Source organism: Phaethon aethereus, assembly GCF_964289735.1.
Source record: "Phaethon aethereus genome assembly, chromosome: 7".
NCBI classification, from domain to species: Eukaryota; Metazoa; Chordata; class Aves; order Phaethontiformes; family Phaethontidae; genus Phaethon; species Phaethon aethereus.
The window spans coordinates 24,348,186-24,492,364 of NC_138583.1; the positions used below are offsets into that span (position 1 = coordinate 24,348,186).

At 39.2% G+C, this 144,179-nt stretch overlaps 2 protein-coding genes across 2 annotated transcripts; one reads left to right on the forward strand and one right to left on the reverse strand.

The window, feature by feature from the left end:
* Positions 1-4,509: 4,509 nt before the first annotated feature.
* On the forward strand, positions 4,510-9,155 carry LOC309406914 (zinc finger protein 518A-like; the record flags this gene model as incomplete). Its single annotated transcript, XM_082002293.1, is given in 2 exon segments — positions 4,510-4,534; positions 4,537-9,155. Coding segments are annotated over 2 exon segments (4,644 nt in total).
* Positions 9,156-15,869: 6,714 nt separating this feature from the next.
* BLNK (B cell linker) lies at positions 15,870-119,890 on the reverse strand (the record flags this gene model as incomplete). The annotated part of the gene is made up of 26 exons (XM_082002381.1): positions 119,795-119,890; positions 114,901-114,963; positions 88,335-88,381; positions 47,708-47,773; positions 41,992-42,048; positions 39,889-39,938; positions 38,867-38,907; positions 37,806-37,962; positions 36,423-36,592; positions 35,842-35,923; positions 34,992-35,072; positions 33,572-33,597; positions 32,981-33,009; positions 32,574-32,669; positions 31,011-31,053; positions 28,578-28,605; positions 28,236-28,308; positions 27,637-27,667; positions 26,554-26,596; positions 25,684-25,762; positions 25,192-25,223; positions 23,783-23,848; positions 22,097-22,176; positions 18,472-18,555; positions 17,308-17,463; positions 15,870-15,989 (listed from the first exon to the last, which is right to left on the reverse strand). The coding sequence occupies exons 1-26, from the start codon at positions 119,867-119,869 to the stop codon at positions 15,870-15,872; spliced, it is 1,875 nt and encodes a 624-aa protein (XP_081858507.1). The 5' UTR covers positions 119,870-119,890.
* Between the last annotated feature and the right edge of the window lie 24,289 nt (positions 119,891-144,179).

The following is a 144,179-nucleotide window of genomic DNA, read 5'->3' on the forward strand; positions in this document are numbered from 1 at the left end:
CGGAGCCGTCGGTGGCGCCGTATCCCTCCGCCGGGCGATGCGGTGGCAGGCGAGGTGTCGCGGGTAACGCGGCGCCCCCCGGGGCCGTGTGGGCGCCCCGCGGTGGACGGTCCGGCGGGGTGGGGGCAGCGCTGCCTGCCGGGGCCTCCCGAGGAGCCGGGTGGCTCCCCAGGAAAAGCTGGGGAGGGGAGGCGTCCTTACGCGCCCCTGCCCCAATTTTGGGGAGCGCCTGGCGGGGCCCTGAAGCGGTGGCAGCCCCGGGGGCTCCCCCGACCCCCGCCAGGCCGGCGTCAGCGACCGCTTTGTGTTTTGTCCCTGCTCGTTCCAGGGACGGGTGGACACCCCCCGCCGTGATCGGGTGGAACCCGCGGCAGAGCCCTGAGGTGGTGGCAGTCCCGGGGGCGCCCCCGACCCCCGGCAGACCGGTGTCAGCGACCGCTTTGTGTTTTGTCCCTGCTCGTTTCGGGGATGGGGGGACAGCCCGCGCCCTGGCCCTGCTGCTCGGTGAGCCCCGGCAGCGCCCTGTGGGACCGCTGCTCCTTAGCGGCGGGGCCGGCAGCCTTGAGGGGGGAGGCGAGGAGCGTCCCCCCGACATCGCAGATGTCCGCCGCGAAAGTGGTTGGTTGCAGGTTCGTTGGCGGTGGCCGTGTATCGCCGGAGCGTTCAGTTGTTGTTTTCGTAAATGGCAAGTTTGATGTGTGGCATGGGTGTCTGTGTTTGTTAGCTTTGAGAGGGGTTTGATAATTTATTTTTATTTTATTTTTACAAAAGCAGCATTTCGTTGCGTCTGCTAGATTGTATCTGACCGCCAGAAGCTCTAGCTCTATGGGTTCCTGAAGATTTAGTTCTGTAAGTTGCTGTATGTGTCCAGGTCGTTGTAGAAATGAAGGCACTAACTCTAAATTTACAGACACATGTAGGATGGGACGAAGCGTGGAAAATACTTTAGAATCTTTTTTTTTTTTTTAGTCAAATTTAAATGAGAGTAAAAAATTTTTACAGAAATTTTGAAAATACTACCGGCCTGCCAATGTATTTTGAACTTCTGTCTTTTTATTCTAAATGGAAAACCTGTTAAAGGTACCTAACCTTTTTTAAGTGTCTTACTCCTATCTGTCATTTTTACTAGGTTAATGTATATAGCTAAAGCTTTTTTTTCCTCTGTGTTTACTTTTTTTAAACAAAATACTGACATATTGGAGCATTTTTAGGGGAAGAAAATTGAGGCTTAGAGCCTCAAGTGGTTACTTATGCTTGTGCTTTGTGGGTTTTTTTGGGTTTTTTTTTGTTTTTGTTTTCATGAGAGTTAACTGTAGCACATGCTTATGTATTTTCAGGGTTTGTATTCATTATATCTGCTTTATGATCTCCTTGCTCGTTTCAAGTATTGTGAATGCAATATTCCACCTCCCTTGCAGGCTTTTGCAAAACTTTCTAGAAAATTATAATTAGGTCTTTGCTACAGAATTTACTACAATTTTTACTTAAGAAAAGATAAGTGTCTTCTGAGTTCAAGTTAAAATTTGATGGACTGAGATACCAGCTACTGCTTTCTGTCTTGTTTGTAAGTTATCGTGTGTTTATGCTTACCACTTACAAATGCCAGAAGTAGTAACAAAGCTAAGGTTAAAATAAGTGCTGTTAGGAGGAGTTTGGTAGTGATTTTTAATCCTACTCATTAATTTAGAATTTGTATTGTATTTGATGGTGTTCTTTGGGAGAGAACATAGTACGTATGTACAGTTTTTCTGTCTGCAAATGTATTAAAAATGCACATAATTAAAATTGTGAAGGATTTGTGCTTTTCAGCTTATGCTTTCAGTTATGCTTGTATTTACACCTTTTAAAATACCTTTCCTTTTATTTCCAGACCTTTTTTCGGTATTCTTCCTGACTGTGGCCTTTTCTGAGTCTTACATGTTTACCTCTTCTATGTGTGTGGAAAAATGTTAAAAAGCCTGTCGAAGAATTGAAGTGAAGTCTTTTCTTAACATGTAAGTCTGACTTCCTCTTTGATAATGTACGTTTAAAGATCCCTGGGATTTTTTTTTTTACAGGTTGGTTGTTTCTAATAAATATTTTTATTTATTGTGCTGCAGGTGCTTGTCGATAGTTGCACGGTACCCAATAATTACAAAGTTAAATTGTAGTTTGTGTGGTTAATTAGTTAAAGGAGATCTCAAATCACATTTGAATATACTCAAATGAGACTCTTTGGCAAACGTAAATGTCTTATCCAATCAGTAAAATGTTGCCCAACTGAGGACCACATCGGCCCCATGTTAAAAGTCTGATATCTGTCCTCTGCAGCTTACTGCATCCACTTCTAATTTTTCTAGTGTTATTTGCATGCGTATTTCAGGTTTCAGTATTTGACAGTATAACATTTTAATCTGAATGATAGGTAGCTACCATCAGGATGATGTATTGCATCATGTAACTTGTAATCTTCATGTGTTGCATCTGTGTATTAAAATTAAGCTCTTCAACAAACAAGTCCAAGTAATTTTTAGCTACTTACTCTTTAGGTGGGAGTTCAGCTTGCTCCTGTTCAAAGAAGGCATTTACCACTGATAAGAGAAAACATTATAATACAGTGCTCTTTTGGTGAAAGTGGAGTGTAATGTAGATGAGTTTTTCTCTTCTGAAGCCTTGAAGTTGAGTAATAGCCCATGTGTTAATCTCCTGTGTGGAAACTGGAAAATCTATCATTGAGTTAAAAAAAAAAGAAAAATTAAAAACCTGTACCTGAAGTGTTTTAGTTTGGAAAGACTCCCAAGGGGTGTGTGTAGTGTCTGTGGTTTGTGGGTTTTTAGTGGTTTTTTTGAATGTCAGGTGTATAGCTGTAATTTTGCAGGTCTCATAGCTGAAGAACACAATTAATTGAATTTATTTGACATTGGAGCCTCTATATAATGTCAAAGTCAATTTTACTTATTTTCAAGAATTGTGCAGAAATGCTAATATCTTTTCCAAAAGAATGCAATAAAGCATATGCTTAAAAAAATAAAGCATTCTGCTTTTCTTGCTACATGATACATGAACATGGCCTTGAAAACTTTTCAATCTCAGTTTTCTTTGTCAGGTACTTACATGTTTAATGCTAGATACTTCCTTCTCACAGGAGTATGGGAAAATATTTGGAAGACCTTAGTGGTGATGCTTATGATGGCCTGGAGCTCTAGAAGCCGCTTTCGCACTTTATCCCACTGAGAGAGAGGATGTGATCATTCTTTCAGTTTGAATGTGAATAAATAGGATGATCTAATGAGTTCTAAGTTTGTGTTGCTTCAGGGTGGGCAGGGGAATAGTGGAGAGAGAACCGCTGATCATAAGCCAACACTTCACTAACTTGCTAGTGGAGAAGAAAGTGACACTATGACTTCTGCTATGGAAAAAGTTTTTAGTAAAAAGTATTGTATGCTAGTTCTTGTTCCTTTTCAGTGTCACTTCTCAAAATTCAAATTACTTTTGCTGCTATTCAATTTCTGCTGATTTTATGTTGATGTGCGGGAGTGTTGTTCAAGCATAGACTTGAGCTGGTATAAATTGTCAGTGCAGCCTGTTATGGGAATTAAGTCTGTAACGAGACAATGATGCTGACCATACCTATTTGAGCCTCTTAATCCATAGAGGAGTACTGTTGTCAGTCATGCTCTTGTTCTGAAAAGATTAACCTATACCCAGGAATGTATGGTGAAAAACCAAAGTTAACTTCTGTTTGCTACGTGAGACTTGTGTGATGCTAAAGCTAGACATGCGAAAAATTCATTGTAGGTGAGTGTGGTGGGTTTTTTGGTGTTGATAAAGGTAATGTGTCCATTAGTGAAGTAGATCTTTTGTCACATCTTTCCTCTTTCCTCTCTTTCCTGTTTCCACTTTCTTCCTTCGGAATAGTTAGCTACTAATAGAGTAACAGACTTGAGTAATAAAAATATCAACTGCTGAATTTGACTTGTTTGTAGTACTTCGCTAGGTTCAGTTAGTGATCCATGTCACAGAGGAGGTACTGTTTGTGTTTGCTTGAAATCCTGAATAAGTAATAAATGCTAGATTCATTTTAAAAAAACACAGCTCTTGGGATTTCTTATGTTTACAGACTGTCCTGATGGGAGAAGATAAAAATTTGATGGCATGGAATTTCAAGCTTTTATCTTTGAGTAGATGTTGTCCTTTAAAGCTTATTTTTCAAGACTTATGTGTATTTTGTGGGAGGAAAAACAAACAAACAAAAGGATACAGCATAATTTGTAATTTTTTTGCGTCATCCTATTTTCTCTCAAATGCTATTATAAAAATCAACAACTTCCAAGGTTGGCATGTATTTACTAATGAATTGTAATAAGTGTTCTAAATGCATTAGTTTTAAAAGTAATGTTTGCTTTTTTGTTTTCTAATTTCAGGAGAATAAAACGGGGAAGTTCTAGAATCTTGAGAATAAATTGTCGCAGTAGTCTTGTTTGCTGCAGCAACTCAGAATTCATTTAAAGAAAAGGAAACCCTAAAATTATGACATCTGAAAAGGAACACTTTTTTGTGATAAAAAGCAATTGAATTTGTTAAAACACAACACTGCCAAGAATTTTTCTATAGATACTACTTTGGAAAAAGCACTGGTGAATGATCCTTTAAATATGATGACTCAACCAGGAATTTTAGATGTCAATCTCTCTTACAAACTAAAAAGTGTGAAAATTGATTTACCCAAGGTGAACATTCCAAATGAAGTATTAATGAAACATGAAGTTGATAGATTCAGAAAACTCTTTCAGTGTAAACAGCAAACTGCACGGAAGTCCTTGAGTCTAGAGAAAATAAACGGAAGCAATCCCAATTGTTCAGAGGGAAGCCACTTGCAAAATAAACCAGAAGGGCAGTTGGAAGAAGGGCTGAAAACTACAGCAAAGATACTGAATTTCACTTGTACGAAGTGCAAAGATAACATTAGATATAGCCCAAATGATCTACAGAAACATTTTCAGCTGTTACACTATGGCGAGTTGCCTTTGTATCCTTGTGAGATGTGTAACTTCTCAGCTAATGATTTTCAGTCATTTAAACAGCATAGACGCACCCATCGTAGCACTTTAGTAAAATGTGAGCTCTGTAATGATGAGCATATGTACACTTTGTTGGATTTGACAAAACACTTCACATCAAAGCATTGTGTAAACGGTCACTTTCAATGTGAAAAATGTGGGTTTTCTACCCAGGATGTGGGCACATTTGTTCAGCACATTCACAGACATAATGAGATTCCATATAAATGTGGAAAATGCCATCATGTAAGCTTTACAAAAGAGGAGTTCCAGGAACATCATCTTGTTCATACTGGTATGTTTCCCTTTGGTTGTCAATATTGCAGTTACAGCACATCACGAAAAGATTATCTTTTAAAACACATCATAGCTTTGCATAGAGACCACTTATATGCAAAAGAAAAACTGGAAAAGGATAAATGTGAAAAAAGAGTAGTGAAGACTCCAGCAGGACTAAAGCTTGTGTTGAGAAGGTATAAAATGGGAGCATCAAAAAAACCACTCTGGAGACGGAAAAAAATAAGCAGTGGAAGTGACAAAACTGGAGAAAAAAATGCACAAGTGCTAAGAAGTATGAATAAAATTCAAACAAAACCTGAGGAGCTGAACCAGTGCATGAGAAATGTGGAAGCAAATGAAGAAAAAGATCAAATTATATATACAGAAAAGCATAATTTCACAGGTGGAATGCTCTCTGCTACTACTGCACAATACAACAAAGCAGATGATGGAACAAGTTATGGCCTAGGATTATTGAAAAATGCTGTTCATGGACCAACAGTATTGATGGTCAAAAACAATAAAATATCTGTTCCAGCAAATTACAGTGCTAAATTTATGGGATTTAAAATGGTAGATGGAAAACAACATATTGTTATAAAATTATTACCTACAAGTAAGCAGAATTTACATTTGTTGGGTCAGAAAGCTGATCCTATTAAAGATGGTTCTGCAATGCCTTTGCTACAGACTGCTGATCCCTGTGACTTGTCTTCGGGTGCTATACCATATGTAACTGATCAGTCAACCTTAAGGAATAATTCTGTTCACCCATTAACCTCCCCTCCATTTTCTTGTTCTGCTCTTCATTCAGGAAAAACAAAAGTGGAAAAACAAAATAACTCCTTATTGTATGGTAGGAGTGTTTCTCAAACCGTAGCACCTTGTAATGTAGCTATAGGAAAAAGTTCGAATTACTTGCCAATGAAGTTGGGCTCAACTGTACCTCCATGTGATGAGGTGACAAAAGTTGGAACTCGAAGTAGTATCTCATGGGGAAGTTATAGTCCTCAAAGTCATCCTCAGGTATTACCACCCACTATTACAAATACATTTCACTATGACCCTATGAAAATGCCCTTTACTAAACTGAAGATACAAAATGGTGGCCTGAATAATAGTAACAGAACTAATAATCTCTATTATCCAACTTCAGTGGATTCTTCTAATGAAGGGTTACTGTCTTTTCATAATTATTCCAAAATGGACACTTCAGATAATCCATGTAGCATTTGGATGTCAACAGATGACAGATACAGAGAATTTTTATCTAGCAAAACAGTTTCTTTTCAAAACAGTAGAAGAACTGAATCTGCATCTTCATATTCCGAGTTGATGAAAGGCTTAAAACCAGAGAAATTTGTATCAGCCCAATCAGATATTACTAAAACTTACAGACACACAAACACTAAGAATAACTCTGTGTCTTCTAAAAGCCAATCTAAATGTGTGGTTGACAGCAAGTGTTCTATGGAGGACCAGCATAATGGCCAGCAGTATTTGGATGCTAATATACATCAAGGCTTTGAGAACGTAGCTGAGAAATTCCAAGAAAATGCCTCTGATTGTGTTAACTCAGTCTTAATGCCTAAAATCACGTCTGTTTTCTCATTGCAGAGTGAACAGGCAGCTAATTATCTATCGCCTGAAATAAACCAGTTACTCCAAGATGTGTTAAAAGTGAAAGCAACTACTCCGCAAGAATCCCCCAGAAAGTCGAATAACTGCATAAAACTTCATTCTGACAAGCTGCTTTCTGGTCCTGAGACAGGAAATAAAGCCTTTATGCATTTAAAAAGCTCGGCAACTGCATGTGGTTTTCAGAGGCCTCCTACTAATACAGGCTTTCATTTGTGTAAGAGAGAGTTGAACACAAGATGTAGCACAAATGAAGGTACACATTGTGGGAGAGAAAGACGGACACCCAGACCATCATTTGATTCACAGGGAATGGATAAGTTTTTCAGAACTCCAGGTGTTGGTACGTTGATAAAAACCCATACAGATACAATCATAACACAGCAGTTAGCAAAAGAGAAAGTACTGTCTACAACCCAAAATCCTAGTAGCTTTTCACCAATTCTTCAAGAACAGAAGAAACCCCTTTTAGTTCAGTCCCCTCCATCAGGGCTTTTTGTTCCTTTGCACCTTGCTAACCAGCCTGGACTGCAGGTGGTTTCAGGAAAATCTCCGCTGTCAACCAGTTCGTCAGATGGGCACGTGACTAAAGGTGTACCAGCATCATTTGTTTTGAATAAAGGACCTGGAATGATTTTGGCTTTTAGCGGGGCAGTTGGAACGGTTGCGAATGTCCCTTGTGACAGTTCTCAGGTTTTAGGGAGAGTTGCATCCAGAGAATATGGTAAAATAACCATACCAGCTTCAAAAGTGGAGGGGAAAAATGATAGTTTCAGAAGTGTAAGAAGTTCCTGCAATAGGAAAGCATGTAATACAGCAAATGACTCATTGAATAGCATGCCATTCAAAGGCCCTCTAGTAATTACAAACTCATCGGAGTCTTCTGTGAAAGGTATTTCTTCTGTGAAGGTGTTATCAGAGCATCAGGATGCTGTCTTTGGTTCTTCGGAGTCTGTAAACCAACAGGAAGTTAAACAGAAACAGCATGTTTATGCGCTTCTGCCTGATGGACAGCAGGCAGTTTTTCTGAAATGTATGACACCAAACAAGCCTGTAGTTCATAAACATAGTGTCTTTCAGGATAATGCTCATCAAAATTGTCAGCCAAAGAAAACTGGAGCCATGCAACAAAAGCTTTTGCTGAAAATTAAGAATTCTTCAGATACACTGGCTGGTACCACTCAGTCAGTAAGCAACTCAGTGCCCTCACTACAGTTGGGTAACTTGCAGTCCCTTACTCCTGCACTAGCACAGAAACAAACTAATCTTACTTGTAATGATGCCTTAATCTTACCAGGTAGGTTAATGCCAGCAAATGCCTCTTTGGCAAGCTCTAATCCAGCATGTTGTGTTCCGCCTGTAGAACCTGTTTATTCTACTAAGTCTGCAGGGACACAGTTGCAGAAAGGTTCTATTGAGAGTACGCAAGTAATAACTGCTAACAACAGGAATAACTTTGGTAGTCAGAAGTCCACATGGAGTACTCGAAACAGAACTGCAAAAGTAAAACCTCGTTTAAAACAAACTGGGTCTAAATGTTCAGAAACTGTGGGTGTGCAAAGAAACAAAAATTTCAAACGGAAAAGTAAGGATAATTGCCCAGAACCTCCAAGAAAGAAAGTAATGTTGCACAGAAAGTGTAAGGAAAAGAATCGAGCTGAAGTTGTTAATGAATCAGGTGGCCCTTACAAACCGAGGGCATCAAAAGAAACTGTGAGGACTTTGAAATTACTTCCTTTTAATTCTAAACAGCTTGTAAAATGTCCTCGGAGAAATCAACCAGTTGTTGTGCTTAACCACCCTGATGCAGATGTTCCAGAAGTTGTAAATGTAATGAAAACCATTGCTAAATTTAAGGGACATGTTCTTAAGGTTTCATTGTCAAAAAGAACTATTGAAGCACTTCTGCAGCCAGCCTTCTGCAATCCTTTGGATGTAACTACTGATGATCTGTCTCAAAAGAGGCACAGGACAATAAAACCTATTAGCCCTGTAAAAGAAAGATTTGTCTTAAAATTGACACTGAAAAAGACTAGCAAAAACAATTATCAGATTGTGAAAACTACCTCTGATAATACCTTGAAAGCTAAGTTTAGCTGCTGGTTTTGCGGTAGAATATTTGACAATCAGGATAATTGGGTGGGACATGGACAGAGGCATCTAATGGAGGCAACTCGAGATTGGAATTCATTAACGTAATGATGACAGGTGAAGAAAATAAATATACATTACAGTTTTTCGAAAAAAGAATTCAATTAGGATACACAAGTAATTTTGTTTTGTATTTCAGTATTGTAACTGAAGTTTAAAAATTATGCAAAGTGCTTGTATTTTAAAAGGAAGAGCAGATTCTTTATTGCTGTCAGACTTTGAGATGGATCAAGGAGCTTTGTGGTTTAGGTAACTTGTAACTGCAAATACAATTCCATAAAAATATATATATATTTTTTTGTTACTACTATCATGTCCTATATTTTTATTCTATAGAATTGAGTCTTCAGGGCTTTTGTTCTGTACATATTTAAAAAAAACCTAAACATGTAAATATTTTTATACTTTTCAGTTATTTGGTATAATTCTTGCACAGAAATTGCCCCTCCTCCCATTTTTCAGTTCTGTGCATGCACTACTAAAACCAATTTTTAAAATTTTTTCAACTACACACAGCTGTTAGCCTGGGATTTTTGTTATTTTCACTTGTTAGGTCTTGATTTTGTTATTCAGGGATTGAACACTATTGTTAGCAAGTGCCTAAAAGATGTGAAGCAGTTTACATTATGTCAACGTAGGTCCATATAGGGCCATTTCCCCAATAGTTTCATTTAAACAAAGCCATATGTGAATGCTTTAAGCTATATTGCTATGCACATGACACTTGTACTATTTCTGTGCAGTTTGTCTACTTTCTTAGTGAAGTATTTTTCATATAAATTAATAAAACATGTTATGATTGTGTTAATACGGTGAGCCAGAGAATGGAATCAGTTGAAAATACACAGTATATATATTCATAATGTATATGGTGTTTAAGAATGGTGAACATTCCTAATCTGTATTGACTCTGCCACTATTAAATTTGCTATAACTTGTGTTTACAGAATATGACTGTGAGCATTTATAGAAAATATTTCTATTTTGTTTTATACTATGTCTGCCACAAACGGTATAGGAAGGCCAGGATATAGTGCACAGCATGATTTCAGGCCTGTAACTGCATTATAGTGTTATTCCAGGTGGATGTCATTTGTCTCCATAATGACTAAGTAGTATTTTCTGCTATTGCTTATTCAGATGAACTGTCTTGTAGGGTACTGAGAGTTTGGCAAAACCAAGGCTTGAGTTATTCCTCCTTCATTTTACTGGCCAGTAGGGTAATATTCCTAGGAGCCTGCCAGCCTCCTATTTAAAAGTTTAGGGATAACAATGAAGGGAGAATATGCTTCACATTTTTTTATGTGAGGGTGCGTAAACAAAAGACCTTGTCTTATCCATAGTGTCTGGGAGCACACGAATGAAGTTCCTTGTTATCCACAGTCATAATAATGTTTAGAGGCTTTGTCCTCCAGCTTCTTAATGAACCCAGAGGCTAGATCTAGTCTTCAGTGGGAATACCCTTACAATATGGCACGTTTTGCCCAAGTACTGGAAGATTACGTCTTAGGTGTGTAAGTCAGCTTCCCAAAGTATTGATGGAAAAACTCAAAGACTGGACTTGGAGAGGACTGGAGCATTTAAAACTCTGAGGTTTTAGATTGTATGCAAGCCCAAGGGTAGTTCTCTGTGACCGTTTTGATAAGGTGAAAGTGAAGATTGACTTGTTATCAATGAAACAAAGTCTTTTACAGATATCACAGGGATGTCACTGGTAACAGAATTTGACTTATGTTTTAAAAAGTGTTATAATGAAAATTATTTTAAAAAATTACTTCACTAGCTAGGTATGTTTTTTTTTTTTTTGATGTGTATGTTGGCAGGAGGATGCACACTTGTGTGCAAGCTACTAGCCTTGTAGCTGGTGAGTTACGTATGGGAGTCAACTGAAGCACCTGAGACCGTCAAGGCAGCATAGTTTGAGTGAATTTATATGCAGTTGGTGTGTGTTCTGTATCAAAATTGTATCATTCTGTGCTGCATAATGGGCTTAAGCTCTGACATGAATTTGGTTAGGAACTTTGATGAAAACTAGTGTAGTGGTGAGGAAGCGTGTTAGAAAGAAACAGCATTAAGACAGGAGAAAAATGTGTTAAGCTTTTTTGACTGGATCTTTTGGCTGCCTCAGCTTGCTTGCCTATAAACTCTGAAATTGAACCCCTGAATTCTGGACATTGCCCTTGTTGCTTTGGCAGAAATATCTGTGAAGTTTGTTGCTAAAACGTACTCGGTGCGACTTCACCAAGGATGACCAATTTTTGTTAACAGTTACTTAGCATTGAAGTGGAAGTTCTGCTGTAGAATTGGGGGGTTTTCTCTATATTGATGAATGATGAGAGTGACAACTGTTACTGGAATTTTTTTTTCCCTCCAGCTTGTTTTCCTGTGAATTGTGTAGCCTTAAACAATACTGTGAAAAAGAACATTGTAAAGCTAGGAAATGTTGAAATGAGGTTGCTTTATACAATCTTAATTCATTGTCATGTGTCGATGCCCATCCATCTCATTCAGTGCAGAGAATTGTTGCTCCCTCTTGAGCAGTGATTTAATATTTTGTTTCCCTACCCTCAGTTATGTCCTTGTATTATTTAGCACACATTGCTCAAGTACTGTTCTGAATATATAATTCTTCTTTGCTTATGAGCTTTTCCATAATGCTTTGTTTGAGGTCCTAAGAGTTTGGCACTTCTGCAGATCAGATTTCAAGGAATCTCAAGTGAGACTTCTACAAAATTAAGATCACAATTAATGATCATCAGGAGAAAGTTGGGCTTAAGCAATCTGACCAGCATCACAGTGGATGGTGTAGTAGAAGGTGCAGTGACAATATACAGTTCTTCAATGAAATGTTCAACTGCTTTAACAATGTTATCTTTTTACTGTCTGACTCCTGCAATGTTTGTTTGTGCATTTCTCAGGATCTTCGGTAAGTGGGAAAGGTATCTTACAAACGTCCTACAAACAACAGTCTTTCATTACACGTCTGTGATTTATCCCTGAAGTATTGTGTGAGCCAAGTGACATACATAAATCCATATGGAAAAATAGTCAGTGATCATATCTTTAATGCCTGTATTGTGATGAATATATCTGATGTGACAAATTACGGTTGCAATAGGTAACCTGATTTGAAGAGTGTCTTGATTTTGAGTGCTTGACTTTGCAACTGTAACATTTTAAGGTAGCTTGTAACATTGTGGATATAGCAAGATAAGAAAACTTTAACTTGGTTATAGTGTTTTGGGAGGTACAGAAATAGGTGCAAGTGCAGGGTCAACAAGTGATTTTTCCTCTGAGAAAATGCTTTGTAAATATATACTTGGTCTAAGCTTTATTTGTGCAGTATTCATGTGTTTGTGTAAAGTGGTCTTAAAGAGGTCTAAAATCTAGCCTATTGTATATTCTTTGCAAGATGTTTATTCATCAGTAAGTCATGGTTTCTATTCCTCAGTAATTCCAATGTTTTAACAAAAAACTTGTGTTCAATGTTTGTTCCAGGGCTGTTGTCATGTGAGACATGGGTTTTTTTACAACACTTCCTAAGAATCTTTGCCTGCTGCTGGTGGTTTAGATTGAAGGAGGAATGTAGTTTTGTAACTTGCATGTCTGAACACTTGGATTTTTGAGAATGCAAGTTCTTTCTACTTTCATGGAACAACATTGTCAGGAATGATTTGCAGTACTCACTGTACTCTCCTTTCTGTACCAGGTAGGCAGACAACACTTTGGCTCTTTTGCACTTTGTTAAATATGATACTTTGCCCCGAGTAAAGTAATTTTACTTGTTCTGTTTTGACTTAATTTAAAGCCAATTTTTTTTAGTTCTAGTTTTAGGTGTTCCTTTGTTTTTTTTTTTTTCCCCAGCTATTCAGTTAATGACAATTATATGGAAGAGAGATTAGCTAACAATATCAAAGAAATATGGGGGGAGAGGTGTGTTGAAATGTCTGTCAGGGGTCAGACTTAACATACCTGCTACCTGGTGGGAGCTCTTGACAGTATTAACTAGTGGTAGCTGCTGGCACTGCAACAGTTGTAAGAAAGTTTCAGGTATAGGACTGCACAAAGTTACGCTTTCCTAGATTCTGTATTGGCTGCTGAGCCAATACCATCAGGATTTTTAACATAGCATGCTCCATGCTGAGTGCTAATTTATTTTATATCCTCGCAAAATGCAAGCTAGTATTTTCCCTTGCTCAAACTTTTCTCTTCTTCAGCTAAAGTTGTCTCTCAAAATATGTCTACACCACAGTCTGTCCAAGCTATAAAAGATCTAGCTTGGGTGTGGAAAGCAGAGTAACTAGTCTGCTTCCTTTCTTCCTGTATAAAACTGAGAGTATAGTAAAATAGGCGGTCATATACTGGTGGGTTTGTTCTTTTGCTTTTCCCCCATGGAGGGGACACATTTTGTGCCTAGAATGTTCTCATCTAGGGATGAGTGGATTATTTCATGGAAGATGGTGTTCCCTGTCAACTCCCTGCCTCATTTTTTTGTCGAACGTGTAGAGTACCCCTGTAGAACATGGCTAAAAAGAAAAGGTTTTAAGGATGAAAGTAGTTGAATGTTTATCAGCATATTTGTTACTTGTAGATCAGCCACAAAGTTACATGTAGTGCTGAGCATGTAATACTCGTGCACAGTGCTTTGAGTATGGGAAGGGATCAGTATTGCTAATTACCTTAAAAACTGATACTTAGTATCTCACATGGAAGTCTATAGCTACACTTGAGTTTCACTTTTTCATGCCTTTTTTTCCCCCTCAGTTCTAGAATGATGGTGATACTACACATTTAACTCAGAAAACAATGTTTGAAGAACCTAGACACTTTTATGAGGAGCAAAATGTAAAAGTTACCAAGAAACAGACAATTTTGTTAAGAGAAAAGTTTAAATACTGTGCCATACATGAGTGAATAAGGCAAGGACTCTACATGAATGCAAAGAAAGCTAAATGTTGAGTGGCTGCTTTTTCACGGAGTATTCTCCATTGTGAGTATTGCTTGAAATAGTAACCTTCTAAAGTGATGTTTCACATAACTGAATAATACCAGAGTACACATACAGGAGGAGTAAATCAAGCTTGCAGAGACTAACAACTTAACTTTTGTTAATTTTGAGGCCTTGACTTGTCAGTCTTAATGTTCTAAGCATTACACTAGTACTAAGCATAGTGTTAGTATAATACTAATTAATACCAACTGAACAATGGATACTAAAGATAGCATTTATGTAGTATTGTGAACAATCTCATGTAAAGTCTGTATACATTGTTTCTGACTTGCCAGTGTCTCAGTTGCTTCACATCTGGGGTAAGTTATTATCGGTATTGCAGAGGGAGGAAGCTGAGATGCAGCAAGGTAAATAGCCACGTGCTGAACTCATCATATTAGTAAGCATTTCTTTCTAGAAGACGGGTGCATTACTTGTGGAAGTAATTGATCAAAACCACAAGGAAGTAGTTGCAGAATATAGCTACAGCATAGCTCTAGGTGACTTGCTGCGACTTTGCAAGTCTTGGCTCAATCTTGCCTTAAATGCCTTGCAGATAATCCTAGAGAACACTGCTCAATCTGGAACAAAAACAACAAAGCAGGTGCACAGACTGTCAGTTTTGGAAAATGCCTTTAAGAGGGATGAGCTTTCAGGTTCACTGAAATCAAACACCTCAAACTAATTAACAACTGTTCCTAAAAGTTTTTCATTGGAGCAATTGATGCATTTGTCAATTTAACTTTTACCACTAACTTTTGTGGAAATTACTTTGTTTGCAATAATACGATAAGTAAGCCACTGTGCTAGAACAGGCTTGAAAAAAGAAAGTTGTTTTTTTTAAAGGTGTGTCTGTAAACAGTAATTCTGCAAGAACTGAGTGGGTAGTTGGTTTAGCAATGACGCAGCATGCTTGGATCACCAAGAGTAGGCAATTTGAAGACTAAAGATTTTCAAAATATTAAACCAAATACATATGCTAAAGCTGTAAAAAGTGATGGTTTTCATAACAACAGAACTTGCAAAGGAGCACATACAAATATATACATTAACACATCAACGATAGTGAATTGATGTTTTCTTTCTGGCAGGATGCTAGGAAATGTGATCCAGCAATACTTCTGTACACTTGACTTTACAATAATTTTTAATTTTATTTGCATATTTGAAAATAGAAACAAAAATATTAATGAAACAGTAAAGCTGAGGAAAAGGACAACACATGTCCATTAATCGAAAACATTCAGACAGCTTTATTGCCACTATCACGTGAAGTACAGTCCTGTTTTCAGCTTATACACAGCGGTACCTTAGGTTGAGTTGCTCTAGCTTCTGCGGCAGTGCACTTTTCAAAGAAATTGCTGAAAGCAGTGATCTGCGGTAAACATAACAAATGGGAAGAGTAGATCACTGTGGGTATTCGCATTTTTAAAGTGAAAATGTCCTACAGGAGATCTATCTTTAAATAGCAGTCAAAGGACCAGGCTGTGGCATGCAGTTGTCCTTCACATAAATGTTGAATACCCATGTTGTCACAGATGTAAATCACAGATGAGAATATATCTGCTTTGGCTGCTTGTGTTAAATATGAGTGCTTTTCTGATAGAAGTGATGTGGGGTTGAACTTCATGAACTACATTTCTTACTATGAAGTAGGTGCTCTTAAAGAGTGTTTTCCATCATTTTGGATTTTCTTCTTTTAATACCTGATCCACATGTTTTGGGATGTTGAAAGAAATTATTAAAAAAAGTCTTCATTTTAGCAGGTCAGTTTAAGAAACTCGTACAATGTGTTTCAGTTTCGTGGAGTCTTTGGTGTTGTTCTGGCTGTCAATTAGAACCAGGGAGGTATGCTGATGATTCTCTACTATTTCAGCAACACTGTCAAAGCGCTGGATAGAGAAAACAAAATATAATTAATACTGCCTTCCTTTAATGCTCTAGTATTTACTGTAATCACTGCATAATTTTCTCTTTGCTTCTCCCACCATTGAAGAGAGTAGAGCTATGACTGTTACCAAGTGAGAAGCTCTGCCTTTTAGTAAGAGCACTGATCCTGCTCTTAGTCCTGATTCTAGTCATAAACAGATTAAGTTTGGACAATGAAAGATACTTATGGCCACTAGTTGTCTCATCACATGCTCCTTTCCATTTGTGATTGCCACCCACACAAACTGAACCACAGAGGTTGTTACATGGCATAAACTGACACCACTTTTAGTTTACCTTAATATATACCAGGCTGCAGACTCTGGCAGTTTGGAAGCTGCTCCATCTGTGGTTCAGCCACCTCAGTTTGAGGGACGGTGATCTCCAGGAGTAATATGGTACAGAGAGCCATCAATGAGAACTGTTTTGGTTATGCAATTTTAATGTTTGTCACTGTAAATTAATACCCAGAATCTGCTAGGTCTGTTGCTTTTCCTTTTTGTCTTTGGCCAAATACTATAAACTTGGACTATCTTTCTCTTTTTCCTCTTTTCTTTTTGATGCTTTGTTGAGGGCCAGATGAGCTCTAGGCTGTTACTCATTCTGTAACCTCGAAACTGTTGCCTAGGAGTGAAATAATTAGGCTAAGGCAAGCCTACTTTCACATCCCTGAAAAGCCTACTCTATACAGCGATAACAAACAGTTTTTATTGGTATTTGTGTTCCAAGTTTCTGTTTTGCTATCAGAGTAATTACCTGTGTGGTATAATAGCCAGCCAGTGATTTCTGCACTCTAGAACTAGAGTTTAACATTTTCTTTGTGTGAAAATAGGATTTACCAAAAAAAAGGTACTGTCATTCTCATTTTTGATAGAGGTTTTTGGTCGATGGGGTTTTTTTTTTGTTTGTTTGTTTGTTGTTTTTTTTTGAGCATGGCTGTTTTTCCTGTATGATTTTCCAAGAAACTTAGAGTCATAGGTGGAAGGTGAAGAGAGGACTATAAACAGCTGGAGAATTTATCTAGCAGTTGCAGCTCTCATCCTGCTAACTTTTCAAAACAGTTCTAAGAGTATGTTTTAAACTTGATCTGTGGTTTTTAGTTGCGGTATGCAGGAGCTAATGTTATGCCAGTTTCTCTAGCTTGATCAGTCATTATATATGGTATAGTTTTATCTTGATGCATGAAGAATCCTTTTGGTCCTAGTGCAATTTATCTTAATCATTGCTTATTAAAGGTATATAACTGAAAACTGTTCTGAAAAAAACACCACATCATCTCACCTCTTCACCACTTTTTTCTCTGCCCAGTGCATATTGTCTTGTTGATTCAATAAATCGTATAGGAATGTTGTATACTCTTCTGTTGTAAAACACAACCAGTGTGTATGGTTGCCGTGAATCCTGCCCAGAACTCTTTCTTATTAGAAAAGATCCATCCTAGAGAGAGAAGAGTAGTAAGTGTATTCAGCTTATTTTTTTCAAAACTTAGTTTGGTTTTAGCTTAATCTTTTCATCTATATTAGCATTAAACCCTTTTCTCCTGTTAGAAAAATAGTACAGAGGAGATGGGAAGTAACATGTATTTCTGCTGTCTAACAGTAGCTTACAAAGGTGTAATTTGAGTCACCTTTGCTGCCACCTGTTCTCTTTCAACCAGAGAAAGAATGAAGAAATAAACACATGGTGGTAGCAGTCTGTTGGGGTCAACAGATTATTAGAAAATGAAGTTACTATCAGTGGCAGTACATAGGCAAGAAGGCAGTGAGAGGTGGAGATACTGCTTCTCCAGAGCTATAAAAAGCACTCTGATAAAGAGCAGCACCTACTGCTGCTGACTGCTCACTGACTAGTAGTAGCCTACACTGGTGATAACCCCAGTGCGCTGTGCTCTGCCCCTTTATCCTAGTTTGTGGAGTTAGGCAAGAGTGGAAACGTACCTGATGCTGAGGATGCAACTCTACATTCCCTTCTGTGACAGTAGCTTTTGTACACAGAATAGTTGAGAGAACTCAGGTTCTCCAAATACTTAAGTGCATAGTGTTGCCATTTCAAAATGCATAGCAGCATCAGGTTTTCCAAGTAGTAACTGTTTTTACATGAGCCACTGGACAGTGGTGAAGATAATTTAAAAGTCACAGGGCTTTGGCTTCTATTTTCATGGATGCACGTGAGCTATCAGATCTTCCTTAGGCTCTCTAGTCTGTAATAGCTCTCTCTGCAGTGCACCAGTCTTGTAGTTACATTAATGAAACTTTGTCTTGGGATGGAAACCATATTTAAATAGTTTCACCACAATAATTTCATGTTTGACAGTATTTGCATGGCACAGTATTCTGACTTGTTCACAATACAACTGATGTTCTTAGAATATTTCTGGTTGCCTTTTGATTGTTTTTTTTATTTGAAGTTTTTTCATAAAATAGACATTCTTTAAAAGTGACCTACCTTGTTTGATCGGTACAATGCATCTTCTGCTGTTTTTCTATCACAGCTAGCAGCATACCATGCTTTAGTATGAACACCAGCATCCTAGAAAGAGAGAAACAGTGTTTCACCTGTAAAATAATGATGATAATAATAAAGAATATGGCCTGCAGGGGAGTTACTACTAAGTAATGACAACTGTGAAGAACTCAAATGCAGAACACCTTAGAAAACACAGAATTTAGAAGATTCTTTGCCAGGAGCTCACAGTTTTTGTTGAGTAGAGGTAGGGCAAAGAAAAAGTAGTGTGTCAAAAACAGATGTGTGAGAGAAGGCTGATATATGACAGAAGAGAGAAAGATACCCTGAGGAAAGTAGTCAGGTTCAACTGAAGGATAGTTTGGTATTTTTAAAGCAGGAAGCTATTCTAGTAGAATTTAAAGAGAGTGTCCAGGAAATGTTGAGGAATAAATTGACCATTAACAATTTAAATGCTCCTCAGCTTGTGGGCTAGCCAATGAAGTGTCCAGATTTGGTAGGCATCTAGGCTTTGGGAGTGAAGTTTCCCATATATTTAATACTATTTGTGAACATGGTCACGATTGCCTCCATCTGGATAGCAGGGAGGTTAGATAAATGCATCTTTTGCTCTTTTTATTAAAGGCAAATGGATGGAGTCATACAAAACAGAGGAATAGTTAATGACTTTCCTCTACTAATACAGCAGTTCAGCTCCCAGTGCTTTCACCTGAGACAAGACATATGGATTTGGTTCTGGTTCTCTGTTGGATTGAGTCTGAATATATTCTTGCATTTGAAACAGTGCTGTTATCTAAAAGGCATAAAACCATGTTGCTCATGGAGAAGGATTACATCTGTGACAATACAAGAGCAGCTTGTATTTTATAATGTATCTCTGGGGTGCCTCATTTCTGTACGTTGTTCCCTGTGAACACCTCGCCAAGATCATCCTTCATCTCACTATTCTGTTAAATGCTTGTCAGTGTTCTGTACAGTAAATGAACTTAACCTGTTCTTCCAGTGGAAAACATGGGACAAAGGACTTCATGGATGGGGGCATAGGTGCAGACCTGAAGATATAAGGTAGAAAGATTGGCACCCTGAAGATAGGTGGATTCTGTTTTAGAAGATAAAAGCTCTCATAGCAGAAGTGCAAAGATAAAAAGATATGAGGAGGTGATGGCAGTTGGGAGTGAGCTTATAATTTGATTAAGAGAAGAAGTAGAAAACTGGGTACTAAGATGATGCAGGATTGAGTGTACATTTGGGAACAGGAGTGGAGTTTAGGGGAAAGGTAAGGGGGATTCTAGAGAAGTATGAAAAGAAATATTCAAGGGAAGGACAGGATGAGGGATTAGAAGCAACATGTGACCTATGCATTATCAGACTTCTATAGCTAGAAGATGAACTAGAAGATTATAAAACCAGCAATCATAAAGAGTGAGCTCTTGCTCTAAGTGAGTAGGGAGGCTATAGGAATAGTGCTGAGAGTATTTTGTAGTGAATACCTCAGTGCTTTAAGCTTCCGGGTTATTTGAACAGTTTTGCTCCAACTTCATAGTAACAAGCTTAATGATAAAATTAATTTTCACAAAAGCTTTTGTCACCCTTGTACAAAACAGGTTAAAGATCAAGTTGCATATTGTGCCTGAGCTGGTCCAGCTGGCTTATCTCTGCCAAAAAGGGAATGTCTTGGCTTCTCCCTTGCGCTCATTTTATTGCTCATCTGATCCCACGGTGAGATAATTCACTTTAGTAATCTTGCAGAAAAAAAAATTGTTACCTTTTTTGTTTTGTCTTGTTTTGTGTTTGACTGCCAGGTTGGTTTTCTGTCAATTTAATGAGTTGGCTCAGCCCACTGCAGGATCAGAGGAACACCAGAGAAGCCTGTGGCTGGGAGGGGAGTTGACAGTGAGAGGAGAGCAAAGCCTCCATTTTGGGGACATTGCATTAAGTTCTTAGATTGTCTTAAGCCATAACATACAACTTTACCTCCAAAGTTCTTCCATGTATTTCTCCAGTCACGCTATTCATTGGAAAAAGATAGTATGAGAGGAATTGCAAGTATGCAAGGTACTCAGCCACTTAAGAGAATGAGTCCAGTGAACCAATCTTTGTTCAACAGAACGAGGAATCACCTACCCCCGACCTTTCTTCTAGCACTACCTGTGGCCTGTAATCTGGAAGCAGAGAGCAGCTGCTGAAGTTTGGATGGGAATCAAAGAAATAATGAACCTTATGGGCATGAATCATGTCTGCGAGCACCTGTATTGTGCAGGATGCTATAGAAAATGATACCACTGTACATGATTGGTGGGAAAAATAACACTAGCTAACAGTTAATATTTTCTTTTTTTTTTTTTTTTTTTTTTAATAAAATGGGTGTTTTATTATGCTCTGGTTTTGCCCGTGGCTGTTACATAAAAGCTGCAAATGTAATTGCTACAAGCTGTTTATTTAGTGTCTGCTGGATTGTTTATTTGAAAGAAATTTTTATCATAAATATCCAGTATGCCATACTGTTAAAATTTTTCCAGAACTTCAAGTCCTTTGAGTTCTTCACTGTTGTATTATCTTTGTCATGTCAGGCTTTAGAACATTTAATATTATTGGCTTTGCATAATAGGGCCTTTGTTTTGCACTCAACAGAACCATCTTTACCTTGTTTGTGACTACTGGGCTAATAAGAATAGCTTCCTGCATTTTGTAGTCTCCCTTCATCCAAAATGAGAGTAAGGGGAATAGCACTGAAATTAAAATAACTTTGCATTTGCTTAGATTACTCAAAGTTTAATCTTGCAACAAAACATGGAAAAAAGAATTGGTCATAAAACTGACAGCATTAACTGTAACGAGAAGGGGTCTGTTTGAAGGAACAGAAAGCAGTAGGACTTGGGAGAGACTAAAACCTGTAGGCATCACAGCATCCTCGCAGTAGTGACTTTCTTTGTTGCTAAGACTTGGTGGCACCCCAAACAAACTGCAACAAATAGGGCAGTGTTCATGAAAGTGATTCTACCCTCTGCATCCTGCTGTCTTGGGCCAGTCAGCAGAGCATCCCTGATTCCTCCTGCAAATTTCTGGGATTTCCTAGCACATTACATCACTGCAGGCTAATGCTAATAGCTGCAGATGGCTTCATTGTATCTGCTTGGTGCGCATTTTTTTTTTTCAGGACACGGTATGTATGGCTATAAGTTAGAAAAAAGCAGGTAATTAAAAACTCTTTATAGCCATCTATATCAAAGGCTAGACTTAAATACACCACCCCAGATTTCTTTGTTTCAAATGATGTCAAAATATTATGAACTGAGGAGTTGGGAAGACCTGAAACTAAGAAGCTTTTTTGGATTTTGTTTAAAGTGACTGGTAGAGTGCCAAGGTTTGGTATAATGCTATTTATGTATTTTTTTCTACAGTTTATTAAAGCCCTCCTGTGCTATATGTTCTAAACATTTTTTTGTATGAAAGCCAACATGCAGATTATCTTCACTGCAAAAGGGGACATGGATGCCCTCCACAAAAGGAACATGATTTTTATTTAGAAAAGGGGTAGGGGCTGAAGTACTGCTTTAAAGTATAGGATAAGAAGATTTCTGTAATGTGAATTTAGCTAATGTTATACCTGGTCTGCAGTACTTGAAATAGTTGAAATGCTGCTGTGAGGGGAAGTACCCAGGGAACGGTTTGCAGCTTCTGGCACTTCTAGAAAGGAGAAAGAACAACATGTATAAGTTTTCAAAGTATGTTTGTTATGCTGTAAGAAACTGATTTGTTACAAGGACTTTGGAAGATCTGTAAACGCTTGAGAAAGCTATCTACTGTAAATTGATGCCTATATAAGTGCCTGGGACACTTGCCTGCTCAAAAGAGGAGCCTCGCTTATAAACAGTTTGGTTAACAACCATTTGGTTAACAACCAGAGCTAGACCGAAAATGCAAGGAAGAAACCCAACACCGCCTAAGTGAATCAATGTAGCAATAGATAAAGAAAATGCATGAACACAACGCAAAAAGCGCTCAGTCCAATGTGAGAAGTAGTCATATAGGTGAGGGAGTCAGGAAAACAAGTGTAGCTCAGAGGTAATTTTTCCACTCATTTAATCCAACTGAAATGTTTGTATATGTGTGAAAGAAGTCTAGGCTGCTAAGTAGAGGAGCAGAACTAGTAGGAAAGATTATACTTTGTTATTACACTTATAATTAAGCTTCATAGTAGAAAATAGCTATTAGGGCTGGAATACAAATGTCAAAGTTTCAGAAATTAGAAGGGAAATGTTGAGTAGTGTCGCATAGTAGTGATATGATAGAAATACAGGAAATAAGTGTAGATAATTGTTCTCTGGTAAAATAATCTTTGGTAAAACAAAGATAGCATAGGTGTCTGCTATAGGTACTTGTGATTAGAGTTGGCTACAGATCAATATCATACTAGGGTAGATAACTGTAGAAAGTTGAGTGTAACTTATTCTGTTATTATGTGAGGTTTTATTTCACGTTTTACTTATTGGGGAGAAAAAAATGCTACTAAGATTGTTAGCATTCACCTGTTACTGGACATGACACTTTGCAGACTGCTTTATCAACTCTTCACTAATATAAATCTGATTTAGATTTTGGTTTCAGAAAGTGATAAGAATGTTACAGAGGAGGTCATACAGTGACGCAGAATTAAAAAATTCAGTTGGACTGGAGAGCTCAAAGACACCTGCGTGAAGTAGGTTTAGAACTTCTTTTATAGTAAAGATGCAACTGTCTGGAAGCTGCATTCCAAGTACAGGGGAGACATTGTAAGGAGCAGTTCTAGCTCTCAGTGAATGAATAGCCTTCTCATCTGAGGAAGGCTATTCAATATAAAGAATTTTGGTGTTTTGGTCAAATTTTGACTGACCAGCTGCAAAAGCTGTTGTATGAATAAAGTATGTTGTATGAATAAAGTAAGAATTGCCAGAAGTCAGGCTGAATTAGACTTCACAAAAGGAAATTAAAATAAGTAATAAAGAGTTTCCTTAGCTGTGTAAAAAGGAAAGAGAAATGGGGCTGTCTGCGATAAGAATTTTATTGATGTTAAAAGATAATCTAGATACTAATCCAGTAGTAGTTCTCGTGTAGAAACGGAAATTTCTACAACCAAATTGGAAGCAAAACTCAAATAGCTTAGTACATTGAACTGATGGGCCCAGATAATCTTTATCTCAGAAATTTTAAAAACTGGCACACAAAATTACAGGGCTTGTAACAATTATTTTAAATAAATTTCAAGTCAGGGTGGTACCATATAATTAGAGAATACCTAGCATAATTGCTATACTTAAAGTGGAAAAAGTGACCTGAGCAACTACAGGTCTTTTTGTCTGACTCCACAGAACACAAGGCCCTAGAAGACAATTTGAAGGAAAGAACATTAAGATTTGGAGAAAAAGGTACAACTAGCAAGAGAAGATCTGAAATTTACCCAAAGTAGATAAAATGTAATAATTGCTTTCGTAAAATATTAGTTCTACGAAGAGGGAATATGACACTGTACTTACTCTAAACTTCAGTAGAGTATTTGATACCGCACCGTACAGGAAATGAGTACTTTTTGATGAAGATAAAAGCACTAAGCTTGTGTGGTGACAAGGAAGAGATTGCAGGTTATGCTGGAGGGACATTAGTGATTGAGACCAAATGTATCTGTGATTAAGTTGTTTTTGGACCTGGCACAGAATAAGAGTGTGTTAAAGAAAGTTTACTAGTCAGAGCATCATTTAGCACCACATGACCTCGAAGAATAGGTTAAGAAGAATCACTTTAGGGTTTAGTAAGAATTTAGGCTACAAGTTGTAGCACATCAGTTGCGTGACAGCAGGCGGCCAGCTTGAAAGCATCAGTCTGTTGTGTGAATATGAACCATGATTACACTTCCACAGCATAGGTGATACAATTGTAACATACATCAAGCAAACATTTCCAGGAGATAGAGAGAAGTACTAATAACAGCATATTTAAGCTACGCCATATGCAGATTGCTATGTGCAATTCTCATCATCTATATACAGTGTGAAAGATATGTTCAGGGAAATATGTGCAGAAAAGGGGTTGTAGAAAGGTCAGACCAGTGTCTGCTAATAAGAGACTAGAAAAATGTTAGATCTAATTTGCACTTCTGTGCAAAGAGAGTTTGTATATGTATTACCTAATTTGTTTTTAGCTGTGAATGAAGTCCTTCTTTGAAAATACTCCTTACAGATCTTCAGCATTTGCCATTATAAAAATACCTCCCTGCCCCACCCCCCCCCCGCCATAAAGAAAGAATAAATTGCTGGATGCAATAATACTCTGTCTGGACACTAGGTGACAGAAGCCTGGAACAGCCCAGAAATGTCATATTTAGGGTTCTTCAGTGGCAAGGAAGATTGAGGAAATCTTTATTATGATGGGAACTGACTCAAACTGCCTTAGGCAGAAATTCCCAGTAGTCACAAATGGGAATGAAGCACCCAGTTTCCATCGATTTATACAATGAACCTGACACACTCCCTTAATTTTACTAGCTAAGACACACTCCCTTACTAATTTTAAGGCCCTAGATACTCAATCTGCTCTTTGTATGCATTACAGAGAATGTTAATTGCAAGCTAATGAATATGCATGGCATCTTGAAATAATCTTAATTCAGAGATTAATTGGAAATTACAAGTTAATCCCATTTTAATTCAAAATCTGAATTATACTTACTTGGCAGAATTGAGGACTTTTGGAGCAGAGGCCTGAAATAAATATCAAGAGATTACAGAAAGATGTGAGGAGATCTACCCAGTTCTGAAAATATTAAAATTGTATATTTGAAGCATGCAGTAATAGAATGTGTTCCATCTTGTCTATTTGTCCATTGAGAAATAAGGGCCAGATACAGGTGTATTAAGAAAAAAAAAAAAAAAAATCCCACTAGTATTGACAATTAGGATTTTAAACATCTGGTTTAAATCTCCATCATCTAATTGGAGATTATATCCTTCCATGCTTTTTGGTGGTGGTTATAGTGTTTGGATGCATTTGCCATGTTTTATTTTTTACTACTGTGAGGCTTCAATAAACATGACTTTCAAAAAGCAACAGAAGGCTGCAGAGACAACAGTGCTCCCCTTTGAACTTCTCACAGCTGTGTTCAGACCGAGCAGTAGAGCTGGTGCATTGAAATACTCAGAAGATGATGAAAAGGGATTTTACTTTTGGGCACCACTTGGAAGGGGTGGAAGCGGAAGCTCTTGGCTGGAACCTCGTCGTCGTTCTGCTGGTGTAGGTTTTTCTGTAGTTTGGGAAAACAAATGGTAAGTCAAGATTTCTTCAGAAATATATTGTGCCAGATAAGGGAGTCCCAGTAGCTGAAGGAGGGTTTCTTTTATTATCAAAACTTCTGGGGTTTTTCCTTACATGGCAGCTTGCCATCCTGCAGCTTGCTTTCTTGAGTAGTGGCATACCACCAAACTTCTAGGCAAATAGCTGACTCTGAATGCCTGCAGGAGCTCAGTGGCTTCTGAGCCTTCTGAGCAGCGAGCTGTGCGACACGGGGGAGGACGTTGGGACAGGCTGCCTACAAGAGCTCAGCCGGAGGAGGTGCGGCTGGCGGGCTGCATCTTACCCTTGTGCTAGGCAGCAGCTCCTGCTGAGTTTCTGCCCAGAGGAGCTGCTGCCTTGCACAGAGGCGAAGACGCGTTTTCTGCCTGTGCGAGGGACTGGCTCTTGCCAGGAGTTGGCTCCGTGTGAGGTGCTTCTTGCTGAGTTCAGAATGATGTGCTCGCACTTCGTCTCCCTTCCCCCTTCTGCACTTTGAGGGCTATATGGCACATTGCTGGTCCATTACGCCGTACGTTACCGTGCCAGTAACCTCAATAGTTTTACTGTGACTGCTTTTAGAGAACAATGATATTCAGTGCAACTAAGGCTGGCCAGATCCAGCTTGAAACTGCTGAAACCAAACCCCCCTCAAAAACCTAGAATAAATTGAATGTGGTATTGTTCGTTTCATGTTTTTAATAAAAAGAAAATTAAATTCTGATAAATGTCAACTTTTTCACAGTAGTGAAAAAGATAATTTACCTTCATTTGCAGTTAAGGTCTCTCTGGCAGGTAAACAGGGTTTCTGCAATGGAACAGAAGGAAACCAAATATTAAATGGCATGTCACTTGTACAGCAAATGTTTATCTTTTTATACTTTTCGTGAACTAGTTTATATTTAGAATTGACAGCATCCTGGAGGGATTAGGAGGTAGGGATATAGCCATTCTGTGAAGAGCCTCTAGTTGTATGACTTTGAAGTCTGGGATTTTGCAGAGTAGATTTGGCAAGAATCCCAGTTTGTGTATATAAATAGATGAACAAAAGTAAAATGTAGAGATGCGTGCTTTTTTTTTTTTTAAAAACTGCCATCAGTAAGTTTATGGTGTAACAAATGGTTCGTTCTTATCTCAAGTCCAAAAATGAAGAGTCTATACCATATACTTGCAAATCAAAATTTGATTGTTAATCTCTGTCAAGCTATGCTTACAAATATCTGAATACGTCTTTTTACTGAAAGTTAAACTGTTAGCTTAGCTCACAGTGAAAACTCTCCCAACCTTCCAGTTCCAATTTTTTTTTTATTTTGAAACAATGATAATAAAATGTCGGTTTTGAAACATTTTTCAAATTAATTTCTTTGAAAATTTCAATCAGCTCTCTTGCTTTTTCCCCTCAAGACGTTTTGGGATACTTTTCTAATGATGAAATACTTACTGAAAAACCTCTGACAAATTCTGGTAAAATCCTGCATCTTTCTTGAGCTATCACTCTTGCAATAAATCCATGTTCCCCGTATGCAGCCCTGTATATTTCAGGGACTACTTCTGACTGGCCTGTGTTCCCATTTATTTCTCATTTTATTCAGTTCTTGCACTGTTTATTATTACAGCCTAGAGTGCCGAATCTGAACATCTTTTTAATAAAAAAAAATTTCTACTTGAGCTTTCTCACTGCTTCTTAGTTCATAAAACGACAACCCAGATATTTCCTCTCTTTAGAACTCTCTCTTTCCCCTATTCTTTTTATGTTGTACCCAAGCTCATGATAAAATTAGGTTTTACAATAAATTAAATATCACGTGTAAAATTATCATTTGATTATGCAATTATAAGTCAACTTACTGGTGAATTTACTGCATTAGAAGTTTTCTTTCTGCAGAATGGAGGAAAAAGAAAAAAGAACATGGTTACTTAGCAGATACATGAATTCATTTAGCAACTAAACATCAGTTCATTGATTCCCAAGATATTTCTGGCCAAGATGGGATGCATCTCCTTAGTGGATAGCTGTAGCAGTTAGGAAAGGGGGAAGAAAAGAAAAGAAAAAAGAAAAAAGTATCATGTAATGTGCGTACTCAAGAAACGTATGCTATGCAAGGAAGCTACACACTGTCCAATACTTAAGATGACAACTTGGGTGGGGCAGAAGAGTTTTAATGAAAAAACCCACAACTTTCTGCATTTATAGGAGTGCTGTTGCTGCTTTATGTGACTAACCATCAGTGGCAAGCAGTGAAGGGCAATGCCACTAGTATACAACCAGTATTTTTCCAGAAGTAATGAAATAATAGCTTGCCTTTACCTAGTCAGGATGCCTTTCATGAACAGCAATAAAAATTGCTCCTGAGTTCTGATTGCCATAGCCAGGATAGGAGTTAACTCCCAATACACCCATTAACCCCATTCCCATCAAAGAACTAGTTTTATTATTTTTTACTCACAGGCCCCTTGGTAACGGAGATGGAGCTGCCCCAGTGGGAAGTCTGGATTCTTGTGTATTATTGAAGCTACGATCTAGAGATGCAAACGACACATTTAGCATGCAATATTAGCCGTATCTGAACAGTAGATTTTCCTCACTGCCATTTCAGTGTTAATATCATAAAAGTAAAAAATATCCATTTATTTAATTTTTGTCTTAATATTTTTTCACTCTAATTACACTAGAAAACAGTTCAGTAACATTTCTTGCTTATTGCTGGCTGTTACAGATAAAATTTACCAGTGACGTACTGACAACAAATCTCTCTCATATTGCCCTGTTTTCAGTACAGAATACTTACTTTCATCATTATTGTTTGCTTCATGATCCTGTAATGGAAAAATGTGTTAGATTTGATAAGAAACAATTAAAAAGGGAATTATTAAATGAGAAGTGCATAAATAATCTGGTTTTGGTAATCTGTAGTAATGTTTGAAGAAATATTTGTACAGAATGCATATAGTTTCCAGAATACTTTTCATCAGCTTTTATGATGGTGTTTGAAAAATTTTAGCAAACATCAATCTAATTTTAGACATTCTAACAACCTTGAGATAGCTTGTAGTATTGAGAAAACTGGCCCTGAATTTTGCAGCAAGACCTTTTGGTTCATGTTTCATTTCTGAGCTGGAAAGCAGAAATTTTGCAGCAGGTTTGAATATACTAAGAACACATCTTCCGCTGAACGGAGGATACCGAGTAGACTGTCTTTTCACTATCCTAGAATTGAAGCGATCCGACTCATTTCCCAGCTTCTTTTGGAGGTGCTTTCTTTTGGCTCCACACTTCTTGTCTTTTAGGGAATCAGATTCCTATATGATACCTATCTTTCAATGAGGCAACAGTTATTAATTTGTCCATCTTCATCCACCAGGTTAATGGCTTTTCACTAATGTTGGTCACAAATGCATCCATTCTCTGGTTGGAGAGGTATAATCCATCATCCAATAGTTGAGGGAGTGAGATGTGGAGAAATTTTGCTCCCACAGCAGGCCAGGCCTTTGAGAGGAACAAGAGTTAGAGCCCCATTAACATGATCAGGGCTGGTTAGTGTTGAGAATGGACTGAATGGGAACAGTTAACAGCTGTTTCAGTTGCTGTTTTGCGTTGTCAGTGTGCATAGTCAGGGATGGAAAGGCACAGCACTGGACAAACATCGTGCTCATTACTATGTTGTTCTTTAAAACTGTAAGGGCTGGTCTCTTGCACAACAAGCAAAGACCCAAAAATCCGGGCTACACTGGGTAGTTCTTTCCTAGACTGACTCTTGTGCCAAACCAGGGAACTGCCAGTACCCGGGAGCTGAATACACCCATTGTACAGATGAGTGTTTGGGAGCTCCATCCTTGGTGCTGTAACTAACTCGGTGCGTGGCCCCAGCAAAATGATAGTCTCTCTTTATACTCTGCAAAGGTAGGATGATACCCATCTCAGAGGTAACCTCTGAGAATTAATTAATGGAGAAGTTTAAGCTGCAGTATGGCACTTGAGTCTGTTCTGATGCAGGAGTATTCTTGTTAGTGCTGATCAGAGTATGGAATTTCTGTCCAACATTCTTCCTTCAGAAGGATTTTTTTTTCCCTAATCTTAGTAAGAAAAACTGAGAAATCAAACCATTTCATAGAAGAGAAAGCTTCCACTTGACACCACTTGGGAATTGTTCAGCATCTTACAGGATAGAGATCTAAATTGGAAGAACGTTGTGATGAGTTGGAAGGGAAACTAAGATGCTGCTGCTGTTGTATGTAGAGGTGGTGCCCCCCCGCCCCGGTATATCTAGAAACGTAAGGATTGAAAGTAAAACCATAAGATGAAATTATACCACCTGCATTATGTTACCCTAACATCTCATGCTATTTTAAGCATCTAATTTCTCTATGTAGTTATTGGTAGACTGATTATTTCTTAAGGACAATTCAGAGCATTGGGCTGGGGCAGGGTTTGATGCACATAGCTTTTGGCACAGATGCTGATGCAGTTACTGTCACCCTGTTTCTTGGTAGTTTGCTCCTCATGCATACCTTCTCTTGTGCTGACACAACTGCTAGGAGAGCTGTGGTGCAGAACGATTTATGGAACTAATGTGTCTGAAGAAGAACCCTTTATGCATTTGCTTTTGCCCATTTGCTGCAGTTAGACAAGTTTCCAAGTGGTTTGCTTCAGAAAACCTTTGTTCCAGCACAGTGGAAGGGACAGACTGGGGACAAGAGTAGAAAAGGAGGAATGACTTAGATACAGCCTTAGGAACCCAAAGCCTGTAATTACTGCTTCATGGACTGCATTTTCTAGTGATACTGGTTACTCAGACTACCCAGTCTGACATTTTAGAAGGATTTTTTTTTTTTTTTCCCCAAAAGTGTTAATCATTCATCATCTGAGAGGAGTGAGGCTCAAGGAGGATGCTTCAGATTGGGCAAAATTGCCAATTGCTACTGAAAGTAAAGTTCCTGGAGTTCAACTGGTATTTTTTAGTACAAGAAACTATTTTTGTTCACTGAGACATATATCCCTTAAAGCATTTGAAGTTTTTCCTGGATCAATACAGATGTCCAATGTACCTCTTTTGTCCAAAAGATTAATAGCCACAATTATAATATTAGATCCATCTGACATTCAGAGTCATCTGTTTCTGTTGTTTAATCCAGATAATAAAAAGTATCCATCTATTTATATATATAACACACAGAACAGCCTAAGTTTAACATTCTTTTATAGTGGCACGTTAATTACTCACTGCTTTTGGATGAAGACGATTTCTGGGAAGAGGCAAAACATTTCTGAAAAATATACACAGCAAGTTAAGATGAGTAGAATTTACTTATTTAATTGCTTGGCTCGGATAGGTGTTTCAAGATCTAGAGAGGAGGAAGTCTGCAGTAAATGGATTTAATTGCAGCTATGCACCACTGCAGGGGTTGTGCACTGTGTGGAGCTACTCTAGAAGAGCTTCTGTCCTGGACCCCGGGTCCCCTGCAGCTGTGCACAGGACCTCACCAAACACTGTAACACACACAGTGTTGCGGATGCCACCTGCTCTTCCTGGGGCATATGGCCTATTTTGTAGGGCGATGTCCTAGTGATGAGACTGGTTACAAAGCAGCTTCCTATGCTTCTGGGGACACAGGAGCGAAATAGGCTGCATACTCAGGTTTTCTTTGCCTCTTTTCCTCCAGAGACTTGGAATATAAATCATGTATTTGTGGTGTCCACTTTCTTTACAAGCAGCCCTGTGCCCCATCCCCTGCAAAAACATGGCATTTGCAAGGGTGCAGAGATGGATAGTAGGACTTTAAACTGGCTTGCAGAGATGTTTTACCCCTGCACTGGATCCCTAAAGGTGTATTCAAGAAAATAGTACCCATTTGGCAAACTGGGTTGAATACAGAAGTTCACAAGAAATGAGAGCTTTCAGTCAACCCCATGCAACGCTACAGGCTTGGGGAGGAGTGGCTGGAGAGCTGCCCAGCAGAAAGGGACCTGGGTGTGCTGGCTGACAGCCGGCTGAACATGAGCCGGCAGTGTGCCCAGGTGGCCAAGAAGGCCAACAGCGTCGTGGCCTGGATCAGCAATAGCGTGGCCAGCAGGAGTAGGGAAATGATCGTGCCCCTGTACTCGGGACTGGTGAGGCCGCAGCTTGAATCCTGTGTTCAGTTTTGGGCCCCTCACTAGAAGAACGGCACTGAGTTGCTGGAGCGTGTCCAGAGAAGGGCAACGAAGCTGGTGAGGGGGCTGGAGCACAAGTCTTATGAGGGGCAGCTGAGGGAACTGGGGTTGTTTAGTCTGGAGAAGAGGAGGCTGAGGGGAGACCTTATCGCTCTCTACAACTACCTGAAAGGGGGTTGTGGTGAGGTGGGTGTTGGTCTCTTCTCCCAAGTAACTAGCGATAGGACGAGAGGAAACGGCTTCAAGTTGCGCCAGGGGAGGTTTAGATTGGATATTAGGAAACATTTCTTTACTGAGAGAGTGGTCAAACATTGGAGCAGGCTGCCCAGGGAGGTGGTGGAGTCACCATCACTGGAAGTGTTCAGAAAAAAACACGTGCATGTAGATGTGGCACTTCAGGGCATGGTTTAGTGGGCATGGTGGTGGGTGCTGTCAGGTTGATGGTTGGACTTGATGATCTTAAAGGTCTTTTCCAACCTTAATGATTCTGTGATTCTATAATTCTTGCCTTGACCCAACATCCCTAGCTATTTGTGTGTCCTGACAATTGCTTGTTGTCTGAAGGTTAAACAATGGAGAGGAGAGAATTTTGTCTGCTCATATTTGCTATTGATACAAGCTGCTGTTGACTTACCTGGAAGTATCCAGCTTAGGTGGCTCTCTGGTCATGCTATGCATGTGGGAGTGCTCCATATTCTGAGCAGGCATAGGCAGAAGTGGCTTAGTGAACCTAGTAATAAAACATGAATTAAGAAAGGAAAGTTACATTTAACAACAGTGAATACAAAGGCAGCCTCTCTCCTCCCCTGCCCCCTCAACATTCTAAAAATTGCCCTTAAGAGGTATTTCTTTTTAATGTGTTATGTTTGGGTTGTTGAATTTAACATAGAAATGGATGACAATCTTTGTGTAGATAATCTAAAGAGAGAAAATTACTATATGTGTATCTTCTAGAGAGAGAATTATCAGAGTATCTAGAAGAGAAACTGTATTTTCTGACAGGTTTTAAATAATTCACTGACATTCATAGCAATGGGTTACCTGGTTACCGGTGGTGGTGATGGTTTCTCCTATAAAAGAAAATGCACTGAATTATTTGGTCACTTTTTGATTTCATAAAATACATTTGTGTGATCCTATTTATGTTAGCACAGCAATATCTTATTTTTGCATTGTGGTATAGATCTCTAGTAGAACTCTGCCTGGTAATCTGCACTAGGATGGGAGAAAGGCAAGAAGTCACCACCAGTAAATCTGTGATGCCCCGAGCACACTGCTTTGGCCATATGTCATGCCAGTACCAGCAAGGGGGAAGAAGATTACTGTGTCAGAACTGTCATTGCTCCTTTGCTGCAGTTCTGCTTGTGGAAAGCATTCCCTTAGGCTGCTGCTTCCCAGACAGGATCACTGTCTCACAGGACTGGGAAACTTCAGCCCCTTCCCATTTACTCTCTCCTGCAGACCTTTTGAGTTGGTTTGCCAACTTTTCTGCAAAGGAAGTGTCAGAAAGTTTCAGTTGCAGACAGAGATTTGTTCCCATTTTTCTCCTTCGAAAGGCTGATCATCTTTTTTTACAATCACATTTGTGCCCTGCCTGAGGACAATGCGAGTCAAACTACAGAAAGGCCTTACCTCTTCTTCAGGAACCTCGTAGACTTCTATAGGACAGGGGGGAAAAAAATGTGTTCTTTGGTTAGCAAAAGTGTACTGCATGTTACCATAAAAATGGATCAGAATTCATATCAGTTGTACTTCTGCCTCCAGAAAGATAATGTGGAAAGTCTGCTGAGAGCTTGTGGGGGGTGGCTACATCCCTCTTTTCTGGTGGGAACTTCAGGAAAAGTCCCAGAAAGTCTGATAAACAGACACTGTATTAATGAACCTTCTCCTCATCATTTTTTGTTGCTGTTTTTCTTTATTCCCCCCAAAGCAAGATGAATGCCTGTATCGTGCAAACCTGGGACAGTTTGGAAAAGATGTGTTGTCACGCCTGCAGTAGCATTTAGCCTTTCCTTGACTCTCAGGGAGGAAGAGATCATGTGAGTCATAAATACAAACTGGCTCATTTGTGTGGCCAGCATCCATACCCGAGATCTGTCCCACAGATGTTAATTCACAGATATTAAAAGCCAAAACCACCAGCATCCTTATCTATGTTCAGTTTCTTCAATGAAAATGGAATCATATTTCATGTCAGCCTAATAAAATCGATGAAGCCTGACAAGAGTCCGAGTTCCCACCAGGGGGAGATGTTTTATTTTTTTAGTAACATCTGTCAGGAGCTGGTTGTTGCTCGACACTGATTTACAGAAAGGCTAAGATTGAAAAGGGCATTTTGAAATGTCTGAAAAGTAACTCACAAAATCTGAAGTCATTCAGAAGAAAAACTTTTGTAGTTTACGACCTGAAAGCTAAACACATTGCTAATGAATATGCAAAGACTTCTAAAGAACTGTGTGATAAGTCTGTAAAGGTTAAATTCCAAGCAATTAATGAGATGATGAGGATGCAAAACAGTTCGGAGTTAGCACAGCTAAGGAAGATTAAGCAAGTATATCTGCACTTACAAAAGCAAATATGATTCCTCTTATTTGCTTCTGCTTTTGTTTCTTTTTCCAAATAAATTGCTCTTTATAGAGCTTAAATGGGAACAGGACATGCAAAACATCATCATATAGAGAATTTCTTTAAGGTTGAATCTTGATATGGTTTTAGAGTATTGAGTCTTGATTCCTATAGTGAAATGGGATTACTAATATACTAAGTCCTATGATTGGTTTTGCTGTATTGATCCATTTGTGTCTCTCCACTAGAGCATAAGACTAAAAATAAATTATTTTGGGGCAAATGACTTGTTCTAGTTTTATTCATGCTTAAAACAGATTTACTATTCAAGCTAGGCAAAACAACTGCTACAACACAGAAAAACCTAAAAGCGAACATATTTTTGTTTTACTGAAATATGTCATATGGTTTGTGCTGTGAGTACATCAAGCATAATTTAATATTCCTCAGTATTGATTACTCTAATAGTGACATAAACTCCACATACCTTGCATATCAGAAGTAAGAGAAGGCTTTGGAGAAGTAGGGGGAACTGACTTTGTTGTCTTCATAAATCTGTTCACAGGAGCTAAAAACATTTTATTCATATACATATATACTTGGGCATGTGTGTATATACACACGTATTTTTATATATATATACACACACATATGTATTAAAAAATAACAATGTAACATTTATACAATAAGAATAAAAATTAAGTAGGTCCAAGTGATAGCCTTTTTTAGCGTGACCTTGAACAAATCAACCAAGGCAGAAAGCAGCTCTCGTTTTAAAAGCAAACAACAACCAGTGTTCATGCCTTGCTGAATAGGTTTGATACTGTCAGTAATGTCGGAGCACAGAACTATGTACTCTTCTCTGTTTACTTTTCACCTTTGGACTGTAGTAGTTTTACTCACCAACTAAATATACTTCAAATAGTGAGGTAAAAAAATAATTAATCTAAGTCTGTCTTTATCTACTGCAAATCTAAAAAGGCTTGTTCTTCTCCTGAGGCACTTCAGCAAACAGAGAATTTTAATGCCATGGCTCCCTTGGATGATGAGGGAGATCACATACCATGAAAAGCTTCCTGCTTGTACGAGGGCTGGACTTTGAAACAGCTGAGTGAGAGGGGCAGGAATTAAACATGGCTTCCAATAAAGTTAAAAATAATTTTCCTTGGCCTTATCATTGGCCAAAGGAGCCAACTGCTTTTTTGCAGGCTGTATTGTCTCTAATAGCTGTATCTCCACTCTTTGAACCCTAGGAACAGACATTAATTTGATCCATTTTTTTTCCACTGTTGTTCCTAACAAGGCAATAATTATTAGCTTAAATGACTAAAACTCACATCTTGTAGGTAGTGGCATGCTGCTTTCTGTGGGTTCAATATAGTTATCGTCGTCATTGTCCACTGGCACAATGTAATTATCCTATGAAAAATGTAGGACAGTTAAACCTCCATCGTCTCAACAAACCGTTGGAATTTAAGGCCTGGCAGCAGTTTACAATAGCTGCCATTTCAGAGTGACTGCTATTTCAGACATTTGTCATCCTATGTGGGTGGGATTCCCCAAGACTGAAAAACCTTTACCAAATTACTCCAGTTCTAGACTGGTGGATAAAAGCCCTGCCTTCCCTTTGGTTCTGGGGTAGCCTTTGAGGTTGCTCTCCCTCCATTGTCTGCAGCTTGTTACAGATGAGCAGAAACTATCTTGTGGTCTAAAGAGCCTCCTTGATACTTGAAGTAGGCAACTATCCCCTGGGAATCAGCATGACACTCGCAGGTCACTGCTTATGATGTACAAAATGATTTGTACCAGAGGCTAAGAAAGAGACCAGGCCATGGCACTGCTGTGTAGTCTATCTTATAATTGGTGTGGGGTCATCAGTCATTTAAACTGTCAAAACAAGTATATCTATAAACATTACCTCATCATCACTACACTCCTTAGGCTTCGGTGGTACTTTTGGTTTTGTAGCAAGAGATGGCAATGGCAGGGATGGCATGGATGGTTTCTTTGGTCTGGACACGGCTGGACTGGGTGTACTTGGGAGAGGTTTGCTGATGGAAGGAAGCTGCTGGTGACTGGTGCGATTGTCTTTTAACATGGAAGAAAACAATTTTAGTAAAAATGACACATTAGCCTCTGGACTGTCTTCTACTACCTGTGCAAACAAGTCTTTACTATGGCTGCAGCTCAGGTCAAAAGGCAGACCTGAGCATATGCTGGTCCTGATGTTGAGACTTGTGTGCAAACTGGTCCTATTTCATCACTCAAGGTAGCAACCTAGCCCTCTGTATCAGGCTGCAGAGGGTGCTTAGACACTGACTGTTGTATGAACAGCTGTTTAAGTCCTTGGGGAAAAGGTGGTAGAGTCCATTGGTTAGTATGTCCTGTGCCAGTATGAACTTTGGTGCTAGGAAGTGACAAAGAACATATCTGACATACGAGAAAAACAACTGTTACACAGCACAAAGGGTGGGACTGAAACACAAGTTATGCCAGGTCCTCTGGGGCGTCATTTTAAAAACCCCTCCCCTTTTCAAAGAAGGTGTAAGTGAAGTGCTGGTAATCTTCTATGAGTACATATGTGACATTTTAGCACTTTGGTTATTCTATAACCAGTAACAGTCTTGTATCATACAAAAATGAAAGCAGGCATCATGCCAATGTTTCTTTTCCCCACGGCTCAAATCTTCATCTAACTGAAGCTAACATGCATTCACTTTAGTGCGATCTGCCCATGGTTGAAAAGAATCAAAGCAGGAAGAAAAAAAAGCCTTTATGCTGGACTGATGTAAATAAAATCTTGATCCTGTCCTGTTTTTCAGGCAATTTATCCTCCTCAGTACCTATCTTGAAGGACAATACGGAATGAATATTTGGGCTGCATTGTCTTCTGTTTTATTGCTTTTGGAATAATGATTTGAGATACGGAAAATATTAAGAAGGGACCTGTCTAGTCTTATGTGCTTAATCCTCAATACGAATTCCTGCATTAAAATACAAGGATGAATCTGGAGACAAGTTATGGGAGATATCACTACCTTTGCTTGAATTTTGTAGTTAGCATATGTCTATCGAAGTCTCTAGGACACATTATATTAAAATTCTAAACATCACTACCAGTAATACTAGCCCGTTTCATGCTGTAATAATAAATTATACCCCTGAAAGCTGAAGACCTGATTGTCAGAATTAAAGGAAACTATTGAGGAAAGGACAGGTTAGTCAATTTGAGGCCACTTCTCTTCTGGTAGTGATAAGTGAACAATTATCAAGCTGACATAGCCAACTATTCCATAATTACCTGCGTATTCACCCCTTGAAATAGGGAATGCGGAGGGAATCTTCTTTTTCTCCTGCTCACTTGGAGGCGGCTCATAGCTGTCGTCAGGATTCTCTTCACTGGGGACCACATACATCTCAGAGTCAGAGTGGTCATCTGGATTTTCATAATCACTGTCCTAGAAAGGCAGAACTTCCCATTTCTCATCTCATAACATACTTATGGCTTCATAGCAGTGTGTGACACAGATGTCCTTGCAGGAGTACACTTAACTAAATTACGAGAATGTATCCTTGACAGGACACGCTACACTGCTTTTTAATGCTCCCTCACCAAACAAATAGGCACTGCTGCCTGCCTCCCCTTCTGCTCCTCTCAGGAGCTTCCTGCTCCCCATCTCTTTGCTGTCTCCAAGGAGTCTTTTGACACCAAGAGCTCAGTCTTCAAATTATGGACCAACAGCTTGGTTCCCTTCACAGGACAGTACCTTCCTAGTTTCAGCTGTGACTCCTGATGTGTCCTGCCACTTCCTCTCCATTCTCTATTAAAAGGGTACTCAGGAGCTAACTCCTGAACAAAGCTAGTCACTTCAGGCTGATGGTTGTACAGTATGGCAATTACTTTACATGGCTGATGACCATGACTTACTTCATTCTAATGTTCTCTAATATCTTATCATAAATGTTTCATTTTTAGGAAGAAGTGGCTTTCCCCTCCTCACCCCTCCCACCCTCTTTCCCCCAAATAGATTATTTTACTGGTTTCTGAAATTATTATTCAGTTTAAGAAGTCCCTCAAATTGATGCCATGCACTTACTTATCCAAACAGCCTATCATCCATGGCTACCACTGGCAGTACTTCTGAGTGTACTTCTAAGTTGAATGTAAAAAAAAATTGAGGTAGCTAAAAAAAAATAATCAGTGGCTGCTTATAAATAATGCCTATGTAAAAAATAAGATAACATTTCAGTAGTATTAAGTTTAACCACAAGCAGATGATTAAAAAATAAACTTTTATTAGTATTGCTTGTGCTGAACTTGTTGCCACAGTAACCTCCTACTATCCCAAAATATGTACTTACAAAATCATCTGACCATTGTTCCTCTTCATTGTCTGCGTGTTCTAAACAAAACATTAGAGTTATTTACAGAGATGGAATAGTGAATGTAAATGTTTGTCTTAAGTATAGATTGAAAAAAAAAAAAACCTATCATAGTCAGTTAAAAGAAAAAGTGATAAAACCTTCCTAAACGGTTCAGAGCAACAGATCTGGTTTGGACTGAATAATAAATTAAATGCCTGCTTGCTTGTTTTTGATAACTTGTTTCAGAGCTGTTGGAAAACATTAGAAAATGGCAAACTGCACATGGTCTGAACAGCAGAGCATGCACTTTACCCAGAATGTCCTGCTAATGCATCTCATTTCTAAGTAGGAGTAACAATTTCTACGTAAGGGATCTATCGCTGACCTCTAGGCCTTGCACTTTCTTGTTTCTCAGTTAGAGCTCCAAGACAGCATACTAATTACAAATGTTTACGTTAAACATGGAACAATTATCTGGTAACTTCCAAACTCTGTCCTCTTTGCTTCAGTTTTCATGTTCTTGTTTCCTTAACAAGATAGCTGTTAACTTGAAAAAAATTGGTATGAACTAGTTTGTGGGCAAGTGCTGTATGATAAGCAAATACAGTTCTACCTCCATGATAGTTTATGACATCAACATTGTCACATTAATAGTATTAAGATTCTGGCTTCTGTGATGATCCATTTGTTCAATTTTTTCCCTCTTTACTTTCACATCACAATTTCTGGCGGAGAAGGACTGGGTGCAAATTCTCCATCTTTAGAGCAGCCTACATGCAGAACCCTGGTAAATACAGATTTTGAAAGAGTAGCTACTCTTTCTTCATAGTGGGACAACTTGCCATACTTTGCTTGCCTCTCATTTCAGAGGTGCGAACTACCTTCAGAGTTGTTGATACCACTATATTGTTCTCATTAAAAACAAATTATGAGGAAACATATAGCTGAAATACTGTTAGGCTTATAGGTATCAAATATAAACAGACATGCAGTTGAGATGTCCATTAGTACTGCCTTACCTGAAGCATAATCCCTTTGTGGTAGACTTGGTGGAGGTTTTTTTTTTAGCCTGTAAACAGCAATTATTACATTTATGATCTAATAAGTAACATTCACTAGAAGGGAGCATTAGTCAGACACATGAAAAAGCTGATAACAAAAGATACCTGCAGCTGAAGAAATACAGATTACCATCACAGATGCTTAGCAAGTAGCTGCAGGAGAATGCTTTGAAAAGCTAGAAACAGATAAGAAATTAGAATCTAATCTAAGATTATTCTTTTTTCCTTTCTAAGAACATGTTTTGAAAGAACAGCTTCCTTGCCCACCCACCCTCCTCTTAATTTTTAATGCAGAAACAGGTAACATAGGCATCAGAGATAAATACACATCTATCTGAAGATGAAAATCTGTTCAGGCTCACAGAGACTTTGGCTAAGACTATGGCATAAGAAAATGGTGCAGGACTCTCCAGTTGTATTTTTATAACTCTCATTTTGCATGCACTTTATTTCTGATTAGTATTTAAAAGTATACCAGGCCTCTCAGGGCCAGATTCTGTTACCACTTACTATTATTTTATGGTGTTATGCCCCGTTTTTGGTAAATACTGTCAGAGTGGCATTTTTGTAATACCAAGTGAATCAAAAGATAATTTGTAGAAATACTGAAAGGTTCTTTGTGGCTATAAATATACATATGTATATGCATGTGTGTGTGTATATATATATTTAGCAAACAGGAATATACATTATATGTAATATATGTGTGTGCTCCTGTTCATATATGTATATACATATGTATACTTCTGTTTGCTAAATTGCAGCTGTCCAGAGGAGACAGTGAGTTACAGTCAGTTGATATATCAATTATTTCATTACCCTGTGTAAAAAAAAAAAATAAGAGAAGAATCTGTTTACAGTCAAAGTGAACAGTGCATGTGTAACATCAGAGGCCAGACTGATGCATCTGAAGAGAAAAAAAGAAAACCAACATGCTTTGCTTTTTCTAGCCATATAAAACATTAACACAATTTACATTAAAATGGCTCTTCAAAGTGACTTTTGAACATTGTCTCACAGCTTTGCTGTAGCACTGATGAGACCTCACCACGGACCTGAATCTTTATCCACTGAATTGAAGGTTTCGCTCATTCTTCAATCAGGTTGTAACAAATTCATTTGCAAAAATAAGCAAATTATTAAAAAAAAAAGGTCCACAAAGAATTTTAAATGTTTTCTTGTGATCTCTGAGCAATAGTGATGCCTACAAATTTTGCTTTACCACAGAAATTTGACACTCAGTATTTAGGTCCTGAGCACGCTGCTTAGGTGTCATTGTTCAGGTACCAATGTAACTCAGGGTGGTGGCATGCTGGCCCTAACATACCCATTTACAAACTTTTCCCATCTGTTTTGAGAAATGCTTTGGCTACTTTTGAGTTGAATTCATGGAATTCTGTTGTTCAGATAGTCACAAAAAAACGCCCCAGTGCATGTGCATGGATCAATGAATGAATGGTGCAGGCATTGATAAAGCTCCACACACCCAACCAAAAAAATTAACCTAGGCACATTATTTTTGAAGCGTTTACCTGCTTTGTTCATTACTAACAACACTATTGATGGATAGCTGCCTCCTCTGAGTCTTTAACTTCCTGCAGCATGGATGTACAAACTTAATGTACAAACAGTAAATTAAAAAGCATTCTTGACAGCCCTGCTGTTGTCTTGTGTCCAGGTTAGCACAGGCATGTTAGAAAGAAAAATCCAGGGCCACCGCCAGGGCAGGTCTCAGGAGGGGTGGACCAAAGTCTATTGATGTACTTAGCAACAAGTCCATCATGATTTGTTCAGAGACAGTGGAGACTTGCAAAATAGTGGAACTGAGGCAATAGTAAGAGACTGTCTGGGACACAGTACAAAGTACGTGGCCTAAGCCACATGATACTTTTCCACACTGCCAAGCAGAAGACTTCAACACTTCGTCCCAGGCCCTCTAAATCCTGGCAGTGGCCCTGGCAGAAAACGTAAATATGTTACAATGAAAGCATACGAAGCACAGAACAGAGGTCTGTGTCTAAGCAGCCTATCATGCCATTGTGCGGCTCTGAAATAGCATACCTATCCCAAGTATCTTTCCCAGTTTTGCAAATTAAGGCCACTTGCTCATTTTGGAACCTGAATATCAATAGAAGAAAAGAAATCATGTTTCTGTCACAGAGCTGAAACAGTTCACGGCCACATCTATATTTGTTAAGAGTTTCTTCAAATATGTTATTTATTCTAAAATTCAAATCCACTTAAAAAAATAACTCTCTCTATAGTGGTGAGATTTACCGAGTGCCAGAACTGAAATCCGGGCTCTTCTCAAGTCAATTGGAGCTTTGCTTTGCAAGAGCCAGAACTTACCCAATGTACAAATTACAACGAAAGCTCAAAAGACGTAACCCCTATGCCAAGGGGTGGTTACGTAGCTGTTCCAGATCCTGATGTTATTATACACATAGATGCTTGCAGAGTAACAAATGAGTCTGTGCTGTTCCCCTGAAGTTAATGACAAGGGACTTAAAGAATCAAATGCCATTCAACTGAGCATATATATTTAAGTGGAAGGCAGAATTATTTCCTAGCATATCTTTTGACAGACGTATATAAAATTATAGCAAATGCAACTTCCAAGTAAAATATTCTAGTGCTATTCCACTCTGGGCTTAAGTTATAGGTGGTGATGTATCACTGTGTTAGCTGTGATAGAACACAATTAAATAATTCAAGTTTCCATTTGCTTTAATGGGACCAACATTTTTCTAAAGTTTACTAGAAAATAAGCCATTTTCTGGAGAATTTGAAATATGCCTGAGAAATTTAAGTTCTAAAGGACTCAATAAAATCCAGGTACATTTTTAAGAGTATATTTACGGGTTTTTAAAAGCAACATCTTGCTATCTACATTTTAGTTTCAACAAATAACTAGGTAGAATTTGAGACATTTCACGTAATGGGATCTGGATGCTGCTCACACAAGAACAGAATGCAGTGTACAGAAATTCACAATAACTTCTAGGAGAATAATCTACTTCATTTTAAAACCAATGTATTCTGAGACTTTCCCTCCGCAGCATGTTCTGGTTGATCCAGCAAAGCATTTAGGTATGTGCTTAATTTTGCTCATGTAAGGAATACTGTAGGAATTGCAAGTATTAATCACATACTTAGAGTTAATATCACATTTTTGTGTTTTACTGCACTATATGGAGAATTTTAAAATAAATTGCAGCAGAGCAGATTTTCTGCTCTAGCAACACTTCCCCTGCCCTAGCTGCATCCAGAAAAGTAACCAAACATACACAGTATGTATGCTACAGTAGTAACCCTTTGCATGTAGCACTCTTACAGATGCATTTCTCACTAGTCTTTCTGCTCACTCTCCCAGCATTTAAGATGTGCCTAAAAGCTCTTTGTTTTCAAGAGTCCTTCACTTTTTCGGTTGCTAACTCTGTACAGAGTCCACTCCCTTCTTGGGAACCATTTTTGGTTAACAGGATTTACAAAAATCATATTGACATCTTTATTGAGTTGATTATTTATAGTCTGTATTAGTCCTAATGCACACTTGTGATTAAAAGATAAATTAATTGAACTTCGTAAAAAACTTTTTCATAATTCCTAACAGGTGCAATCCAGTTGACAGATAAACATTTCCTGGGCTGTATTCTCATGACTTAGTGAAATAGTCTCTTTATAGCTTTGGAAGTATCTGATGATCATATGAAATAAAATTAAATCAGAAATTTTTATTAAAAAAGTGTTATTACTACTCTTTCAGACATTTTCTTTACAATGTGCTGTGGCAGTGAAATGGCATATAGCAAGACTTATTTATCTTCACTTTGATGAAGCATTGTTATAGTAATAAAAATCCTGGCACTCAAAACATTCTATTCAGCTACGCATTGAAATTCATGTTTCTTCAGAATACAGTTAAAATTAGGTATTACACTTTTCCTTGCTTTCTAAGTGTGGTACAGCTTGATTTTAGTACTTTTATCTCATTGTTTAGTCCATAAAATACCACTTTTCCCTCTGCCAAGGGCTTGATCATGGACATCTTCTGACATAGTGCTGTGTCTCTTCAACCTGCATAATTGCAGCTATGCAGGTTGAAGAGACATTCAGTGACACAACTCCATTTTTCTGCCTGAAGTTACCACCCAAGTTATAAATGGTATAGGAAAATGGACCAGACAAATCCAAAATAAAAACTTACCCAACTAAAAAGCTGGGTAAAGCAGATGAGATGAAGGTGCATCTTCTTTCCATTTTTCAGGTCACGGAGCGAATGTGATTTCAAGAAGTGGACATATTTGGATTGTGTGCAGTTAGACAAATAACTACAAGTGCATGATTTCTGATGGCTGTGCAAAGGAAGTTTTGATAGGATGTGATGTTGCAACAAAGCAAGTAACCCAAACTTCTAGTTTCTTATTCAATACAGTAGGTCAGCATGTACCAAAACTTTAGGGTGAAATCCTGACTTTGCTGTATATGCAGTACGACTTTTAGCATCGACTTCAACAGAGCTAGGATTCCACTGAACAAAGCCTAAAGGCTTAAAGCTTATGATTTACAGACGAGCGCTGTCTTTACAGTGTGTTTCAAGCATAAGCAACCATCCTGCAGGGTGAAACCTCCGATTTCTCTTTCCTGTTCTGTATTACCAAGGGTATGAATATGAAAAAAATGCCCCCGGCTCTCATTGTTTATACAACTTTGGCTATACCTATTGCTTCTACACCCAACCACATAATCCTCTTTGACACCACGATCTGCACAGCAGCTGGGACTTGTATTGTAAACAGTTTTGCATGTGATTAAGGGCAAGCAGGTGAATATGGCAGCTTGCAGTGGGCAATAGTTTTACTGTCAGAAAATTTTGAGTCAGGATGGGGAATAAGCAACAGAAACTTTTAAGCAATGAAGAAGCAATCTGTAGTTTTCTTTCCTGTTATCACCACTGTTCAGACTGCTTTCCGCAGACCTTTAAGACGTGGGTGGTAGATACACCCGTCCCCATCTGCACCCTGCAGATGAATTAGGTTGGAGAGCAAGACACTTGATGCAAGAACTTCTCTTGCTTTTTCTGCATAATCAAGAGCCAATCCAGATTTTAGAAGTGTCTTAAATACTGATATAAGTCAAATGTATTTCATGAGTATTTGATCATTCTTTCTATTTCAGTAAGAGAGGCTTACAGTATACATACATGACAACTTCAGGCTTGGGATAAGCAAGTACACTATTTGTCTTCTCTAAAATTATTTCTATTTATAATAGGTTTGAATTTGAGACAAAATGATGTATGTTCCAGCATATAGACAAATTCCAAATCTGTGCTACATAAAGCCAATTTTTTATACAATTTTTCCTGCTTCAGTCATGTTTAGATACTTGACATTTAATGATATAATTCTGTAACTGAAATGGCGGAAGTGATCAACTGCATAGCTGCATTTTTTAGAAAAAGCATCTACTAAAAACAAACAAAAAGCACCCAAAGGGCACATTCAGATGAATACGTCCAGTTCTAATTCTGCAAAGCTTGGCTTCTCGTGTACATATCCTAATCAGTGCTGTCAACTCATGCTTTTATTGCAAGTCTCATTAAGTGCTGAGTTCAAGATTTGAGTTCTGAAGTCGTGTGCAAATGGGAGAATTTTTTCTTCAATTTTTCAAAAAAACGTTTCTCGTCTTATAATTGCAGAAGAGATTAATGTGAATTAGATGAACCATAGAAGTATCAGAAAGTTTTGGGTTTTGTTTTGTTTTTTTTTTTTTAACACTCAATTTGTATTCTTATATCTGGGGGAGGTGAAATGTGAGCTTTGTGCTGCAGTCATACAATGAGAGAGTTTTTATGAGCCTGCTCTTTTTTTGTGTGGTTGTTTTTTTTTTTTAATCTTGAAGGAATCAAAGAATTGCAGCAGTCTTGTATCTGACATTTAATGATGGCACCTCTAACCTTCCCAGCTTCAGCTACATTTAGTTCTTGTTATTTTTCCCATCTCTGTCCTTCCCCTCTTCCTCTCAGGGAAGGAAACAGAGCAATACTGATTAAGAGCAGAATTCATGTCCAGGCAACTATGGGAGACAATTTATTGCCTCACATTGTAAACTTGAGATACTTCTATTGTTTCTGCCATCTACTTTCCTCTCTGAGGCATTTGAACTGGACCCACTGCAATGTTATTAACATTAACTACACTTAAACCACTGCTGTGAAGTGGGAAGCTAACTCTTTATTAAGAAGCAACAGCAACAAAAACCAATCCCCCTCACCTTGCTGCCCTCCAAAACCCACCAAAAGCCTTGACAGCCTAGCTACTCTTCCTTGGGAGGAGGTCCCAGGCAAAAACGAGTTTTTTGCAGTCAGATCTTTGAACACAGCAGCCTACTTACATACACACTGTGTTAAAGATCCAAGTAGTTGAAAGAGGGTCATTTTAAGGGAAAATTCACTTTTGTGCTTGCGTGGAAATAACAAGTACATATACCCCGTGAGACTGTTTTACTGCGAATTGCAGCAGTGCTAGAGTGAAAGAGGATGAGCAAAGGAAAAAAGTGATCTCAAGAATCTGATCCGTCAGCTGTTACCATCAGAGCCTCCTCAAGGTTTATCACACCCCAGCTGCGGTAAAGCAGAGGAGGGCTTGCCGCTTAAGGTTGCTTCTCCTGCCTGCGGAACGGGTGTGCCAGGTGGTGGCTGCTGCTTTTGGAAGTGTATCCCCCTCCTCTGCCAGGGATAGCAGCTGCCCCACGAACACCAGCCCGGCTTTCCGCAGCTCTTGCATAGCCAAACCAGGCAGAGCCCTACTGCTTCTCCCACCAGCCTACTGACCGCCTCACGTATACCTAGTATTAGCTCTTGTTAAAACCATGCTTTTTCTTTTCCTTGATCTGAGCCATCATGGCCACTCTTTAAGAACAATTTTAAACACTGTTTATATGTGCCTTTTATGTACAAGAGCTGTATTTCTAGAGTTCAATGTGGTCATCCTGGAAACACTGCACATACTGTGTACTAATTAACTTTAAAAAGTACTTTTGTCGTCAGTGACCCATGTAAAAGACAGACATCTGAATGAGAAAAATCACATCCAAATGCAAATGAGCTGCTGCATTAAGAAAAAGAAAAAGTGTGCTAAATAGCTAATTGGTTTAAATAGATGTTTGACTGGAAACAGTGAATGGTGTATTCATTTGACAAGGATGCAGAATTACTGGAATTTCTTTCTATGTATAAATACACATGAATATTTTATGATACTGATATGCACGTGACATTAATGTGCATGCTGTTTAGCACTTCTTACTGGAATAAGGATGTTGGGTAATGCTGGGGTTTGTTTTATGGGACTGAAACACAGGAGGACTTAGCATTTTTATGGGAATTCTAACTATGGTGTCTGACCAGTTGGGTCAAGGTGGAGCTCAAATTAAAACCTCATTGCAGCAGGTAGCCTAAACAGTGGCCTGAGGAGAAAGGCACACACCCAAAGCAGCAGCAGTGATAATTCCCAAATAATATGTAAGAAAAACGCATTTTACCCAAATACTGTTTTTCAGGGCTACCAACACAACTTCCCACTGGAGGCCAGTTCTGCAACTACTTTGTGATACGCTTAATACTGATGACAATTCTACATGCTACAGTCTGGACTGAAGCTCTTTGCATGCATTGAAGTAGATAACATGGTCCTATCACTGAAGTACTATACACTATGCTAGCAATCTGAACTTCCCCAAATTGATAAAACTAGGATTGGCATTTCAAACTTACTTTTTGAACTTGTTTATTATCCCACTTTCATTTTTCTTGATGTCATGCACCATCTTTTGAAGCTTCCTGTAAGATATTAAACAGAGCCAGCATTAAAATTACCATGTGGTTGAACACCCATTTATATAAATTAAGAAAAATACAGGAAATGCATTTCCAGTAACATTTCACACATCAAAAATGCTTAATGTATGTTCAATAAGTAGTTTAGTTGCTAAATGATTTGTGTAAGAAGTTTCCCCTCCCTTTTTAACAGAGCTCTTTGGCATGATTTGTGTTATCCTTCTTAATACAATTAAGTGCTGTTTAAACAATTGATTTAAGAGTAAGTGTATGAGGAAAGAACATCATTGCCTAAATTAATAGTTTATAATATTTCAGTGTTAACATTTTGTTCAGAACTGACTTTACAACACTCCACAGCTGTAGTGGGAATGCCCTCTGATTTCTGACCTTACACGAGTCATTTCATCAGTGGACATTTTACCTCGTTCCCACAGTGTTTGCACTTACAATAGGAGGGGGGAAAATTATACATTCCTGGGCCCAGGCCATCTAAGAAATGATCAGAGTATCTGTGACTGAGTTGTAAAAACTCGTGATCTCAGGACTCCACTTACATGGACTGATACCTGGAATCAAAGATTGTTTTTATTCATCAGCTGCACTGACCTCATTAAAATTTTACTTGCAATCAAGGCAATTTGAGTTAAATATCTCATTTTTCACTCAGCAAGGATCATTTAGAATCATACATCCCTTCTCCTTTAAAAAAACCAAACACACCACTAAAATCAAATCAATGTCAGGTGAAACCTGTTGGAAGTCTGGTCATACTAGAAACTTCTATAGAATGCATATATATTTTTAGTTTCTTCACAGAGTTTATGTTCTTCCTGTTCATCTAAACTAAGTATCTTTTATTAGACCTGAACCGAAGATTTTATCATAACCAATAAAGGAAAGCAATGTGGGGGTTTTTTTGTTGGTTTTTTTGGTTTTGTTTTTTGGTTTTGCTTTTGTTTTGTTTTTTTTTAAAAAGGGCTTAAATATTTTTTTGCCTTCCATTCTTCATTATAAGTTGTCTACGTCATTCCACATTTTAGTCTTGCCTACCTCATCTCTGACGCGCAGTGAGGCTACCAAAAGACTCTTGGAAACTTTGCTTACAAAAAGACAAGTACAAACATCAAAGTATTCTTTCCTTTTTTAAAGCTTTTTTAAAACTTGAAACCCTAGTATGCAGAAGGTTGAATAACATATAGAGCTTCCAGCTTCATCATTACTAATTGCAGATGTTTATTAAAAATTAAAAAAAACTTTATTTAAGGAAAATGGAATTAGATAAGAATTAGCTAAACAAAATCAGGAAGCTAAACAAAATCATGAAACAACTGCACTAACATGATGTGATTACTTGCCTGCAGTCCGTGGCACAGGCTGAACAGACACGTGCCACTCAAGACATCAGGTAGCAGTAGAGTACTGGGCTTATACTTAGCATAAGCCCAGTACTCTACACAAGACTGTGAGTAAGCAGAAAACCAGTGCACTGTATAGTGAGTGGTAAGTGTAGGAAGTCATCAAGCGTGGATGATCTCCAGTTCAAGTGGAATCCCCTTTGACCCATGAAGTTGAACAAGCTGCAAAAACCTGTCTGTCCAGTTAGCTAGAGGCTGAGATTTCTTGAGGTGCTAGCCGATATAATGGGCTACAACTGGCAAGTTTTACAAAGAGCTGTCTGACTTGTAATTTTAGAGAGACAGTAGAAAAGATGAGAGGCAGATAGCAAAGCCTATAGCAAGAGGGTTCTGCAAATCTTAAGGGTCTCAAACTCAAGCCTGAAGGCCATGCCAGAGCAACGAGGGAAGTGAAGCACAGAAGGGCATTTATACACTTAACATTTTGCCTGAATCTGCGTGACTAGCTCTCAAATATTTTGTCTGGCTCTCAAATACTTTTATTTACTTAACACAATATTCCAAGTAAAAAGGTTCATTGTGATAGGAACTTATCAGTGCAGCACCCCTGAGAGTATCTAGGAACTGGAGGCTACTGTGGCCCAATGTAGACAGCTCTTGCTTCAGGCACATAACTACAACCTTCTTTCTTCACAATGCATCTGTGTCAGGAGCTCGTTACCAAATAATGTGTATTCTCTAGTTGTTCTCTTGGGATGAACAGGTACTAGACATTCAAGGACCTCAATTGGCTAATACTGTAAATGAAAATAATAATGCTAGTTTTACTTTGCATTGCATGTAATTAAAGATAATTAAGAGGTCAAAATTAAGAGTTGTTTCTTAACTACAAGCACCAACTCTTCATTCAATTTGGTTGGGAGCTTTTTGTGTAAAATCAGGCTTGCAGATAAAGGTGCAGTCTGTTAATCTTTGAAAACACTTTTCAGCAATAGATAGCTATTTTGAGATCCAGTTTAACTGTGACAGGTATAGACTGGATGGGTCCCTTTGACCAGGAACTCACTGCACACAGAAGAGATTTTCAAACCTGCGCGGATGAGAGGTTTAGGACTCTTGGCTCTAGGTTTTAGGTTCCTAACAAATACATTAGAAATTCTACATGTTGGAGGGAATAACAAAAAAAACTGTTAAATGAATCCTAAAAGGAAACACTTTTTAGTGCTGTGTTTTTTCATATCTTATCAATTTCGACCTCCAGCAATTCAGGATTATTGGATGTATTGACAAAGGGTCATACATATGTAAAGGTTTACCTTTATCTTAAAAGCAAAAAGGTTTACCATTGCAAATACAATGTACCTTGAAAGAAGGATTTGCTGTGTCACAGAATACCTAGCTGTGCTCAAGGACTGGCAGAACTGCCCTGAGATAAAACAAAATGAAAGAAACCCACCCTCTCTTTGATCTGGTCACAGCTCAGCGTATGAGGAATGTATGTCAAGTGGAGGGCGACGGGTGGGCCTGGCCTGAGGCACATCCCCACCTCAAACATGAGCTGGAAGCTTTTGGCTCTTTTGCCTACAAGCTATCCCACAAAAGCTTTGCAAAGTTGAAACGATTAAAAAAAAAGAGAGAAAAATACAAATAACATGAAGAACAATAAAGCGTTTCATAAGATTTCAACTCAGATGTGAGATGAGGTGCAGAGTCCCCAGACTTGAGAAAGAGGATTCTGTCTTAATTTCAGACAGGTGTAACAAGGAATTCTCCCACCATTTAGACAAGTTTTTGAGAAATTGCATTTATCAGTATTCTAAAGCTGTGAAGACGTTTACCAATACATATTATGTAAATTGTATATTATGGCTCAGAACAGTCAGCATGAAAGGCTCCTCCACGGCCATAGCCTCCCCCGGCTTCTGGGAGCAGAGGGATCTCCGGTGTGCACGAAGAGCGCAGTTCTACTTGTGCACAGTGAATCCAGCACTTTGGACCTTCAGCACACACACTGGTTGTCAGTATTTGAGCTGTACAGCTGCCTACATCACGTGGCGAGTGACAGCCTACAGCGAATGACACTCCTCTGCTTAAGAATATATTGCACGGTCTCCGGGATGGGAAGGCGGCACGGTTGCCTCGGAGCATTGGGCTGCGAGCACGGATGTGTGCGCCTGCAGTTGGGAGCGGTGCTGATAATGTTGTTGGAAACAGGGCTAGCTGCAGCGTCAGTAGGGAGTGGTGGCAAAACAAAAACCAGTTTTAAATGAATCACAGGAAGTTTTCTATATTACAAGCACGCTTCTTTCTGTTTATCTGGAGGACTGGAATTATACCTCCTTAAATTTCTGGTGCTTACAGGACTGTCTGAATTATCTGTTGTGCCTCTTGAAAAATCCCTATCTGCATTTACAGACCAATTTCTTTATTTAAAAAAGGACAGTTTTGAACAGGATGTATTCAGACAGGTCTGCAAGGGCAGCTTTTAAGCAATATTGACACATCCAGTATTGAGTGACCTGTGTATTCCTTCTCCTCCTCTTAATGTCAGTTAGATCGTTAACTCATAAAGCTGAATTGGTTTCAAAAATAGTGAAGTAATTAAAAAATCATCACACTGTAAATCAGTCAGTTTGCACTCCACTATCAGTTCTTACCCCTTTTTGGTTACATCTTTTTCTCACAGACAGGGCACCCTGTAGTTCTGTGTCTAGAAAGTCCCATTTTCTGATGATCATTACTACTTCCCTTCACTTAAAGTAAGACTGTAGGTAGGTGTAGTTATATCTCACTTTTCAGGCAAATTCAAATGCTTAACATTGGAAACCTAGGATGGGATTTAGTAAGTAAAAATTTAGACTTAAACCAAAAACACTCCCCCAAAACCCCACCTGCTTCAGCTACAAAGTTTTACAGAAAAGAATCACAAAAAAGAAAAAAGAAAGCAAGGAAGAGTATAATAGAATGTGGAGAATAAAAGCAAAGTTATTAGAAGATTAAAAAAATTAAAGAGCAGAAAATTAAAAATCACTACAGCTACCTCTTATTTAAAAAGCACATTGAAACACAAAACTGAAGAAGGAACAGCATGCCAAGCCCCCTCCTTTACTGCTCCTCACAGAATTATTCCACCACCTTCTCCCCAGCTGGTCTTTATTTTGTGTTTCTGTTAGCATTTAGTTTTATAAACAGGTGTGCAGGTGACCAAATTAAGGGAGCAAGCTACTGTTTCTGGGCAAAGGGGAAGACTCCTGTGTGCTGGGGGGTGGTGACAACCTGCTCCCTGGGAAGGGGATTTGCGAAAGTACCACTTGAGACTTTGAAAAGCTTGAAGCTCCTGTCTTGGACTATCTTCCCAAACTAAATTAACGAACAGGAAAAATACCACTTTTCTTACAACAGGCTTCCATTGACAGTGCTCCTGACACGGTCTTTGTGGAAGAACTCAAACCTCAGTGAACCGGGCAAGTGTCTTCATAAGACGTAATTTCACATTACTTGCCAGTTTTGTGCATCTAATCCAACCCTATTAATTATATAAAACAACTCCACCCCCCTTCCACCTCCCTTCTAATTGCTCCGTAGAAAGCAAAAGGAAATTCCCAAGTATAGAAAGCACCTAATTCCTCTCGTTAGGCCTCCTTCTGGAGCCTCTGATCTCCACATGCACGCACCCCTGAATCAGGTGCTACCCGGAGCAGAGAGAGGGGCGTTCCCGGGCAAGGAGACGCAGGCTGGCATCAGCCGGCTGGGTTGGAGCTGGTGTTTTCAATGGCTGTTACGCATGCATAATGCATGAAGACATAGCTGAATTCTTGAGGTGCAATCGGATAAACTACTGCAGTTGCTGCTGGTCTAGGGTAGGGGGTAACTGCCCCTCACCCACTCTGGGGGCTTATTGCAGCCCACCCCCTGCAATGCCTTTCATGGTGGCAGAGGAAGAAGTTTGGAGCTGGAGGTTGTAACCTGTGAAACCAAACCACCAGTTCAAGGCATCGAGCCTTTGATCTTTATCTGTAAAGCTATCTCAAAGCTGTGAAGAAAAGTTGAAAGAGGCTTGCAGATGGGGAGCCGTCAATTACAGACGCCTATCTGAGAGGAAGCAGAAACAACGAATTGTCCTCTGCTGTGTTCATGAGATGCACAAGAGGAAATGACTATAAATAGTTTCGTTTTGTCAATGTTGAATTATTGGGGTTTTTTAAAAGTCTGAATAACATCCTATTCTGCTCCCTTTTCAGTCATCCACTATTTTGGCTAAAGGCAAAACCCGTAATTACAGCAGGTGTGTGTTTATGTGGTACTCACAGAAAGGCTAAATATTGACTATACTTTTCATCTTTATGTGCCGTCTATGTAATCTTCACAAAGCAGCTATCAATCTCTCTTGTACTAGTAAGTACTAACATAGACTGAGTAAATGAAAGTATGTAGCATGTAAAGGCATAATACATCTTCAACACAAATCAGTCCTAACATGAAATTAAATAGTATAATTACTTTGAGGTGACTGGGAATTCTGCACATTGAAAGAACCTACGCAGATTTATCAGTGGGGCTGACAACTGAAGTGCTAATCAATGACACCACCTGCTTGATACAACCGATTCCTCATTTTAGATCAAGGCTGAGGCTTGTTCTGAGTATGTATGGAGACTATATTGGATTTCATGTGTTTAAATTGTACAGTATTTTTACAATTACTTTTTTCTTTTATTTAGCAGGAAAGAGTAGTAGACCCAGTTCCTGTTATCTTTCTTTGCTGCTTGGAGGGTTTCACAGCTATTTTTGAGTTTCAGACAGCAGTGATGGCCAGACACTTTAAACTATAGCTTTTAAAATATAAATATTTAATAAAAGCTGAAGATACTTCAGGTTTGGACACCTCTTCCCTCTTATGCAGCTTGCTCTCCTCTTTATCCCAACTGGATGATAGTGATACTGTAAGTAGTACAGAGAATAATTAGCTACTATGATATGCAAAGCGAGTATTGCACTTCTTTACACAAAAAGTTGAAAGATATTTTCCATTCTGTAACTGACCTGCTCTGGTCCAAGTCTTTTCGGTTAACCGACCCCTTTTATGCACCACCTGTCTGGATGCATTAAAAAAAACCCCAAAAAACTCACACAGAAGCTACATTCACAAGGCCTACTCCATTTTTCTGCAAGGTTTGCAAGCAGCTGAGGGAAATTAAATGCATTAGGCTATTCTAAAATACAGTTCCAGTTAAAACTAACTAAGCTCTGTACCTCCCTGAAGGACTAGTACCCTACAGCCTGGTAGGCAAAGGAGAGCAAGGACAGAAATGTAAGAGAGTAAAGTGGTTTTTATATTTCACCAAAAAGACGAAGCACAAAATCATTGCAAGGAAGTGAATAAAGACAGGACTTGGTATGGACCCAGAAAATTACCACCTGTCAGCAGAAATTTTACTTTTAATCACAATTTTACAAGCATTTTTTGGAAGGTGAGAGAACATTTCTGTCATTCCTGCAGGCATGTGGATTAAAAGCGTGCTACAGTTACATGAAGGACATGAAAGTGAATGAAAAAGTAAGAAAACTGAGTTAATTGAACACAGAAGGATGAAGGCTTAATTTTGATTTGGTGTTCCCGAGTGAGTTCCTCTGTTTTTCCTACTCTTTCACCTCTTCCACAAATTTCTTGTCTACCATCCTATTCACAGCCATTTCACATCTGGTCTCCTTTAAAAAAGGACATTGAGAAAGTGTATGTCTAACTATGTAATGGGCTTGACCAAGATTTAGCCAGATGTTTAAACACAGGTCTAACTTCAACTACTTTAGCGTTAAGTAAGTACTTAAATTTTGTGTTAAGGTCTTACTGATGTGGGTGCATAAGAACTGACACAAGATGAGTAAGTTTACGTCATGAGCTGAGCGCAGTCTTCATCAGTGTCCTTGTGTCATTTAAGATTGCTAGTAAAATACATTTCTGATGTAGTGATTTTTATCCAGTAAATTCATAGGCTGTGAAAGGATAAAAAAAAAAATGGTGTGCTTTTTCAATGGGCTGAAAAACTTTGTGGGCTCAATAGTTTGAAGGCAAGGGTCTGTGTGCACTAGAGAAAAGGGGTGCTTATCTGAACAGTCTCGTAACCCTTCTCCTTAAACCAGAAGTGCATTTATATGCATAATGGTCTGCATTTGCTCTACCACATAGTGCTCTGACAACCAAATAAAAGAGAGGACAGCTTATAGATATGCCATTAAACCTTAAATGCTCCCATTAACCTACTTCTAGAGACAAAATGACCCCAGATATCTTAGTGCTGCCCAATATTCACAAGCCACTACAATTGGTTCCAAGATGGCAGCTTATGTATATAGGTTCTAGATACACTGAGTAGATGTAAGAAGTTGAGAATCACTAATTTTAGGATTTTTATAAATTTGCATTGCTTTTTGTAGTGCCAAAATTTGCCTTTAAGAAGTATTACATTATTGGTTCTATTCATACTTGCTCAGTAGTAAAGGAAAAACCCCCATAAGTGGACTTTCAGCCTGTTTTTTAAACTGTTCTTTATTGCCCAGTACTTCCTTTTCCATTCTCTGACAAGATTTTTCCCTCTGCCAGGCAGTTTTGCTACAGGAATGCCTGAGTTAGGAGACAGGAACTCTCTCTTGTTCCTCTCTAAAGCATGACTTTTTTTTTTTTACTTTCAATTTTTTCTTACCCATTAGTAGCTGAAGTGTAGCAACTAATTTCCTCTGTGTATTTTTGCTAAAGTCATGTCATGCTTATAGCAAATATTGCAGATGTTGCATTTTATACCTTTAGCATTAAATTATTATACTGACTGAATGCCTTTAGCATTCAATTCCCTTTAGCTGAAGTGATTTTACCACCTGCTTAGAATCAAAATGATAGGGGTACAGGATAATGGACACATTTTTTGACACATCTGATGAAGACTGACAGACTGTTACAGACAGCTACAGACAATTGCTGTAGTTGGGCTGAAAGTCTTTTTGCTCAAGCTACAGAAGCATTATATCCACCATAGATGCGGGGTGGCACTGGCAGGGATCTAACAGAGGCTATTCATGAATCTGTTTTGTTTATTTTGCACTGAAGTCTATCAAATTTTGTTAGAACTTTGGAGAAATATTTTGGTCCCTAGGTTTATACGGCCACTTTAATGGAGCCCACATGAGCTGCCATTGAAACGGGAAATTCTGCTCTTGGTGCTTACCCAGCTGTGATGAATCATGGACCTTCCAGCTGGGAGACTAACTTCTTTTTTCTTTTGCCAATTTAGATATCAGCAGGATCAGGTCCAGCTTCATCGTGTGGTCATGGGAACCCTCGTGCTGGTGTGAAGATGGAGACATATGGCAGGGCAAGCAGGGGCAGTGGGAGGGTGGAAGAAAGGGACCTACTCTTTTGGCAGCAGCTCAAACATGCTAAATTAAACTGTCCACATAACAAGAGCTTCTGTAGTACTTAGTTGCCTCTGTGCTTCTTGCACAGGTGCCTATAGTGTCCATATTTTAAGACATGAAGGAATCATTTAGCCTTATAGTATAGTCACTTGTATTAATAGGCTACTTCACCCAGTTGCCCTTACATTAAGCTTGAAAAATATATGCTCACGTTTTTCATATTATTGCCTCAGGATGCATTATTTTAATTCTTTCTAAAATATTTACTATGTAGTATATCATTTATGTTGAAGTCATAAACCTGTAGCATTGTAAGTCTGGCTTTACTTACTGGGAAATGAACTTGTGCAAAATGTATATACTAACAAATTAGGATAAAGAGGCTAACAGAATTTCCAAGCTTCATTTACCCCTCAGTGATTTACTGTGGCTGTCAGAAAACAAACTTACTTACACAGTAAAGTCCTTTTACAGTCTACCAAACAGTAGTCTACGAAGATGGTTCCCTACAGCCAAATGAGAAAATACTGTCACTTTCAGACATTCTTTTCCATCAGTTTTCCAATTCTCTTGTCTGTTGTGCACACAAAAACAGTGATACTTGCTTTCTAAGATAAATATTTGCTTATCTATCTTATTGTAACATGCTTTAGGGTACTTAGACTACAGAATATGTTGTATAAAACTACAATCAGTCCTCTAATGCAGCAATCATTTTAAAAACCACACAAAATATGTAAGAAAAAAACTACATACTGAGCAGATTAAGTTCTTTCTTTTCTAATGATCAGGGACTTAAGTCATCTGCACAAGTGACAATGGATAAAAATGACTTTTAACCAATTCCTGCAGTCATGTGCTTACCAAAACAAAAAGAAGTAGTTTTGTGCATTTCCATTAAATACATCAAATAGTGTGGGTCACAGATTTCCCTTATTGCAGTGTGCATACAGTAGTGTGCCACAGTGGAGAAGCACAGTCTCATCCTGAACTGTACTCGTCAAAACTAAAAGGAAACATTCAAATTTTTTAAATGTCAAAAATTTCAGTTAACATTGTTAATGTTAAGTGAAATGATCTCAGTGCTACAAGTTCTTATTTTTTCAGTTTCTGTTCTGCAGATAATTGAAATCTTATTTTTTCCTCTAGGTTTGGTCACAATGCTGGAACTGCCTGCAGTGTTGAAACTCCAGATTTCACTCATCCTTTAAACAGAAAGCAAACCCAATGGAATTACTAGGATATTTTAAAAGGTTTCAGTTATACCTTGTCTGGCCTGTTACAACCCTGAATATGATTAGCCAGGATTTTTGATCAGGTTAAATGGTTTTCCAAATTCACCAAGCAGAACTAAAACTTGATTCCCTTGCTCTTGATTAACTTCTTAAACTGTTGACTTACATGTTAGCTTCCCAAGACTATCAGGCAGCACAGAGGGATAATCGAATAGCAAAGTAGACCACAGAGGCATTCTCCAAGGTGAGAAGGGGAACCAGTAAAAAAAACAACTTAGAATAAAGATCAAAATAGCTCAAATAAAGAGCTATTTATAGCAATTTCTTTCAATGTGGGAACTCTTTTTTTCCCCGCCTGCTGATAATCTAATGTTGTTTTTCATGTGCTGACACAAGCCATAACAGTGTGGAGGGCTTTTTTGCAACATTTTATGATTGGCGTATTTGGCTTCCCAAAGAAAAGCACCCATCACGTTATAGTGTAGTGTGCAGAATGTAGGTTTTGAATGATTCTGTAAAACACAAAACTGTTTTGTTCTGGGATCAACATATCACTGGGTACCTGCACTGCCATATTATGATTTAATATCTAGCATTCTGCACAGCTGTATGGGTATAGTGTTTAAAAAAATGCTGAAAAATGCCAAAGTTTCTGGAATTATTTTATTTATTTCCTTGGCCAAGAAAATTAATTTATTGGGTTGTTTGTTTGGCTTTGTTTTTTTATTATTTGACTAAAAAAAATGAATATCGAGATGCAATCTCTATTACTAGCTTTTGCTGAATAACTGACAGTCACAGGCCTAAGATAACGTCATTTGTGATTGCCATAGTTGGCCAATGCTGCTGCTGTGATTCTAACTGGAAGCAAATGCTCCTCCAGTTATTTTGGCAAAACTACAATGTCACTAGAAGACCTAATTTTATGTGGAAGGCTGTGCATATGAGGCAGTGGTGGAATAAGCTATGCCAGTGACTGAACAATTTTGCCAGCATAAGTAGAATGCAACTATATATACTATATAAGCATAGCTGCTCATTGCAGGGGGTTTGAACTAGGTGACCTTTAAAGGTCTGTTCCAACCCAAACTACTCTATGATAGCTGATCTTGTACTCTTACACTGGTACCTACATACAGAGGTTAAACCAGGGCTCTTCGCCATAGTTTCAATGTTACACTGCATCATTTTGTGCACATTGCCATATTTTCGTGTAAAACACAGGTAGAACACAGTCCCACTTAAACATACTTTCCTATAAACAGGACCATAGGCAGGAAATTCTGTATGAGAATAATTTACTATGTGGCAATTTAGGTTAAAAAAAGTAGTGTGCTTTTTTTTTTTTTGGACTAAGAAGGCAGCTTGGAGATCGGTCCAGAGAGGATGGCATAGCTGCAAAGAAGGATGATAAGCAAACAAACAACCAAACCACACAAAACTTGAAAGGGATTGTTATGATGAAATGCTTGTGTGGAGAGAAGGGAAGAAAGGAGGACAAATATAGATGGGGTGGAGGCTATGCTATGCTGAAGGAAGAGCAGAGGGAGAAGCAACAGGAGGATTTGGCTGGGAAGTCACACTGGGAGTGAAAGAAGGGATTTTTAAAGTGATATTTGGGAAAGTTTGCATTTCATATCTCATTCCGTTCCAAAGTCCAGAGGTGAGAGAGATTCATGAACGGTTTATGCTGATAGAAAGCTAGAGGAACAGACATTTTACAGCTTTACCATTTAAACACAATCCCATACTTTGCATGGCAAATTGAACCTAACAATCCTACAGAAAGAACTTTTGTTTGCACTTATCAGCACAGCAAACATAGCTGGTGCCCTCCTTTCCCCCACGCCTGTGAAATTCACCTTTAAAGACTGCGTACAGTCAGCACTGATTTCATGTGCCTTTACACGCGCCTACATTTTGTTGTGCTAAAACGTGGGTGTGCCACAAAAGCTGTTGTCATGACAAAGTGTTACTGTGCAGTAGAAAGTTGTCAGGAGACACTGGAAGCTGAGACAGAAGGATGCTGGAGGTGGCAACGGGTGGTGTTGCAGAAGACCTTCATGGCTGTTATGTCCTGTTGTGGTTTAACCCCAGGCAGCAACTATGCACCACGCAGCCGCTTGCTCGCTCCCCCCAGCAGGACAGGGGCGGGAATCGTAAGGGTAAAAGTGAGAAAACTCATGGGTTGAGGTAAAGACAGTTTAATAAGTAAAGCAAAAGCCACACACACAAGCAAATCACAACAGGGAATTCATTCACCACTCCCCATGGGCAGGCAGGGGTTCAGCCATCTCCGTGGAAGCAGGGCTGCATCACACATAATGGTTACTTGGGAAGACAAATGCCATCACTCTGAATGTCCCCTCCCTTCTTTCTTCCCCCAGCTTTATATGCTGGGCATGATGTCATATGGTATGGAACATCCCTTGGTCAGTTGGGGTCAGCTGTCCCAGCTATGTCTCCTCTCAACTTCTTGTGCACCCCCAGCCTACTCGCTGGTGGGGTGAGAAACAGAAAAGGCCTTGATTTTGTGTAAGCACTGCTCAGCAGTAACTAAAACATCCCTGTATTATCAACACTGTTTCCATCACAAATTCAAAACACAGGAAGAAAATTAACTCTATCCCAGCCAAAACCAGCACATGTACTTAAGGGCTGAGGCAGATGAGGCTTTTGCTAGAAAGAGGAGAAGAACAAAGCAGGTAGAAAAGGAGAAGCAAGGGAGCCATGACTTGTAAAGAAGAGATAGTGATGAGCAACCAGGAGGAGTTGGTCTGGAAAAATCTCGTATATGGAACAGCTGATTTGGGCCTCTAGACCACTGAGCAATGTAGAAGTAACTGGGCACTTGCATAGCCTTTCCTCCGAAGTCTATATAACTAAAAGTAGGAACAGATGTTAAAGTTGGATGTGGACTTTGGTGCCCAGTTCTGTCATGGGGAGCGTTCTCTTGCTTACTTTGAAACTATAGTTTCTTTCCTGCTTGAGTTTATTTCTGTCCTTTTGTCTTGTTTAAGTCCATTGATGTGATAAACTATGTTAAAGTTTGACTTGAAAAAATAGATTAAGTATCTAAGTCTGTTTGCTAGAATTCCTTACTAATGGGAGTTAGTAGCACTACTGTAATAAAATATTTTCTTACAGTGCAAAACTAAGGTTCAGATATTCGCCATTCATTTTCTTAAAAAGTAAATATTCCCTACGATACAACATCCTAAACATAGAAGCTATCGGTTTACAGTTACATATCATTTCATTCTCAAATGAATTAATTTTCTGCTTATACACGTTCAAGAGGAAATGTTACCAGAAAACTCTCTGGTAAAGAAAAGACCTAGCAGTTATGGTCAAGCCATCTCTATTAGTAGAAAATTAGCAAAGACCATAAATACATTCAAATTTCATAGACAACTAAGACCTTCAGGCCTTAAGGAAACTCCTCTTGATTTTAACAGAATTAGGACTTAAATCCCCTGGTTTAGCAGGGGATGTTAAAACAAAATATTGCATGTAGATTGACTTGTCCAAGCTGAGAAAAAAAGTCAGTTGCTTTTTTTTTTGCTTGCTTTTCATTTGGGAGTTATGGTTGGAGATAGTGATTTTAAGTGTTTTTTTGGGGGGGGGGGAAGAACTGCTGCAAATTAATGAAGTCATCTGAAATGAACATGAAACTGTGCTCTTGGAAAAATCTGTTTGCAATCTGGAAGTTGTTTGGTTGCATGACCTTAGGCAAGTGAAAGCATGTGGGTACACTTCTGATTCATTCCATGGTTTGCCCACCATAGCAGTGGTGATGGTAATGATGCCTTTGAAAAGGACTTTGTGATACACAGCTAGAGACAGCTATGAGCAGAGGGTCATTATTAAGGTTTGTGGTCATTAAAAAAAAGCAGCAAGTCTGAAGAGATGCTATAACAGAGTCATATACTAGAAATTATTTAAAGTCCAGGAATCAGAGGCTCATAGTCTAAGGGAAGTTGAACAACAAGAGTCAGCAACTCAAAAAGGATACAGCATCAAACTTGAAAACTTCCTGCTACCTTTGCTGCCTACCACCCCTGGTTGTAAGTGCATCTATTTATCTATACACTTGTCTGCAGCATAAGATTTTTGCTGACCTTCAGGCTGAAATCAAGGCACAGTGGAGCCTGCTATGGCAGCATGGCTATTGCTCATATATTCACTCCACACTTTAAAGAAAACATTCAGAGTACCAAATTATTTGTATGCGCCACAAAAATTAATTTATCTCATGATAAATAACCAAGCCTTGTAATTTTTTTCCTGACTATATGGAAGCAATTAGAACACACAAGGCACCCTGAGGGAATACTTGTATAATACTGTGCTATAATACCTTATAGCAAACACTATACAAAAATAATACTGGAATTCCATCAAGTTCCAGCATTCCTTTCCAACTGATATTAAAGTTGAGTGAGTTACCTGCAAACAATGTCCATACCACAACATGGTAGTTAAAGAGGCACATAAGAACACTCGTAGTTCTTATTGTTGCAATAAACAAACAAATGGCATATGCTAAGAATTCAGGTCTGACATAAGACTTGCTAATGCAACAAAAAGCTAGGTCTGGTAGGCTCAAATATACCCACAGAGAATAGATGAGCTTAGCAAAACCACATAATATGTAGTTTTTCAGGTCTACACTTAAAAAAATCAAAAGCTCTACTCTCAGACACTGACTCAACAGCAGTGCTACTTTAATTTTTGCTGCTGCAAAGCAGAAATTTTAAGAAAGCTGTCTTTAGAAAAATGTGAACTATAATTACACCAAATGAAACTGCATTTGGTAGGAATATTTCTCGGTATTGCATCTTGGCATATGGAGGAAGGTAGGTTTGCAACGTAACCATTTCGTTTGTGTAACGTTCAGTACAAACTGAACCATCTATGCGTCATCCATGCAGAGAGGAGGCTATATTAGGAAGTCAACTGCACTGTCAACAGGTCGTGTAGCACAAGGGGGTATTTGGTTGTTTCAAAGAAGGACGAAATGACTGCTGCCATGTTATGCTGATCCCTTCCTATATTTGCACATCTCTGCTAAATTTATTCTACAAATATGTACTCCTGGAGAGTTCTGCCCTAAGTTTTTTAAATCCTGATATTGTAGTAAGGCCATGTAGCCAAGTACCCATGTTTCTGGCTAAGGAGGTGTTTTGACATGCTCAAATCAAAGCACGCATGCACTTCCATTGTGTGCAACGAGAACATTTGCACGTTTGAGAAATGTGTGCTCCCGTGTTCCTGGCGCAACTAGGATGAATTGGCCATAAGGATGAGAGGAAAAGTAGCTTTTAATACTTAGATAATACAGGAAAGCAAAGCTACCTCCTCCTCTTCCTGACGTTAAAACAATATTAAAACTTTGGACAAGTTGAAGAGTGTCAGCCAGTGTAAAGATGCAGCAGGGATGTCATGGCTGGCTTTCTGGTTTAGGGCTTTTGAATCAGTTCACAAATAAGTTGCGGACCATTATAACCCATACATGTAGATCCCCTCTGTATACCTGAAAGTAATCCTGCTTTAATCATTAGCAAATGTGCAGAAGGCACATCCCAGCTACAATTTTATCATAGCAGAGTGTGTGTTTTATTTCTTTATGTACCAGTAACTGTACTGATGATATCAAGATTTCCATCATATCACTCATCTTATTATCTTGATATAGCTAGTTCAGACCAACATTGAGCCCTGACACCATGTAGACCATTTTAAACTATTTAAGCTGATCAGTTGCAGACAACTAGGAAATTCACTGTCTTCTACCCCCTGTCCACTGAGTCTTACACAGAGTTCTTGCCGGGGCTGTAGGATGCAGTCTGCTAGGCTTTTCTCAGGTGTGCCTGCCTGAGGAATGTAAGGGTCATTGCAGCTCTTCAGGTAAATCCCCCTGCCCCCCCCAGTGCAGATATTTCAACAGTAAGGAAAAAGTAGGTATCAAGAAGTGACATTCCATCAAGATTAGCTTTACAAGGGATTATTCTGATTTGCATGAAGGCTTCTGGGGAGAGGGAACCTTAAGAATGGTTTATAAATTAATATCGGGTGTTTGAGTATGAGTTATTTTAGGAAAACATTTTTCAGTATTTCATTCTTATGTTTCAGGGGAAGAAGTTTCTATGCTACTTTAATCCAAAACAGGACTTCTTTTAACTATTCAGAAGAAAAAAAAAAGTCACAATGAAAGAGCCTTGAGTTGCCAACTCCACCAGCACACCAATCAAGTCACACTAAAAATACTTCAGTAACAGTCAGCTTCTGCTTTTTCCTTCTCGAACCTTGTATTTAACATTGTTCTCCTTCACTTAGGAACATTCCCCGTTTTCCAGTTCCCTCTATTCCACCAGTTCTTTCGAAGATTAGGAAGCAGAACTTAACTGCAAAAGCCATCTTTATAGGACACTGATTAAACAGTAAGCAATTAATTAACTTTTTCTAATTTGCATAAGGCTCATACATCGTAGCGAGTCAAAGGCTATATTCTTACAGCTTTGAAAACAGACGCTTTAAAAGTATACTGCTTTTCACTGCAGACACATATTTTGCTTTGAAATCTGTGTCCCGATTAATTGCTCCAGACCTGTATTTACCTTCCGCACTTCCCTACGCCGCCCTGCCGACCAGCAATAACTTCGTTTTACTCCAAAACTTCCTCCAACTTTCTTGTGCCTCAGAGTTTCCCCCTCAACTCCAGCGCGGAGAGCGGCTCCCTGTCACCCCTCCGCGCCCGGACCCCGCCGAGCTCCGTGCCCGCAGCAGCCGCCGCGCGGACCCGCTCCCCACTCGCGGAGGAGACCGACAGCGAACCGGACCCTACCTGAACTTCTCCCCGGCCGGCACAGTCAGCTTGTTCAGCTTGTCCATGCTCCACGCTGCGCCGGCACCCGCCGGGCAACTGCGCCCGCCCCGGCCCGGCACCTGCCGGCGCGGCCGCTTCCTCCGCCGGGCCTGGCTCGGCTCCCGCCCGGTACCGTGACCCGGAGCGCGGCGGAAACTTGTCTGCCAGTACAGCCTCCGCTGGGTTAAATCGCCGCCGCTGCCGTGCCGGGCTGTTGAAGCCTCTCTCCGTCCTACCCGCAGGCGCTAGGACCTACCCCTCCCGGCCCCGCCGCCCGCCCCGTCCCGTCCCGTCCGGCGGCGCGCACAGGTGGCTGCGGAACCGAGAGCCGAGGTGGAGCCTTTGGAAATGGAAACGCCAGGCCTCCCTCATCCGCTCCTCCCTTTAGAGCTCTCGGCGTGCCCTAGGGAAGCCCTGGATTGGCCCTGGAGGAAGGTGGCCCGGCAGTTCGGGTCCCCTGGTTTGACAGCGGGTGAGGCTTGGCTGAGCTTCAGCGGCTGTGGCAGGGCCGGGGACCCGCTCTCAGCTGAGCGTCCAGCCCCGGGCGGCTTTGCAGGCGCTTGGCTCCCTTCTCCCCGCTCCTCTGCACTTCCCAAGGGAAGATGTGCCAGGTAGCAGCACGCTGCCCTGGGAATTTTCCATTCCTAGAGGTTCTCCAGCAAAACCAGAGAAAATCACCATGTTATCCCCATCCTTTTGAATATCACTGGCGGGGGCGGGGAGGATGGAAATCCTTACCCTGTTTCTTAAACTAATGCAGGAGCAAAGCCAGATCCTTCCAGGGACACAGGGCATAGCTGTTCCCACCCAAGATGTAGGCAGCTCGTCTGTGTTTAATGGCTCTGATAGCTCTCAGCCTGGGATTTTTTTGCTTAGTCTTGGGCTAGGCAGGTGGTAATTTCTGAGGGACAATGTAAGCAGATATTCATGTTCAGTCTTTATCCTGAAGTGCTGATTAATTTGAATTCTGCACCTTTGGAGGATGACTCTTGTCACTCTCTTTCTGTATCTTTGGTCTGTCTGCAGCTTAGTTTTTAAGGTAAGGCTGCTCTAGGCAGGAAACCTACTCTTTTTTAAAAAATGTCTATCTGCATCATGTTAATATGTTTTGAGGACACTCAAAGTTATTTCTTGGGGAGATTCTCATGCCACTTAGGCTAGATTTTCACATGGATGGGTCTTCTCCCCGGATTGTACCGACTATAGTGTTTTCTTGTGAAAATGTAGCAGCAAAACGAACTTTCCTGGTTAGTGCAGATGACTGTGGGGAAACAGCCTGCCATGAGATTTGTGTCTTTGATAACACTATTGCTCTGATCTTGTCATGGCTGATGTTTTTGGTCTCTGAGCTTTCAGCATGGAGATCGCTGGATATTTGCATACAGTATTTCTCTAAGGAGGGCTCATAGTGAACAAATCGCCCTTTATGGGGTATCTTATAAAGTTTATAGAATTTAAGGAATAACATAATAATGTTGTCCACCACACAAATCTCTCGAATTCCACCCTGCATTTTATCTGGTTGTGAACTGTACACCTTTGCAAGTTTACTCCCTGAAAGTTATTTTGAAAATTGAATTAATTTTGAAATTAATTGAGTGTTAAAATTAATACTCCAGCAATGTGAAGAAGTGGTTATAAATACATTGTAGCGTCACTTTACTTTTTGCTTTTATGATCCTGCCACTATATCTTAACATATGTCAGAATATGGGATCTGCTCAGCAGGCTCATGGCGTGATCTCACTGGGACAACAGCTGCCTCTTGCCTGACTGTTACAGAAATCCCAGACTGTTTTCCTTTGAGATCTCTGGTGGTCGCCCGTCGTTTGCACTGCTGTACTGGTTTTGCCTTGCTTCTTCCTGCCTTAACAGTTTACAGGCTTAGTTGTAAGGCTCAGCAGCGCTGGGTGCAGGGGGCTTCCATGCCTGTCCTCGCAGCGCTGTCACCTCGCTGTTTCCGGGAAGGGGCCGCTGCTGATGCCTCGTGCTCAGGGCAGCCCCCGCGTCTCCTGAGCTCAGGGCTCGCTGACAGTGCAGCTCACGCAGGGTCTCTCATCCCTGTGATCTGCCGGCTCGTGTGTTTGTGTAGATGTGCAGTGAAACGGACTGGGGAGGGAGTCCGCTACAAACGATCCGGCAAAAGGTAACAAAAGACGGTGTTTTAACTGCATCAGTTCCTTGATACGGTTCTGTGCGCAGATGCTTGTGAGGGTGCAGCATGGGGTAAGAGGAACAGGGTGTGTGACTGCTTAGACTGGTACTGCTGCCAAGAAGTTACTCCTAAGAGTCTCCATTGCACAAAACTTGCTCATGAGATTTTGTGGCATCTACCGAGGGGCCTGTCCGGTGGTCATACCTCAGGCTGCTTGTTTCCTCCACGCACACACATGGCCCAACACACAGCCCTGCTTGACTTTAATACTGCAGTCTGCGGCCAAAATAATAATCAAACCCTTTCATACTAGTCCATCAGGGCTTGTTTTCACCTGTCTGGAAAGCGGTACAGGGAAAGGAGGTAAATGCTTGTCCTTGCAGTTCTGGCCCTCTGAACACTTACAAAGGGCATATCTTACTTCCCTTTACATCCACTCCTACCACGACCCACTAGCACTGAGCATTTTTCCTGGGGAGAAGAGAGTCCTGGCCTAGAATTAGCAGAGGTTACTAGTACCAGGGGATGTGGCCTAACCTGTCTCTCTTTGCTCATGCAGAACATGCGCAAAGAATAAATTAACCCCCTCCTCCCCAAAAAGCATATAAAGGACTCAGTATCCCACAGCTCTCTTAAACCCAAGGCATCTGAGAGAGTGGTTTCTCCTGGCCAGCTTGGAATATGCTGTTCCTGAGAAACCAGTGGGGAGTCAAGTGCAGGCAAAGTCCTGAGATTAAGAGAAGGAAGCCACCCACCCCCAAATGTCAAATAAAGCCTTTCTAGTTACAGTGAAATTCCTCCTCTTCCCCATTTTAAGTGTGTACGTGCATCAAAACCACCTGGATCTAAACAGTGTAGCCTCACCAGAAAATGACTACAGCCCCCTTAGCTCTTTCTGGTCTGCTGCCAAATCAGCCTATCTGGCCATCTACCCTGGTGGTGAGAAAGCTTGGTTGGGTACAACCACTGCAGAAAAACCTTAAATAAAGAACATGCCCAAGCCCCTCCAAACAGCCCTAAGGCCTCTTCTTTTGCCCAGCAGGTGATTTCAGAGTCAAAACTTCTCATCCATTTTGGGACTGATCATTTTGGGACTGATCCTGTCTGTGGTCAAGAAGGTTTCTGTACAGTCCATAGAGAGAGGAGAGCCCTGCAGACCTGCACCGGAGGAGCAGCAGCAGTTCCTCCATCCCTCCAGCATTACTCATCAACCTGAAATGGTGTCTCCGGGGGCCCGGGCTGGAGGGGGGCCACGACCTCACTAACTCCCATTCCAGGAAACACCCTGCCTTCCTCTTCAGGAGCTCCGGGAGGGCATGGAGGCAGTGGCAGGTTTGAGCCACACAGAAAACATAATGTCATGCTATTTTTGTAGTTGTAACCCTGGCAACTGTCCCTCTTTGACCTAATATGCTGATTTGGAGAATGCCAAAGAGGAACCGGGATTTGTTTTACCATGTGGGTGACCATAGTGATGGTTAATGTGAAACCCTCCTTCCCCAGCCACAAGTGCCGTGCGCGGCAGAGGGGGATTTGTTTCAGGGGATGCCTGTGGCACCTCCATGCTCCCTGGCACATCTGGGGCCAACGGGGCCAGTGAGGGAGGCATGGCCACCAGCCTGCAAGTGTTGCTGCCCGCTGAGACATGGCCTGGCAGCCTGGACCAGCCTGCGCTGCCTGGCCGAGGTGAGGGATGGGTGCCGGGGGTGCAGGATGTAATGGGGTCTCAGGAGAATATATCTTGGAGAATATACACCTTTTGCAGAGGTGTCCCTGCAGTCCTGGTTTTTCCTGTTTTTTCCATCATTCAAGTTCTTTACCTAAATGGTATTTTCTTATCTAATATTATAAGAACCCACATTCACATTGACTCTGCCATTTTTGTGATGACATAGATAGCCACTAACTTTATTTTCCTGTGTACGGCTACAAAAGATACAGGATAAATTCCTGGCACCATTTACTTAACACAGGTAATGCAGAATTTTCCAGTAAGTTCCCTTGGCAGGATGGTTCACAGAATATGCATGCTTTTTTATTTTTATTTTTGGTGCTCAAAATGCTATTGAACTTTTGGAAAAGACCTTCTAAATGCTTGGACAGATTTTCTAAATGCCACTGACTCTTGCAACATCATTTCCTCATCATTGCAAGTGTTGTGGCTTAGTCTGGGTTTGTCTCTCTGATATTCTCTCAATATGACTGTGTAATTCTCTGTTTATGCTCATAAATAAAAAGATTTTAAAAAGCAACTTCTTTATCTTGTATGTTCAGAAACGAAAATTATTTTTTACTCCCTCTGCTATTTTCTGCTGTTTATTTCCCGCTGTCTCATTCCTTGTACACGCTGCCTCACTCTGGCGGCGTGTTCTGTTTTTCTATTTAAGAGCTGTGAGGTCATCAAGGCATGGTCAAAAACAGACTCGGTGGAACAAACTCTGTCTGAGACTGTGAGTATCCTACCTTCATTTGGTCAAAAATTGCTGTGAATTGCCAGATATTTCCTGTTTGCTCAGGGCTCCATTTTTCTATACCCTATTGTTAAGGTCATTTATGGTTTGACTTTGCTTCCCCAAGTAGATAGAAAACCCCTCTAGCACAGAAACAAGGGATCGGAACACTTCTCTGAAGCATTTTAGTCCTTGGTAAGTGGTGTTCCTAGGCCTGAACAAGCATCTTCATACAGAGCCAGTCGTAGAGAAACCATTAGGCAAAATCCAGAATTTTACTGCTATCACTGACAAGACTGATGGTTTTTCTTGACTGAAGACTTCTCTCTGACTCCTTTAATGACTGCTTTTTCTGATTTCCACTGACATTAATGCTCTCTAGTTTAATAACTTTCAGTACATGGTTTGTATGATGATTTTGGCTTTGTCAGGGATTCCTGCTGAAGCTACTAATATCACCAATAATCATATTACAGTGTTAAATATGACATAAAGTATCAGCTGTACATATATTCCTTTTAAATTCATAAACTTTGATGCTAACACCTTTTTATGAAGACCATTCATGCCATTGCCTTAATGTGGATTACAGATTATGACTATGTTTAATCTAGGGCACCTAGGGGCCTGTGTGAGTTCCTGATCTGGGTTGGCAGCCGAAGCCACATCCTGACTGCATAACGGGGTGAGGCTCAGTGATGCAAGAGCATCTGCCCATAGCCGCCTCTGCATGACAAGAAACCCTAGGAATGTGACCCAGGCAGGAGCTGGGGCACACAGGAGAGATGGGCAATCAAGCTGCAGGAGAGCTTGTAAAAAGTCCAAGCAAGTGAGTTGCCATTTCTGAACTTCTAGGATTTCACATGGTTGAAATAAAAAGCAGAGAGTTGTAAAATGTATCATGGAGCATAAAAATTTAGCAGTGAGAAGGTGAATAAAAAGAACTGCAAATAGTTTAGTTTAAAACATCAATTTACAGTAAATCTTTTTAACGTTTATTTTTATTTTTAATGCTTTGAGGAGACAGTGCTGCATCAAAGGATCTCAATGAACTATGCATGACTATTTTAAGAGGAACCTATTTTTTACAGATTACATTAATGCTCATAGATACAGTCTAGTGCCTTCAATGTATATAAAACAGCTGAGAAACATGATTTGAAGTAAGCAATTGGTTTGATAACCAGGTTTCAATTTTATTCATAACATGACCATATGCGACTTAATTTTTCTCTCAGTCATGCTAGAAAACTCATTTCTTAACCCCTTCTCAATTAGTAAAATTTTGTCTCCAACATTAATAGAGAAGTTTGTGCCAAAATTTTTTCTTAGATGTACTGAGGTGTCAAGGATGCAACTGTTCTTTATAGGAAAGAATTATTCAAATGGATTTTTATGTACAACCTGTCTTGCCAAGCAGCTAGTGTATTTGCTCATTTTGACTTCCCCACTTCTGGGCAATGTGGGGAACCACCAGATGTTGCACATTTTAAAAGACAGCTTCATGAACTTTTGCTTTGCTTTTCCTTCAGGAAGTCCTGACAAAAGAGCAGCAATGTAAGCTCTCCTGAGCAAGGTATAAAATGTTTGAAAAATCACTTCAAAATATCTGATTTTACTGTCTTGAGGTCATAGTATTTCACCTAGCTCAGAGGTACTTCTCCCTGCCTATGTCTGCATGCTGTCTTAAATCTCCCTCAGACTCCGATAATTGCTTCAAAGAGAGTGTTTTTTCATATGTAGAAGTCTCTACTTAAAATTTGAGCCTACTGCTTGAGCTCTGACTTCATGGTACTACTGGGATAGTACTAAAGGTGAGAGCTCCAACCGCAGAAGCAGTGTAATATGAGTGTAAATGTAGCCAGTCAGCAGCAGGAATTTGGCTTGATCACTCTGTATTCACATGAAAGTCAGTAGAAGATTGCTACAGTTCTGTTTTTCAAGACTGTGGAAGTTTAGTGAAAATAGCCCAAATTGATATCACCTACATCTGACTTGGGAAACAGCCCAAATTCATACCACCTGAAACTGAGCTGGAATCTGTGGCCATCTTGCAGGCTTGAATTTTTCCTAAAGGCCTGCTATTTTAAAGTATCTTCTATTTACTTTATCTCTTCTGCTTTCAGAATATCTGTAGGAAGATGTGCCAGCCATATACTGAGGGGACGAAGAGTGGAGGGGAAATGGAGGGTTAGCACTGGACTGTCACATGCTGCCCGGGAGGGTATTGAGCTTCATCATATGGGTCTGAATGCAAATTTGTGGGACTTGGTACCAGGCCAAAAGAGCACTCAAACTCTATTGTTTAAAACCTTGCCAATTTAGACATAGTTTTGTTTCCCCTTGATTTCTATTTTGGTTGATAGACTGCCTACTTAACTTACCGTTCAGTGTCCCATAGCTGGTATTTGGAAACCATGAACTTATGGAACATGATTTCTCATGACCTTCTCTGTATTTACTACTTACCTATTGCTATAAACTGGTGAAACACTGTTGCTTCATGTTTAAAATAATACATCTCTTCTCAAACTCTCATTAACTAGTTTATTTGAATAGATTTTTTCCATTTCCAGGATGCATATAAGCTGTTTTAAACTAGAAAACACTGCTTCTTGTACAGGAGAAGTTACATGCGGGCATTTAGTTGTGTCTTAGATGAGAGGAAGGTACTCTTCTGTCCCAAGTATTTTTAAATTTTCAGAAGTTTTAGTCTCCTCACTGGGGGTCAAATGTCTCAATGCCACGATGTTCGTCTTGGAAGACTCTTAGCAACTACCCTCAAAATCTTAAAGCTTTAATCTGATATAATTTTGGGTACTAAATGGTGTATTCGAAGTTGTTCATGTAGTAATAGTAATAGGAGGTGCATCTGACAATGCAACTCTAAATTTAATTGAACGGGGTTTGGGTTTGTCTTTAGGGTCACCGGAGGAAACAGGCCGTACGTGTAGGCATGTACTGCGGGGTAGACAAAGATGTGAAAAAAGTCAATTTAGTAGGATTTTCTCATGAAGGGGCTTCTGAGTAAACTCATTTTAGCACCTGTGGAGAATATGTTTTATTTCTCTTGGGACAAACATACTGTGTAAAAAGCTGCACTTCTGCTTTTCAGTATTACCGTCATCTGTTCCACACGCACACAGAAACACACAATTTGCTCCTTCAGACACACTAATTATCTGATGTTAAACTGAAAGCGTTTGAGGTCAGATTGCCTTGGAGGCAGTGATCTGTGTTGGAGCCAACCGACAGCTGCAGTGACTCTGAAGAATAGTGCTGCTGCTTGGTCTGCGAAGCTTAGCCCCTTCCAGCGGTCAAGAGTGACTGCAACGGAGAAACTCGTAACTGGCCGGCTTTGATTTAGCTCTGATCCTAACCGTGGAAGGGAGCGGGTAGGGGCACGGGCTTCTTTGCAGGCTGGCAAGCCCCTCTTGTTTCTGACTTCTCTCTGGGGCTTGTATACCCTGCTCTTCTTCCTCCTCATCTCTTGCTGCAACTGGATTAAATCTTGAAGAAGTCTGCTTCCCTGTCCATCCTCCTGTTTGGGGTGTGGGCTTACCCTGGAGGGTACCCAAGAGGCCTTAGTGGGAGCGCTCAGCAGAGCGGGTTATTTGGCCCTGGCACTGGGAATGAGACTTGCGTGGGGCAGAGGAGGATGGGGGCGGAGAAGCGTTTTCTTCCTTCCTTTCTGCATGCGCCTACTGAGCATCAGTCAGAATTCAGGCAGAGACAGTGAATGGTCTCACTATGTTTGTGTCCCTCCTGACAAAATTGCTGTGTGTACTCACACAGACAAAAGGTTGCATAAAGTTTTCAAATTTCAAAATGAAAGGGATGTCTTAAAATAAGGTTATTTTTATATAGCGCCTATACTGTTTACACATATCATGATCCCTTCAGTACCTGGACAATGCTGAAAAAACAATTCTTTCCTGCACTGGCCTGTAATACATACAGCCAAGGAAAAGGGTTGGTGCATCTTTTCTCTGGCACAATTTGGCAATCTGCGCTGCTTCACTGACCATAATTGCTGTCTGAACATTTTCCTGTTCCTCCTTAGGAACAGGAAAATACTTTTGTCTATAATCTTTTCTGTTTTCATGTATTCCATCTTCTTAAGACTACTCTCTTCTTTTTCTTGAGTAACTGGAGTTGCCTAGTACTATGTTCTGGGATGTGCTGGTTTTAGCTGGGATAGAGTTAATTTTCTTCCTGTAGCTAGCATGGGGCTGTGTTCTGGATTTGTGATGGAAACAGTGTTGATAATACAGGGATGTTTTAGTTACTGCTGAGCAGTGCTTACATAAAATCAAGGCCTTTTCTGCCTCTCATGCCACCCCACCAGCGAGTAGGCTGGGGGTGCACAAGAAGTTTGGAGGGCACACAGCCAGGACAGCTGACCCCGACTGACCAAGGGATGTTCCATACCATATGACGTCATGCTCAGCATATAAAGCTGGGGGAAGAAGAAGGAAGGGGTGGTTGTTCAGAGTGATGGCATTTGTCTTCCCAAGTAACCATTATGCGTGACTGAGCCCTGCTTCCCTGGAGATGGCTGAATCCCTGCCTGCCCATGGGGAGTGGTGAATGAATTCCTTGTTTTGCTTTGCTTGCCTGCGCGGCTTTTGCTTTACCTATTAAACTGTTGTTATCTGAACCCATGAATTTTCTCCCTTTTACCTTCCAATTCTCTCCCCCGTCCCACTGGGAGGAGTGAGCGAGTGGCTGCGTGGCTCTTTAGTTGCTGGCTGGGGTTAAACCACAACGTGGGATCAGAAATGTCACCAAATAGAAAAAGTTCCGAAAGTCCTTCTCACCCATTAATACAGTGGATTTGAAATACTGCCTTCAAAAAAAGACAGTGAAGTGATCAGGGAGATTGGGGACTTTCTAAAGAAAGAAATTATTATCTTATTAATTAAAAAACTAGCAACCTACTATTTGAAATAAGAACATGATAGCATTTTATGACCAAAAGTGCTATATGACTGTGAAATCAGATAAAGAGTTTCACGGAATACTCTCTTATGTGGAGAAAAATTTCTCATACTTTTAACTATAGCTATGAAATTTTTCTATTGTCTAAGGCTGTAAATTTTGTGAATTGTTGCAAAGAATATGTTTACATGGTTGGTAACTTTAATTGCATTAAGACTACAAAACTGTAGCAGATGAATAGGAGTGCCGCACTATATCAGAGTGGGTTATTATTTTTTATGTATACTATGTTGAAGCATTCATTGCTGTAGTACAACATTTAAAAGAGTTATTTCATATGTTTGTGTTCATAAAAGCCTGCTTCTTTCTACTGTCAGGGTACATTGGGAGAAAAAAATTAAGTATTTAGTAGCAAACACTGGGTTTCAGAATAACTGTTTCTACTTTTATGTCAACCCTTCAGATTTAAAATACAAAGGGAACTTGGGGAGAAGTGAAAGAAGAAAGAAAATTTGATAGGAGTCTACATGTAAAGAAATGTATATATGTAAATTTGAATATTCATTCTATTGCAGTAGCACACAGTAGTCGTATTCATGAACAATTATCCCTTTTCATTATATGTTGTTCCAATAGAGAGCAAGAAGAAGGTCACTGCATTGAGGAGATTACAATCTAAAATATTTTGGGATCAAAGAATAGTGGCAATTTTAGGAGTTTTTAAATTTCTGAACACTAGTGGATTTTACCAACATCTGCAGCTTGGGCACTTAAACTTTCTCTGTGTTGTAGACATCTGCCTGGGGTTATGTTGTGCATTTGAAATGGTCCTGTTTGTTATTGCCACAGTGATGTTGAGTCAGGAAAATGTTTATAAACAGTCTGACTAGTGAAGACTAGATTGCTATGTACTATTTGTAATTTGAAACTGTTGACAAAGTGTATGTTATTTGTATAGCTTTTGCTATAAAATGTTCATATTGGTTAGCAAATAGGAAGAAAACAGTGATATAATAGAGTCTTCCAGGGAGAAATTATTGGGTGTTAAGGTCTCTCTTCCTTAAGGGTTGTGATTTCATTGAAGCTTAAGCCTTCCTCAAGTTTGGTTAACTTTCACCGTTCTGTTCACAGCAGAATTCCCCCTTTTGTGAAAAAGACTCCTCAAAGTATCATGAGCTTCTAAAGAAATTAGAGATTTCTATTATTATTCTTATTCCTGGTGGAACACTTTCCTGAATCAAAGTTCACAACGTAAATTTATTTGTTTCAGCATGGTCCACTGGGGTGTTATAGCAGCTCAGCAAGTGACGCACTGTTCATACGCGTGCATACAGAGGCACCCACCCACACCCATTCGCTCGTTCTTATCTTCCTTAGGCACCCGATGCAGGCTAGTGTCACTAGCATATGGTCAAAGGCCATATGAATTAGGCCTTTGATCTGACCCAGGATTGCTCTAATTCAAGTAAGCCAATACTCAAGAATATTAGAGTAGAAAGAAATGTCATAAGGAGCAAAATTTTGAGCTTTGTGTAGAATAAATTCCAAGCCTGCCCAGGTATCTGCTGGACCTGTGCCCTGGGACTCTGTTTCAAAATGTTCTTGGTGCATTGGTTGTGAATAAACAACACTTCAAACCTGTACAGAACGTGGGGCTTTCCCAGAAACTGGTGTTCCATCCTGTGGACCCTGCAAGGTACATGACAGGTGTAGATATATACTGATATGTTGGTTTTGACTCAGGCTGGTTCTGGGCCAGTTACATCTTTAATCCTGAAGAATTTATTCCCGTTGTTCGTTGTGGTTAACAGAGGATCTGATACTATATTCGCCTTGGTAATGGTGGAGAAGTGTTGCTGGAAAGACATAGTATGTAAGGGCTCTGGTATGTAATCTGAAATTAGCTACACTTGTTATTTTTCAGTGTTTTCTTAGAACTGCTTTTTTTAAAGCTAAAAACCAATAAAGTACCAATGTGATGGGGGTATATCATACATGTAGAGTACAGCTTTTGGTTAAAAGCTGAAATTGTTGACATTTTGAGTTTATCTGTAATTTTCAATAAATCCCTGGAAAGGGATTAGCTAGCAGAGAATACCTGTAAGACTCTACATGTGAATCATACTTCCATTTCTTTAAAAACACAAAGTAATGGCAGGAAATATTAGACTTTGGATTTTTTTTTTTTCAGAGTGTGTTTAAACCTATTTGTGTACTATGGACAAAACCCACCTTGTTATGAGTAACTTCTTAAACATTATTCGTACCAGTAATATAAAAGGAATATAGTTGATAGTTCGTGCTGACATTTCAAGCAACACAAACAATCCTTTCACTTCTGTGATCTTGAACTGTATTATCTATTCATTAAAGCAACAGCATGGATATATCTTATATTCCCTTGTATTTCTTCAGAATATTATTGCTTGAAGCCAGAGAAATGAGATAAGGTAGATATATACTGATAAAGGTAATTAATTATATCAGCCAGATCAGGGATTTAGAAAAGGATCTGATTACTTTTATGAAATGCATGGTAAGGCAAATTAACTGAAATGTTAAGATATTTTTAGGTTATTGTCTGTATTCTGAGAGCTTTGTAAAATAATAAAAAGCCATGAAACTGGGCAGTGAGGAACTAAATAGGAGAAATGACAGAGCTGTGGTAGCAGGTGTCTGAGGAAACTGAAGTGCCAGAATTGTGAAGAAGAAACTGAGACTTAATGCTCTGTCAAGGATATCATTGGAGAGTACCTAAAATGTGCAATGGCAGTGGGTGAAAGAGGATGGAAAACAGGAAAACTAGTGTAAGATCTGTAAAACATGTAAAACCTCTTTTTCCTCTCCCTCAGAACTCTTAACTACCAGGAACAGAAGGAGATTTTCGGACTTTGAAAAGTCAGGCATGGCTTGTGGAAGAATCAAATAAAATATTTTTAAAAGCAGATGCGGGCAGTACTGTTCCGTTATAATTTTTACCAGCAGTCTCAGCCCAGACCAAGACAGCTCTGGGCAGGGAGGCTGAACCACCTCCCTACTCCGGAAAATGCCCTTTCATCCCTCTGCCCTCCAGAAGGTTGATAAAATAACCTGCAAGAGGTGGTCTGAGTAGTCCTAAACTGTAACATGCTGCAGGGAAGCTGCATATATACCGCTGTTAGCGTGGCAAGAGATTGCCCATAGCCTGGCCTGAAAACACTTCACCTCTTCAAGCATTCAGAGCGTATCTGAATTTTACTTCTAAGAATTGTAAACAAACATGAAGATTGTAAAGTCGAAGTGTGTTTACACTGTGCGGTGGAGCACGGTGCCAGAGCTGGTGACAACGGAGCAGTCTCTGGACCAAGACATAGAGGAGCTGCACCTTGAGACAAGGCGTTTCGGCTCACGTGCAGCACGCAGCAGCGCGGCTTTCCTGCTTCCGGCAGCTGAGCAGCTCCGGTGCCCGGTGCTACCTCCTCAGTCCCTGCGCTGCGCCCGCTGCAAGCGTACAGATGCTCTGCAGGACTGAAAATGGGGCAAATCTGGCGTGGAGGTTGACTGTGAATCTTAATTTTATAAATGTGTGCGTTATGACACTGTCTGTATTTAGGTGGTTATAGATGATCTATGCAGAGAGGCTCCCTGATGCTCTGAATCATGTGTTGACGAGCGTTAATACCATCCGTTATGCAGGTATGCACAAGTACCATCGTGCCCGTGTCCGTGGTGTTACTAAGGCAGTTCTACATTCCTCACATGGGCGTTGCTCTTGGAAGGGGAGTTTATGAGGAAGGTGCTAGTAAAGAGGTATTTATTTGCTTGCTGAATGCAATTTCTGTGTTTGTTTGGGGCAAATCTTTGTAATATATGTTCTTGGCAAATTTATTAATTCTATGGCTTGCCACCTGTAGCTGCGCAGGCTGTCGGGTTTCAGGTCTTGAATTCTGTTGCATGAAGGGCTGCTGTGGCATTCCTACCAACTGCCCTTCATCTTTTGCCAGGCCAGCTGTGCTGAGCAGCCTCTCCTGGAGCTGTTTCAAGCCACCGGGCTGCTACAGCACCAACTGTCTGGCTTGCAGCTGCAACAGGCCCTCCTGCCGCAGTCCCTCAACTTCTCCTTGCAGCTCGTCTTGTAACTTCAGCTTGTCTAGCTGACACCATTTTTAAGCACTGCATTTTTCATGGCTTAGTATCTTATCTCAACTGTTTACCTGTTCTTTTCTCATTTCTGAATTCAAGAAAGTCATGAACGAGACGGTTTAATACTTTCCTTCATTATCTTAGAAATACTGCACAGACCACCTGCCATCGCAGCACAAACATGTGAACTAATGCATGAAGCTCTGCATGCTTATACAAAAGCAAAAAGAGGTGATGTTTTCAGTGGTTTTCACAGAGGCTAGTCTAAAGTGAGAAGAATGAAATGTATCTCCTGCAGAGAGCATAAATACATGCTGTAAATTAAATATTGTATTTCTTTCAAAAACTGAGAGGACTCCAGTTTGGGGACTTAGAGTGAAATGAGCCAAGACATCTGCTCTGTTTTCTGCCCAGTGCGGACTTGAGCTAGGGCACATGTGGAATTCTGCTAAAATGAGATTATAAATTAATAGTCCTTCACACCTCATTGCTTGAATGAGTCAGAAGTTATTTTCTTCTGAGTTCTGAGTCCCAGGTGCAGCACTTTCTGACTACCAAATATGATTTTCTAAAAGGGAAGAAAGACCAGTGAATCGAAACTACAACAACCTCTTCTCTGTGGTCTGAGTAGAGTCATGTAATAGAGAAAAGGAAAACACATCAACTGACAAGGTAGAGGAAGAAGATCCTTTCCAGACACATGATGAAGAACCAGTTTGTAATTTGGGCAACAGCTTCCATTTCTGGTTCTACTTCTGGCTTTGTGTACAAACATAAGCTGGTCATTTGGACCTGTGTCCTAAAAAGGTGACCTCTCACTTTTTTCTTTGATTTTTGGTACCCAACTTGAGTTGCTCTGCAACTGATATTCTGTTGCTATTTAGGATGGTCTAGAGTACTAACAAAGATAAATGTTTCTACTTCCACTAAAACTTAGTGTGATTAAGCTATTACAGATCTGGCTCTCTGTATAGCTGGACCAACATATGTTTTTTTTCTCAGAGGCTGATCCACTCTTGCTCTTTAAAAAAGGTTAATAAACATCTAGTATTATTTAGCACTAGTCTGTCACACTTCTCAAAAAGTCTGTGATTTAGCTTGCTTAATGACCCTGAAAATGAGCATAGTGTTTCCAATATTGAAGAAATATTTACACTGTTAACCCCCCGTCAATGGAATTCCATTCTGTAGCTGAGCATCATAGTACAGTACCATGAAAGAAGATCAGACAAGGTTGATTAATTCTAAAATTTTCTGATTTATCAGTTGTCCTGAACAGGCTCCAGAACAGAGAGTAACAGAAAATCCTGGGGCTGAAGAAGAGGAGACTCTGGAGGCAGTTCTAGGCTTATACTGATTTATATATTATCTATACAGACATAAGCCAGCTCAGACTGCAACCTCTGTGCCTCTCTCTCTATTTTCCTAACTGGGATAGGGAGGATAAAATTGGCCATGGAGGATACTCAGACAATCTGAAACTGGTTTCCATCACAGGCATCAAGGGTGTTGGGATGAAAAATGGGTATTTCCTCTGACATCTTCATATCCTACCAGTGCTTTGATGAACTCCAGATCATACCAACTGGTATCTCAACTGTTTGAGAATGTATTTTCAGTATGAAAGGATGTGAAAAAGGACAAAATTCTTTTATTTCATTGGAGTTTATCAATGCAATTTTCATTAAGATGGAAAAGGAACTCCAACTCTGACAATATATCTGTAACTCTGTGGCATTCCTCATCATTGCAATAGTGATAATTCAGTCTAACAGTAGTATGTGCGTAAAGAAAGCCTTTTGTTTTATGTTCTTTCTACTCAGCCCAGGGGCAGGAATATGGCCCACAGAAGCCCAAGAACTAAAACATTGACAAGCTAGTTTCCACTTTAACCACAGCTGCACTACTGCAGCATTGCAACATCTGAACTGCTGCCATTGCTATTTGGAAAGCAGTAAGACTCCAGCAAATATCTGGATATTGGGACTTGAACAGAAAATACAAACGTGTATATTTTGTATATTTTTGTATATTTTCAACTTTTGAGAGAACTGTTTTACTACTATTTGTAGTACCTTTTTCAAAGACTGAATTGTTGTTTTATTTAGTCTCCTGTGACTTCCAATGATTCTTGTATACAGGTGTCTGTCTTCTCTCTATAAGCTCTGCCAAATGTAGATTCTAGCTACATATTTATCTTTGGTAACAAAGACAGGCTTGTAATCATGGTTATTTCCTGTCAACTTTGTTAAGGATCTTTATACAATTGCAGCTGAAGAAATTGTTTAGTGAGAAAGGCCACTGAAGTAGGGGATTTTTAGACATTGTGTTTCCTTAAAATACCTTTATTTAAAATTTTAAGGGATGCTGCAAGACAGGTAAGGCTGTTGCTTACTGTCTACTGCTTACTCAGTACTACATCACTGAGTTTGTCTTAAATGTGAACTGTAAGGAGATGGTGGGCTGGCAACGAGTCACTCATGATCTAAAAGCCATACAACACAGGACTGAACATAAGGTGATATACATTGCTCTTCAGCTCCACGCTTTGCTAGCTGGAATGGCTTCCATGTTTGGTTTGGTTTTCATCCCACCTAGAACACCATTAACGTAATTCCAGCTTGCATCTCCGTGTCCAGCTTAGAAAGAAGATAGTTTGTTTGAAAATGTCTTCTGTGTGCTTGCAGTTGTAGTTAAATGCAAAATACAGAAATAATTTCTTCCTTGTACAATTTTCTTTATACATTATTTTCAGTGTAAAACAATACATGAAATACAAACTCACTGTTCATCTCTGGAACAATATTAAATGTTATTGGACTTAAATATTGGACAGGGTATTTTGTCAAGATAGACTATCACAAATTTTTTGGCAAATCTCAAAAATACGGTAAAGCGTGGTTGGAAGATTAGATTGGATTTCCTTAGTACCAATAAAAATGTCCAGTTATAGATTCACAGGATTGGAATGTGTCTGTCTGGGTTCGCCTGACTGGGTACTTCTCTTGACATGAACTGGGGAGCTAAGATAGGGAAGGTGCTATGATTAAACTGTGGTCTCAGGTTCAAATCCATAAGGTCTATGGTGGTGCCACAAGGCTTTTAACACTGTAATATTTCCATTCTCTCATTTTTAAGTTTTGGCAAAACACTTAAAAATTATTTCAGAATACCAGTGTTGGCTGGCTTTGGATCCAAGATAGTATGGTGAACAGTCTAGTTACAGGAGCAGAAGTGGCCTTGCTAGAAGAGCATGAAACACAATATGCTCCTGAGCTGTGAGGGTGTCTTTCCTCCTTCTCAAGTAACTGGTGTCATTGCAAAAGTCTCGGTTGGTCATGGCAGAATGGAAGAGAAACTGTGTTAATGCAAGCGTCTGTTGCCCCCTTTCTGCTGCAGGAGTGTAATGTTCTCTGCTGTTGTAAAAGGAGGGAAGATGGTGTTGCTTTGCTCAGCAAGTATTTACTAGATCCTCCTGTGAACGGCAGAATATCCAGAATTAATTCTAATCAGCAGGCAATGGCTGCCTCTGTAAATATTCGATGCCTCAGTAGACTGCTGTCATAGCCTTTCTATGCTAAAAATGGGTAAATAATGTATAAAAATGTGATTTAAAGTAAAATTCAGATACACTTTTTTTTCCTTTGGAGTGTATATATCTACCAAGGAAGTGCCCTGTAATATGTTTCTGTGACCTATAGAGTGGTTATATACTGGAAACCTCTTTTGGTCTCATTTAGGTATCATTTTTATTGGGAGGTCAGTATATGAAGTTGTATCTTCTGAAATTGCAGCCCTGGCCTTTGCCAGTTTTGGGAATAAGTGGAAATTTTTAAAGTGATGTTTAAGCTACATCAAAAGCTCAGGAAAGCAAGGAGCTAAATCTACATATTTAGACATAAAATGTGAAACCTGAGTCAGCACTGATATTTAAAGTATATAGAGTAATTAATAACCCATTATGGTATATCCCAAGGAGGGGAGAAAAACTTTCCTGCTTACTAAGTATTGGGATAGGAGTCATCTATCTACCACCCTTGCTCTTTCAGCTTGGAGCTTTCTCTGGAGTGGGGAAAGTCCAAATGCAGATTGTTACAAGATTTCTGTACTGCTGCATCTTGCTGTACGTGCAAAGATCTTGCAAAAGATCTTGCAAAAGATCTTTGTCTTTATTTTTTTTTTTTTTTTAGAAATCAGTCTAATTCTCATAGAAATCTAATTGATTTTATTAGGATTTGTCTTTGGCTTTGCAAAGTAATCCACAGAAATAAAAATATAGGAGCAAGAAATAAAAATATTTCAAAGTGAAACTGAAAGTACCATGTTGCACACCCTACATTTATTAGCTAAGAATATATTTAATACTAATGCCTATGTAATCCCCCCCTCCAAACAGGATTAACAAATTCTCTACATGTGAAATTTGCACGTCATTGTAGTCTGTTAGAAGTCTACTATTTTGTTTCCTGACTTCTCTTTTGTTTTAATCTTAGTTTGAACTATCGTCTTAATGTTTATACTTTCAATTTTCTTGTCCTTTTAAAGAGAAGTAAAAACGTAACGAAGAACATGCATTATGCTTGCAGGTGTTTGAGACAATGATTCTCGCTAGAAGCATGGACAATGAGTTGAAAATACACTGAAGTGTCTGACTAAATTGTTGAGAAAAGATGGGTGTAAACCTCTGTCGCGGGTAGAATTAATATTGCCAACGGAGGCTTGTTTGCCCTATGAGTCATTGTCACCTTTTGTGACAAGCCTGGGGTGGCCCCTGACAGCACAGAGGTCTGTCTGGCAGCTGCAGCGATGGCAGCATAGGCCACTGCTTGGTTAGTAGCCACAGCCACAGCATTCAGGTGGCCCCAGTGCATGTAACTCCTGTGGCCCCGTGGCATCACAGCTCGTGAACGTGACCTTGGGAAGCAACTTACAGCTTTCACCTGCGGTGCAGTTGTACAATCTTCCTTGCTATTTTAAGTAAGGACATCACAATTCCTGATGCTTTTCCATTAAGGCACCCCTGTGAGATAGGGAAATGCTATTATTTCTGCTCTGCAGGTGGGAAAGGAAGCAGGGAATGCTAAAATAATTTGTCCAAATTTACTCAGGAAGTCTGTGGCAAAGGTAGGTCTCAAATCCACATTTATCAAATCCACGTTTAGTGATTAAACTAAATCTGGTCTGGGGCTGGTCTTGTTCAATATTTTCATCGATGATCTGGATGAGGGGATCATCAGTAAGTTTGCAGATGACACCAAGTTAGGTGGGAGTGTTGATTTGCTGGAGGGCAGGAAGGCTCTGCAGAGGGATCTGGACAGGCTGGATCGATGGGCAGAGGTCAACTGGATGAGGTTTAATAAGGCCAAGTGCCGGGTCCTGCACTTGGGCCACAACAACCCCATGCAACGCTACAGGCTTGGGGAGGAGTGGCTGGAGAGCTGCCCGGCGGAAAGGGACCTGGGGGTGCTGGCTGACGGTCGGCTGAACATGAGCCGGCAGTGTGCCCAGGTGGCCAAGAAGGCCAACAGCGTCCTGGCCTGTATCAGGAATAGTGTGGCCAGCAGGAGTAGGGAAGTGATCGTGCCCCTGTACTCGGCACTGGTGAGGCCGCACCTTGAATCCTGTGTTCAGTTTTGGGCCCCTCACTACAAGAAGGATGTTGAGGTGCTGGAGCGTGTCCAGAGAAGGGCAGTGAAGCTGGTGAGGGGTCTGGAGCACAAGTCTTATGAGGAGCGGCTGAGGGAACTGGGGTTGTTCAGTCTGGAGAAGAGGAGTCTGAGGGGAGACCTTATCGCTCTCTACAACTACCTGAAAGGGGGTTGTGGCGACGAGGGTGTTGGTCTCTTCTCCCAACTAACTAGTGATAGGATGAGAGGAAATGGCCTCAAGTTGCTCCAGGGGAGGTTTAGATTGGATATTAGGAAAAATTTCTTCACTGAGAGGGTGGTCAGGCATTGGAACAGGCTGCCCAGGGAGGTGGTGGAGTCACCATCTCTGGAAGTGTTCAAAGAATGTGTGGATGTGGCGCTTCAGGACATGGTTTAGGGGACATGGTGGCGCTGGATTAACGGTTGGACTTGATGATCTTGAAGGTCCTTTCCAACCTTAGTGATTCTGTGATTCTCTGATTATTGGACACCATCACTGCAAAAGATTTTGCCTTAAGAACTCTCTCCTGACCAGCAGGGCTAAGAGGGGATCCAGGCTTTTGCACCTGGTGTACGGAGAACTTGTCCATGGGTTTAAATGTTGATAGCTGTGAAAAAGCTGAAAAGTGATTTTTCCACATGAGTTTGTTTGCCTTCCTTAATGAAGAAATAAACGAGAAAAGGCAGGTGGAAGAGGGAGGATGAAAAAGGAGTTAATGTGTAATGTTCCTGGTTCTTGCAGTTTGAATTATGCAAGTGCAGACATTTCAAGTGGAAGATCTCAGCATTACAAAGGTACTTTCCTGATATGTAACATCTCTTACAATTGAGAATTTATTCATATGTCTCAGGAAATGAGAACTTTGCTTGGAAAACAAGCATGAAAAATTTCAGTCTAGAGTTATTAAAAATTATCAACAAATGAAAAATAGATGTTAGAAAGTAATCTAGAAATCAGTCTTGACTACAGAACACTTACTTGGTTTATGAATAGCAAATTTTTCTGCATATACTATAAATTCCTAGTAAAATAAACTAGTAACATTTTTCACAGCAGTGAAAAATTGGTAGATGTTTATTTCAAGGAAAGAAGTTCAAATGTTGCCTGCACCATAATTAAACAAAGCTTGTAATTGTGTGTTCCTTATCACAGCTCACTTATTATCCGGGATCTTCCATAACTTCATGCTGCTATATACAAATTGTAAACTCATATTTGACATCTCATATCTGATTTGCGGGTGAAGACTTCTCATTTACCTAGCAATCCGACACAGGCAGAACAGGCTTCTGAATTTGCACATGTGATAGAGCGCACTGATTTTGTGATGTGTTCAGAGTCCCCAGAGCTCATGAGTTGAGAGCAAAATTTATTCTGAGTTTGGTTTGGGATGAATTTCTAATCACATTAGCTATAAAGAAGACCTTTTAATTTCACGGTCCCTGGGAAAGTGAAACTTGAGTAAGCTGAAAGTATTGTGAAACAATTTCTGCATAAACATCTAATACTATAAGTCTTGGACTATCTACACTGAGGTGATTGAGCTGTAATTACATTTCTTTCTCAAGATGTGCTTCCAAATTATAGATGTATATCGTTGAGTTATAGCTTATACGTCAGTTTTGCTGAATACAGTTATAAATACCAATCTTATTTGCACTGCTTATTAAAATGTTAAGTAAAGATAGAAAGACAGCATGTCTGGAAAGTACTTAAGTTCCAACATTCTGAAATATCTGTGGTATGAGGTTGGTTCTGGTATTTGATCTCCCTTAGAGTGCTCCCGAATGTAGTGTGATATTCTAGACATGAATTTTAACACTGAATAAATGAGCCCATGTCCATAGTCAGTGGGATGTTTGAGACTTCTCTGGTGGGAAGTATCTGGAAACTGCTGTTGTACTGCTGTTCCTGAGAGCGAACTTACTCAGTGTTTTGGATGTCCCCAGGCTTTCAGAGGGGGAGTGTATCAACTGAGTCTGCTGTGTGGAGTGAAAAACACAACGGTGCTTCTGCAGGAGGAAGGGCTTTAAGCAAAGCTCAAGATTTCAACATCATGTCAGGACTGTTGAAAACATACAATCCTGTGAGAGCAGTGTGTTGCACAACCCTGGCAGCCAGCTCCAGAGCAGGTTTGGACTACTGCCTCGGTACTCTGCTGTCCCATTTTGAAAGCAGCACCTCTCTTCTGTTATTGTTTTGGGAAGAGTGGAAGGAATCTTTCATTATTGCATTTCACAGAAAGGATAGGACACTAGTAGAGATCGCACCTTGATCATTTCACTACTATATCCAGTAGCTGCTCAGAAGCAATCTAGGTAGACCTGTGGCTTTAAGTGTTGATCAGAACTAGTCTACATCATGCCGCTGTTAGGCTGTTAAAGCCAATGCTAATTGAATTGACAGGATATAGTAAGAGTCTTCATTAAAAATGTAGTGCAAAACAAGTTTATTTCAGGGTATCTAAACATAATTACTACAATAAACTCTTCCCAGAGGAAACATTTTGTCTTTTTTTGCCCCTGTTATCTTTTCCCCCTTAGAGAACAGCTATGGTATTGATTAAAGGGGAAAGAGCCTTCCACGGAGTTAGTGGAGGTATTTGGTGCAGAAGCCAGAGCTGTATACCCATGCATGCCTGCAGATTCCTCCTGGTATATCAGTGATGGGATTTCCTAACAGAATGTAGAATAACTGTGTGGCTTAGTTCACGGAGCATTTATAGCCTTCTAGACTCAAAATCTTTCTTTTCCATAAGAACAACACCAAGCGTTGCACTAGTGAGAACTAGAATGGGAAAGGCAAAGAGCTCTTGATGGTGGCATGTCAGAGGACCTAGCTTCTGTCTCAGGAAGCCCCATGAAAAATCTTTCATAACAGTCAGAGACCTGAAGCACTGGCCACTGCCAGGAAAAACACAGGACTTTGGACTCAACTTGTCCAGAGATTACCATTTTTCTGTTTAGTTATCCTTAGTGTTTTGGTCCATTGGGGATCACCTGCTGTATGAACAGGCTTGAACAGGCCTGTTCACCTGGCTTAAGTTGATCAATGTAGACCTTTCCCAGTTAAACCATGCAAACTGTTCGAGTGCTAGAAAGTCGGGCAATTTTTGCAATAGTAAGTAGCAAGATGTAAGAGCAACAGATTTTAGAGTGAAAGTTGGTGCTAGGGACCTGACATCCACACTGTACATTTCAGGAGTTTTATTACTCTGGACTTGATCTACTCTGGTCTTTTGTTTTATACTTGACAACAGAATTCGCTTTATGGAACACCTTTGTTATTCCATTTTATAATTTGAGAATCCAAAACTTGAATGTCCACATCAGCAGAAGTGCAACTCTTGGTCTCAGTTCAGTAGATTTTTGTTTGCCCCAATCTTGTGGTGGATCAGATTCATGTATATCACAGAAACAGGGATCAGACCCCTAGTTAACTTTATATTCCTGCTCTCTACATTTTCTCTCAAAATGATGTCCCATTAGACTTAATTACTTTGCAAGAAAGTCCTTTGATATTTTCCTTAGTCATCTAGTTAATTATTAAAACAAACCCAGAAGAATATTAATATGTTCTCATCAAATTCTTATCAACAGGAACAGGATTTTAATGGGTAAAAATGCCTCAAAGTTCCTCCAGTTTCTTACCAATAGAGTAGGATTCAGAAAAGAATTCTGTTTTCATCAAAAAGAGAAAATGCTTTCCCAGGTGGGGGGGGGGGGGGGGAAGAGAAAGCTACATGGAATAATAACAACCACTAAGTTAAGTAGAACAACTCATTTCATATTAAACTGAACTCTTAGGAAAAACTCCCTCATATTATTTCTGTGCAGTAATACAAGAGAAATAATATACTTGAACATTAAGGATATCCTTCTAAATGAACTTGATTTGTCACAAATTATATGAAGGCATTTTCTGTTATACCTGTATTTACTTATTCAATACTCTATTTAAATTACTTTCAACATAATACTTTGTTAATCTGATCACTTAAATGGATCCCTAAGCAGCAGATGAACCAATTCTGAAAATTTGGCCTCATACACTATACAAGTGAAGGGCTTTTGTATTCTGGAAGAAGTTGAACTTGTACTTTTTCTAATATTAAGGTTGTCCCTGTCTGTTCTGAGGAAGAATATCACCCAGCAGCTGGTGCAGAGGAAAATTTCTTGTCAGCTGATCTGAACCATAGTTCTGTAAACCTTCCAGGATCCTAATTGTGAGGAAGTTCCACCCCCATCAATTAATGCCCTTCACATGAGCAGGAGGTTTCAATTCTCATTTTCCCTTATTTATTAACAGAGAAACTGTCAGAGTATAACAGAGCATTAGTCATTTAATGGGAAAGCAGAAAATAATGAGGCACTTACGGCTGGTGCATTATTTTGAATTGGCTCAGCTCATAATCTGATACATTCTGAAAAAAGAGAAAACAGGTTTTGTATTTTAAATAAAGATCAATTTAATCAAGACTAATCCATTAAGTAAATTGTATGACATTTTTAATAGCGAACTAGGCAAAGACCTAAAAAATTGTTTTCGGTTTCGCAGGTACATGGTTGTCTCATCTTGGTTAATGCTTAACTTTTTGTTACTGGTCTCTTGCAACATTTCTGGAAAGCTGGTAGCATATGCTACATTGTGAAACTGGAACTTAACCGGGCATGTGGCAGCTTAAATTATGCTGGTTACTGAATCATTCAAAAAGTGATAAGCAAGCCATTTTATATGTCTCTTTCCAGCTCCACCACAGAATTTCATTGGGGATTTTTGCTGAAATCAGCAGATTAGTATAGCAGTGGCTGAGTGAAAGGCTACTTTAACAATGGTTGGGAGCCTATTAAGTCACAGTTTGGTCTGTTCTTGCACTAGACTTCTGCATGACTGCATGGGGTTGAAAAAAAGTGGAATTTTTAGTGTGCCACCTTGACATTTAGAGTGCCCATTCTAGTGCTGCACAAGCTGATTTGGGTACTGAAACGGTTTAGCCAAATAATTTCAATAGTTTCTGTGGCTCTACGCACCTTTCACCTCTATGTGCCAAAAAGTCCATGCGCTGCACTAAAGCAGCAGAAGTACTTCTGATGTTCCAGCTAGCTTGCAGCCGAACTTCTTCAGTCAGAGTTTTAAGCTAGTCTAAATGAAACCTTTTTTATCTATGTATTTTCCTTTAATGCAAAATTTCCAGTAAAATCTCTGTATTGTTCACAGACCAAACGTGTGACTGCATGGTTTTAGTCCAGAAACCTCTTAATGCTAAAATGTCTTCTTTCTTAGCATAGATTTCAACAGGGGATAGGTCAGGCTGAAAACATGTCCATTTAATAGATGCAATACTAACTCTCCTTCTATTTTTGTGTCAGGAAGAGGAAATTAATTTTCTTGCTTCCTGAGGCTTCCTCGGCACACCTATAGCGGATGTGAAATCTCTGAAACAGGTACTTTTCAGTGACTTCAGTGATACTGAGTTCATTGTAATATGATTGATGTTTGCCCATCAGTCCCAAACTGTTTTGCTTTTTCTCACTGTCTCATCAGCATGATTTGTATCAGGCCTACAAAATAAGGCGCTAATAACAAGTGTGTGAGACAAGGAGATCAAGTAGAGAACATGTAAGATCTCAGAGAAAATATATTTCCTCAGTCTGTATTTAAATTCATGTGAATCTCTGCGTTTCTTTGATATATTTGTTGGGAAAATATGCCATTTCAGACACTAGAGAACCCCTTACATTTAATACTGAGCCTGTAATTATACTGTAACAAAAAGCAGCTGCAGATCTACATATAGGGCATATGGTAATTAGCAGATGATCTAGCAGATCTAGTAATCACCAAATTCCTGAGGAAATATAAAACTATATTGAGCTGCCTGATTGACATATAGGCCCATCCGGGCTCGTTCGTACTTTGTCAGCTGTAATGATGACTCAGCAAATTGCTCCTGCAGATCAGGAGGAGGGCCAGCAATAGCCCTAAGGCTATTTCTTCCCCTGTTATTGCCCCTTTAGATAAAAGGAGGAAGCAGTTACGCTTTTTGTTGTAAGGATTTGATTTTTGCTCCCTTCCTTGTCTTTGCAAAATACACTATTTAAACTTTTTTCTTGAGTGTATTAAGATTGTGGAGATATAACTGCTTGGTGATTGCAGCTGAACAGGTTGTGTCGTTCTCCCTGCCCTTCCAAGCTGGTGTTTGCTGCAGTCTGCTGCTTAAGTAGTCCTCTGCTGTAGACAGCCCTTGCCACACAGCCAAGTGCTGTGTGTATGGTCAGATCAAGCGCTTCTTTTTAACTAGCAGTTGAGCTTGTTAGAGAAGAAAGCTATGGATCTAAGCACTTCCTATACTGGTGAATGTTTTATATAGAGGTTTTTAACTTGATTCCTTCCCCCCCCCCCCCCCCCCGAGACAGCCTTCAATAAGTGGATTAAACTATGAGCCTCCCTGAAGTTTAAGGAGATTAGCCTCTATGGGTCCAGTTGAAAGCTATCTTTTCTTATTTTGTATGTTTTTTGGATTGTGTTTGGTTGTTTTTGGTTTTTTTTTTTTTTAGTAAATTGTACCATTGATTGCAACTAAAAGCTGCTGCTGCATTTTAGAAACAAAATCCTGGCCTTAGGAAAGAATATAAAAATATCTTGCAAACTCAACATTTTTGAAATTACATAGTAGCTTCTGTAAGAAGATGACTAATTCTTCCAGGTTTTAATCATCCATTGCTCCTTTTTTTGCTTATGATATACAGTATTAGTAATTCATATGGGCATGAATGGAATATTTTGCAAATGAATATGCGTGATAAAGAAGTTAACGTAATTTCTTTCCTGGGGGGATATGAGTTGCCAAATATACAATGAGGAACTAAAGGGACAGATTGGAGCATTTGGGGTTTTTGTCTTTACAGTTTGATGTTAAAGTTCAATTTAGAAAGTGTATAAAAATTCTGTTCTCTTCAAACCTGCTATTAATTCCCTCCTTTCTACCGGCTGCTTCGTTCACCTGACATCAACTTTTCTCAGTAGCTCACTTAGCTCAGAAGCTAAGGGTAACCAAAACTCTCAGCTTGCAAATCAAGCCAGCCAGCTTTGTTCTGCAGATAGCAACTTGGAAGGGGAGAAACTGCTGCAGTGGTGCAAATGTTTGAGGTGTGTCTCACTCCTTCACCTGCAGAGGCATGTCTTGGATCTGAGTCTATCCTGCTGTAGCTGCTTGCCAGCATGGGTGCTGACGAAGGGGAAGCCTTACGTCAAATGCAAAGAGAAGCTAAATTTCTGTACAGTCTGAAGCTACAGAGCTGTAAGTAGGTTTTATGCATTTTTGTCTTAGACCGACATTTTTGGCTTAGACCGAAAAGCTTAGAGCGACTCATGCACGTGGACTTCAAGGTCAGGCTGGATGGGGCTCTGAACAACCTGACCTAGTTGAAGATCTCCCCGCACATTGGTGGGGGGGGGTGGATGGGTTGGACTAGATGACCTTTAAAGGTCCCTTCCAACCCAAACTGTTCTATGATTCTGTGACTGTGCAGTATGTGCACAGTGAACTGGCATGTCTGAGGTGCTCTGGCTCTTCGCAAATGGCCAGCACGTGTGTGTGTGGCTGGGTGGGACTTACGTCATTTTGCAGATTGAGGACATGTAGAGGATGACTGGCAAGTGAATAAGGGGGAGTTAGCATGCAAATGGAGTTCTGGTTGGAGGAAACTGAGTAAGTGTGGTAGGAAGGGAATGGGGCTTATACATGGGATAAAAAGTTCTAACACTGTGTAGCATATATGACACCTTCACCTGCCTCAGGTTTAGCACTTCTCAAAGGACAGCTTCCAAGTCATAAACGTGGCTGTCAGAAGTCATGGCACCTGACATGTTTTGGCCTCCAGGTTTGCCTTGGAGACTTTTTTGTCACGCTTTCGCAGTTCCTAGCTGAGGTAGGGATAAGGGATATTTTAATAGAGTTATTGCCTCAAAAAAGTTTTTAGATGTCTGAAGGAGGTTGTTGATATAGTTGACTGTATGATACAGTCTTTTCAATGATATTTTGAAGTTCATATAAGCACATCTCTTTCCCTTCCTTACTTTTCAGCCCCTCCTTGTAGGTAAACACTTGTATAAGATGGTCATGGCTGCAGGTGCAAATAATACCTTGAGCAGGAGATGCTCCAGGAGAGCCCTGAAGCATCAGCAGGAGTCAGAAAAAGTCAAATTTTGATGTGTATGAGGATGAGGGAATTCCCTTGACTTTATGATAAACAAACACGCTGTGTTGCTAGATAAGCTGTCAGTATCTGTGCAGTAAAGCTGCATGTAAAGTGAGTCTTGTCATTACCTTACAATAATGCTGAGTTACATTCTGTAACATTATCAGTTCTGAGCATGGACCAGTTTGGAGAAGTTTGCTGTGAAATTAGTTTGCTGCTTTTTGTGTGTGTGTATGTGTATCTTTATATACATTTGAATATGATATGGTATAATGAATTTGACTTCCTCCTAATTTTCTTCAATTTTGGGGGGAAAAGTAAAGACCCAGATTTATTTGTTGTTGAGCAATTTCATGTTGTTATGGCAAAGTAAATGCATAATATATTACAAAAGCTCTGTATTCAGTATGATCAACTTCTTTACATAAAGACACTGATGTTTATAGAATATGTTTGGTATCGACAAAAATACCTGCAAGTAGCCAGGATTAGGAGGGATCTACAGCTACATTTTTCACTTCTGAGAGACAGAAATTGGGAATGTAAATAAAAATGGTCTACATTTGAGTAGTCAATGCAAGTAAAAATCTGAAAAATCTTAAAACTGTAATAATCAATGTTAATGATATTACCTAAATGGCATAGTAGACTATCTGTGACCGGTCAGAGAAGATATAGTATTTCTTTGTAAAAATGTCCTTAAAAATATCATTATGGGTTAAGAATAAAATCTCAGTGCTGTCCTCTAGAAATACAACGTGAGCTATAGACCTTTGCCAGTGATATCTGGCAAAAACTGTCAGAGTGGCTTAGACTGAGTAAATCACAGAATAAATGCATAGTGGAAATTTCTAAAATCTTTTTTTCTCAGATAAAGAACAACTGTGCCCCACAGGGAGGGAAAAGCAGAAGAGAAGGTAGTAAATGAGATGTAGAATCCTTAAAATTAAAGGTCAGTCCAGAAAGAATGGTGTCATATATATATATATATATATAGCGCTTTCACTGTGAACAGAGAATTATTATTTTTAAGGTATTTATCCGTTTTAAAGTGTTAAACCTGACATCTAGTGGTAGCAAGAGCACTTTCTGTGCAAAGTGGCTTTATAGTGAGCCCAGTTTGCATAGCAGATTAACAGGTTGTAACTATATTACATACTGCAGTTGCAATTCCCTGTACTTTAGCCTAATTCAAATCCTGTTTCTTTATGCTACAGAGCCTTTCAAACTGAATCTTGCACTTTTTAGTAATATCTCACTTACATAGGTGAGTGGTGTCTGTTTGCCTCTATGAATGCATGGACTGCTGCTACGGAAGTGTCATCCTGATGAGCAATCTCATTAGAGAGGAAAAGGTTGGAAGAGGTGTTAGCGTTAAAATATTCCTGCTCAAAAAGCTGAGGATAAGGGTTAAAGAATCTCAGCAGGGTCACTGAGGAAACTGTTCAGCAGCTACCAATTTTAGACCCATCATGAACAAAGAGAAGTCAGGCTCCAGAGCGGCGAGGCACGCTTCGGGTGGTGGCATTGCTTGCGAGTGTAGGCTTCTCCGGGAGGCGAAGCAGGGCTTTATGGCCCTCAGACTCAGGTCTCACATGAATTCAGGCAAGAAGTGGGGTGTCTGAATCAATAGAGCATATAGGCGTGTGTTTAAATCGTTCTCACTGAAGACAAGAGGGTGTGTTCACTTGTTGGGATCTGTGCCTAAGTGTTTTGCTGAGTCATAGTTGATATCCTCACTTCTCATTCATATTTTATTCAAATAGCATTTTAAAAAATATTTTTCTTTTCTGTTCCATATTTTTTGTAGCTTATTCAGATTTTAGTGCCTTTGAAGAAAAACCCCTTGCTAAAACTCTGTGCGATGTACCTACCCCAATGAGGCTTTAATTTAGCTTTGCCTCCAGTGCTATTGTATACATAACGGATAAATTACTAATAAAGAGGAAAAAAGAGCAAAGTTATGCAAAAATGAAACTTTAATTATTTTAAAATTATTTTAAAGTATTGCTTAGGGGGTGCCATATCTATAGTCAGAGGATGCAATTTTAAAATGAACATAGACAAATTTAAAAGAACCGTTCAAATCTATCTTCCAGATAACAAAATGAAAGAGATCAGAAGGCTGGGTGTAGGCAGGGACAAATCTGAAGGAAGAAGGAAAAGAAATGTGCTTTCAGTGAAAGTGCAATTAGAAGTGTGCAAAGGTTACAAAAAAAAAAAAAAGGTAGTTTATTTTTTCAGGGTTGGCAGTTTGTGGCAAGAATTGTCAAAATATAGTGGTCAATTTTTGGTTGTAAATGTTTACTTCACAGTCTTCTCAGTTCATAGTAACGGTTGCAAATACCTCAGAGGTAAAAAATGTTGGTAGCATAATTCTAGAGAAACATAGCTCTGTGCAGTTTCAAGGCTGAGGTGAATCATGCGGTGCTGCCTCTATCATCCCATGTCTGTTACTTTCAAGACACGGTGAATCATGTTTGTTGAACGCAAATGTTGATAATCTGCAATGAACCTAAAGTCACCGTTACAGAAGCGGTACAAGAAAACAGCTGCCGCCATTTCGGATAGGCCAGCCTGCTGCTTTAACATGGAAGGAGAGATGAGCAGCAGTCCTGTTCGTTGGGGAGCTGCGCTGTAAGGCCAAGATTAGCTGTTAACAGTTGCGCCAGCCGGAGCTGGGTGATGCAGTCGCTTATCTATCCCGCCCCGGTAACCTAGTGCCGCTGCTGAATGGTTCTAATACGCTTTTGACCTTTCAGGTCTGAGTGTGGGAGGGCTTGCGATGACCCGAGGCCCATTGCTATGCGCAGGGTCACTCTGGCTTTGTCTGCACGCACCAGGGCTTCTGCTTGGACACTGATGCTTTTCCGAAGTGGAAAAGTAGTGAAAGCGTAAGGATAAGTTGTGCTAGTAGCACCGGAATTGTTGATAGACATGATATCTGTAAGATTTCACAACAGCCATCCCTGCATTTGGCTTATAGACCTCACGTAGTACAAGCGAAGTTGTGTGGGTAGCAGTGTTGGTAGCAAGGGAACATCATCAGGAAATGCTTGGTGTAAATAGGCCTGTTGGGGATGGGTTTCTTGGTCCCCTGTGGGTTTGTCAGTCAAAGTGCTGCCGGTATTTTGTCCTCGGGCATGCTTTTACTTAACTGAACTGCTCATCTAATATTGTGTTACTATGAGCTGTGTTCAACACGTCATGGGAGTTTGAGGTCTTGATGTCTATCATGCTGGAAGGAGCATTTTTAGGACAATCAGGATTACTTTAGCACCATTGATGGAGATCTCTTTGCAATAATGCTGCTCTATCACTTCAAGTGAAAACCAAGGGTTTTTTTATGAATGATTTGATTAGGTTTAATATGCTTTGAACTACTGTATGGTTTTGCCAGAACTCCAAGGCTGAGGAGTCTGTGCTGCATATCTTGCCACATTTATTTAACTGTTGAGATGTTAGAAACTTTTTTTTTCTTTGAGAGAATATTTTCCTGCAATAGTAGCTCAGTGAATCCCTGTGGTTTACATTATTCTGAGAAAACTGCTTTTTGCAATAGTACCTAAAGTGCACACATTTAAGGTTAACCATTTTTGCTTTGAAAGAGCTCCAATGAAACTTTGGACTTTAAACTTTGTTCTCATACATGCTATGAGTGGGTTCATCTATGATTTATTTGTTTGACCTAGGGTTTCCAGCCTATTCTTTACCCCAGGAGATGCTTGCTCACACTTGGCTATCCATGACTTTTTTGAACCTGTCATATTCAATCTCACATGCTGAGTGAATGGTCCCCTCCCTGAAAACTGTCTGCAGAAATAGTCTTGGTCTAAGACAGTAAAGCTTGATCTGCAACATAAATCGGTCTTTTTAGTGCATGCAGTGGGAAAGTTCATGTTATTTTTCCTAGAACATAGGTGTCCCCATTAGTCTTAGGCTGACCTGATGGAGAGGTGAGAGATTTCCAAGGCTCTTTCAAAAATTATACTGTCTTCCTCACTAACAGTGTAATGTTCTGCTTTACACCAAAGACAGCTCTGTGGGCTGAGCTCTATATTTGCATGTCCTTATTGAAAGGACACTTACTGGAACACAGAAAATAAAACCACTTCCCATATCTTTATAGTAATGTACTGCTATATGCTTAAGCAGCTTAAAATGGGTTTTAGTGTTTGAAAAAGGAAGCAAGTCACCACATACAGAAATAACAACTATGACCCCTAGAAATTTAGCCTCAGCAAAAACCAGCAGAGCCTGCTGCTGATGTGGGCTGCAAGATTAGGAAGTTTTTTCATTTTTTTTTCTGAGAAAACAGAATTCAGAAGAGCCAGCTGAAAGTATTCTAGCAGAACCATTTATCTCTAAAAATGCTTCATCAATTAAAACAATGTTTTACAAGACTCCTTTCACTTCATCAATGATTAAGAATGTATAAAAGTTTTTGGCAAAGTTAAATCAATTTATTTTGATGTTTTTCATATAAGGTAAAATGCCCAAATGAAGCATGTCAGTGCTACTGCTTTAGTGATTCCAAAGCATATTTTTTTTTTACTGGTATGGAAAACTTGCAACTATTGCAATTAATTCATTCTGGGAAACACTGAAGTGTCAGAAGTTTAATTTTTGGCCACATCTAAGAATTAATGGCCTGGAAAAAGTTTATAGTCTGTTGTCACGATACCGGTGACGTGAGATCTCCAAAGAACAGGACATGCCACAGACATGTCCTCAGCATGGGACTCTGCTGGAGGCAGAACTGGTGCTTTAGGAATTGACCTTTCCCCAGGACTCAGCCCAAGGTGGGAATGCACTATGCCGTTGACCAGTTTTGGACCCAGTTTAATAGTGACATCTAAAAGGATTTACATTCAGTTTCTTTTCATAATCTTGCTTTTCGACAGGCCTGAACTGCATCAGAGGCCAGCTGCTACTCCCAGCTACCTGATCCTCTTAGAATAGCTGCATGCAGGTGATTTGAGTCAAGTGGTGCCCTTCTGTGTCTAGCTTAGTAAAACAATGCTGTTGTGAAAACAAGACTCTCCCTTGCCCATGTTGTTATGTGCAGTTTCTTTCTAGCTCTTCTTTTCCTACCTGATCAACTTGTTTTTGCTACCTGGTATTTCCTTAAGTGGGCAGACCTCATCACCATGGTTGGTCTACCAGGCTCTTGCTGAGGTAAGAGTACAGGGGCTCTTGCAGGATCTTCTCTACGTCTCTCTGAGTCTCTTGCCCCTAGATAACCTGAGCAAGTTTTATTTTAATTACCTCCTATCCTATTTCTGAAGGGTGTGTGGGGTGTTTGATAGAACGCAGACAACATGGAGCTCTTCAGGTGCTTACTCCCCGCCACCAGCAAGGTGCCACTGGGCAGGGCTGGGGGGAAGCTGTACGAGGCACCTGGGTGTCCTAGTGGCTGCCAAAGCACCAGTCCTTCTCCTTTGGCTCCTGTCACGAAGGAATGTCTCCCATCCTTGTGCTGACTCTGGTGCTTCTCTGACCCTTTTGTGAGTTGAACAGTCTGCAAATTAAACAAGGGAATTCCCTTGAACCAAGCGAAGCTTCTGGCTAGAAAGGGGGGTGGAGAAAATTGTTGGTGACGAGACCCACCCCTGTCCCTGGCAGTTGTCTGGGTTTACGTGAAATCTTTCACTGAAGCTGTGTTTTTCACAGCTACTTTGAACTCCTAGGTGTATTCTGTGGGCACTGTGCTTCCGCTGCCTCCTTCCTACCTACCCTAGCGCTCAGCAGCAGTTGTGCGTGAGCTGGATTAGGAAAGCGGTCCGGCTGAAAAATAACCGTACAAAAAAAAGTTTACATCTGGATAAAACCTTGATGCACTTGCCTTTGTGGCCAAGTGAGAGCTAGTGCTAGCACAAGTGTGGGGGTGTGGAATGGGAGCACGTGGCAAAAGCAGAAGGGGAAGCATTGCCCCTTTAACTGAAGGGACAGTTTCATACCTGTTAATCTAATTTGCTTACTGAGGAAATTGAGGGAGGCAAGAGCTAGAATGGTTCTGGCGGTGGCATTTTCAGTATTTGAATATTGGCTTAGGTAGAGTAATACTGTCTTGGAATGGCGGCAGAGGCTGTCTGGGTGGAAGATGCTCTGTGCACTACACTGAAAAGCAAAAGTTCTCTCTATTTTCTTTGTATTAAGAGTTTCTATCCTGCTCTCAGGAGGGAGGCTGAAAATGACAACAGGAAATAGCACAGCAGAAATCAATTCTCAGGTCACTGATAGGTGAGACTGGCAAGGACCCTTGTTACATGGGGAAAGTTAGTTATAATCCTACTTAAACGCTACTATACAGGACAAATAATTGAATACAGAGACTCCACAGGTGTCTCAGGCTGTTGGGAGCAATGGGATCAATCTTGGAGAATGCCAGAAAGTAGGGGACTTGGGCCTTCAGCTCTCCCCTGCTGGCTAAGGGCCTGGGAACTGTGCAGAAGTGCTCCCTGCTGACACTGCCTGCAAAAGCAGCTGCTTTCCGCTTTCATGCATCTGGACAAAAACAATAATTATAACAAGAAGTTCTGGGAAATAGCTGGGCCTGAAGAGGCTGTACCGAAGGGCTGTGAGAATTGTCTCATCTCTCAGAGCAAATACTATGGCAGAAGCAGTCAGCAGTCTTAGAACTGCAACAGCAGTGTTAAAAGCAAAGCCTATATGTAAGAGTATTCTTGAAAGATTAAGAAAGATAGTCTGCATAATTGTAAGCACATTAGCTACTTCTAGTTCCTTGATGAAATGTAATCTTAATGAAAAGAATAAATGCTCTTGCTGAATCAGAAACCAAATGTGACTTTGTACATGCCTGGCAACTCCAAACACTCTGATGGCTGGCCACCTCTGGTTGGAAATAAACCACATCATAAGCTCCCTGGACACTTACATTGAAGTAACAATTTTGTGTGCCCACCCAGGAATATACTGAGCTATTTAACTTTGAAAGTACTCCCTGGATAATGGGATAGATTTGCTGTATCTTCTTTGATATTGTTTTATATTCTTGATGCAATGCTTTGCTTTAGCTTCATTCGTCAAAGTGTTGTGTATGTATATCTGTAGGTGTCTTGAAAATGAGCAGTTGATTTGCTTTGAATAGTGTTACCTCAGCCACAGCAAGCTACATCGCTAATAGCGGGTAATCACTGACTCCATCAGCAAGACCGTGCCTGCTGCATTTCAAGAGCAGTTGAAATAACTTTGCAAAAAGGTAGACTTTAAGGCGCTGGCAGCTCATTGCAAGTATGAGAAGGAACAACATATACAGTTGTGGTATTTAGGTAAGCAGCAGTATTATCAAGATTCAATATAATGGAGATCCCTTACTGTGAAGCATATACATGCTAGATCTAAGCTATTGTAAGAACTCAGCCTTTGTGACTGTTTTGTGTGGAAGGGACCAGCTGCCAATACTGCATGCAGCCTGTGGCAGCGGCTCAAATAGAAGCAGCTATTTCTGCTACTGGCGAAAGGCACATGTAGTTGTTTGTCAGTAGATGTCTTAATTCAGACCCTCATCTTATTAGGGTCACAGCATGGTAAGTGTGGATGAGGACTTCTAGGATGGGGTGGAAGACATGTATAACATGGAGCAGTGACCCCTCTCCTGCTCCATGATGCTGGGCTGAGTGCCCCTTAGTGGGTGATGGCCCCAGTTGCTGAGAGCTACCTCTTGAAGGGGCAAAGCTGAAGATGACTAGTGCAATATTAACCAATTACTGGTCAGCCAAAGAGCTTTAGCCAAGTACTTCCCAAGAAGATTTCTACAAAGTAGTTAAGGACATTTGATTTAAGTACCCCCTTTATTTTCCCCAATCTGGAAATTTGAAGGACAGCCTGTAAATATAACGCTCCCTCCCTCCCAAACCTGCTACCTTTCTGGGATGCCGTAAGACTTCTTAGCATGCTTAAATGGTTTAATTGGAATATTTTCTGGTCCAATGAATAAGCAATGTCTTCTATGAGTGCAACAATGTCTGATGCTGGGTGGTGTTTCTGGATAATAGATTGTTGTGGGGACACCTACAAAGGTTAAGAGTTACTTAATTTGAGAGGTTTGGTTTCCTTTTACTGTAGCTATCATGAACTGAACAGATAATGTCAGTTAGAAGCAAAGGAAAAGGTGCTTTGAATGTTTCTCATCTCCTCTGTTCTTACATGGAAATTTAACAATATAATGACCCATTTGTCAGTGATGTATGTCGACCTATCACATGTTAAACTTTTAGTTGCATTTCAGTAGGAAAAGGAGATCATGTTTTGGATACGGGATTCAATATATTAGGTTAAACAAAGTTCCCAGTGCTTGTGTGTGTGTATTTCTCTGCAGAATATCAGTACATAATTGATATAATATCTGCGTCTTTTCTACTTCTGTATGGCTGCTTAGTTTTTACACACAAACATTTATTTATTTCCATTTCATGCTGGATTTGAGTACGTAGTCGAGGTCCTGGGGCACCCAGTGTGTACCTCATCCCCTGCCCTCTCAGTACTGTGAATCTTCAAAAATGTAAATATCAATCTTTTCTCTTTGATACTTGATGTTAGCCAAAGAAGTCCATACCTACATCTGAAGTTCTCAACGTTTTTAAGTATTCAGGCTGTATAATCCTGCTCTTAGTATTTTCTGTATTGATCAGATATTGCATCAGATACTGTTCAGGAATGGATATAAAACAGACTTCCTTTTTGCTCTTTCTCAAAGTGACCCTAGTTGTTTGTAAACAAGGCAATTAAAATGATTTCATTGAAATGACTGTTCCGCTATATATGAGCACGCATGAATCTCTTCTAGAAAAAAACTGTTTCTACCAATTTTTGAAAATTGTAGTAGTTAGCAACTGTGGTTCTTGCAGTGTGAGAAATATTAGGATATATACTTAAAATGTCTAAAAATAAATATCTCTGTTTCAAATTTTTACAAGTCAATGACCTAAAATCTTGTTGATAAACAAGATTAAATGCTTACAAGAAATCCCAAATTTCCACTGAGGTACAGACACTGTTTGCTTTCCTGGTGGTTCATGAAACATTAGCATTTGAATTTCAGGCTGGTACCACCTGACCACTTTGGAGCAGTATATCTTTAAATCTATTAGCAAGCTTGTGCAGAGTTTGGAGTGGGAGGGGAAAGGAAAAGCAGCCTGTTTTCTTTGAGAAAAGTTGAGCTTTGAAAGCTACTGAAAGTTTTGGAATGTTAAAAGACAAACCAGCTGAGATACATTAATGAGCAAAGAGCAAGACAAAAGGTCAAAACTGTATGTCCAAATGTCCTTTCACATCCTAGTAATTTTTGAAGATTCACATGGCTTCAAAAATAAGCTCATTCCAGGGATACAATACACATATTTGCAACCAGTTCTAATATTAGTCTGTCATTATGATGGTATCTGAAAGCCAGTGATACTTATGCTAGCACAAAAGAGACTAATACAATAATTTTAAGTTAGTCTCCCAATCCCAGTTGCCTTGTGTGTGGGAGTAGTTTCTTTGTAGGAAAAAGTCCCTGCTGGTTGACTTTCTCTTCCTTTCTCACCCTCCAACCATTGACTAACACTGAAATTTAACTTATAGTGAATATTTCCATTTTTGCTTACATGCCATTAAAATGCTTTAATTAATGCTTTAAAACTATTTACAGTGCAGAGTGACTGTCATGTGCTATTGTCTACATGCAGAAGCAAACTAGAAATTGGATGAACATTGAGCACTAATGTAAAAATCATATGCTGCTCTCTAAATGATTTGATGGATTTGTGAAAATCAAGAAGCAATAGTGGACAATGATCGTATATAACAGCTGTCTTTATGACTGGGCACATACACTTGTAAAACAGGAAAAGAACACAAAAAGAGAAAACCTCTTGAGTTTTTATATGCATCAATTAATTAAATATCAAATGTTGACAGAATTTGCATGTTAGAAGTTAATCCAACACTGTGTTTAAAGGTTTGTAATAAGTCCCATATCAATGTAAATCCAGCCCTTTTTAAGTGACCACAGGCAAAATTAAATAACTTTATTGCATAAAATGAGTGAATTTTGATTACATAAGTTTCCTTCATATTTCAATAAATATTGCAAGTACTATTTGTCAGCATGGTTTTCCAAATTCACTCACTTTAGTCACTAAAGCTACTAGCAATGATCATATCAATTCAATTATAGAATACAATTACTTGTAGCTATTTACTGGTGCAGTTGAAGCGTAAAAATGTTAAAAACCCTTCTTAATAAATTAAGATGGCCACAGAATGGGTGTTGTTGCTACATCTGTATTTTATCTTCACTTATTTTTCTCAGTATTGGAAGGGAGGGAAGAACAGGTTTTATACTTCAAACATGCAGGCTTAGGTAAACCAAATCTATTTAGAAATTTCTCCTTATAAATTAATGAAATAATCCTGAATGATGTGCACCTCCTACATAAACCTAAACAAAAATATTGTATTTCTACTCCAGCAAAATCAAGCATTAATTAAAAAGAAGTCCATTTTTGTTTCCTGTAGTACTCTCTACCTGTAGTAGTCTCTAACTCTACTTTTTACATGTGACTGTAATTACCCATGCATAGTATGTCCAGGTGCCACCTAAAGTACTTGAAAATATTATTTGTCTTTCCTCATTTTCTTGTAGTGCATCACCTGCCAAGTAAAAGACCCTGGCATTTCCCATTCTAAGATGTTTGTAAAATGAATATTTCTTCCCACTGTTAGCTGTGTGTGAGAGTGCGGCTCTGCAGTTCATTCAGATGTGTATGTGAGCATGCTCATATTCAGATGATCGATGTTGGGATAGTTGTTGACCTTTTGACTGATGGCCATGCTTATGTGGAGTGTCTGTGGATCTGGGTACCATTTAGCATGACAAAAGTGGTTCTATTTGGCTTTAGCTGATTAAAATTCATGTCCAATATTTCACAAATATGGGTTACTTCAAACTGAAGCTCAACAAAGGCAAAATCATATTCAAGAAATTCTTGGCCTTGGAACTATATTTCATGTTACATTGTGGAAATCCAGCTATTGTCTGCAAATGTCAGCTTATACCAATTTTTATCTCTGCTGCCTAAATGGATAATTCTCCTGTTTGTAGCGAATGTGGTGCTTTGGGTTATGATAGAAAAATATAGGAAAATGTAAAAAAAAAAAACAAAACCCAAACTCCTATAACCTAATTGTTGAGTTCCTCAGTTTCTTATGTTCCTGAATTTATTCATGAACACAGTCACAAAATCCTTCAAGACCCAACAGAAAATATAGTGCTACACTGTAAAGTTCAAGAATACTTAATTGGACAGGGAATAGGAAGAAATCATAACACCATAAATAATGCATGGCACAGTTCTAAAAGAGACTGAAAATTTGTTGGTAGAGGACTTTCTGTTGAGGGAGTGTATACACTATGACCAAATATAACCCAAGGCTTTGGGGATGATACCCTCATTCTTACAGATTTCATTTGCTTTTCTTCCTATTGCCTCTTTAAAATTCAGTACTGTGCTTGTACAGATTCATTCAGATACTCTGTGAACCACCTCAAATCAAAAGCATTTAAGTAAGAGGTTGGGTTTTTTAGGTGTTTTTTATGTTCCAGTGAAGGGTCTCCTTCACCTGTAGCGTAATGCAGGCACATATAATCATTTCTCTAATCTGCTTTGTCTGGGTCCTGTAGTATATAAATCTAATGTACAAATGAAGTGTTGCATTTCCCCCTTCACAGGAAACTAGGGATTCAGGGCAAATTTTCCTTGGGTAGTTCTGAGTGACTAAAATAGGCTGTCAGCTAAACATATAAAATATACTTTTGTAATCTAGTGTATAAATTTTTTGTTAAAAAATATACAGACGAACTATATAGTTACCTATTTCTATCTTATCCTATGTTCAGATGCTTAAGCACGCTGCCTACTTGTATTATGGGGACCAGATCTTGTTTTAGTGTACTGGGGCTTTTAAGTAAGTTTAATGGAAAACCAAGTTTTTCCTCTACCAGGGTCATAACATGACAAATCAACTCAGGACATTTGTAAGGCCTGGGTATTTTTCATAATTCTCAATCTTACTCTTTTCAAGGACTATGTTGCAATGGATACAGACAATAACACCTTTTAAAAATGTAGATTGCATTCAGGTAGCAAGGGGCAAATTAGTTCAACTCTTAAGCCAAAAAGCCCAGCTACACAGGAACAGTGGAGGAAATAAAACCAAACAAACACACCCCAAAAAGTATAGAAACAAAATAAAAGCATTCTACAGCACGTCTCAAAAGCATTACTTAGCAATTTAAAATTTCATGGGAATTTTATGCCCATTTGTTTACCAATGCAAACGCAAATACTGCAGGTAATAGTAGCTACAGAAAAGCAAATACCCTACAAGTAGAAGCTGTGCTTCTGGATTTGATGCAGCAATGTGAATTTTGCATAGATTATGCACTTCAGTACTCCAGAGGCCTTAAATATATGAAATGGTTGAAATTCTTATTCTCCTAAGCACTGGTTTTGTGGGACCTCTGGGAATTCTAATTTCTTTCCAGCACGCCTCTTTCTGAGCGCCGGTGTGTGATGTGGTTTTCCAGCAATGCAAACCAAACGTCAAGACCGATTCCCTAATGCTAAAGACTCTGCTTATGCGCAGGATTGGCACTGGGAAAACTCACTGAGGAAAGATCTCTGCAATTGTATTTGCATGTTGGTTTTTTTTAATGTGGGCAAATTCCATGTGTTTTTAGATATATTTATAAATATTTTAAATAGTGCCTTCTGAGTCATTCTAGGAATGGCTGCAAGCTTTCATTGCTCTTAATAGTATGTTGATAATTTGACAGGCTGTGCAAGCCATCTGCTGATCATTTTAAATTAAAAGCAATATTACACTGAAATTTAGCAGTCACTACATTTGTAGCAATCTACAGGTTTGCTGTTCCTGTTTCATTTACTTTTTTTTCCACCTAGCATCATGCTTATTCAGAGCAGATGGCATCATGTAAAAGAAAACAGGATGGCTTCATTTTACTAATGGAAACCCCTGACACTTGGTAACTTGGTTTTTATCTGCCTCTGTTTCTTGTTTCTATAAATTTGCATTGCAGACTTCCTGGATTTTCATTTTAGCTGTGTTTACACCTTTTAATAGAGCCATAATAGCTCAGTCAGCATTAGCAAAATGTGCTCAGGTTATTGTGGGTTACACCTAACTCTTAGGCTATGAGTATGTCTACATGAGAAAATTACAGCAGAACCGTCCGGGCATAATCACCCTCATGTAACACCCCTGTGGATGTCTTGTTGGGAATAACAGTGTACTTTTTTGCTTTAGTCACTTTACATTTAGTAGCTTTATAGTATCAGACAGTATCCAGACAGGTTTAGAACGTGTTTCAACAAAAGTGTACTTCTTTCTCTGTTCTTTCGACAAATTCAAGTTGCTTTCCTTTATTTTTAATAATGATTTTTTCTCTCATTTCTGCAATCAGGACTCCAATTAGTTCTGCTTTGATTCAACAGGAATAACAGCTCAAAATGTATCTCCTTGGAAACTTGTCTCATTTTGGCACTAGCACACCAACTGGCCCAAATAGCATGTTAATATTTGGGGCCGTTCCAGGTTCCCTCTGTTTGGAACAGAAACTTAGGCTAAAGCCAGCTATATTATTTGATGCAATCCTGTATTTACACAGACAATTGATGAAGTCCTCCCTTCCTGAACCAAGTGGAAATAAACAACTTCTCTTCAGACATTCCCTGGTCTGCTCCCAAGGAGCCCTTTCTCTCTGCTGTATTCAGAGACAATTCTGAAATCCTGTCAGATTCTCACAGGATTTCCTTGTTTTCGGTGGAGTTGTGTGTATTCACCTTTCCAAATCAACGGAGCCCTAATAGTTGTCCCTTCTTAGGACTCCTTCACAACATTGATTTTTTTTTTTTTTTTTTAAAAACAAACAAACAAACAAACCCCTTGTTCATGCTTTCTCATGAGAATGAATAACATTAAGCTGGTTTCAGTCTTTGCTGCAGAAAGAAGTATTTCCCCAGAAACCTTCAGAAATATCTTTCAGGCTAAAAGCACTATGGTCCTTCTCATCAACAAGACAGTTCAATCAGCATGAGTGCATTATTCTTGGGAACTCCTAGTTTAATTAGATTGGGGTTGCATCGACTTCAAATTTATTGTCAACTTCTTTTCATTTTCATGATGTTAAGGAATGATAGTGTTATGAGTTCAGCCTGCTCAGTGAGGTCCAGACATGTATTACCTATTGTCCTCACTGCTGTACTTCTGTTACAGGATTACTGGATTTCCAGTATTTCTTTTTATTCTTAAAAAAAGATACTACCTAGGGTAACTCTATGGCCATTATAAATTGATGTTGTAAGAGTACATTTTCTTATGAATTAAATTTTCTAATAATAGAAAAGATTCCTGAGAAAGAAATTGGACCTCAAAATTAACATAAATTCTTTACTGTTTCCCTCCATGTATTAAAGATGTTTGTGAGATGTCATATAGATGTGAGACCAGCAAAATCAAATGGGTTTAGGCTTTCCCTTCCTGTGGACACACAGTTATTTCCTGATTAATTTTCAGTTTTGCTTTCATGTGTCTCATGCCTTCAATGTTTGATGTAACATAACCTTTCACAGAACCAGCATGGGCTCTCTTGTTGATAAAATGGCTTGTACACATAACTGCTGTGTTACAGTAGGAGCAAAAGAAATTTTTAAATTCTCTAATATCTTTCAGTCATTTTGGGTTCATAGGAAACAATATTTACAGAAGGAAATGCTACTTGCAAATTGATTAGTGTTCCCAGCAGTTAGTTTAGGTCTTTCTCATTCTTCTGTGAAAACAGTCTTTTAATTTTTAAAAGCCAAGCACTCCTGCAGAGCTTGCGTTCCTGAGTTTTGTTTTCTTCCACTCTGCCAGAAGGGTAGAGTACCCACCTTACAAATGTGGCCTCGTCTAAATCTGTGTCTCTGGGAAATCTTCACTGATTGTTCCAGTTTGGTTTTTCGTTAATAGAAAAGCATGAAGTCGAACTTCCTCAACTGCTTCTATAAGCCCCAGTTGGTGAACGCTTTCCAACTGCGGTGTGTCTTGAGTGACATTCAGACAAACATAGACAAAATGGTAATTGTCTAGTTTGGTAGCTTTACGGTGCTGGAGCTGCAGCTATCGGTATGTAATGACAAATTTACTCCACTCTTGCATATATGTATATATGTATAAGTACTTTTAATAAGAAAAGTATGTCTTAGGAGAAGAGAAAACCTGCTGTCTTCTCTGCCTGAGATATTTTACTTACTTCCTATGGGACTTGCTCACCAAAACTTAGAATCACTTCATTAAGTAATCTTTATGGAACTTAAGATATGCCTTTGCCTACTGATGGTTTTTCTGTTTCTTTTTTTGTAAGATCAGTCTTGTACAGAAAATAAACAATGTAAAAATGAACTTGGCATTTTAATAGCCATTTCCCACATTCACCTGCCTTTTCAAGATAAAATAGAATGGAGAATTAGGAATTTATAGCCCTGTATTGGAAACAGATAATATGAAAGCAGGAGGACTAAACTGTGGCATTTTAGGGAGTCTAGAAGATTTCTGAAATGGTTAGCAGCTGGTATTTGACAATGGGAGAATGATTATAGTTTCTGGCTAGATTTTTAAAAATGACTCATGATTTTAGGTATTAGTGAAGTTTCAAGTTGTATGCATTGTAAAAGCTCCTGATTTTTTCAAGAGGGAAAGAGTACAAATGCACCCAAAACGTGGATTTTTCAAATCACAAATTGTCTCTAAAGACAGTTTCCTAAAATGATCTCTGAGGGGGTACATTTATATAACTGGGATGTTTGAATAAAGCAGAAACAGGAAGAAGTTCAAAACTGGAAAGCCTGAGACTCTGTGGAGTTTTCCTATTTTTCAGCTCAGGGCTTACAAAGTCAAAGTTGGAAACTATGACACAATGGCTTAAAAATTTCCACAACTTCTTACATTCTTTTTCATGTTACTTGAATTTGAAAGGTCCACAGAACTTGAAGGATATTTTTAATAACATTAAGAATTATCAGCAAACTTTAAGAACAAAGAATTCAACATCAAAATATATTCCTTTAATCCATATTTAATGTAATTATGACTAATTTGACATTTAGAATTTGATTGGATTGTTGTGTGCCAGAGCTTAAAGACTGGAAAACAGACAAGCACTTCCCATCATTTGCAGCTACTGCGTAAAACAAACAGATCTATGTTCAAATAATTTCTGGCAGCAGCATATAGAATATGGATAGAAGTGTTCATCTGTCACAGAAAAAGTTAAGGGGCCACTCCTGCAGTGAATAATTTTTGCACTGGCCCGGGATTTCTTACTACAGGATTTCATTGCTAGATCATGGCATTAGACAGTTTTATTAAGTTACTTTTGAGATATTTGAAAATACTTAATAGGAAGAAAAGTCAAAATGACTAGACACAAATTCAGTTTCTGGGAATCTGGTGATAATGATGTTTGACTTTGTATCGTAGTCTAATATTGTCTTTTGAGCGTTTTCTTTACTAATATTAATATTGTGAAATTAATAAACTGATAGATAAAAATCACTTGTGTTCTTATGTGTCAGATAAAGATGCATAACTTCATGGTGCCCTAGATTTCAGAAATTATATCCACATTCAGTAACCTATCTTCATATTTATCTTTTGTTTTGTGGGGTTTTTTTAAGACTAAGGATAAATATGCAAATTTTGCTTTTACTTTACAGATACCTTATGCTTTGTTCAGCATACATGAATATGTAATGCTCTTGTACCTTACTACTTAATTGAAGATGACTGATAAGCAGCAGATGCGCTAAGCTGTAAAACATCTCCCGTGTAGCCCTGGTCTCTTTAAGGTCACACTGTTGATCCTGGTTACTTTATATGTGTAACAACATTTGCCTACTTTCTGTGGTATGTTCTTATTTTCCTCTTTTTGCAATGACTGTAAATACCTGTGATTCTGTTTTTAGGACCAGTTTCCTATTTGGTTAGAAACAGAACCAAACCCCTCCCTACTTGACAGCTGATGACGTTCAGGCTGACCTGGGAAACTGTTACCAACTGTCCCTTTGCTGGCAGCCCCGCTGCGTCGCCCTGCAGGAACCGCTAAGGGGCAAAGCTTGCACTTCTCTGCTCTTTCTTACATTTTCTGCCCTCCGTTTTAATGCTTTGCATGCATCTCCCCTGAGGAGAAACTATTTGCAGTTTCCACTTGCCCTGAGAAACTTCCATTTTAAACAGCTTTGTTTTAACAGTGTTTTCAAAGTCTGTAATGCACTTGCAATACAGATAGATGCTGAGATCACTTGTCTTTGCCCGAAAGAGTTCAAGCTCTTAAGGTGCCTGGCTCCTACCTCTATCTAGGCTCTTCATTGAGAAAGTGAGCCCTCAGCCTGTAGAAATACCTGGAAATGAAGGTGTTTCTGAAAAAATATCTTTCATATTTCATATCTGACGCAGCTCAGCTGCTTCTGATGGAGAACCTCTACAGCTGAGAAGGATGGAAATAAGGGAATCCTGTAGGACTGCAAATCAATGAGAACTGTCACCAGGAGAAATATCCTCTTGTGAACAATAGGACCTAATTGAGGAAAAAAGGGAAGGAGGAGCCTGGCTAAAAGCCAAGCAGTGGCAAAACCCTCGGTGCTGGAAGGCACCTAAGAAAAGGAGGTGTAAAGGAGGGAGACAGAGGGGCTTGGCCATTGCAAAGTGTATTGGGGAAAGGGGAGGGGGGTGTCAGATGGTAGATAAATGTGAATATGAGAAAGGAATGTCAGAGGAATAGAAATTGTGCAAAAGTCAAATAAATTAATGCAGTTACATGGCCTAATCATATTTTGCAGCTGAAATACGTATTTTTGTAATATCACTTTTCTGTGGTGAACAATTGCTGGTTTTTGCCATGGGGATCTTGTGTGCTTGCGAAAGCAGGACAAACAATGCCTGCATCACTTCTACTCACAAAAAACACTTGGGTACCCCAAAATGTTAGTACTGAGGTTTTGTGTGAATGTAAAAAAGCTTTTTTTTATGACTTTGTGAGATAAGGGGTACACAATTAAACCCTGACTATGGAATTGTGGCATTTAGATGTCAACAGCCAGCCTGCAAGTGTGACTCAATAGTACCTGCAACTTGCATCATGGTTTCCCTGGACCTTACCCATGAGCAAGTTTTCTGTGCTTGCTTGGTATGTGGGGAAAACACTGCAAGAGTTTTTCGGGTCTTTCCCAGAGGAATTATGTTATAAAGAAATACTTAGCAAGCTTCTTATTTCTGTTGTGTAAGGTTCTAATTTCTGTTTTTTATGTAGGACCTAGAAAACAGTTGTTATTTTTCCTCTGGAAACTCAAGGCATTCAAGGTCCAAATTTTATTTGTAAACCTAAGTACACAGGCATGGATGTCAGATCCAGTCAAGCATAATCTGGTTAGCTCTTTCATGACAGATATCCAACCAGCCAAAACCCATTTTAATCTGTCCTTCTATCTATTTCCCTACCCTGTGCTGCTAAAATACCATGCACAGTATTGGGAAACACTTGCTTGGCTGAAACTGGGGAAGTGTTTTAGGTCTTGTGGGACTCTGTAGCATTTACATAGCAACAGAGGAGCTCTAGGCGTGATGTGCTCGGTTGTTGTGGTCCCTAGAGAAAGCAGATGTGGTTCCAGTCCTTTTCTGTCTGCTGCTTCTTCATTACAGGGGTGGAAAGGAGCATCCAAGTGAGACGATACTTGCTTTTTCTCAGTAGCAGTGCTGACATAAATGGATGTCAAAGTACAGCCTCGGTGAGTTGAACCTGGCAAGCTCTGGCAGCGTTTTGCACTGGCAGGGAGGCATGAATCTCCCACAGGAAGACACAGGTTCCATTCTCTAAATATTACTCAAACCCCTGCCCGCCCCTGCTACTGTATTGGTGAAGAGAAGGGGACTGGTTTCCTCCAAGGCACTTGTATTCCAGCCACGCAATTCAAAATACATTTTGAAATAGCAAGAAAGAGGAGAAATAAACAAAAGTTGTGTAGGTTCAATGTCTGACCATTTTGCTATGTTTGAGATTTCTTTTAGTAAATTTCTCTAAGCAAATCCAATGAGAAAGTCTACCTTTTTTCAGTTCTGAAAATATTTCATTATTTTTTTATATCTTTTTCAATCTGTCACAGGGAATTCAAAACACAATTTAAAAAAACATCAAACAAGCAACCTACTCTTAGAGGGAATTGAAAAGCAGAGTACAGTGTAGCAGTTTCAGACATTAAAAAGCAAGAAAGAATATAATATGCTCTGTGCAATGCAGTTGTGGCTAAATGCCGATTTGCACATTAGGACTAGATTAGCATCATTCAGATGTAACCTGCATATTGAATAACTATCACAAGTATAGTACTATTGATAAAAAAATGAAACTGCACGGTACACTTCAGATCTAATATACACCCTTCTGTGTTCTTAGATTCCACAAAAGTATGAAGGAAGAGCTATTACTTCTAAATTTTTATAAAATGCATGTAATTTTGTTTCCTATGAAAGATCAGTTTGATACTCAGTTGATCTAAGGTGTTGTGGCCAACTTACCACATATTATGTGGCTACAGTGCCCACATGACTCTACTTCAAACATTTTAAACTTCAAAAAGAGTATTAGTATTGATAAATCCCTCTGATTCATTTTCAAATAAAATGTAATTTGCAATTGGCATGGACACGTTGTGCGGGATGCCCCCATAAGAAGTTTAGCGTTAGGCAAGTGGTGAGTTCTAGGGTAATTATTTTCTCCAACTTTTGACAACATCGATTCTTTGGAAAAATTTCAAAGATGACCGTTCTTGCCGAAACCACACAGGCGACAGAGGCACACCCGGCGTGTCGGCGGTTCTAGCCTGGGGTAGGCGTGCGTTGCTTCCAAGGCAATGTGGTGCCCGGTGAGGCCCACCAGGCCGGCGTGCTGCCTGCCCCGAAGGGGCATCGCCCCGCTGAATTTTGGCACATCTCACTAATACAAAAAGCCAGTGCTGCACATGCTTGCGGTGTCAGTGCAGGGGAGCGGAGATTTGGGGCAGGCTGGAGGATTTTTGCGGTGAGAAGGGCTTGTCTGAGAAATGTGAAGAGCTGCTGGTAGGCATCTAGCTGGCTCTGCTCGGGCCCTGCTCCCGGCCTTTGTAGGCACTTCCGCGCTTCCCGCAGCTGCGCCTAAGGATGGGACAGCTTTCTCAAACCGTGCAAAGGGAAACCCAAAAATGGTGTGAATGTGCGGTGGGGGAAACTTCACTGAAGTCACCGGGAAGACACCCCAGCGTTGCTTGCTTCTTTATCTGCCAGACTAGGAGGAATTTTCTGCCCAGGGATACCAACAGATCTCAGCAAAACCAGACCTGTATCCACGTATCCATCTAACATCGGGCAGGCACATAGAAATACTGCGCATATATCACGAGAGAACGACACGTGCATAGTGTCTTTATGCACACATGGATTAGCGGTGAACTTGTATTTGCCTTTTAGACATTGTTAATAGGTGAGGTTAAAGCTGCCACTCCTGTCTAGAAGATGGCATCAGGCTTGCTGAAGTGTTTCCTCCTTTATGGGGTGTGGTTTTTGTGTCCATTGCTAGCTGGTGATAGAGGGCCAGCTTTTCTTTAGTGACTTTTAGCCACTAGACTTCAGTCAGAGATACTGAACTTCTGTTACGACTTTGCAGAGTGTAGTGAAGTAAATCATGTGCCCCTTATAACTGAATGATAAAGTGAGGTACAAAACCGAAGGCCCTTGCCAAAAGTAAGAAACAGACACTATAAGAGAATCAGAATTTTGGATTTCCAGACATCTCCACACAAACCAGTAGATCCAGTTAGGGAATCGCGCTTTAAGCGGTGTAGACAGAAGCTCACATTTTTCTGAGTGGAAGCGCGTACCTTGGCCGTCTGGTTACTCTGTCATATATTGTTAAGGGTGTGCTTTGTAAATCAGACACCTTGTAACAGAGAGAGAACTTTTCATTCCTGGAATAGTATAGTTTTCTTGTATACTAGGCTAGGAGCTTGGAATGAAAAAGTGGGCTATCGATTTAATTAATTGCCGGTTAATATACTTATATATTAGTATATTGTTAGTATATATATAAATTATATATTAGCTTGTACATAGGAGCACAGCATCTTATAGTTACTCAAATATTGCTATTAATGATAGCAAAACATAGGTTCCTGAATCATTATTTTTTTAGTATTGGCATAATTAATTCTGTTTCAAGCATACCTTATTACAGATTTATCATGTTGACAAGGCTGCTGAACAATTCAATTAAAGAACACATGAGAAAGTTACTAGCAGTGTGTGAGACCTGTCTCATTTTCTCTGCAATGCTATCAAAAATGGATGTTGCTCATTGTATCACACATATATTGCCATGTTTTCTGCAGTGCAAAATAATGTCAAAGATTTGTTAAAGAGAATACATAGTTTGGAGAACATACTAGCAAATGCTTTCATTTTTAATCATACTGCTTTTTAAAACACTTTTATTGTGAAGCATCACCAAAGATCATCCGTTGTTCCCTTTGCTTTTTTTCGCTCGTGTTTTGATTAGGTTACCACTAATGTCTGAAAGTATTTCTCATATCCTTTTCCACTGCTGCTGTACAGTTTCACTTGCAGCAGGCACAAGAAGCGAACACATTCACCCTTAGCATTAGCTTCACTCCCTGTCATCTAGCGATGGAGATTACAGTACCTTTAGCGATTCAATTTATAGTGTGTGAATGGGGCAGGAATCGGTCGGTGTTTGACAGCTTTGTTAGCCCTGCTATGCTAGCATGAATTGTTAGTAAACCCCAATTTTACTCTGTGGTCATGCAGTTTTAAACAAAGTGAACATGCGTGCACCTGAGCAGCTGTGGTCTAATGAGTCAGTTTGCAGGACTGGAGCCCTTGTTAACATCAACAGCAGATATAACTCCTGATGCATCCAGGAAACAGCTTTGTTGAGCAATGAAGTCCCAAGCAAATGTAATTTGTCTGCAGTGCATAAATACATTACAACAATTATTTTACCTTTAAAAAGATCTTAAAGGTCTTTTTCTTCCATAGCTACACAAATGGAATTAGTGGTAGAGGAATCACCCTGGTTCAAGGAGTTTTCTATTCCTCTTTTCTAACTAGTTGCAAAAAAATAACGACGCTCTTATGCAAAAAATTCTACAGACGTCAACAAAGGAAGTTATCAGAACAGACATTGTTCCTGGTATCTGTGAACTTTTATTGTAGAATTCATGTAGAATTCTATACTAGTAAATGTTCTTAATCATGCAAGTCTTATGAAAAACTTTTACATAAACAATGGCTTTAAAAGATATATTTTCTTAAAAAAAAAAAACCCCAAAACAAAACAAACCCCTCTAACTCATATTTTACGAGACATTCCCTGCCACAGCTGTGTGCTAATGGCTGATTCTACATATCTACATGTTCTCTGGAGGGGGAGAAGGGCTGGCTGGGCTTTATGTGTATAGGGGTTCCTCGACTGAGACATGTAAATCAATCCCCTAAAATGGGAAATCAGAGCAACTGGTGAAGTGTGTACGAAGAAGGAAAATGTCAGATTATTTCCTGGCACTGTAAGGAATACAAGCCTTATGCTGAAATATGCTTGAATGATACCTCTTATGAAATGTTTGCTTACCAAGAAATGAGATCCATTCATGCCCAGTTTTTCTACAACCACAGCAGATTCAGGCATTCCAAACTGAGGTGAGAAAAAATAGAATTATTACAATAGTAGGTAACCTGACATTTGTAAGCAAACTAATTGATATTGGGGTTGTGGAAATCTTTATATTATTTGACATAATTAGAATATTGGACAGAATAACAGTAATTCTTAGAAATAGGTAGTTGGCTTCCACATAAGAGGTAAGACACAGTATTACCTCTTCCTTAGGAAGAAAGATTACAGGGTTGGTAAGAGCTGATAAAATCGTGAATGGAGGAGGCAAGATGAAGCTATGAAACATCAAATGTAACATAAATAGAAAAAGGAGCCCAACGGCAATAAACCGTGGAACTTTAATTGCCATGGGATAAGAGGAGGCCAGCATTAGAAACAGGTTAAAAGGGCTTATGTCACAAGCTACCAAAAGCAGCCGTTGCCATCACCTCAGGAAAAGGTTATATCACTGACTGCTGGAAAATGAAAGCTATATAAGAGAAAGCTCTGTTGTTACATGCCTGTTTACCAACCCTCTGTATGCACTGGCTGCTGCTTGGCTTCAGCACCAGATGCTCGTGCTAAATGTGTCTTGCAGTTCTCAAGATAGATGGACATTGCTGGAAAGAATTTGGGTTCAGAAACAGGATTTATTTTCTGTGACATGGTTGTGGTGGTGATGTTTTGTAAGAAAGTTGTTGTTGATTATAATTTATAATGATTATAAATGAAAATGAAACAGGAATGCCCAGAAGTAGTACCTCTTTATGACAGAAACTAAATAGTAATTTGGAAAAAAAATGAACACATTGGAGTTCCTTTATTAAAAAGAAGTAAGAAATGGAGCAGGGCTGAAGATGTCCTATAAGTTTCACTGATGTTTTAGCTTGGCTTTTTGAAGAAATTGCACCGTTATGCATGGAAAGTGGGGGGGCGAAAAGAGATCTAGAAATCATATGTGTTAGTTTTAGGTAGCCCTGCAAGGAGCTGGGTGTTGGACTTGATGATTCTTAAGGGTTCTTTCTGATTTGAAATATTCTATGATTCTATGCAGTATTTTCTTTAAGGATGTACCACTCTTGAAATGAGTTTTAGTATTTGTAATGCTTAGCTGTAAATTTCTGTAGCAGTAATGACCAACTCTGACACTAACGGGGGAATATTAGTGAAAATAAATAATTTTCAGAGAAATATTTATGTGGATTTTCTAATGTCATTCTTCTAGAATACTTACAACTGGTCACACTTAAAAACATTGAAAGTGTATTTTATCTACTTTTTTGATATGAAAATTTCATACTTAGACATATAGGCCAAATAAACTGTCTGAATATAAGTCAATATTTCTATGTTTGAGTTTATAAATTATTCTTTTATAATGTAACTGGGAGAGTGCTTCTTGTTTGCAATACAGAACAGATGACAATTCAAAGGAGTGGGTTGCTGTAGGTGTTGGACCAGTTGTTGTTTGTGGGGTGTGTTAATTTGCCGTCAGTTGCACTGACGTTGCTGGAGGCAAAGCATCACTGTAACGCACGGTTTCTGCTCTTGGCTCTTGTATATGTATTTCTAGTTATTGGCTCTATCTCCAGTTACTGGCTCTGATGAGCTGCTTTTGTGCTTTGCCTTATGCTATTAATCAAGCATCTAACTGTTGTGTAAGGGAAAATCTGGTATTTTTACATCGTCTGCTTGTCGGACAAGCAGATGTCTCACTACTGGTGTTTAGGGATGAGCACTGAACCTTTCATTTTCTTACAAATACATTAACTCCATAGAATTAAGATCAGTACTGAGGAGAAGGACTAGGCTACACGGCAAATAGAGACCAAGTAGATAAACTCTGAATGCACCATGGAATATCTTAGTGTTGTCGCAATTACAGTGTAGATGCAAGATAACAGGGGAGAAAGTACATGTGCATGACTCGCAGGCTTCCATTATTATCTTCACTTTTTTACGAGGAAAAAAGCAAAATCAATAGGGTTGTTTATTTTTTAGTAGTGAAGTTATTGATTTTATACAAAATGCCTTTTGTGAGGCTGGAAACACTTTGCAGAATGGCTACTTCTGTACTTATGACACACAAAAAAATCTCTTTTGGAAACATCGTTAAGTCTGCAAAGTTAAGGAAATGCCAAAGTTATACTGTATATATGTACATATGCCTTGTACATATGTACTATGGCACCAACCTCAGTATACCTTTTCTAGAAGATCCAGCCTCAGTCACAGCATGTAAAAGCTGATGTGGATTTCCTGAACTGCTGTTCAATGTACCACGTTCTGTTCAGTGCTCACTGCTTGTTTGCTATTTTGTATACTTGAACCGCCCAGTATTCAAACCTTCTCTGAACCCAGAATGATTCTTTTTTTGTTGTTTGTTCTTTGTTTTTTCTTTGGAGCTGTTCTACAACAGTCTTTTTATTGTGAGGGTGCTTCAGAAATATTAATTAACTGCACTTTCTCAGATGACCCTGTGAGATGAAAACTCTATTAATAAAAGGAGTTGAGGTGTATGGGAATAAAACGTATACAGTATCCGGTGGTTTTGGATGCCTAACTACTGCTAGTTAGGATCTGTGAGAGATATATGTATATTTGTATGTTCAATATTTTGGCATTTTTACCTTCTGAGCAGAGGTGCCACTGTGGGTACAACTCTCGCCTCTCACCACTTCTGCAAACCAGAGCCTTGAATTTCAAGTCCAGTACTCAGGAAATGTCATGTTTTTTCTGGGTGACTTACATGGCTTCAGGTAAAAATGCTTGGGCTGGGGTAGTGACACAATCTGGTATTTCATGGCAGAATTGAATCGACGTTACCATGAATTCTTTCTGTTTCTTTCAGCAAGCCCATGGCGTTGCGTACCTTACAATGTCTGTAACAGCCCGGAGCAGTGCACAAAATGTGCAGGTTTCTCTGCATTGAAAGGAGCAGTTTTTTGTGAACGGGAAAGGTAGCACAAAAAAGCAGTTAGACTATCATAACGTGTATGTAAAAGTGGGGGCAAACGCAGGTGATAGACGTGGGAACTTCTGGCACTTTTAATATTAAATGCCTGCTTCCGCAAGTAACCTTAAAAGCATTATTTTAGGGTTCATGTATGGGTATGGCCGATCTCTGGTGGCGGGATCCAGCACGGCACGTTGGCTGAGCACGGAAAGGACGGCGGTACCTGGTGCTCCGGCTCTGAACAGCCCTGTGCACGGCGGCCGCAGGCAAACGGCTGCTACTACCCGCTGCTAGTAGCAGAATGGCCAAGCGCATAATGCTGGTGATACTCTAGTAACTATATCGCTCAGCTGCTTTAATCAGTGATGTGGGTGTAAACATAGGCATCAGCAGCTTTTCATAAGGTTGGAAGAGTCTCTCAGCGAGTACAAAGCCAGTAGTTATGGTGTGCCGCTGAAATTTCCCTGGAAGCCTCTGACTGCTTGAACAATTGTTCTTAATTTTCTGTCTTGTATTCTGCTGTAGAATTACAGGGTACTTTAAAGTCATTATATCTTCTATTAATTAGTCTGATTTCCTTTAAGCTGAAAGGCTTTGAGCTAATTAATTCTCTGAGTAGCTGTTCACAGTAATATGTTAGCCTTTTAGCTGATGCATTATTATTACGGTATGAATTAATTCCATGGAACAGGTCAGCTTTCTCAATGTGGGGACAACGGTCCACCTGTGAGACAGCTGCATTATAAAACTGTGGTGGGTTATTTTTGTTTTTTAAATTTTACATGCATGAGCCTATGTATTTATGCACAAGGCAAAATGGAAAAATAATAGTTAAAAATGAATATTTTAAACTGGCCTACTTCTTATGTGGCTACAAATGGAACTCTTTGCAGAAACACTTCATTACACAGTATTATTTTCCCTTGAAAAAGGTTGTATGCTCCTTCAATTGAAAAGGATGAGAAACCTTAATGACAATAAGTTCTCACTATTGGTCTAAAGCAGGTACTGGAAAAGATTGGTGCTTCTACAGTTAGAAGTAGGATGAACACAAGACAGAAAAATCTATATAAATCTATATAAAATTGTATAGAAAAATTTGCATAAAAAACCCCGAAAGGAATGTAAAATGAGACTGACTATATATCAAAATGCAGTGAATGAACTTTATTGTGTGAGTAAGTTACAGGTAGAAGTCTCAAACCTGAGTCATAGTATTCAGTAAGTTACAAGGAAAAATCTGATATAAAAAAAGGATATGTCACAGAGGATATATTTTATATATCTTGGGGATTATTCAAGTAGTGAAAGGATGACTGAAGACAAACTTGGAATATTTTGTGCAATTCAGGTTATTTTACATGTACTAGAAAGAACGTTGTAGAACTAGGAAAGGTACAAGCAGACAAAGGACCTTTTTTTTATTAAAAAAAAAAAGGCAACATCTAGCAACTCCTGTGGGTATATATGCATTGAGAAGAAAAGATGGATAGTAGATTCTTATTGACAAGCTGTAAATTTTAAAGCAATATTCAAATATAAATTCTTGTCCCACTTTCAGTGAAACAGTTATTTCTTCCCAGCAGGAAATAAATCGGGGCATGAAATACCTTTTCTAATATAAGAAATATCCCTGTGAGCATACATTTTTATATGATTTTCCATGGAGGAGATCTTAACTAGCAGCTTCTACCATGAATTAAATTTCTATAAGAAAAATAGCAAAGCACCGAGAAACTCACGTAATATTAAGTTCTTGGGAGTCACAACTGGTGAATAATCTATTTTCAGTACTTTTTGAATGTCTGCTAGATTTAGGATAATATATCTGTTTTTCAAAGATAAATCCAGTCAGAATGTCTGCTAGCTGAATATAGAGTGGACTGTCTAACATGTTACATATACATTCAGTACCTGTCTTAGTAGATCTGCAACTTGAAATGCTGTCCAGTTCTCAAATTCCTCTTGAGATGGTAGTTTTGTGGCCATGTTGCTATCCAGTGAGAAAGACTTGATATATATGACTAACACTAAACTGTTGCTTCACTGTTTTTTACTAAGCTGCTGTAGAAATCCTAAGAGGAAGTCCTTTTTGCAACTTTTTTCCTGTTTGCTCACTTAAAGTGAACGCCCATAAAGAGTGATTTAGGAAGTACCAGTGTTCTTCTATGAGTGACTCTTTCCAGTATAAGGTAGCTGTAAATTATTATATCAACACATGCAAATATCTGTCATTATTGAAATGAGTTAAACTAATTCTGCTGAAAATCAGTGTATAAAATATTCCTGAGTCATCAGCACCTTAAACGTTTAAATATGGAAACTATTTTTCATATCTATTACAAAAACGATTAGTGATAGCTTTCTCTTGCCTACCTTGAACTCCTTCATCCAGTTGCTTGGATCTGCCTTCAGATTGCATTTGACTTGCTTGTGGGTTTTGACATATTGTGCTGTGGTGTTCAGACAGAAAAAGTAGAGCTCAGCTGCAGAACTTTTACTTCCATATTGTCACATCATATAATCTCATTCTTTATGTCAAGTCTGGGCATCATACTCTCGGGCTTAAACAAATCCCTCAACTACTCTAAGGTGATGTATGACCTAGTGTTTGGCTTTTTTTTTTTTGTTTTGTTTGTGTTCTCTCCCCCCCCTTATTATTACTGCTAAAGTACAAATTGTCAACAAATTCATTCCAGTGCTACATTATCTTTTCAAAAGGCAGGGCTAACACAAAATGTTTGTGCTTAGTCAGACCATGAGCTCATCCAGCCCAGCATCTTCTTTTCTGACTGTGCTCAGAAGTGAGCTACCCAGGAAACCGCACAGAAACAGGGCAAGCATGTAAGACTTATGTAGTATTCTCCCAGTCTCCAGCTGTTTTGAACTCCAGGACTTACTGGTCTGGATACGGTTTCTACATATGCCGCATGCATATACATCATGTATGTCACAGCAGTGATTCCCGAATTTGAAGCCATGATTGCTATCCTTTAAGGAGGGGGATGCGCAATGGATTGGGCAGGCACAGCCGGGAAAAGGGAAGAGCAGGGGTTGGGGCTGGGGCTCAGATGGACTCAAGAGGGAACAGAGCCGAGGAGGCTTAGAATGGGCACTTCTGCCCCTTCCCACCCCATCCCTCTCCCATCATCTCCTCTGAGCTGCATCCCAGCCCCACTCACAGCCCTTCTCTGCCTCTTCACCTCTGACACAGAATCCACTTCCAGTTTGGGAGGAGCGGCATATGCAATTCTTGAGCTGAAGAAGGGGGCAGGGTGCATATTCTAAAATGGAGCAAGGGGGGAAAGTGTGAGAGCCATTGCTTTGTAGAATGGGCAATCAAATTGCAAAGATGCGGCTGCAGCTGCTGAAACAAACCCAGATTATTTTGCTCAGCAGTTCTGAGTCACCACAACAGGAGAAATATGAAAGCTTCCATAAAAAAGGAATGTTATATTCTGCTTTCCAATTACTCTTCCTGTTTTATTTCCCAGGGCAAAATGGATTTGGGGCACATGTTCAAAGATTGAAATGGATTTCGGCTAAGTTGAAATGTCTCATCTGCTATCCTTCTTCAAATTTTCCTGTGTGTATTTTTGCTGTTAGTGACTGACAGGTCAGTTGTTGCCAGTGAGTACTCTTAACTCTTTACTTTCTTGTGACTTTGCAGAGCATTGAATCTGCAAAACTCAGCTCCTGGTATTTCAGAAGTGCAGAATCGAGGTAGAAGCCTTTGCAGCTTAAACTTTGCCTCTTCAGAATAATCTCCAAGTGCCTGGATGTGCACACTATAAGAAAAATTATGTTGAATTTCATAATGCTTTGGCTGTGAGTAGTTCCAAGGGGGACAACTTCTCCCTGGATGACAAGAGGGAGCGATACTCTCTTCTGCTGTGTGCAGGACCAGAAGAGAGCTGTGCGTGTGTTCCTTAAGAAATTTGCTGGTCTAGTTTGCGTGCAGGAGTAATTGTGTCAGTAGTAGGGTCTTCCTGTATAGCGGAGGTGGGAGATATGTGTGACTTACAGGTTTAGTGATTGCTTAGTGGAAATAAAAAATAACAGATGGCATCAGGTCTGAAACATGAATAAAGCAAAGCACAGCAATGCTGTTATTTCTGTAGTACAGGCTGAGTTTGGTTACTGAGTAGATGTGAACAGTTCTAATTCAGAACATTTCAAAGGTGGATTAAAAATAGTGTTTTAAGGATTTTGCAATTCAGTGCATGCCACCAGCAGTACCTGCTCCTATTCTCACCATGACCCAGTAAGCCACCAGCATGCCATCCGCTATTGTGTCCCTACGCGCGTGGTAGCCTTCAGGGTGAGCTGAAGCTGTACCCTGCCAGCTTGCCCACCTTGCTGTGCCCAGGCCTCCCTCTTCTCCCATCTGGCTTCTCTCTTACTGCTCTCCCCCAACACTAATTTTTGGCTTATCATTTTCTATGTTGGCATTGCCTTAATCTTGTATTCTGGGCTCTCAGGAGAGTACTCTCAAGAGGCCATTGTTTATGCAGTTCACCCCTCTCCACTGAGTGAGACAAATGTATTGGGGAAGGTCATGTTCAGCTTTGGGTTCCCAAAGGGGCTGTAGCAGAGGCGGTTGAACTGTACTGTAGCTTGCAAGAAATATTTTGCCGTTTGTGTTTCAGTCAGATTAAAAATAATGACAACAACAAAAAATAAAAAAACAGGTACATGGGGAGGCTCGTCTCGACTCTGCAGCTTGTCTCTTGATGTTGATATTGATGTTGGCTTGATCAAAGCTGTGGTTTTCTTTCCTCAAGTGTGTGCAACAAAAATGGAGAATATTGTCATGCACTTCTACTTGCTTTCCATTACCCTCCGGGGGATTATTTCAATAATTGTTGGCTAGGAGGATCCCAGTTTTCATTACCAATTGTCCTTAGTAACCTCATAGTCCTAGTTACTCTACGCAGTATATCACCTTTCATGGCAATGCAAGTAAATATGTGCACTTGAACACACGTTGGCTGTGTGTCTGCGGTGGGGGGGATCCTTGAGCAGAATACTGAGGCTTCCAAAATCCACCAGATAAAGACAGGCCACAGAAGTTGTCTCTTTCCAAATGGCCAGGTGCCTACACATAACTTCCAAGCAGATTGTAGAGACTTGAATGAGAACCAGCACTAGGCCTGGGCCAGTCATGCTTACTCACTACTGTATATTCCCTGGAGCCTCTTGATCTGGCATGGACACTGGCAGACATAAAAATATGTTTGGGCACATGCACAGAGTGTAATCTGTTATTTTAAACTTGTGTCTAACTAGAGACCTTAGCACTTTTAATCCATACTGCTTACAATTTCACTCCTCAAAAAAAGGTGGAAATCTGATTCTGTCTATTAAGAAATATTAACAAAGTTCATTTTCCTGGACTCCTTAGCAAAAATGACATCTAGTACTTGAGAACTACCAAATTTCAGAGGAACCTTAGTCAATGTGTGCATTTTATACTCCAGGTAATTTGACCTCTAAACAGAAAGTCTTTCTCATATATAACTTCTGCATAAAGCAGAGTTAACACATTGCTACAGTATATATTTGATTTTTTTTTCCTACAGTCTTGAATGTGCAAGCCACATAAGAGGCGTGTTTTTACGGGTTACAGCTCCCTGGAGTTTCATAAAGTAAGTTCTCAATTTGCAATTTCATAGAAACCGTTAATAAGCAGTATAAAAACTGATTCCTAGATCATGTCACTGGCATTTCTTACTAAATACAACTATCTATTTTCATGAACATAAGCACTAAATGTGTTAAATTATTTCAAAACTTTCAAAGTCAAGTTCTGCTTTGCAAAAACCTGTAGCAGCTGCATGCAACTTATTTTACTGGACATAACATTGGAATACTGCTCTTGGGAAAATATACTTGAGCAAAATAGCTCAATGAAGTATTACGGTATATAAAATATGAGCCATTGTCATGATTTTTTTTTGCACATATTATACAAAAATAATGAAAGGAACATGACTTACCATATACTCATCTTTCTTCTCCCAGACATGCATGTTGGAGTTGATTCCAAATAAGTTAAAGGAGCAGTTTCTCATGTCTGCTCTTCCCTCTTAAACTGTCCCATATGTATTTTGTTATTGTTAGCGTGATTGACAGGCTTGGCATTCATGGTGGGTGGGAGAAAAACATTCTTAAAATAAAAAACTGTAATAGTGTCATAGTCTGAATAAGTTCATGGAGAACATTGGAAAATGAAGGCTTACTTACAGCTAACTGTCTAGAAGTTTGGAAAATTTTGCTAATTGGTTTTGTCTTTTTTCTTATTTAACAGGAAATAAATATAGCAGAATCAACAGAAATCATAGGAAGGGACCTCGGGAGATCTGGGCAGGGCTTCAGCAGAGAGGCAGGATCAAATACAACTAGAGCAAATTGGCTCAGTCTTGGAAATCAGTTTGGTAACCCCTTTTTCTAACTGTGAGTTCTTGGGATATCATCAGGTTCACCACATCCTTGGGTGGCACAGCAGGAGGAAGAACTCTGTACAGCAGAATTGTGCTGTACTGCTGAAGGGCGCAAGAGAAAGTGACAATTTCTGTCCAAGCACCAAAGGGGCTGAACCTAAATGTCCTCTCTTTCCTGAGGAATCAAACCTGGTTTCCTTAGCATTTCTTCATAAGTAATGATTGTCTTGTTTATTTTTTTTGTTCTCAGCACTCTCTTCAGCTTGGCTCCATCTTATTTTTCAATTAAGGTAGCCAAACTGTCCCCAGTATACTATTTTTTTTATCCTGTGGTAACTGCTTCTGTCTCAGTGATATCCCACTTTAGAAGTGTGCTTGTTATTCAACACCCATGTTTTTAACAAAATACCGAATACAATTAAGGCCAGAACAAATTCCTATGGGACCCTACTTGAAATACCCATTGAGTTTGAAAGCTTCTCAGTGTGAGTCAGGTGAGCACTTACAATATACGGTACTTTCATCACATGCCTCTAGTTTGCATGTGATGATTTTTATACGGGGCCACATCAAAAACCTTAGTGATAATATGTATTTTGGGTCCCTTATCTACTAGGTACCTATTGTATTGAGGAAAGAAATGAGAACTGATTTGACACAGTTTGTTTCCAACGAGTCAGTTTTTACCACAGTATTAAAGAAACAACCTATAAGTATATTAAGGCTCAAGGTTTGCTTTAGTGTATTTATGAGAATTAAAGTTGGGCTGACTTCTGTAGTTCCCTGTCCTTTTACCTACCTCATCTTAAAGGATGGATGTTTGCCCTTCTTTAGGTACTGTCGTTTTACTGACCTACATCATGTGCCGAATTCATAGCACTTGGAGTTCAAGGATAATGCTTTGGCTAGTTCTTTACATAATCTGTATTGTGAATATCATTATGCCATTTTAATTTAAATTTCTATTCCACCTCAATAATATATTCTGATGGGTAATAAATATTCTGATCCTGTTGTGGCTGCTATAAAAATTAAGTATTTAGTCACAATCTTTCCTATTAAGACTAATTAAATACTTATGTTTTCTCTCATGTTTGTTATTTATTGTCTATTTCCCCAGCAAGGTGTGGCTCTGTAATTCCCTCTGTTTTTCTCTTACTAATATTTTAGGAGCCACAGTGACTTGAATGGACTTTGGATGAACCGGTGAGTGATGGCGAGTGAGTTTTCCAATGGTGCCACATGTAAGTACTAAGGGAAGGAGTTTCTTACAAAATTACTTTCTGCAGAAACAATTTTGTACTTAGGACAGTTTAGCTTAATTGCACTTCTGCCTTTATCATTAAATGTCTTTTTGGTTTTCAACATTTGTTTTTTGGGAGTTCTTGTCGAAATTCTAAAAATTATGCAACGAGAAGGTATTCAAAATCAATTCTTTTACAGCAATGCTGTATTGCTTAAAACTGACATCTGTTCTTACAATATTAAAACCATAATGCCAAACTCATAACAATTTTTGTAATGGTGTGGCCTATCTCAGAGCTTGATTGTAACTCAGGATGTGGCAGACTCAACAGAATTTCCTGGTTTTGCAGAAGTGAGGTGTAGGAGTTACAACTTGTTCCATATGACAACATGTACTCCAGCAGTGGCAACATGTAATATTGTGTTTTGAATTGTAATTTCATTTTAAAATTTCTTTTTTCCTACTATGCCAATCAATTACATGAGGCATGGAAATGGAGTTCTAGTCTTTTGTGACTGATGTAGGTTATTCATGATTTAGATATATCGGGGGTCTTTCAGAGGCCAAAGGGAATTCTGCCTGCCTAAATATTTCATGGATCTTTGCAAATCTCCTTATTTTCTGTCCTCGTGTTTTATTCCATCCTTGTTTGTGTGAAAGGGTTTAGTACTGTAGCAGGGAGAACCATAGGAAGCCTTAATATATCAATGATTTCCCAAATGTTATGAAAGCTTTCATGTTATAAAATAAGCACTTGGATTTTGTAGCTGTCTGTCTGTCATGGTTTAGCCCCAGCCAGCAACTAAGCACCACACAGCTGCTCGCTCATTCCCCCACGGTGGGTCGGGGGAAGAGAATCGGAAGAGTAAAAGTGAGGAAATTCATGGTTTGAGATAAAGACATTTTAATAAGTAAAGCAAAAGCCGCGCACGCAAGCAAAGCAAAACAAGGAATTTATTCACTACTCCCCAAGGGCAGGCAGGGGTTCAACCATCTCCGGGGAAGCAGGGCTGCATCACACATAATGGTTTCTTGGGAAGACAGGCGCCATCACTCTGAATGTCCCTCCACCCCTTCCTTCTTCTTTGTTCCAGCTTTATATACTGAGCATGACATCATATGGTACAGAATATCCCCCCGGCCAGCCTGGGTCAGCTGTCCTGGCTGTGTCCTCTCCAGCTTCCCGCGCACCCCCAGCCTTCTTGGTAGCAGGCCAGCCCGAGAAGCTGGACTGTCCTTGACTGCTTAGCAACAACTCAAATGATCAGCATGTTATCAACATTTTCTTGTCCGAAATCCAAAACATAGTCTCACACTAGCTTCTGTGAAGAAAATGACCCCTACCCTGGCTGAAACCAGGACACTGTTCTTCCATATTGTCATTTTTTGGGGGGTTTGTTTGTTTGTTTGTTCTTTTAGTAAATGGTATCATTTCAATTTTACTAACTGCATTTTGAGGTCATTCTGTGTACTGTTTGTTTTAAGTTGTAATACATAGCAATGATCTGTAGAACTTCTTTGAGCAGCTCTCTCATAAGTCAACATAACATTTATTGGACGATTCTGGCATCTAGACTATGTTACTGAAAAATAATTAACTGTTCATGCTAAAGAATGGAAAACATCTATCTGCATTACTTAATTGGAGTATCTCTCTGTGTAGTCCTAAAAAGTAACTCTAAAATGCATTTCCTTCTCGTGATTGCAAAAGACCCAGATCCAAAGAAGCCTCAAGTGGAAGAGAGTAAAACCCACAAAAAAGAAACCCCAGACCCAAAAACCTTGCTAAGAATGGTTAGCACCATTGCTATCCCAAGGAGACTATGGTTGTACGCAGATTTGAAACCTGCCACCTTTAAATCACTTGCCAGTTTGCGGCATAAGTATGCCCTTTCCTTACTTCACCTGTTCTTCAACCCATTCCTGGGCCATGTCATTTCATCTGAATTGTCATTATTGCCAAATACTAGGGTTTTGTTTGCTTGTTTTGTGTCAGAGGATGGATGTATGGTATAAAATCAGTTGTCTTAAGAACAGTTGCTCTTTGTGTTATCACTCAGCCTTCTAAAATGTTTTTATATGGCTTTTGATTGTATCTTGACCTTCTCTTTGAATCTAAACACAGATTCAACCACTATTCTAGAGGGATTTTCCCACATCTAACCATGCATTAAAAATGTACTTATATGTATTTGTTTGTAACCTGAATTTTGCACCTAGTTTTATCTTTTTGAAAATTCATGTTTATAACTAGTACAATAAAATACAACAGTAATAAAACCCCAACTTACTACAAAGGTGACATTGTTCATTAGAAATTCTCTTTGATTTTTTGAAGGCTGGAATTGATGCCGTAGTGTCTGGTTGTGATATCCTTTGCAAGTACTCGGTATTCTTTGCAGTTTAAATGAGCCACTTTGATTTTTATTCGTTTGAACACCTTGGCAGAACTTGCTGTCTCTTCCTCTACATTCATATGCTGGCTTGTATAGTTTGCACTTATATTTTATAATGTTTCTTTATAGAACCTCTCCTCCTTTGAAATTAATCTCTGTGTTGGCTATTCTGACAAAATATAGGGAAATGTGTACGAACAGATTTCCACCCAGCAACACTTATATGCATTAAAATCTGGTGAGTAAATTTCAAAACAGAAAAATAATATTATTTCAGTGTCTTGCCTTATCATTTAAATAACATTCCTAGGCAGCCTTAATTTGAAAAACTGATGCCGATGCTTATTTTAAATTATTTTGTTTATGTTCTTTTGATGGATTTTGTTAGTGTAATGAATTCTTAGTTAAACTATTGATTTCTTTGAGGCTTGTACATTGATATGTGTAGAACATCTTTGACCATGTACATGACTCCTGATATGAGAACTTCAACTCCCAGTTGGCATAGTAATGCATCATTGCATGGTATTTTAGAGTGGAAGATCTCAACAAAATGTTGACCCTGTAGGTGCGGAAGACTGCCATGAAGTTAGTATACGAACGAGAGTGGTGGGGTTTTTTTGCTGCATCTACTTCCCAGACAGAGTTCTGTCACTGCAATGAACTTGGCCAACTCCAGCTAATTGTAGTTGGAGAAAATTCCAAATGATGTTTTAAGAAATCTGCCTCAGCATGACTTGCAAAAGAAGGACAGATTTAAATAAAAATACAAAGATGTACATTTATTTCCAGTGTTATGGATACCACTCATTTCTCTGAGGTACAGGCACAGAGGTATGTCTTGCCCCACACTTCCACTGTACTCCTTACAGCGCTTGTAACCTTTGGAACAGCCTTTGATACTTTGGTACATCCAGCTACCAAACAGCAGTTATGCTGATTTCCACAGTGAACTAGTATTACTTGAGTTTACTGAATTGATAGAGGCTTGAACAAGAAAAATTTGAGTCACAACAGACACTGGAGTTATAACTGAAGCATTTGTTGTTAGGGTGCATTGTTAACAACAAATGTAAAGTACGTCATGGAAAACAAGAATTGCTTCTGTTTTGAAGAGGTGTTTCATCCTGCTTAACATAAGGTTTGGAGAAGGATGGCATTTCTCCCCTGCTCTTCCTGAGCTGGGGAACTTGGAGAGAAGCATCAAAACAATAGTGAAGCATTAGTGTACCACTGTTATATTATCACCAGTATTATAGTGTATAGATAGTATGCGGTGTATATAGTGCATATATACTATATAGATAGTACTGTAGCATGGTATTATAGCACTGTAGTATAGTATTATGTTATAGTGCTTCTGTGTTACTGATGTGCAGGTCTCATTCAAAAACCTGTACCAGATGAATTCACAAAGGTCATAGCTTTAGTTCTATTTACTTAGAATGATTGAGGTAAAACTGGCCAGGGAAAATAACTGAATGGGGGAACAGGACACTGCAAAATCTAGGACCTTTCTGTAGGGCAGTAGAAGGTCTGAGGGAAACTGGTCAATTGTCATAGGAAGGAAGGAAGATCTGGGAGCAGAATTGGAGATATAGACCTTTTTGGACATGGTGTTTGTTGCTTATTGTCATAAAGAGAGAGGAAGGAAGGAAGGATGGAGGGATGGATGGATGGATGGATTTGGGGAGCCCAAAAGAGTTCAGGGAAACATGTTATTCACTTTTATGGATAAGAGGAATTGGGTGGAGCATATGTGTTATCTGGCCAGCATCCAGATGTTGTTTGGACCAAAAATAAGCACACCTCCTCCCTACTTCCAGTCAGCAGAGCCCTGAAAATGAAGTTGGAAAAATGAACTGCTGAGCCTGTTAAAGGCAGAAGAAAGGAAGGAATTCAAAAGGGGGAGGGAGGCTTAGAAGATGGATAAAGAAACTGAAGAGATTAACAAATCTTCTACAGATTTGAAGTAGAAAGTGGAAGCATACAAAAAGTAAAGAAAATGAGAAAGGAGGTGATAGGGAGACAAGCTGTTTAAATAAATAATGTTTCTCGAGGTTTTTGGACTTATAAATAGAGCTTTTACATGTCTTGTGTCCTTAGCCTGCTGACATAGATAAAATTTTATGAGCAGAGTTCACTTGACAGTCAACAGACAGAGAATATGATAAAATCTCAATAAATAAGAAAGACCTTAAGAGCTGAGAGCTATAGGTTTGTTGTGGTTTTGTTTTTTTTTTTTTTTTTAATTCTGACTACAGTATTTGGAGAGATCTCAGAAAGATATTTCAAGAGATTATGTTTATGATAACAAATTTTAAATGAAAGAAGTATCAAAAAAATTACAAAAAGTACTTTTTAATTTTTCTCGAGTCACACAAACTCATTTTCATAACCTTTTATTCTAGCTCCTTTTTATTAGTTAGGTTTTGTTTATCATTTAGGTAATGGTAATGTCATCAAACCTCTCTATCAGCATGGTGTTAATTAGAAATTAGATCTTGGTAAAATGATCTTATGATAACAAGAAAGGTACGGAAGGAACAAACATTCAGTAACAGATTCTTCCGCACACCAAATCTGGAGGAGTTTTCTATTGTTATATGCTGAATACAGTCAGAATTTAGTATGGTTATGTCCATTTTCTTTCAATTTTTTTTGTGAACCAGCTTTTGCTTTTGTCAACCTTTCTTCCATTGCTTTAGCACCTGCAGTTCAATTGTCATAGAGCTACTCAAGGAAAGCTGTGAATATTCTCACAGGTATTTTCTTTGCACAGTGCCAAAGTCGCCTGTTGCAGTATGAACTGATGACAATACAGAGTTGTTCCAGTTTATTCCTCTCTCCTCTCTTCCAAAGGCAGAAGCCATGCTAATCATTTTAGTTTATTTTCAAGGAAATATATGTTGCATATTGGAAAAATGCTGGGGCTTCTAAATATAATTAGGTAGAGGGTGAATAATGACATGGGGTGTACCAAAGGGCAGTTTTGTGGTACCAGTTGGAATGAAGGGGAATGAGGGTAGTAGCTGACTACTACTTGTGTGTGTTTTGCATGACAAACAGTACCATTAAAGTGTATCTTAAGATTTTTGCTTGAGGGAATATACTAGGGAATGCTGGGCTCAATATCCATGCATATTGCAACCTAGTGGAGAAAACTCCAGTAGAAGCTGCTCTTGTGTGTTGTAAACATTCCTGTGATAAGATTTTAAGGATCCAGATATGAGGTGTTCAGTATGCATCCATCTACCGACAGTATTATAAATATTGTATTTCTGACCTTCAGACTTTCCCTCTTGATCTCTGGTTAAATGATATATTTTGCTGACATTTTGTCTGCATGGTCTAACATTGTTATACCATGATTCCTTGTGATCCCATTGTCATGGGAATGATATATCTTAAATTATGAGATTCATCTGAGATTCATTCAAATTCATTCATTCAAATACTTTGGAGCAACATAGGAAATAAATACACTGTCTAAACTTCATTTACAATAAGACTTGTTGCAAAATGCCTTCTTCAGTGCCCAGTATAATTGATTTCCGTAATGCTGATGTATTTAAGAACACTGCTGTTTTATCAGACAATGTAAAAGAGGGTGAGCTACTATTCAGGTGGATACTGAGTATCTCAATTATGCCTTTAGTCAGATCTTCCCTTGCTTTTGATTTCCTATGTGCTGCATTACTGGGCTTTGCAAGACAATAAACTGAACAGTAGTGGGCATAGAAGCTTCCTGTTTTCCTCCAGTGGTGAATGCTTTACTTCCCTAGAAATGTTCTCTTCTCTAGAACTGGTGAAAGTTAACTACACTTCTCTAGGAGTGAAACATAAACCACATGAGGTGAGAAGGAGAAGAAGTGAACACATAAAAACCTGGTATAATTTTTTTCATATGCTTGTTTTATGTTTTTAAACACACCTCAAAAGCAGCCCTACCTTAGAATTCTATGCCTGTTTTCAAAAGTTGATTGGATGTATGATGTGAATGAGACCTTGATAATGTTACCTACATTCCTGATAAATTGAAGTCTATTTTGATTCAAGTATTTTATGAAAAGTCAGTGGGAGTTGTTTATGCATAACCTTCATGTCCTCATTCCTTTGTTATTAAAAAGAAATGAAATGAGAACTTAAACATAAAAAAAAAAAAAAATGTCGACAATAAATGTCAGGCTGATAAAAACCTCACCATTGACCTTCAGAACAGTGAGATTTGACTATGATGTGATTATCCTCTGAGGTCGCAAGTTACAAATCAGATGAAGCAGTGATGACTTCAGTCCTCTGCAACCTACCTTTTGCATAACATCCCATGCCTCATTTGACATATCTTTTCCACTGTCCAGGGCATGATCTATTATTTCTGTTAGCAATTTCGCATCTCTCCATTATTGGCAGACTACAGCAGACAATTGAATTCTCTGGCAATTCTCACCTCTTGGTCAGCTGTGCTCCCGTTCATAACCAAAGCACTTAATGTGCTGTGTATGTGGCTGGCACGTGTGAGTGCAAAAGCTATGGGAGCATACGCTGGTCCTGATATACCTGTATCAGCAAAATGGAATGGCCTGGCCCATAGCTTATAACTGATTACAGATTATTTAATGACATTTTAATATTGCTCTTAACTGTAGTTTGCCTCTCCTCTTTCCTGTTGACTTGTGTGGCTGACCTTAGTTTAGTTTGATTTACAAGCACAGAAATGATTTTATCATTTAGAGTTAACACTCTATTACATCATGTGCCGGAGGCATTCCGATCCAGTGTTCCCTATCACATCACTGAGATGATGCCGTCAATGTTGCTTACCCTGCCAGCCCAGTTTTTGGATTTCTACCAACAGTTTGCAAAGTGTTTACATCAGCTTCTAGAGTCATGTTTTTGAGCTTTCTTTAAAACCAGAAACAAAAACATGTAAGGGGCAATAAGTACCAAGTAGTTTTGAGATTACATCTGGAAAGTCACAGAATCACTTACTCTAATATTAAATAGTTTCTTTCCTTACTGGGAATCTTACTCACTTTTTTTTTCCCCCTGTAACTTTATCTAGCAAGACTTGATAAATAAATGCTGGTCCAAGCAATGCTTAAATTGGATATTGGAAGACTTAAGTGTTGGAAAATACTTTGCATAGAGGAATCGTCAAAAGAGGTTCTGCTCTGGATGGACCCAGCTCAGGAAGTTCATGATGCTATAATTAATTTTTTTCATTTTCCTTCTTATTCTCACAAAAGATGCATTACACTCCAATCTCTTGCCTCTTGCTGTCTCTCTCACAGCATGTAAAACCCCGTGAGTCAAAACTCTCTGTAAGAGCAGAACAGCAGGAGAGCGAGGCTAGAAAGAATGCAATATTTTTGTGGGGGTTTTCTTAGATTAGCCTCCTTCAGAATTCTTATCTGTATCCCAGGAAACTTGAGAGCACAGATATTTGCTTGTCAAGAGGGTCTCTGCAATAGAAACAGGCTGACACAATACACTCCTGCACAAGTGTGGCTATGAATCTCTGAGAGGGTGAGGAACATCCTAGGAAGCATGTGGTGGACAGCTTTGATTGGCTTTCTGAAAGACTGGTTTCCACCCTGCTGCTGATAGAAAGCTGGCTGGAAAAAACCTGGAGACCCCTCTGTTTGATTTGGGGCAACATATTCATAAGGATTGCCTTTCTGCTTCCTTTTTTTTCCCCCCTGAGTTTCTGTGAATTTGTCTGCCTTCAGATTGAAACTGCCTGTGGGAGTTGTGCGTTGTCCCCCTCTTGAAAGATTAGAACCATCTCAACAATAAGGTGATTCTATTGTGGACAAGCAGCTATGGAGTGGAGGGAGGGAAAAGGTGCTTTTTTGTGTTTGCTCACCCCATCTGAAAGACAGAGCCTTTGTGTTTATGGCATTTAATCCTCTAACGCAATCATCCTTGCCTGTACTAACTATAATTAGTAAGAAAATACTTTTACAATTAGTTTCTATTATCAACACCAGTCTTAGAAATTCTTAAAAGTATCTCTGTGCAACTGCATACAGAAGAAATCTAGAGCATCCATCCTACAAAAGTAGACTCTGTCCAAATACAATCAATCTCAGAAACAGCAAAGTTGAAATGTAGCATTTCATATAAAATATCTCAGTGATATTTGTTAGCTTCATAATAGTAGAAGAATTTGGGAGAAAAGCTGGCAGGAATAACCCTCCCTGCTTCAGAAGGTAACCACCTTCTTTAAGACCTAGTTCTAAAATTTTTACCTAATAGAAGAATTTGTTTTGCGGGTATGACTTTGGAAACTTGGAAAGCAAAATCTAGTGAGCCTCTTGAATGGAGCTGACCCCCCCACTGTTGGATTTCTGTGCATCCCTTAATGCTCCTGTAGAGAATGGATCTTTAGATTCACTGTTATGCTTCCAGAGGAAATTACAATAGTACTGGGAACTATTTATCAAATGTTATATGGGAATGTCAGTACCAAGGCTTAATTTTTGGCGAGAGGATTTTAGTAGGCTTTTGCCTAATTCCCCAGTGGGTTGTATCCATTGGGCTGTTCGCACACTTTGAGTGTTCAAATAAATGTTCTAAATCTGTTTTTACATTCACTCTTACAAAATATACTGCAGAAAATTGTTCATCTGATTATTTTGTTTAGAGATCTAAATTGCAAATTCATCACAGATAAAGCCGCTCATTTTTATAAACCGAGTAAGCAAAGATAAAAACACTATCAGAAGAGGTGCCTTTTAGCAAACTGTTTTATTAAAATGACCCCAGAACCATTCAGTTAAAGTTCAGGGAGAAGAACTTGAATCAAATGAAATGCTGTTTATTTCCAGAGAGGATCTTAATCCTTAATGTGCTTTGCTTAACATTACAGAATCTTCTGAGAGAAGCTAGTGCTTGCCTTCCTTCAAAGTTACCAACTGAATTGTGAAGACTTCGCAAAAGAGCAGAGCGCTTTGCTGGACTGACACAGCACAAAGGTGGTGAAATCACATCACCGTTAAAATCGCATCACTGTTAATGAATGTTTTTTGGTACATTTTGAGAAGATGAGTTGGAGCTAAAAAGCAGCAAAGTGGATTGATGCTAACTATGCATTTCACTGTTTGAACAGTGTTTCAGATAAGGATATCAACATACCTCCCCCCGCCTCCTGAAACATGATGGGCACGTAGTAGAACAGGGAATGCACAGTAGCACAAACTGCACTGAGGAATAAGATATTACAGTTGATCAGAGCAGGTGAGATACCCTGCGTATTTTCAGTCAGCACTGGAGTGAAGATCGGAACAGCAGAAGAATTTTTCTTCTGGTGAAAGGCTTTTTATATTGAACAGTGTTTAATCTAGTGCAGCTAATCTTATATAATGTCTAAGTAGTAAAGCTTTTTTCTAAAAGAGTAATACAGTGAAGTTGCAGGTCCATTCTGTACCTTATGAAATGAGTATTTTGAAACAGACTGCTTGATTTGAAGAAAGAGTAGTGGACTCAGAGCTGGAAATCCTTCTCATCAAAGCTACTCTTTCACGCAACAGAGTGAAAGTGGCAGTTGCCACATACACATACTGGGCACTTTTTTTTCCACTTCTTCAGGAAAATTTATTGAATACAATTTAAATGATATTTCATTTCGCTGTGCTACATTTGTTTCTTACAGGATTAACAAATGCAATTTCAAATAATTCATTTCAGTAGCAAATCTCCTATCAACAATGCATAGATGTACTTATAGTCCGGAGTAAATCCCAATAAGAGCAAGAGACTAATCAGACAACCCTGATTTAATAAATTATTTTTCTATGTATTTATTCTGAAATTTAATAATGGTGATCAAAAACACATTTCAAAGCAAAACAATGAACAACCATCGGCAGTTGCAGAGAATCTACAATTGCAAATATCTATCAGATATATTCAATGAAGCATTTTCTAAGATGAATTTCAATGCGATAGGCCTAGCTTAACTCTGATGATATATGTACAGTGCATATATGAGATGCTAGTGTTTAATCAAGAGAAATACAAAGCATTATAATGCCATGTTGTAACAGACCATAAGGGGGAGATCTTAACAACTGCATCGAATCCTTACAGCTCAGGAATGGAGAGACTGAAAGCGGGAGCTTTAATGCAAGGCAGCTGAACATAGGTAAGCTCTTCAACTCTTGTTGACAATGAAATTCAATTTCCTAAAAGAAGACTTCTTCAGATCCTTAGACTCAAACTAATTGTCACTCCATGTATATATAAAATCAAATAGTAAATGCCTTACTGAAGCAGAATCATTATAATTAGTTTTCAAAATGGAGTGGTGCTTTTTGGTCACTTGGAGAGGAGTTTGAAAGTTTTGTCATTTATTTGACTGGGTGGTTAATTAAGTGTAAAATTGGGAATAGCTACATACACAAAACCACTGTTTCATTTTCTTTCCCATATTAATGCACTAAACACAGGTTCTATCTGTAATTTTATTGTAGATAGTTGATGCACTTTTATATTGATGTTGTTTACGAAGAGAGTTTTTATTGTTACTGTTATAACTGAGATAGGCATCTAGCCCACAGTATACATTCATGCAGGAGACATTCGCAGCTGTCAGATAGTTGGCAGCTCATTGGCTGCTTCTGAGATCTCTGGATAAAAAAACCCAGTGCAGATTAAAGAAAAGATACAGTTTTTTGGTTTTGTTTTGTGGTTTTTGTTTTTTTTTTCTTTTTTCTAACTGACACTTGGTATCAAGGGGGTTTAACATGATAGTTGACTGTTAGTTTATCCTGGCAAATTCTGTGTGGAAGACAATAGTAGAGCAATGCCACACTATTGAAAGAAAATTGTATACTTTGCCATTTATTTGGGAATATTCATGTTCTTCTTAAATGTTATTCGCACAATTTAAGCAAATCATAATTACTGAAGTTAGACGGAATTCTTAACATTCCTCAATTTGTCAGCAGTGGAAATAAATATATGATGTCAGAGCTTTGCACTGTATAGGGGTGCAATAACCTCTCAATGTACCTTCATAAACAAAGTACTGTGGTAGAAGACACTTTCAAAATTGTCTCTTTTTTGTGACCAGCATATGAAAGGGAGAGAAGTGTTAAAGTGTTCAGTTTCACCTTCTCATTTGTCTGCCAGGACAGATATTCCCAATGTAGACATATCACCTTGTAAATAGAAAGTATATTATGATGTGCCAAATTCTGGCTTTGATACACTTTCTGATGAGTAGATATTTGCTGATGATATCATTTCAGGACTTAATGTTTGCTCAATTTGAAATGAGGTCTTAAATGAAAGCTTTATTTGAAGATGATATACAACCATTGATTGTAAGCCTAATGGATTCTCTCTCTGCTTCTGCATTGATTAAACAGTGATTTCTGACTTAGAGAATTGGGAATAAGTGATATCGAACACAGCATTCCATGTACATTTTCATGCTTCAGTAAGTCAAGTTCAAAGACATGTGTCAACAGTATATTGGAAACAATATCTTAATCTCCATCAAACCGTCTCTGAAAATGATCAAAACCTTGAAAGAAATTTCTTTCTTAACAATGAGCTGAAGACAATTGTTGCATCTTTCTGAAAGGATTACTTTTTCTTGCCAGTGAGTTTCTGTTTCGGAGAAACAGGGAGTGTGTCAGGGGCAGTAGTTCACACTCCTTTCTCAGGCGAACTATTTAAGTATTTCATGTTCATTCCCTTTCTCACCAAAACCAGTGATCACAAAAACGTGGGAACTTAGCTGAGCTTTTCTTAGCACGGAATTATTCTCATGTAGGAACATCATCCCTTAGTGTTGAAGTAATCGATCCAAAGCATTCACTGAACAATTTTTCCTCCATTTCAGTTTAGTGTTCAAACATTTGCTGGATAAAATATTGCTAGGTCTAACACTGGAAATTGTCTTAAAAAAAAAAATCTTCTGCTTAATTTATTTCTACCTTATGGACAGAATGACGCGGCTTACAAGTTTCAAAATACATAAAAAGTATGAGATCAGTTCCAGAAGATTTTACATCTAGAACAAATCCCATGAAGAAAGACATTAAACATATATGAATAGTACCAACACTTCTGTGGTGCACGTAAGAGTCATGAATAACCAGACTGGAATTTAATTAACTGTTATGTCTTAAAAAAGTGTGGAACATGTTCAGCCATTATGCAAGATATTACGGTATAATATTCTTGCCTGGGTAGCATAGAAATAAATAGTTGGATAAAAAGCAAAATGTGCCTCAGATTAACATACCCCTTCAATCTCTGAATCCTTCAGGAAAAAGTCGCTGTCCTGAATCTTTGGCAATAAGGACTGCTGTCTCTAATGAGGTAGTTCCAATTGAATCATAAATGCTTTCAACTTCAAGCACTTGACTTACCCAATGCAGATAAAATATTTTTAACATTCATAGAAGTAAAATGCACATACACGTGTCTATGCACTGGCATGTGGGTACAAAGCACATTTTTTCTGCACCAGTTGCAGAGTAAAGGGCACCACTATTCCTTAGTTCTTACTAAACTCTTGTTTACTTGTTTAGACTTCTGAAAATCTTAAATGAATCCCGTATTGAAACACAGGTTTTTGCCATCTATGTGAGTTATAGTTATACTAGCTGAAGCAGAAATAATCCAGAAGCTGGCCTTAAACCATGAATGAAAATGGAAACTACTCAGTGTAGAAATCACATTACTCATGTATTTTTGGTGAGAGCTTGTATTTATCAAGATAGCTACATATTACACCGTATTGGTCTTAATACATCTAAGTATATCCCATTATGGCTAGTCTTGACACACCAACATATGACTGTTACAACTCCTAGTTTAAGAAATGGTTGCAATTTCTTTAAGCAACAGCATATGTTAAAAAAAAAAAACCCCACACAACCAACAACCTCAAACAACCCCCACTCCAAACACTGTTCAATGCTGTTATGAAAATCTAACAAAAGCTAGGGATCCAACATATATTATATGTGGATATCTTCTGATTGCTTCCCCAACTTGCCGGTGTTTCTTTCTGCCTCGCTGGTGGTTCTGAGGTTCATGTTGCTTATGCGCATTTGGGACTCGGTGTTTACAAAACTTAGATAAACCAGTTAATGTCACCAGCAGAATGAGGTGAAATAAAGCAGTGGGGTCATGTCCTTATTGGCATGGCATCTAACTAATGTTTCTCCAACAGTGCTACTGCCCTGCTAAATTCATCAGGATTATGTCTAGATGTTTAATTAAGACAGGGACTTCTATGTTGGCTTAAGTCTTTTAATAAGCCTTTAAAGAATGGAGGTATTTCTTTTTAGTGAATTCGAACTACATAATAATACCAGATTCTGCAGAGCAAAGAAACCAGTTCTGTGTTACAGAAAAATCTGGAAAAATGTTTGTGGAAGAAGAAAAAATTGGAAATAGATTAAATCCTTTGTTTTAAGATGTGTGATTTTCTTTTTTTACTCCTCATTTAAAAAGGATATTAAAAATATAATTTAAAAATAAAATAAAGAGTTAGGAAAACAAGCATTCTGAAATAATTTTATTTAGCCTGGCTTCACATCAAACTGAACACTCTGTCCAACCTAAACTGAATGCAGAATTTTTTAGATAATCGATAGAAGGAGTTTCAATTTCAGTTGAATAGACACTTTCAATTACAGAGAAATGTTTTGTTTTAATTTCAACAAACAAATATTTCTTTCAACAATTGTTCAGCAAGTGAACTGAAAACATTTTCTTTACCTGCTTGCATTCCTACACCACATGTGCTCCTCTGCTTTCGGTATAAAGCACCTGCTAACATGAATGTGAATTTGCCCAAGAACTATATTAAATTTGGGGCGTAATAAGGATCACTCTACAGGATTAAAAAAACAGAGCTAGATTAAATAGAAAAGAGGTGCAAAAGCTCAACAGAGAGTGGTGCAGAGGGAAATTATTCCTTGTGTGACCACAAAACCAAGCCAGGTGGCTGCTTCGGAGTCAGGTCTGACTCTGCCCGACACTGTTAGGCCAGACACAGCTGTCGCCTCCTCACGCCTAACACACACCAACAGGAAAGTTGCTTTATTTGCACAGGAATTAATCACCCAGAAACCCATTTGGCAATGTGGAAAAATGATCCCAGCAATCCTGACCCATGCTACCCTAATGTTATCCACAGGCCCAGAACTGCCAGCCCAATAGGCCTTTCAGACATAGGCCATGGGATCCTATTGAATTAAACTCTTTACTGAACTGTGAACTCTAAAGATTTAACCTGATCATTAATATTGAAAAATTATTCCTTTTAGCCAAAATCCAAGCACAGATTTCAGACCCTTGCTTGTGTCAGCGCTTAATCAATTTTCTCATTTCTAGACTTAGTTTAAAACACAAGCAAAGGAGCTCTATTTTCCCAAATATTTTCTTCTGGTTAAGTACAAACCAGACTTAAACCCTAATATATGTGTTTCTGAACCTATCTCAACCCCTTTTTTAGTCTCTCTTGTGTCTTTCAGCTATAGCTGTAACCTTTATCCAAAACATCATCCTATTCTATTAACATGCAAAATATTATCCAAAATATCATGGCCCAGGGGCTAAAATCATGTTAAGAGCACTAAATTGGCCTAAGTACAGTCCTAACCTTACTTTATCATATCCTGTAGAAGCTGTTGCCCTTGATTTCAGGTTGACACTGCTTTGGCCATTCCCCTGTATTTAGAGTGGGAATAAAAGCAGTTCCTCAGTTCAATTTGGAATATGGAGGGGCTGAGGTTCAGCTTAGATATGGAGGGGCTGAGGTTTAAATTTCAGGCACAGACTTAAGACAGTATCTCAAAAGATTGTGCGGCCAGATACTTATATCCAGGGGTAACAGGATTGCTGCTTAATAATTTGCAACATATGCTTTCTTAAATGTGCAGGGCTGAAAGTTGCTGTCTTTGAGTCCTAGGACTGCACTGGAAAACTGTTCTATGTTCTCACAGCCAAAAAAGATTGAGAAGCAGGGACGTAAATGGAAGGTGAATGAGTTGAGATCTTTTAGTCACTTGTGAAAATAAAAACCCTGAAGAGTGCTGAATGTGCCACTTAAATTTACATATGTGCTTATTTTGAAATGTGAGGAATGGGGAGAGTATCGACTACTTTTCAGCCATATTCAGTATGAATTAGTGTGAAAAGTGATATATAACTGTTCAGGTGTATGCAGTTTATTTATAGTACTGAAGCAATCTTAACAAGGTTGAGCATTTTTAATGTACCCATTTAAATGAATACCTGTAAAATGTGGCTTCTCAGGAAAGAAAGCAACAGAACAGTCCTTCAGTCATTGCTGTAATGAGAAAATATTCTCAAATTTAACAAGAAAAGAAAACCTGAGCAATCACTGTTTTAAAGTATTGCTAAAAACTTTCTTGCTTGCTCTGGAGATGATTGAGGAGGCTGTATAGCCCTTTCTAAAGAGTAAGTCTTAAAGCAACTGGCTCTACCATCATATTAATTAAGTGCCTTCTCAACTGATTCTTCTGACCTTAGGTTGCTCAAGCTTTGCAAGAGCAAAGTTTTTCACGTTTTCTGTGGTGGTTTAGACAGTCAGGTACAGTGGTCAACTTCTTTCGGCTCAGACATTTTACAGAGAGGCTGAGTTGTAAGTTTTCATGTCAAATGTACAGTATTGGGTTGTGAGTAACAAATTGTAACTCCATCTGTTATATGTACTATATACTTTAAATAGGTTGATTTTATGAGTTTAATGTTCCATTATTTTCCTGATCATTTTTACTCAATGGATCTGCTGAATTGCTGTGCCAAGCAATGTAAAATAGCCTTGAGAACATCTTATGAGTCCAAACACATATAGTAGGATTGACTGAGTATGACTGAAGAAGTACTGTCAGTTACTTTTTATTTTCCACTTAGTCCTTTAAAACAAAGTTATCCTCGATTTCTGGCCCTTGCGTTCAACCGTCTACATTGTACTGCTGTACTACCAAAAACACTGGTATTTGTGCTGTAGCATGCTTGTGGGAAGCACAGCTGTGGAGGTAACGTGAGGTGATCCTGCGGTGATTTGCTGTGGAGCGGCAGGGAGTGTGCACCACAATTTCGTACTTCACCACAAAGGCTGGTGGGGTTTGTGTTTTGTTTTCTGTTGGTTTTGACAAGTGAGTAGTGAAGAGAATATGTACAAATGGTTGCTCAAGTTAAAGGGTGTTTGTCCCAACAATTACTTCATCTAACTGTTAGAACTGTAACTTTAATACATTGGCAAAATAATTTTATATAGAACTAAGAGAGAAGAAATTATGTGTGTATATATAGTGTATATGTATATATACATATATAGGTAAAGTTGAATTAAATGCAAATGCTCTAAAGATATTTTTGATACATTTCAACTTTTATTTGACAATGCCTACCAGAGAACAGCTATTTAGGGTATTTGCTAATGGCCTGTATTGCATGACTTTGATATATGCCTACATCCTTGCCATCATCAAATCCTTCCTACATCCTTGCCATCATCAAATCCTTCCTACTTGGAAACCATTCTTCTGGACAGAGCCATCTTTTTCCACTCACTGCAACAAAGTGAATAATATTATTTCTTCATGTTATCTCCCTCAAATATGAAAATTCCTATTCCCTCTCAGAAACATCCACTCTTACAGTCTGATTTAGGTAGTTTCTTTAACCTTCTCTCAGTATTCATCAAGAAATATTTATGTTTGTCTTCCTTTCACAATGCTGTATGCAACCAAAACAGTAAGGGCTGTTGCAAAGTTGGTCTGAACCTTGTCTTCCAGCCCTCTAAGATGAGCACTATAACCCACAGTCTCCGTCCCCCAGCTTTGAGTTTTCAACAGCTGCACAATGTGGAGGAAAGGATCAAGAAGACTTTTTAACTCACATGACCTATATACATGTGAAATAAGTAACCAGGAAGCCATTGAGCCTCCATAAAGGGGAAGATATACACTACATATAATTACTTGTGACAGAAAATTTTCTGGATTTATAGATGTATGAACATATACCTGAATTTTTCCCTCTACAGGTTGTGCAATGTTGTGCATTTTGTATCTTATTAGATGCCTACACAACATAATGGACTGACATACCAAATTTTCTGTAAATATAAAAACATACTTTTAGGAAATTACAATTTTATTGGTTAACTGCATGGTTCAGTGACTATGACGTTTACGCACATCACTTACAATTCTTCGGTCAAGTCTGTATATATGGTTTCTATATCATGTCCTATTTTGCAGATATAAGTAAGATTTTTCTTACTCATAACCTAGGAGACATCTTGGACTATTTTCCCATATGGTTAAAAGCATGACTACATCTTACATCATTATTTTCATCTTAGTAGTTCACTACTATTGCAGTATCTTCTTCTGCAGACCTTTCCTTCTTGACACAATTTTGCCATGCATTTCACTTACAGCTGTCGAAGCTGTAGTCTGTGCATGTTGTTATACCCATGGCTTCCTCATTCTTTGGCGGCCATTGTGCCATTGCCATGCCTGTTATGTTGAGATATTCAGGTGTTCTCTGCAATAAGTCTGCACAGCACAGACCGGTGGGTAAGACTACATGAAAGAGCACCATTTTCCTCAGTGCCTCATGCAAGTTGATCAATGGCCTGGCCTAACTACCAAAATTAGTACAGGAGTTTTGCTCTAAATCCTCCTACTTGACTCATTTGCTTTGGACAGTGAAAGCGGGGTGGTTGGTATCACTTCTATGCGGCTTGAATCAAGCTTGTACAAGAGCAGCCTAGAACAGCTGGAAATGAGCTGTCTGGGTTTTGAAAACACATATGTAGTAATAGTGTCAAAATAATTGTTCTGGGCTACGTGGTAACTTTGGAGTCTACTGGTACCTGCTCTCCATAACAATTAGCACAGTCTCTGGATTTAGGCCTTTCTCTTCTCTAACTCGGCCTGATTTTGCATCTTTTTAATTCCACATATTTCAACACAGTTAAGCAAAAGAGAGGCTAAATTTCGCTGTGTATCGTGCTTGTATTCATGACATTTTGAATTCCAGTGCATTGTAAGCCTCATAATGGTCTGCCAACAGCAAAAGAAAACTATGATATTAAATGGTGTCTTTAATAACATCACGAACTGCAAAGTAACTAAATTAAAATGTCTTTAAATTAGGAAGAGCGTGTGTTTTTAGTAAAATTTCGAGTAAACTGTTGTAAC